The 126,303-nt window shown below is 43.8% G+C and overlaps 1 protein-coding gene and 1 long non-coding RNA gene across 2 annotated transcripts; one reads left to right on the plus strand and one right to left on the minus strand.

The window, feature by feature from the left end:
- The first annotated feature begins 33,709 nt into the window (after window positions 1-33,709).
- On the plus strand, window positions 33,710-35,555 carry LOC129835627 (uncharacterized). Its single transcript, XR_008756481.1, has 3 exons — window positions 33,710-33,835; window positions 34,378-34,537; window positions 34,667-35,555. It is a non-coding gene; the product is annotated as an uncharacterized LOC129835627 (long non-coding RNA).
- Window positions 35,556-47,272: 11,717 nt separating this feature from the next.
- Window positions 47,273-121,528, minus strand: LOC129835624 (putative selection and upkeep of intraepithelial T-cells protein 1 homolog). Its single transcript, XM_055901337.1, has 9 exons — window positions 121,237-121,528; window positions 99,966-100,097; window positions 87,352-87,582; window positions 59,263-59,547; window positions 58,959-59,066; window positions 55,624-55,650; window positions 53,635-53,658; window positions 50,068-50,091; window positions 47,273-49,150 (listed from the first exon to the last, which is right to left on the minus strand). Exons 1-8 carry the CDS (start codon window positions 121,307-121,309, stop codon window positions 50,069-50,071), a joined length of 903 nt encoding a protein of 300 aa, XP_055757312.1. The 5' UTR covers window positions 121,310-121,528; the 3' UTR covers window positions 47,273-49,150; window position 50,068.
- Between the last annotated feature and the right edge of the window lie 4,775 nt (window positions 121,529-126,303).

Raw genomic sequence — 126,303 nt, forward strand, 5'->3', positions numbered from 1 at the left:
CCTCACTCATCTCTCTCTCCTCTCTCTTTACCTAGTGACCCTGTTCATCAGAACGTCATGGTGGATGGAAAAAGACGCTCTCTTCAGCAGCGGTGAATAACCACAACCCTGTCAGTCCATCTGTTTACTTCTCCTTTCTCTTCTCTTCTCTTCTCTCTCAATCCTTCCCTTTTCACACCAACACACTTATCTTTAGACGCTGCAGCCTTGACCTCCATCAACAGCATCAGCAACAGAGAGGTGTGAAGTTTCCACAACAGAGTTAGAGTCAGTTTATCATGTACTTCTCTTTAGACGCTGCAGCCTTGACCGCCATCAACAGAGTTAGAGTTAGTTTATCATGAGAACATACAGACACCACTGACTGGAACCAGCTGACAGTATCAGTTGTAAATGCTTCATAACTACTAACAGAAGGAAAGTTGTAGTGTTATGTCCATGATGAATGTTGTAAAGGCTTCAATGTGTTTTATACTCTAATTGTTAATGTAAAATTGGAAAGTGTATTTTTCTATAATGTCATTGTGTGTGTTTATCTTGAGCAACACCAGTTAATAGGTGCCAACTTACCAAATAAAGCTTCCAAGACCTAGTAGTTCTATGTGGTGTCCTGATTTGTCCACTAGATGGCAGTGCTCCATGTGTTGTATCCTGATCTGTCCACTAGATGGCAGTGCTCCATGTGTTGTATCCTGATCTGTACACTAGATGGCAGTGCTCCATGTCTTGTATCCTGATCTGTCCACTAGATGGCAGTGGTCCATGTGTTGTATCCTGATCTGTCCACTAGATGCCAGTGTTCCATGTGTTGTATCCTGATCTGTCCACTAGATGGCAGTGCTCCATGTGTTGTATCCTGATCTGTCCACTAGATGGCAGTGCTCCATGTGTTGTATCCTGATCTGTCCACTAGATGGCAGTGCTCCATGTGTTGTATCCTGATCTGTCCACTAGATGGCAGTGCTCCATGTGTTGTATCCTGATCTGTCCACTAGATGGCAGTGCTCCATGTGTTGTATCCTGATCTGTCCACTAGATGGCAGTGCTCCATGTGTTGTATCCTGATCTGTTCACTAGATGGCAGTGCTCCATGTGTTGTATCCTGATTTAACCACTAGATGGCAGTGCTCCATGTGTTGTATCCTGATCTGTTCACTAGATGGCAGTGCTCCATGTGTTGTATCCTGATGTGTCCACTAGATGGCAGTGCTCCATGTGTTGTATCCTGATCTGTCCACTAGATGGCAGTGCTCCATGTGTCCACTAGATGGCAGTGCTCCATGTGTCCACTAGATGGCAGTGCTCCATGTGTCCACTAGATGGCAGTGCTCCATGTGTCCACTAGATGGCAGTGCTCCATGGCGATATGCCGATTAGAGTGGGTATAGGGTTTCTGGGATGATGGTGTTGATGTGAGCCATGACCAGCCTTTCAAAGCACTACATGGCTACCAACGTGAGTGCTACTGGGCGGTAGTCATTTAGGCAGGTTACCTTCGCATTCTTGGCCACAGGGACAATGGTGGTTTACTTGAAATGTGGGTATTACAGACTCAGTCAGGGAGAGGATGAAAAGGTCGGTGAAGACATTTACCAGTTGGTCAACGCTCTGAGTACACCATCTGGTAATCCATCTGTTAATGTTGACCTGTTTAATGGTCTTGCTCACATCGGCTACAGAGAGCGTGATCACACAGTCTTCCGAACAGCTGGTGCTCTCATGCATGCTCCAGTGTTTCTTGCCTCAAAGCGAGCATTGGAGCCGGTGTAGTACGATTCAATCTTAGGCCTGTATTGACACTTTTCCTGACTGATGTGGTGTACTCCTCAATGCCATCGGAAGAATCACGGAACATATTCCAGTCTGTGCTAGCAAAACAGTCCTGTAGTTTAGCATCTGCTTCATCTGACCACTTTTTTATTGACCGAGTCACTGGTGCTTCCTGCTTTAGTTTTTGCTTGTGAACAAAATCAGGAGGATAGAATTATGGTCAGATTTGCCAAATGGAGGGCGAGGTAGAGCTTTGTACGTGTCTCTGTGTGCGGAGTAAAGATGTCTAGAGTCGTTTTCCCTTCTGCTTGCACATCTAAAACAGGGATCGGTTTTCCGTCAACGGGACAGTTGTAAATCATGCTATTGTTTGAGAAGAGCTCCTAACAACAAAACACTTTTTTTCACCGTGATAGTTTTTAATAAATTCACATCTGAAGGTGAAATGTGTACTTACATTCTGAAATCTTGCTCTGATTTATGGGGGGTATTGATTTATTTATTGATTCCCAGAGATAACATGAAGTGTCGTTTTGTTATATAAAATCCTTTTTCATATCCTAAAAAGGTCCATATAGCAGAAGCACGATCGATTTTGTATTTCCACTCGTTCAATTTGCAAAGAAAGGAATCTGAAAATCTAACCCTAAACGTAACCAGTCAAATCACATTCACCTCTATTCCTCAGAGATCCTAGAACGTAACCAGTCAAATCACATTCACCTCTATTCCTCAGAGATCCTAGAATGTAACCAGTCAAATCACATTCATATGTATTCCTCAGAGATCCTATAATGTAACCAGTCAAATCACGTTCATATGTATTCCTCAGAGATCCTATAATGTAACCAGACTTCACGTTATCATTAGGGGTATATCCTATAGGATACAACATTTGGTGAGAGAGCGACGCCTTCATGGCACGCCGATGACACGGCCAGTCTTCATTTGATCGACTGTATCTTTGTCAAATGATCACCAATCAGGGTCAAAGCTAGCTAGATAGCCAATGAGCTGGGCTGTACGGGAGTATCCAGCAACCCTGTGTCTTTTCCAAAATATAGCTGCCAACCTTTTGCGACAGCATGCCATCACCTTTTGGACAAAAACTATACGAATATTCAGAGTTATGTTATAAAAACGGGTTGTTTTGGAAATGTTGAACTAATATGGCTACTAATACTGGAAAAATCAAAGTCCAAGTACACAGATTTGATGATATTCTTGAAGAGAAATGTAATGTGAATGCAAATGTCTCCTTCAGGATTTGCCCAAATGTACCTAGGTGACTTCACACTAAATGTCATGTAGTTCTCTCATACTTCAAGTAATCTGTCTGAAACTTTGCACATACATTGCTGCCATCTTGTGGACACAATTGGAATTACAAACAGAATTATGGCTAGAACTGGGATCTTTCCATTTTGCATTTCAAAGATGGTGGTAGAAAAAAAACGGTTGGTTTTTTCTTTGTATTTTCTTCTACCAGATCTATTGTATTATATTCTCCTACATTCAATTCACATTTCCACAAACTTCAAAGTGTTTCCTTTCAAATGCTACCAGGAATATGCTTATCTTTGCTTCAGGGCCTGAGCTACAGGCAGTTAGATTTGGGTATATCATTTTAGGCTAAAAATGAAAAAGAGGGGGCTATCCTTTAAACCTGTTAGGGCTAGGTGTCCCACTAGCTGGATGCAGACAAAAATATCCAAAAAAGCTACCGGTAAACTTCGTCCAAACATGTCAAACAACGTTTCTATTTAATCCTCAGGTACTCTAATATCTAAATAAATGATAATATTTCATACGGAAAGTAGTATGTTCAATAGGAAAGGAAAATAACGAAGAGCACGCTCCAAAACATTACTTTCCTTATGGCGCTCTCTTCAGAAAAACTGCAATCTGGGAGACGGAAATACATTGGAAGAGCCTGGGAGCAAAAAATTAAAAAAATTAGGGTTGGATTTCACCTGCCATATTGTTACGAATCCCTTTTGCTCTACAGTCTAGGGGGGGATGGCAACGAGACCCGTAACATAACTCATGTAAATTATAAGTGAAAAAGTAGCAGTGAGAACAAATAACCACAGACAACGTAAATCTACCGTCAAACACTCATGGTTTATTAGTAAACACACGGTAAAGGGGGGGGGGCAGGAAAAGGGGCTGAGCTGGACCCAAGGAAAGAAACAAATATCCACAAACACCCCTACAGCTGCTTTAATACAGCTAACTAACTAACCAAAAACACCCCTAAACTAGACTACCTGCTTTAATACATCTAACTAACTGACTGACCACAAACACCCCTAAACTAGACTACTTTAATACAGCTAACTAACTAACCACAAACACCCCTAAACTAGACTAGCCTACTTCAGTACAGCTAACTAACTAACCAAAAACACCCCTAAGCTAGACTACCTGCTTTAATACAGCTAACTAACTAACTAACTAACTAACTAACCATAAACACCCCTAAGCTAGACTAGCCTACTTCAGTACAGCTAACTAACTAACCAAAAACACCCCTAAGCTAGACTACCTGCTTCAATACAGCTAACTAACTAAATAACCATAAACACCCCTAAGCTAGACTAGCCTACTTCAATACAGCTAACTAACTGACCAAAAACACCCCTAAACTAGACTACCTGCTTTAATACAGCTAACTAACTAACTAACTAACTAACTAACTAACTAACTAACTAACTAACTAACCATAAACACCCCTAAGCTAGACTAGCCTACTTCAGTACAGCTAACTAACTAACCAAAAACACCCCTAAGCTAGACAACCTGCTTTAATACAGCTAACTAACTAACTAACCAAAAACACCCCTAAACTAGACTACCTGCTTTAATACAGCTAACTAACTAACTAACTAACTAACTAACTAAATAACCATAAACACCCCTAAGCTAGACTAGCCTACTTCAGTACAGCTAACTAACTAACTAACCAAAAACACCCCTAAGCTAGACTACCTGCTTTAATACAGCTAACTAACTAAATAACCATAAACACCCCTAAGCTAGACTAGCCTACTTCAATACAGCTAACTAACTAACCAACTAACTAACTAACTAACTAACTAACTAACTAACTAACTAACTATAAACACCCCTAAGCTAGACTAGCCTACTTCAATACAGCTAACTAACTAACCAACTAACCAACTAACCAACTAACTAACTAACTAACTAACTAACTAACTAACTAACTAAATAACCATAAACACCCCTAAGCTAGACTAGCCTACTTTAATACAGCTAACTAACTAACTAACTAACTAACTAACTAACTAACTAAATAACCATAAACACCCCTAAGCTAGACTAGCCTACTTCAATACAGCTAACTAACTAACTAACCATAAACACCCCTAAGCTAGACTACCTGCTTTAATACAGCTAACTAACTAAATAACCAAAAACACCCCTAAGCTAGACTACCTGCTTTAATACAGCTAACTAACTAACCACAAACACCCCTAAGCTAGACTACCTGCTTTAATACAGCTAACTAACTAACTAACTAACTAACTAACTAACTAACCATAAACACCCCTAAGCTAGACTAGTCTACTTCAATACAGCTAACTAACTAACCAAAAACACCCCTAAGCTAGACTACCTGCTTTAATACAGCTAACTAACTAACTAACTAACTAACTAACTAACTAACTAACTAACTAACTAACCAAAAACACCCCTAAGCTAGACTACCTGCTTTAATACAGCTAACTAACTAACTAACTAACTAACTAACTAACTAACTAACTAACCATAAACACCCCTAAGCTAAACTAGCCTACTTCAGTACAGCTAACTAACTAACCAAAAACACCCCTAAGCTAGACTACCTGCTTTAATACAGCTAACTAACTAACCATAAACACCCCTAAGCTAGACTACCTGCTTTAATACAGCTAACTAACTAACTAACTAACTAACTAACCAAAAACACCCCTAAGCTAGACTAGCCTACTTCAATACAGCTAACTAACTAACTAACCAAAAACACCCCTAAACTAGACTACCTGCTTTAATACAGCTAACTAACTAAATAACCATAAACACCCCTAAGCTAGACTAGCCTACTTCAATACAGCTAACTAACCAAAAACACCCCTAAACTAGACTACCTGCTTTAATACAGCTAACTAACTAACTAACTAACTAACTAACTAACTAACTAACCAAAAACACCCCTAAACTAGACTACCTGCTTTAATACAGCTAACTAACTAACTAACTAACTAACTAAATAACCATAAACACCCCTAAGCTAGACTAGCCTACTTTAATACAGCTAACTAACTAACCACAAACACCCCTAAGCTAGACTACCTGCTTCAATACAGCTAACTAACTAACTAACTAACTAACTAACTAACTAAATAACCATAAACACCCCTAAGCTAGACTAGCCTACTTCAATACAGCTAACTAACTAACCAAAAACACCCCTAAACTAGACTACCTGCTTTAATACAGCTAACTAACTAACTAACTAACTAACTAACTAACTAACTAACTAAATAGCCATAAACACCCCTAAGCTAGACTAGCCTACTTCAATACAGCTAACTAACTAACCAAAAATACAGTGGGTGGTCCGCCCAGTTCTTACTAGTGTTCTTAGACAAAGTATTCCTACGGGTAGTGTATGCCCATGGGCAACTTGTCTTGGTACCCCCTTTTCCCACCATCAAACAAACACTCAAACACCATAACAAAAACAATACTCACAGGGTAACGGACAAAGTGACATGTAGTTGCTAAACCAAACAAAAGATCTACAGAGAGATGCATGACAGAGAGATTGCGCTCCAGAGAGAACAACTGACAGGGTTTTTAAACCAAGGGAAAGGGGTTGTGATAGGGTAATGGAAACAGGAGGTGTGTCTTCTGATTGATGACTGAATGGGGAATGATGATTGCCACCTGTGAGCGGAGAAGGAGAGAAAAGAAATACACACACAGGATACACACTCAGGATACCTGTATCCGTAACAATACCCATAACATGATGCAGCCACCAGTATTACTTCAGTTCCTTATCGTAAACAGCATGTTTTGGGGAATTTGTATTCTGTACAGGTTTCCTTCTTTTCAATCTGTCATTTATGTATTTTGGAGTAACTACAATGTTGTTAATCCATTCTCAGTTTTCTCCTATCACAGCCATTAAACTCAGTTTGACAGTCACTGGCATCATGGTGAAATTCCTGAGCGGTTTCCTTCCTCTCCGGTAACTGAGTTAGGAGGACGCCTGTATCTTTGTAGTGACGGGGTGTATTGATACACCATCCAAAGTGTAATTCATAACTTCACCATGATCAAAAGAATATTCAGTCTGCTTTTTTTTTTACCTATCTACCAATAGGTGCTCTTCTTTGCGAAGCATTAGAAAACCTCCCTGGTCTTTGTGGTTGAATTTGTGTTCGAAATTTGCGGCTTGACTGAGGGACCTTAAAGATAGTTATATGTGTGGGGTACAGAGATGAGGCAGTCATTCAAAAACCATGTCAAACACTATTATTGAACACAGAGTGAATCCATGCAACTTATTATGTGACTTGTTAAAGCACATTTTTACTCCTGAACTTATTTAGGCTCCTTACCATAACAAAGGGGTTGAATAGTTATTGACTCAAGACATTTTCAGCTATTCATTTTTAATTAATTTGTAAACATTTCTAAAAACATTGGCATAATAGTGTATTGTGTGTCAGTGAGTTGTGCCAGTGACACAAGATATAAATGTAATCCAACTCAAATGCAGGTTGTAACACATGTGGAAAAAGGGGTGTTCTGAATGCACTGTAGCCAATCTATCCCATTTAAAAAGACAGAAACAGATCATTTGGTTCCATTTGACTGTATTTATTAGTGAAAACAAAGTGCTGTAATGCATATAAATTAAATCAAACAGTGTAGTAAATGTTTAAATCAAGGCTGTTGCACAGAAAAACGTGGACGGTCGGGAATTCAGAACCGACAGACACATAATAAAGTAAAGCACTGATCATTGGGAACGAGATCAGAATGACTGATACATAAATTACATAATTAAATCCAGTGCTTTTCTGGTATGATTGCATTATCCAATGACAATGGTAGAGGGTGTCACCATAGTCAAATCAAACTGGGGGGTATTAGAGGGACAATGGTAGAGGGTGTCACCATAGTCAAATCAAACTGGGGGGTATTAGAGGGACAATGGTAGAGGGTGTCACCATAGTCAAATCAAATCAAACTGCAGGGTATTAGAGGAACAATGGTAGAGGTTGTCACCATAGTCAAATCAAACTGCAGGGTATTAGAGGGACAATGGTAGAGGGTGTCACCATAGTCAAATCAAACTGCAGGGTATTAGAGGGACAATGGTAGAGGGTGTCACCATAGTCAAATCAAATCAAACTGCAGGGTATTAGAGGAACAATGGTAGAGGGTGTCACCATAGTCAAATCAAACTGCAGGGTATTAGAGGGACAATGGTAGAGGGTGTCACCATAGTCAAATCAAATCAAACTGCAGGGTAATAGAGGGACAATGGTAGAGGGTGTCACCATAGTCAAATCAAACTGCAGGGTAATAGAGGGACAATGGTAGAGGGTGTCACCATAGTCAAATCAAACTGCAGGGTAATAGAGGGACAATGGTAGAGGGTGTTAAGGCGTTCCTCCTCCTCTCCATTTTCGGAAAAGGAGGAGTATTGAGGGAACCAAGGCGCAGCGAAGTTTGAACACATAATGATTTATTAAATAAACAAAATAGACAAAGACGAAAACGAACTATACTGGATATAACTAACAAAATAACAAAACGATGTAGAACGAAAACCTGAACATAAACTTACATAACTGAAACGTAAACTCACGAACAGGCAACAGACGACATCGAAACAAAACGAACAGCCAAACAGTCCCGTTTGTGAATATACATCGACACGAAGACATCACAGGAGACAATCACCCACAAACACACAGTGATAATGCCCTACCTAAATATGACTCTTGATTAGAGGAAAATGCAAACCACCTGCCTCTAATCAAGAGCCATACCAGGCAAACCGAAACCAACATAGAAACAGGTAACATAGACTGCCCACCCAAAACACATGCCCTGACCAAAAACACATAAAAACTAACATAAATAGGTCAGGACTGTTACAGTACCCCCCCCCCCAAGGTGCGAACGCCGGGCGCACCAGCACAAAGTCCAGGGGAGGGTCCGGGTGGGCAGTTGACCACGGTGGTGGTTCCGGTTCCGGACGCTGTCCCCATACCACCATAGTCACTCCCCTCTTCTGTCTACCCCTACCACTGACCACCCAAACATTACCTTCCCCTAAATAATCAGCTAGCACCGGAACAAGGGGCAGCACCGGGACAAGGGGTAGCACCGGGACAAGGGGCAGCACAAAAACAAGGGGCAGCACCAGGATAAGGACCATCACTGGAATAAGGGGCAGCACCGGGACAAGGGGCAGCACCGGGACAAGGGGCAGCACCGGGACAAGGGGCAGCACCGGGACAAGGGGCAGCACCGGGACAAGGGGCAGCACCGGGACAAGGGGCAGCACCGGGACAAGGGGCAGCACCGGGACAAGGGGCAGCACCGGGACAAGGGGCAGCACCGGGACAAGGGGCAGCACCGGGACAAGGGGCAGCACCGGGACAAGGGGCAACACCGGGACAAGGGGCAGATCCCGGCTGAAGGACTCTGGCAGGTCCTGTTTGGACGGCTCTGGCAGGTCCATGCTGGCTGACGGCTCTCGACGCTCATGGCAGACTGACGGCTCTCTACGCTCATGGCAGGCTGACGGCTCTCGACGCTCATGGCAGGCTGACGGCTCTCGACGCTCATGGCAGGCTGACGGCTCTCGACGCTCATGGCAGGCTGACGGCTCTCGACGCTCATGGCAGGCTGACGGCTCTCGACGCTCATGGCAGGCTGACGGCTCACGACGCTCATGGCGCTCTGACGGCTCTGGCTGCTCATGGCTCTCTGACGGCTCTGGCTGCTCATGGCTCACTGACGGCTCTGGCTGCTCATGGCTCTTTGACGGCTCTGGCTGCTCATGGCTCTTTGACGGCTCTGGCTGCTCATGGCTCACTGACGGCTCTGGCTGCTCATGGCTCACTGACGGCTCTGGCTGCTCATGGCTCACTGACGGCTCTGGCTGCTCATGGCTCGCTGGCGGCTCTGGCAGATCCTGTCTGGTTGGCGGCTCTGGCAGATCCTGTCTGGTTGGCGGCTCTGGCAGATCCTGTCTGGTTGGCGGCTCTGGCAGATCCTGTCTGTTTGGCGGCTCTGGCAGATCCTGTCTGGTTGGCGGCTCTGGCAGATCCTGTCTGGCTGACGGCTCTAGCGGCTCCTGTCTGGCTGATGGCTCTAGCGGCTCCTGTCTGGCTGATGGCTCTAGCGGCTCATGGCAGACGGGCGGCTTTGCAGGCTCATGGCAGACGGGCGGCTTTGCAGGCTCCTGGCAGACGGATGGCTCAGATGGCGCTGGGGAGACGGATGGCTCAGATGGCGCTGAGGAGACAGATGGCTCAGATGGCGCTGGGGAGACGGATGGCTCAGATGGCGCTGGGGAGACGGATGGCTCAGATGGCGCTGGGGAGACGGATGGCTCTGGCCGGATATGGCGCACTGTAGACCTGGTGCGTGGTGCCGGAACTGGAGGCACCGTGCTAATGATAAGCACCTTCCTACTAGTGCGGGGAGCAGAGACAGGGCACACTGAACTCTCAAAGCGTACTCTATACCTGGTGCGTGGTACCGGCACTGGTGGCACCTGGCTGAGGGCACGCACCTCAGGACTAGTACGGGGAGAAGTGACAGTGTGTACAGGACTTGGGAGACGCACAGGTGGCTTAGTGCGTGGGGCCGGAACTGGAGGCACCGAACTGGATACACGCACTATAGGGAGAGTGCGTGGAGGAGGAACAGGGCTCTGGAAATGCACTGGTAGCCTAGTGCGTAATATAGGCACTGTAGGTACTAGGCTGGGGCGGGGAGGTGGCGCCGGAAATACCGGACCGTGCAGGCGTACTGGCTCTCTTGAGCATTGAGCCTGCCCAACCTTACCTGGTTGAATGCTCCCGGTCGCCCTGCCAGTGCGGCGAGGTGGAATAGCCCGCACTGGGCTATGCAGGCGAACCGGGGAAACCATGCGTAAGGCAGGTGCCATGTATGCCGGCCCGAGGAGACGCACTGGAGACCAGACGCGTTGAGCCGGCCTCATGACACCTGGCTCAATGCCCAATCTAGCCCTACCAGTGCGGGGAGGTGGAATAACCCGCACTGGGCTATGCACACGTACAGGAGACACCGTGCGCTCTACTGCGTAACACGGTGTCTGCCCGTACTCCCGCTCTCCACGGTTAGCCTGGGAAGTGGGCGCAGGTCTCCTACCTGCCCTTGGCCCACAACCCCTTAGCCCCCCCCCAAGAAATTTTTGGGAGTTACTCACGGGCTTTTCGGGCTTCCGTGCAAGACGAGTCCCCTCATAATTCCGGTTACGAGCTTGATTCTCCGGCTTCCATCCACGTCTCCTAGCTGCCTCCTCATACCAGCGCTCCTGGGCTGTGACTGCCTCACTCTTCTCACGAGAGCAGCGATATTCCCCAGTTTGCGCCCAGGGTCCTCTACCAGACAGGATCTCCTCCCAAGTCCAAAAGTTCTTATTGCTCCGTCGAGCATTCCCATACCGCTTGGTCACTGTATTTTGGTGGGTGATTCTGTTAAGGCGTTCCTCCTCCTCTCCATTTTCGGAAAAGGAGGAGTATTGAGGGAACCAAGGCGCAGCGAAGTTTGAACACATAATGATTTATTAAATAAACAAAATAGACAAAGACGAAAACGAACTATACTGGATATAACTAACAAAATAACAAAACGATGTAGAACGAAAACCTGAACATAAACTTACATAACTGAAACGTAAACTCATGAACAGGCAACAGACGACATCGAAACAAAACGAACAGCCAAACAGTCCCGTTTGTGAATATACATCGACACGAAGACATCACAGGAGACAATCACCCACAAACACACAGTGATAATGCCCTACCTAAATATGACTCTTGATTAGAGGAAAATGCAAACCACCTGCCTCTAATCAAGAGCCATACCAGGCAAACCGAAACCAACATAGAAACAGGTAACATAGACTGCCCACCCAAAACACATGCCCTGACCAAAAACACATAAAAACTAACATAAATAGGTCAGGACTGTTACAGAGGGTGTCACCATAGTCAAATCAAACTGCAGGGTAATAGAGGGACAATGGTAGAGGGTGTCACCATAGTCAAATCAAACTGCAGGGTATTAGAGGGACAATGGTAGAGGGTGTCACCATAGTCAAATCAAACTGCAGGGTAATAGAGGGACAATGGTAGAGGGTGTCACCATAGTCAAATCAAATCAAACTGCAGGGTAATAGAGGGACAATGGTAGAGGGTGTCACCATAGTCAAATCAAACTGCAGGGTAATAGAGGGACAATGGTAGAGGGTGTCACCATAGTCAAATCAAACTGCAGGGTATTAGAGGGACAATGGTAGAGGGTGTCACCATAGTCAAATCAAACTGCAGGGTATTAGAGGGACCAGAAACCTTGTGTTATGAATAACTTTTCTTTTAGCTGCACATGCAGGTTTTGACATAGGAGATCACGCCATACGGTGTCTTTCTTTTGTTCGGGGCAGAACTCAGGAGAGACATAAGTTGTATGTTGATCTTCGACTTCTGTCTACGGCTGTATTTTAATTAAAATATCTTAATCATATATATATATGCACATTTTGAGCATTTCTTATTTGGTAAGTAAATAATGGAGCCAAGAAAATGTGGAACCAACAAAGGTGATATGAGAACACTCAGGGCAGGTGATATGAGAACACTCAGGGCAGGTGATATGAGAACACTCAGGGCAGGTGATATGAGAAGACTCAGAGCAGGTGATATGAGAACACTCAGAGCAGGTGATATGAGAACACTCAGAGCAGGTGATATGAGAACACTCAGAGCAGGTGAGGGAATACTCAGAGCAGGTGATATGAGAACACTCAGAGCAGGTGAGGGAATACTCAGAGCAGGAGATATGAGAACACTCAGAGCAGGTGATATGGGGACACTCAGAGCAGGTGATATGAGAACACTCAGAGCAGGTGAGGGGACACTCAGAGCAGGTGAGGGAATACTCAGAGCAGGTGATATGAGAACACTCAGAGCAGGTGAGGGGACACTCAGAGCAGGTGAGGGAATACTCAGAGCAGGTGATATGAGAACACTCAGTGCAGGTGATAAGAGAACACTCAGAGCAGGTGATATGAGAACACTCAGAGCAGGTGAGGGGACACTCAGAGCAGGTGAGGGGACACTCAGAGCAGGTGAGGGAATACTCAGAGCAGGTGATATGAGAACACTCAGAGCAGGTGAGGGGACACTCAGAGCAGGTGAGGGAATACTCAGAGCAGGTGATATGAGAACACTCAGAGCAGGTGATATGGGAACACTCAGAGCAGGTGATATGAGGACACTCAGAGCAGGTGATATGAGGACACTCAGAGCAGGTGAGGGAACACTCAGAGCAGGTGATATGAGGACCCTCAGAGCAGGTGAGGGGACACTCAGAGCAGGTGAGGGAATACTCAGAGCAGGTGATATGAGAACACTCAGAGCAGGTGAGGGAACACTCAGAGCAGGTGATATGAGAACACTCAGAGCAGGTGATATGAGAACACAGACCAGGTGAGGGGACACTCAGAGCAGGTGAGGGAATACTCAGAGCAGGTGAGGGAATACTCAGAGCATGGGATGGAATACTCAGAGCAGGTGAGGGGACACTCAGAGCAGGTGAGGGAATACTCAGAGCAGGTGATATGAGAACACTCAGAGCAGGTGATGTGGGAACACTCAGAGCAGGTGATATGAGGACACTCAGAGCAGGTGATATGAGGACACTCAGAGCAGGTGAGGGAACCCTCAGAGCAGGTGATATGAGGACACTCAGAGCAGGTGAGGGGACACTCAGAGCAGGTGAGGGAATACTCAGAGCAGGTGATATGAGAACACTCAGAGAAGGTGAGGGAATACTCAGAGCAGGTGATATGAGGACACTCAGAGCAGGTGATATGAGAACACTCAGAGCAGGTGAGGGAACACTCAGAGCAGGTGATATGAGGACACTCAGAGCAGGTGAGGGAATACTCAGAGCAGGTGATATGAGAAAACTCAGAGCAGGTGAGGGAATACTCAGAGCAGGTGATATGAGAACACTCAGAGCAGGTGAGGGAATACTCAGAGCAGGAGATATGAGAACACTCACAACAGGTGATATGAGAACACTCAGAGCAGGTGAGGGGACACTCAGAGCAGGTGAGGGAACACTCAGAGCAGGTGATATGAGAACACTCAGAGCAGGTGAGGGAACACTCAGAGCAGGTGATGAAACACTCAGAGCAGGTGAGGGAACACTCAGAGTAGGTGAGGGAACACTCAGAGCACACTCAGACCTCCTCCCTATAGGATGTATCGTCGTTGTCGGTGATCAGGCCTACCACTGTTGTGTCATCAGCAAACTTAATGTTGGTGTTGAAGTCATGCCTGGCCGTGCGGTCATGAGTGAACAGGAAGTACAGGAGGGGACTGAGCACACACCCCTGATGAGCCCCAGTGTTGAGGATCAGCGTGGTGGATGTGTTGTTACCTACCCTTACCACCTGGGGGCGGCCCGTCAGGAACTCCAGGATCCAGTTGCAGAGGGAGGTGTTTAGTCCCAGGGTCCTTAGCTTATTGATGAGCTTTGAGGGCACTATGGTGTTGAACGCTGAGCTGTAGTCAATGAATAGCATTCTCACATAAGTATTCCTTTTGTCCAGGTGTGAAAGGGCAGTGTGGAGTGCAATAGAGATTGCATCATCTGTGAATCTGTTGGGGCGGTATGTAAATTGGAGTGGGTCTAGGGTTTCTGGGATAATGGTGTTGATGTGAGCCACCAGCCTTTCAAAGCACTCCATGGCTACAGACGTGAGTGCTACGGGTGGGTAGTCATTTAGGCAGGTTACCTTAGTGTTCCTGGGCACAGGAACTACGGTTGTCTGCTTGAAACATGTTTATATTATAGACTCAGACACAAAGAGGTTGTAAATGTCAGTGAAGAAACTTGCCAGTTGGTAAGCACATGCTCAGAGTAAACGTCCTGGTAATCCATCTGGACCTGCGGCCTTGTGAATGTTGACCTGTTTAAAGGTCTTACTAACATCGGCTGCAGAGAGCGTGATCACACAGTCGTCCGGAACAGCTGATCCTCTCATGAATGTTTCAGTGTTACTTGCCTCGATGCGAGCATAGAAGTTATTTAAGTTGTCTGGTAGGCTCGTGTCACTGGGCAGCTCTCGGGTGTGCTTCCCTTTTGTAGTCTAATAGTTTGCAAGCCCTGCCACATCCGACGAGCGTCAGAACTGGTGTAGTATGACTCGATCTTAGTCCTGTATTGACACTTTGCCTGTTTGATGGTTCATTGAAGGGCATAGCGGGATTGCTTATAAGGTTCCGGGTTAGAGTCCCGCTCCTTGAAAGCGGCAGCTCTACCCTTTAGCTGAGTGCGAATGTTGTCTGTAATCCATGGCTTCTGGTTGGGGTATGTACGTACAGTCACTGTGGCGACGACGTCCTCGATGCACTTATTGATAAAGCCAGTGACTGATGTGGTGTACTCCTCAATGCCATCGAAAGAGTCCCGGAACATATTCCAGTCTATGCTAGTAAAACAGTCCTGTAGTTTAGCATCTGCTTCATCTGACCACTTTTTTATAGACGAGTCACTGGTGCTTCCTACTTCATTTTTGCTTGTAAACAGAAAAAAGGATGATAGTAGTAGTGTCACACCCTGATCTGTTTCACCTGTCTTGGTGATTTGTCTCCACACCCCTCCAGGTGTCACCCATCTTCCCCATTAGCCCTGTGTATTTATACCTGTGTTCTCTGTTTGTCTGCCAGTTCGTCTTGTTTGTCAGGTTAATCAGCATTTTGTGTCTCAGCTCCTGCTTTTTCAAGTCTCTCTTTTTCTCGACCTACTAGTGTTGACCCTTAGCCTGCCCACCTGACCACTCTGCCTGCCCCTGACCACTCTGCCTGCCCCTGTGCCTGCCTACCTGACCACTCTGCCTGCCCACCTGAACACTCTGCCTGAACATGAGCCTGCCTACCTGAGCACTCTGCCTGACCCTGAGCCTGACCACTCTGCCTGACCATGAGCCTGCCTACCTGACCACTCTGCCTGACCCTGAGCGTGCCCACCTAAACACTCTACCTGCCTGTCGACCTGGATCTTTGCTTCCCGTTTGATTTCTGATCTCTGCCTTCCCCTACCCTGAACCTGCCTGCCATCTGGTACCGTTGCCCCACCTCTGGTTACTGACCTGCCATAGCGTTAGACACGCTGCTAGAGCAAATCTGCGGCTTCTCTGGAGGGCAGCCTGCCACGTGGGTAACCCCCACCGCTCCCCAGTCACTCGACGGTTAGCAGTGCCGTCCCACCGGCCACTCTACCTTCCTGGGAACCCCAGGTTACCTCCTCCAGAAGGCTTTAATGGAGAGCCGATCCCCTGTCGGGCATTTTTAGCCCAGTGTGCCCTCTGACCTGCCTGTCTGGCATGTCTATCTCAGTGTGCCCTCTGACCTGCCATACCCGGGCCTGGCTGGCATGTCTATCTCAGTGTGCCCTCTGACCTGCCATACCCGGGCCTGGCTGGCATGTCTATCTCAGTGTGCCCTCATTTTAGAGCTTCAGCCCTCCTCCTTCCCCTCGGCTCCAAAATAGCCTACCTCATCACGTTGATGTCTGGAAGGGCTCTCACCTGGGCTACTGCCGCATGGGAACAGCAGCCAGCCGTATGCGTGAGCCTGGTTTGTGGGAGAGGTGAGGAAGGTTTTTGATGCCCCGTTCTCTGGGAGAGAAGCTGCCTGTAAGCTAATTCAGCTCCGGTAGAACCCCCGCAGGGTGGCCGACTACGCAGTGGATTTCAGCACGTTGGCAGCGGAGAGTGCATGGAACCCGGAAGCACTGTTTGACATGTTCCTGCATGGCGTCTCGGAGGAGGTAAAGGACGAGCTTGCTGCTGGGGAGTTACCCACTGATCTTGACTCTCTCTCATCGCTTTGACCATGCGCATCGATGGGGGATTATGGGACGTCAGATGGAGAGGAAGTTTGATTTCATTCACACGTTCAGGGATTCGACCTCGCCTCCGAGTCATCCTGGAAGTCCCTGACGATCCCATGGCCAGCACCCAAGAGTTCCCGACCTTCCTCGAGAGTCACCGACGAGGGCAGAAGCACTGTTTGCCGAGTCCATGCAACTAGGCAGAGCTGGCCTGTCGCAAGTGAAACGGCAACACAGGATCCGCACAAGGAGTTGTCTATATTGAAGGACTTTTGGTAATTTTGTGTCCTCGTATCCGGTAAAAGACCTCAGACCAGGAGTACTCTGGTTGGCCATATGGAGACCTGCTCCCCTTCCTCGCATCATTTCACTCTGCTGTGGGGAAACCAGTCCAAATCTCTCCGGGTCTGTTAAGCGGAGCGACACAGGGGAACCCAACAGCAGACTCAGATGAGGAAACGGGGATGAATAAACCAAAATATTTATTGTTACACAGAGATATGGAGCGCAAATCCGGGGAAGCTCGGGTGAGTTGCTGAAAAAAACAGATGTGGAGACTGAGGTTGAAGTTGGCTGAGAAAAACAGGGTTACAGGTCCTGAGGGGAATCCAAGGTAGTAGTGGTGAGTAAAATCCAGAACAAGGTAGTTGGGTGGTGAGTTTTGGAAAAGGAGATAGGAGCCAGAGGCAGAGTGGTAACTGCAATGAGAGGATAAACGGTGTCAGGCAGGGAAACAGGCACAGCAGAGTAACAGGATCTTGAGTAATCATAAATGACTAGAATCATGACCTGACTGAGCAGAGATTACAATCTGGCGAAGTGGCAGGACTGAGTATTTGTAGAGGTCTTGATTATGGAACAAGTTGTAGCTGGTAGGGATCTGCTGACTCAGCATACCTCTCTCAAACCACACAATCACACAGAGAGGGAGAGAGAGAACGGGGGAGTAACTGCAGGTCAAGAAGACACCAGATGAACACCAGAGGGCGTAGCAGGAGCAGATGTGACAGGGGTTTGACTCTGGGGTCGATGAGAGCTTTTTGGACGCCACACTAGCTTCCAAGTTGAACATCCCTACTCAGCCCCTCTTTATTCCCATTGATGTTCGAGCGTTGAACGAGTGCTCTATAGGTCAGGTCATGATAACACCACTCATCAACCTACGGGTGTCAGGGAATCACAGCGAGACCATTCAGTTGCTGCTCATTAAGTCCCCCCAGATTCCCGTGGTTTTGGGATTCTCCTGCCCCAAACGGCACAATCCACTCATCAACTGGTCTACTGGTGCTATCATGGCCTGGAGTCCGTTCTGCCACGACCATTGTCTGATTTCGGCACAACCTGCCCCGGGAAGGCTTCCTGGGTCCTCATAGGTGGTTACGGACCAGAGACGAAGGCTATGGAGAACTACAACCTCCCATCTGAGGGCAACACTGCCATCCTGACTGGTCGACAGGTTTTCCAAAGCCGCCCACTTCATTCCTCTCCCCTTCTTGGCCAAGGAGACGGCCCAGCCCATGGTGTAGCACGTCTTCCGGATCCATGGACTGCCAGTGGACCTGGTCTCCGACCGGAGGCCTCAGTTCTCATCCCGGGTCTGGAAGGCATTCTGCGCCCTCATTGTGTCGTTGGCCAGCCTGTCCTCTGTGTTCCAGTCCAATGGCAAGTCGGAGCGAGCAAACCAGGATCTAGAGACTACTCTGCACTGCCTGGTCTCGGCCAACCCCACCACCTGGAGCCAGCAGCTGTTGTGGGTCGAGTACGCCCGCAACACCCTACCCTGCTCTGCCACGGGCCTATCTCCGTTCAAGTGTTTCCTGGGGTATCAGCCTCCGCTCTTCCCCGAGCAGGATGAAGAAGTTGGCATACCTTCTGCCGAGATGTTTGTCCTCCGCTGTAGTCTTATCTGGAGGAGAGCCCGATTGGCCGTCCTCAATACCACCTCAAGGTATCGAAGACAAGAGGATCGCTATCGGACCCCAGCTCCCCAGTATCGGCTAGGGCAGAAGGTATGGTTGTCCAACCGGGATCTGCCACTCCGGGTGGATCTCGCAAACTCTCCCCCCAAGTTATTGGCCCATTTCCGATCTCCAAGATTATTAGGTCCTCTGCTGTTCATCTTCTGTTGATCCGTACTCTTCGTATATATCCCACCATTAATGTGTCCAGAGTTAAACTCATATGTCACAGCTCTTTGTCTCCTGTTTCTGACCTCTGCCTGCCCAAAACCTGACCCAAAACCTGAGCCTGCCTGCAGTCCGGTACCGTTGCCACACCTCTGGTTACTGACCCCTGCCTGCCTTGTACTGTCAAATCAAATGTTATTAGTGCGCTGAATACAACAGTGAAATGCTTACTAACCAACTGTGCAGTTTAAAAGAATACAGATAAGAATAATAGATACAAGTAATTAAAGAGCAGCATTAAAAAAATAAATATATATATACAGGGGGCTGCCGGTACAGAGTGAATGTGCGGGGGCACCGGTTAGTTGAGGTAATATGTTCATGTAGCTAGAGTTAATTAAAGTTACTATTGCTTGCCCTGTTTGAGTATTAAACTATTGTTTCTTCGATGTGGTCTGCATCTGGGTCTTACCTTCATACCTGATAATTATGGTAAGATTTGCCAAGTGTAGGGAGAGCTTTGTATGCATCTCTGTGTGTGGAGTAAAGGTGGTCTCGAATTTGTTTCACTCTGGTTGTGCATTTGTTTCTAATCAGCATTTAACATTTAACATGCTGATTAGAAATTAGGTTAAAAACAAATTTGGCCACACAGATGTGCCTTTGTTGCAACCAATTAAATTACTTCCTACAGCACATTGCTACTTCTCCCTTAACTCCAATTTATTAAATCAAAATGTGATTAAATTTACATAGGTATTCAGACCCTTTACTCAATACTTTGTTGAAACAGCTTTGGCAGCGATTACAGTCTTGGGTCTGATGCTACAAGCTTGCCACACCTGTATTTGGGGAGTTTCTCCCATTCTTCTCTGTAGGTCCTCTCAAGCTCTGTCAAGTTCGATGAAGAGCGTTGCTGCACAGTCATTTTCTCTCCAGAGATGTTAGATTGGGTTCAAGTCAGGGTTTTGGCTGGCCCACTCAAGACAAGTCAGAGACACCTCCTGAAGCGTCAATACAGGAGATTGAATCCTACTACACCGGCTCTGATGCTTGTTGGTTGTGGAAGGGCTTGGAAAATATTCATGACTACAAATGGAAACCACAAGCTGCTCAGTGACGAGAGCCTACCAGATGAGCTAAAAGCCTTTTATGCTCGCTTCGAGCAAAGCAACACTGAAGCATGCACGAGAGCACCAGCTGTTCTGGAAGAATGTCTGATCACGCTCTCCATAGGCGATGTGCGCAAGACCTTTAAACAGGTAAACATTCCCAAAGCAGTGGGGCCAGACTGATTACCAGGCAAGTGTCTTCACTGACATTTTCAACCTCTCCCTGACCGAGTCTGTAATACCTACATGTTTCTAACAGACCATCATAGTCCCTGTGCCGAAGAAAGCAAAGGTAACCTGCCTAAATGATTAGCGCCCCGTACCACTCACATTAGTAGCCATGAAGTCCTTTGAAAGGCTGGTAATGGCTCACATCAAGCAATCATGCCGGAAACCCTAGACCCACTCCAATTGGCATACTGCCCCAACAGATCCACAGATGATGCAATCTCTATTGCACTCCACACTACCCTTTCACACTACCCTGTGAGAATGCTGTTGATTGACTACAGCTCAGCATTCAACACCATAGTGCCAACAATGCTGATCACTAAGCAAAGGATCCTGGTACTAAACACCTGTCTCTGCAACTGGATCCTGGACTTCCTGACGGGCCGCCCCCAGTTGGTAAGGGTAGGTAACAACACATCTCTCTGCAACTGGATCCTGGACTTCCTGACGGGCTGCCCCCAGTTGGTAAGGGTAGGTAACAACACATCTCTCTGCAACTGGATCCTGGACTTCCTGACGGGCAGCCCCCAGTTGGTAAGGGTAGGTAACAACACATCTCTCTGCAACTGGATCCTGGACTTCCTGACAGGCCGCCCCCAGTTGGTAAAGGTAGGCAACAACACATCTCTCTGCAACTGGATCCTGGACTTCCTGACGGGCCGCCCCCAGTTGGTAAGGGTAGTTAACAACACATCTGCCACGCTGATCGTCAACACTAGGGCCACTCAGGGGTGGGTACTTAGTCCCCTCCTGTACTCCCTGTTCACCCATGACTGCATGGCAAAGCACAACTCCAACACCATTATGTTTGCAGATGACAACAATGTTAGGCATGATCACCGACAACGATGAGACAGCCTATAGGGAGGAGGTAAGAGACCTGGCAGTGTGGTGCCAGAACAACAACCTCTCCCTCAATGTGAGCAAGACAAAAGGAGCTGATTGTGTATTATAGGAGAAGGAGGGCAGAATATGACCCCATTAACATGGACAGGTTTGAAGTGGAGAAGTTTAGAGTTTCAAGTTGCTTGATGTCCATATCCCCAACGAACTATCATAGTCAAAACACACCAACACAGTTGTGAAGAGGTAACACCTTTTCCCCCTCAGGAAACTGAAAACATGGGTCCCCAGATCCTCAGTTATACCGCTGCACCATCAAGAGCATCCTGACCGGTTGCATCACGGCCTGGTATGGAAACTGCTCGGCATCTGACCGTAAGGCGCTACTGAGGGTGTATCGTCGGACGGGGCCACAGTGTCTCCCCATCACTTCTGTCTCAGGCCCCAGTAGGCGCTACTGAGGGTGTATCGTCGGACGGGGCCACAGTGTCTCCCCATCACTTCTGTCTCAGGCCCCAGTAGGCGCTACTGAGGGTGTATCGTCGGACGGGGCCACAGTGTCTCCCCATCACTTCTGTCTCAGGCCCCAGTAGGCGCTACTGAGGGTGTATCGTCGGACGGGCCACAGTGTCTCCCCATCACTTCTGTCTCAGGCCCCAGTAGGCGCTACTGAGGGTGTATCGTCGGACGGGGCCACAGTGTCTCCCCATCAGTTCTGTCTCAGGCCCCAGTAGGCGCTACTGAGGGTGTATCGTCGGACGGGGCCACAGTGTCTCCCCATCACTTCTGTCTCAGGCCCCAGTAGGCGCTACTGAGGGTGTATCGTCGGACGGGGCCACAGTGTCTCCCCATCACTTCTGTCTCAGGCTCCAGTAGGCGCTACTGAGGGTGTATCGTCGGACGGGGCCACAGTGTCTCCCCATCACTTCTGTCTCAGGCCCCAGTATTTACGTTGTAATAGTTTGTGTAGGGGGGATAGGGTCAGTCAGTTAAACCTGGAGTATTTATCCTGTCTAATTTGGTGTCCCGTGTGAAATTAAGTATTCTCCCTCTAATTCACTCTCTCCCTCTCCCTTCTATCCCGGAGGACCTGAGCCCTGGGACCATGCCTCAGGACTACCTGGCCTGATCACTCCTTGCTATCCCCAGTCCACCTGGCCGTGCTGCTGCTCCAGTTTGAACTGTTCTGCCTGCGGCTATGGAACCCTGACCTGTTCACCGGACGTGCTACCTTGACCTGACATTTACTCTTGAGGTGCTGACCTGTTTCACCCTCTAGAACCACTTATTATTATTTGAGCCTGCTGGTGATCTATGAACATTTGGCCATGTACTCTTATAATCTCCACCCGGCACAGCCAGAAGAGGACTGGCCACCCCTCATCGCCTGGTTTCTCTCTAGGTTTCTTCCTAGGTTCCTGCCTTTCAAGGGAGTTTTACCTAGCCACCGTGCATCTGCATTGCTTGCTGTTTTGGGGTTTTAGGCTGGGTTTCTGTATAGCACTTTGTGACATAGGCTGATGTTGTAAGGGATTTATGAATAAAATTTGATTGCTGACGGCCGAGTACATCACTGGGTAGAAGCTTCCTGCCATCCAGGACCTATATATACTAGGCGGTGTCAGAGGAAGGGCCAAAAAATAGTAAAAGACTCCAGTCACATTGTAAAGAATGTAATTTCAATAATGTTCTGATATTATGTCATGGAGTAACAAACTTTAATTTGGATTTGATACAAACCTTGTCTGCAAATGGCTACTTTTACCTGGGGACTTTGTAGACCATTCAAAGGCGTTCCGATACCTGGTCCCCATGAAGAAAACCCACATGTTATGACAGCTTATAGACAGTAGTATGCACATTTATGGACATAGTTCCAATATTAACCTGTCTAGGATCAGCGTGGCGCTAGCGGCACCCCCCCCCCCCCCCCACTGAAAAACCAGTGCCGCGAAATTCAAAAAAAATATTTTTTTAAAATATTTAACTTTCACACATTAAAGTCCAATACAGCTAATGAAAGACACAGATCTTGTGAATCCAGTCAACATTTCCGATTTTTAAAATGTTTTACAGGGAAGACACAATATGTAAAGATGTACATCTATTACCTAAAAACACATTAGCATAATCCACCATCTTTTATTTGTCCACCAACACCAGTAGCCATCACCAATTCGGCTAAACTAAGATATTTATAGCCCCTAACCAACAAAAAAACTCATTAGATGACAGTCTGATAACATATTTATGGTATGGGATAGGTTTTGTTAGAAAAAAGTGCATATTTCAGGTATATGGCATAGTTTACAATTGCACCCACCATCACAAATGGACTAGAATAATTACAATGAGCAACGTGTTTACCTAACTACTAATCATCAAACATTTCGTAAAAATACACAGCATACACGAATCGAAAGACACAGATCCTGTGAATACAGACAATATTTCAGATTTTCTAAGTGTCTTACAGCGAAAACACAATAAATCGTTATATTAGCATAGCACATAGCACATAGCAGCCCAGCATTGATTCTAGCCAAAGTGGGCGATAACGTCAACATCGCCAAAAATATATTAATTTTTTCACTAACCTTCTCAGAATTCTTCAGATGACACTCCTGTAACATCATATTACACAATCCATATAGAGTTTGATCGAAAATGTTTATATTTAGCCACCAAAATCATGGTTAGACAATGTGAAATGTAGCTCAGCTGGTCACAAAATGTCCTTGCGCCACTTAGACAGTGATCTACTCTTATACATAAATACTCATAAACGTGACTAAAAAATATAGGGTGGACAGGGATTGATAGACAATTTAATTCTTAATACAATTGCGTTATTACATTTTTTAATTTATCCTTACTTTTCAATACAGTTTGCGCCAAGCGAAGCTACGTCAAAAAACATGGCGTCCTAAGCCACTAAAATGTTTCGACAGAAACACGATTTATCATAATAAAAATGTCCTACCTTGAGCTGTTCTTCCATCAGTATCTTGGGCAAAGGATCCTTTCTTGGGAGAAATCGTCTTTTGGTGGAAAGCTGTCCTCTTGCCATGTGGAAAAGTCAACTGCGTTCGGGATGAACTGAAAAGCGTGCCCAACTTTTCACATCGTTGCAAAAATAAATGTCCCAAAATCGCACTAAACGGATATAAATTGCTATAAAACGCTTTAAATTAACTACCTTATGATGTTTTTAACTCCTATAACGAGTGAAAAGATGACCGGAGAAATATAACAGGCTAAACTAACGCTTGGAACAGGTGCGCGCCGGTGTCCACTTTGCTCATGACGCAGCTCCCAAAGAATGACTAGCTTCAGGGTTTTTTCATTTGTAGGGCCTGTGAACGTGCAATCGACCCCGTTGGAATCGTCATCACGTAAAGGCATCCAGGGGAAGACGTAAGAAGTGTCCGTATAGTCATAGCAACGACAGTGCCCTTTTAAATGACTTCAGAAGAGTGGCCAACATTTCTCAAATCTGACTCCATGTCAGGGAAATTGCTGTAGAATGGGCTCTGTTCCACTTAGAGACAAAATTTCAACTCCTATAGAAACTATAGACTGTTTTCTATCCAATAATAATAATAATATGCATATTGTACGATCAAGGATTTTGTGGGAAGCCGTTTAAAAAATGAGCCACATTAGCATAAGTAGTCTAAACAGCGCCCCCATCCCCAACAGGTTATTAAGATGATGGTATAACATTTCTAGGGTCTATTTGCTGGTAATTGGATACACGTCCCTTTTGAATTTCGTCCCCCGTTCCTAAACACATCCATCCTATAGTGTAGGTTTTGAAGATTCATAATCTATGCTTGTAGTCATCAGAAGAAGATTGAGGAACGGTTGGTGGATCCAAGAAGTACAAGCCCCCACACCATTCTCCAACCTCTGAAATGTTGTCTTTGATGTGTGTATTTTCAAGTACCCCTTGACATTTAGTCTCTGTCTGTCTGGTAGAGTAGTGGTTATGGTGGTTGCTCCCCAAACCAGAGCTTGAGAGGTCAAATCCAAGAAGAGACATTTTTGATGTTACCTTTTGTGGGCATGAAAGAGCTAAGTTGAGGTGTGTAGGGGGGTAGAGGCTAGTTCCCATCAAATAGAAGGACTGAAGTGACACCTTGTGTAGAATGTCCTGTAATAGAGTTGTGGGAAATTATCAGTGGTAAAAGTATACATTATTTGAACTTCCATATATTATTAAAAACCAGACAGCACAACTTTCTTGTTTGTTTATTTAAGAAATAGCCATGGGAACATTCCAACACTCAGACATAATTTACAACGAAGCATGTGTTTAGTGAGTCCGCTAGATCAGAGGCAGTAGGGATGACCAGGGATGTTCTCTGTTTAGTGAGTCCTCCAGATCAGAGGCAGTAGGGATGACCAGGGACGTTCTCTGTTTAGTGAGTCCTCCAGATCAGAGGCAGTAGGGATGACCAGGGATGTTCTCTGTTTAGTGAGTCCTCCAGATCAGAGGCAGTAGTGATGACCAGGGATGTTCTCTGTTTAGTGAGTCCGCTAGATCAGAGGCAATAGGGATGACCAGGGATGTTCTCTGTTTAGTGAGTCCTCCAGATCAGAGGCAATAGGGATGACCAGGGATGTTCTCTGTTTAGTGAGTCCTCCAGATCAGAGGCAGTAGGGATGACCAGGGATGTTCTCTGTTTAGTAAGTCCGCTAGATCAGAGGCAATAGGGATGACCAGGGATGTTCTCTTGATAAGTGTGTGAATTGGACCATTTTCCTGTCCGGCTTAGCATTGGAAATGAAACAAGTACTTTTGGCTGCCAGGGAAATTGTACGGAGTAAAAAATTTATTATTTTCTTTAGAAATGTGGTGAAGTAAAATTAAAAGTTGTAAAGAAACAGAAAAAGTAAAAGTACAGATACAAAAAAAACCATATATATAAACGGAATGTAGTGGAGTAGTTTAAATACATGTTTGTTAAGTAATTTACACCACTGGACTTGAAAGGAACACCTCAATTACCTCGACTAACCGGTTCCCCCACACATTGACTCTGTACGGGTACCCCCTGTATATAGCCTCCACATTGACTCTGTACCGGTACCCCCTGTATATAGCCTCCACATTGACTCTGTACCGGTACACCCTGTATATAGCCTCCACATTGACTCTGTACCGGTACACCCTGTATATAGCCTCCACATTGACTCTGTACCGTAACACCCTGTATATAGCCTCCACATTGACTCTGTACCGGTACCCCCTGTATATAGCCTCCACATTGACTCTGTACTGGTACCCCCTGTATATAGCCTCCACATTGACTCTGTACCGGTACCCCCTGTATATAGCCTCCACATTGACTCTGTACCGGTACCCCGCTGTATATAGCCTCCACATTGACTCTGTACCGGTACCCCCTGTATATAGCCTCCACATTGACTCTGTACCGGTACCCCCTGTATATAGCCTCCACATTGACTCTGTACCGGTACCCCCTGTATATAGCCTCCACATTGACTCTGTACCGGTACCCCATGTATATAGCCTCCACATTGACTCTGTACCGTAACACCCTGTATATAGCCTCCACATTGACTCTGTTCCGGTACCCCCTGTATATAGCCTCCACATTGACTCTGTACCGGTACCCCCTGTATATAGCCTCCACATTGACTCTGTACCGGTACCCCCTGTATATAGCCTCCACATTGACTCTGTACCGGTACCCCCTGTATATAGCCTCCACATTGACTCTGTACCGGTACCCCCCTGTATATAGCCTCCACATTGACTCTGTACCGGTACCCCCTGTATATAGCCTCCACATTGACTCTGTACCGGTACCCCCTGTATATAGCCTCCACATTGACTCTGTACCGGTACCCCCTGTATATAGCCTCCACATTGACTCTGTACCGGTACCCCATGTATATAGTCTCCACATTGACTCTGTACCGGTACCCCATGTATATAGCCTCCACATTGACTCTGTACCGGTACCCCCTGTATATAGCCTCCATATTGACTCTGTACCGGTACCCCCTGTAAAAAGTCTCCACATTGACTCTGTACCGGTACCCCCTGTATAAAGTCTCCACATTGACTCTGTACCGGTACCCCCTGTATATAGCCTCCACATTGACCCTGTACTGGTACCCCCCTGTATATAGCCTCCACATTGACTCTGTACCGGTACCCCATGTATATAGCCTCCACATTGACTCTGTACCGGTACCCCCTGTATATAGCCCCCACATTGACTCTGTACCGGTACCCCCTGTATATAGCCTCCACATTGACTCTGTACCGGTACCCCCTGTATATAGCCTTCACATTGACTCTGTACCGGTACCCCCTGTATATAGCCTCCACATTGACTCTGTACCGGTACCCCCTGTATATAACCTCCACATTGACTCTGTACCGGTACCCCCTGTATATAGCCTCCACATTGACTCTGTACCGGTACCCCCTGTATATAGCCTCCACATTGACTCTGTACCGGTTACCCCCCTGTATATAGTCTCATTACTAACCGGTACCCCCTGTATAAAGTCTCCACATTGACTCTGTACCGGTACCCCCTGTATATAGCCTCCATATTGACTCTGTACCGGTACCCCCTGTATATAGCCTCCATATTGACTCTGTACCGGTACCCCCTGTATATAGCCTCCACATTGACTCTGTACGGGTACCCCCTGTATATAGCCTCCATATTGACTCTGTACCGTAACACCCTGTATATAGCCTCCACACTGACTTTGTACTGGTACCCCCTGTATATAGCCTCCACATTGACTCTGTACTGGTACCCCCTGTATATAGCCTCCACATTGACTCTGTAACGGTACCCCCTGTAAATAGCTTCCACATTGACTCTGTGCCGGTACCCCCTGTATATAGCCTCCACATTGACTCTGTACCGGTACCCCCTGTATATAGCCTCCACATTGACTCTGTACCGGTACCCCCTGTATATAGTCTCCACATTGACTCTGTACCGGTACCCCCTGTATATAGCCTCCACATTGACTCTGTACCGGTACCCCCCTGTATATAGTCTCATTACTAACCGGTACCCCCTGTATAAAGTCTCCACATTGACTCTGTACCGGTACCCCCCTGTATATAGTCTCATTACTAACCGGTACCCCCTGTATAAAGTCTCCACATTGACTCTGTACCGGTACCCCCTGTATATAGCCTCCACATTGACTCTGTACCGGTACCCCCCTGTATATAGCCTCCACATTGACTCTGTACCAGTACCCCCCTGTATATAGCCTCCACATTGACTCTGTACCGGTACCCCCCTGTATATAGTCTCATTACTAACCGGTACCCCCTGTATAAAGTCTCCACATTGACTCTGTACCGGTACCCCCTGTATATAGCCTCCACATTGACTCTGTACCGGTACCCCCCTGTATATAGCCTCCACATTGACTCTGTACCAGTACCCCCCTGTATATAGCCTCCACATTGACTCTGTACCGGTACCCCCCTGTATATAGTCTCATTACTAACCGGTACCCCCTGTATAAAGTCTCCACATTGACTCTGTACCGGTACCCCCTGTATATAGCCTCCATATTGACTCTGTACCGGTACCCCCTGTATATAGACTCCATATTGACTCTGTACCGGTACCCCCTGTATATAGCCTCCACATTGACTCTGTACCAGTACCCCCTGTATATAGTCTCCACATTGACTCTGTACCGGTACCCCCCTGTATATAGCCTCCAAATTGACTCTGTACCGGTACCCCCTGTATATAGCCTCCACATTGACTCTGTACCGGTACACCCTGTATATAGCCTCCACATTGACTCTGTACCGGTACCCCCTGTATATAGCCTCCACATTGACTCTGTACTGGTACCCCCTGTATATAGCCTCCACATTGACTCTGTACCGGTACCCCCTGTATATAGCCTCCACATTGACTCTGTACTGGTACACCCTGTATATAGCCTCCACATTGACTCTGTACCGGTACCCCCTGTATATAGCCTCCACATTGACTCTGTACTGGTACCCCCTGTATATAGCCTCCACATTGACTCTGTACCCGTACCCCCTGTAAATAGCCTCCACATTGACTCTGTACCGGTACCCCCTGTAAATAGCCTCCACATTGACTCTGTACCGGTACCACCCTGTATATAGTCTCATTACTAACCGGTACCCCCTGTATAAAGTCTCCACATTGACTCTGTACCGGTACCCCCTGTATATAGCCTCCACATTGACTCTGTACTGGTACTCCCTGTATATAGCCTCCACATTGACTCTGTACCCGTACCCCCTGTAAATAGCCTCCACATTGACTCTGTACCGGTACCCCCTGTAAATAGCCTCCACATTGACTCTGTACTGGTACCCCCTGTATATAGCCTCCACATTGACTCTGTACCGGTACCCCCTGTATATAGCCTCCACATTGACTCTGTACCGGTACCCCCTGTATATAGCCTCCACATTGACTCTGTACCGGTACCCCCTGTATATAGCCTCCACATTGACTCTGTACCGGTACCCCCTGTATATAGCCTCCACATTGACTCTGTACCGGTACCCCCTGTATATAGCCTCCACATTGACTCTGTACCGGTACCCCCTGTATATAGCCTCCACATTGACTCTGTACCGGTACCCCCTGTATATAGCCTCCACATTGACTCTGTACCGGTACCCCCTGTATATAGCCTCCACACATTGATTCACTGTAAGGTCTACACATGTAGTATTCAGCATTTCACTGTGAGGTCTACACATGTAGTAGTCAGCATTTCACCGTGAGGTCTACACATGTAGTAGTCAGCATTTCACTGTGAGGTCTACACATGTAGTATTCAGCATTTCACTGTAAGGTCTACACATGTAGTATTCAGCATTTCACTGTAAGGTCTACACATGTAGTATTCAGCATTTCACTGTAAGGTCTACACATGTAGTATTCAGCATTTCACTGTGAGGTCTACACATGTAGTATTCAGCATTTCACTGTGAGGTCTACATATGTAGTAGTCAGCATTTCACTGTAAGGTCTACACATGTAGTATTCAGCATTTCACTGTAAGGTCTACACATGTAGTATTCAGCATTTCACTGTTAGGTCTACTACACCTGTTGTATTCAGCATTTCACTGTGAGGTCTACACATGTAGTATTCAGCATTTCACTGTGAGGTCTACACATGTAGTAGTCAGCATTTCACTGTAAGGTCTACACATGTAGTATTCAGCATTTCACTGTGAGGTCTACACATGTAGTATTCAGCATTTCACTGTAAGGTCTACACATGTAGTAGTCAGCATTTCACTGTAAGGTCTACACATGTAGTATTCAGCATTTCACTGTAAGGTCTACACATGTAGTAGTCAGCATTTCACTGTAAGGTCTACACATGTAGTATTCAGCATTTCACTGTGAGGTCTACACATGTAGTATTCAGCATTTCACTGTAAGGTCTACACATGTAGTATTCAGCATTTCACTGTAAGGTCTACTACACCTGTTGTATTCAGCATTTCACTGTAAGGTCTACACCTGTTGTATTCAGCATTTCACTGTAAGGTCTACACATGTAGTATTCAGCATTTCACTGTAAGGTCTACACATGTAGTATTCAGCATTTCACTGTAAGGTCTACACATGTAGTAGTCAGCATTTCACTGTAAGGTCTACACATGTAGTATTCAGCATTTCACTGTAAGGTCTACTACACCTGTTGTATTCAGCATTTCACTGTAAGGTCTACACATGTAGTATTCAGCATTTCACTGTGAGGTCTACACATGTAGTATTCAGCATTTCACTGTAAGGTCTACTACACCTGTTGTATTCAGCATTTCACTGTAAGGTCTACACCTGTTGTATTCAGCATTTCACTGTAAGGTCTACACATGTAGTAGTCAGCATTTCACTGTAAGGTCTACACATGTAGTATTCAGCATTTCACTGTAAGGTCTACACATGTAGTAGTCAGCATTTCACTGTAAGGTCTACACATGTTGTATTCAGCATTTCACTGTAAGGTCTACACATGTAGTAGTCAGTATTTCACTGTGAGGTCTACACATGTAGTATTCGGCGCATTTGACAAATACAATTTGATTTGTTACACATGAAAACATGTTGTGAACCTGGTGTGACATTATTGAAGCTGTGCTGACACCTAGTGGACATCAAGAGGACCTACACCACACACACTATAACCTTAAAACAGATGGGATGCTTTAAATACGTTTCTCTGTTTTATTAGACACTAATATATATGTCCAATAAACAGACGTTCAAAAGTCGGAATGTAAAAACGACTGGAAAGTTCTTCAAAAGCAGCTGTAGTGAATCAAGCATCTTGGGGTTACCTGAAATAGGTCAAAGTATATATTTGAAATGTTCTAATTTATTTAATCTTTATTTAACTAGACAAGATGAACTCAACAACACAGACACAGTTTACCTGCTTTATCTGGGAAACAGGATTAACACCGACAGAACTTGGCAAAATACAAATGCATGTTTCTGTAGTACGAGTAGGTACATACAGTATCATCGGTAACAATGGTGTACAAGCCACCTAGCTAATAAAATACTGGGGCTTGGGGTCATTAGTTACATTTCAACCACAGCGATTCCCCAATTGAGGCGCAACAGAGTTCACCGGGGAATGCAACACCGGAAATAATAACTAAACCAACGAACGAGAAATGGTGGAGGCTACCAGAACGAAGAGAGACATTTTTTCCGAGAGGCAGACCGTCTATCTGCTTGGTCTCTTGTGCCGAGGACCATGGCAATAGAGGTGCGGTTATAAGGCCTTGTGGGTAATGGGTATCGGGGTTGAAAGGCCACATATAGACTGTTGAATGTCTATTTCTGAACTTCTAGCAGTGTCAATATCGATGTAACAATGTCTATATTGTTTTCTGCCATGAACATTTATACACCCCTAGGAAACCTTGGTAAGAGGTCAACTCTTTTCATAGAGTCCCCCAAATATGTTTTTGTTGTATTTTGTAGCTCAGTATTAGGTCTTGGCACAAATAATCCTATGCATGAATCAGACATAACTCTGCAGTCCCCCTGGTGGCCACAGGGGGCTCAGTAGCGACACCAACAGTTGGCTTTTCCCCAAACGTTGATGATTTTTAAAATCAAGAATAGATGAACATATCTGGACGTTATTTGACATGAAGGTTTAGTAAGGGGTCCTTATTAAATCAAAATAATCACACATGTCAAACTTAAATAGTTACGACGAAAAACACATTTCAAAAAGTGCACTACTTCAGACATTGAATTGGCATGTGCTGATGCAGTACAGCGGTATGTATGTCCTAATGGATGTACAGATCATTCTACACATGAATTAGAATGATATTAGCGAGGATATTGATTAAAAAACAAACCGGTTAGGGTTAGTAAAAAAACTACAAAATGGCACCACATTTGTAGCTCACAACTTTTCCGGTTTCTGTAACATAAGAATTTATCTGTTACATCAATTATTTATTGAATCCAACAATTTTTACGACATTCAAATGAAAGTAACATTGCGCAAGAATAATTTATGAATAGTTTAAAAATGTAATCAGAAAATTCAGAAACATAGTCTATTACGTCACGGGCATTGCGACGCACATAACCAAAACAAACCGACTGAACGACCAAACCGACGACGTGGCCAAACGCTGCGACAACACAGATATATATATATACGTGCATGTTCACAATTCTCCCACTACGTCAGACCTGCCTGCATAACTTTCATTTTTTCCCATCTAATTTTAATAATAATACGGTGTTGCTAATAGTATCGTTAAGAGTATGTCACTTGCAACTGGCCTGTTCAGGATGGGACAACCCCCATTTCAATAGGAACATTTCCACGTTTGTAGCTTAACATACAAGGGCTATTCATTATTCTTCCCAAAAGATGTCATGGGTCATAATTGGGTCAGCATAATAAAATACAATAATCACTTCAATCATTCTGCGTCCATACTTTTGATGATTCATTGCGAGTGCCTGTAGATTCTAGGCAACATTTTTCAACTAACCGGTTTCATCTGCAGCTGATGGGAGTCAGTTCTTGTACAAGTAAAGTAGCCCTCTGGAAAACTACTTGAGAGTCTAGAAGTAACGGGTCAAAGTACTCAGTACTAGTTAAGCATTTGTACATCTCATTCATACATAAGGAATCGTTGACTTAAAATAGGGTGACCAGACGTCCCCGTTTTTAGTGGCCTGTCCCCGGCTGGAGCTGTCCCCGGAAATGTCCCCGTTTTGAACTGTGCGTTAAAAACAGACTGCAAAGTGAAATAATATTTTACGTGTCAAGAAAGACCGGGCATCAGAGTCTCCCGGTTGACGTGTCAATCTTGTTGTGCTTGTTTTGTCCAGCAGAGGGGGCCGCTCGCTGTATCAGCTTCATTCACTCTTCTTCTAACTACCTGCCCGCGATAGTTTTAGAGGAAACTGCTGTGGAAAACTCGGCCAGAAGCGTCAAGTGAATCCATAACATCACCACAAACGTCTTTTCAAGCCAGGTAACTTACACTCGTTTGAGATACTAGCTAATGATGTTCTGTCACAACTTATTTTATAGTTAAATGGTCTGCGTTATATGGTTTTAAATAGGTTATGCTAGCTAACATCAGCTATGTCGACTAAGTTATCTAGCTCGGTTAGCCAGCTGCTGTCATGGTAACGAGGTTAAAAAACGGTCACATGTAAACATGCAGTGGACGGGCTATTTTGAAAATATGATTATATTAAATTAATGCACAATTATGATAAGATTTATTTGTAGATTACAATTTTAATGGTTTGGCATTATAAGTAGTGTGAAAATATATTTAGAAATGTTCATGGATAACATTAGCATAATGTTTTCTGTTAGAGAGTGGAGAGGAGGAAGACTGGATAGGAAGCAGAGTGAGGTAGAGGAGGAAAGGTAAAGATATGATTACAGAGCCTGACAATTTATTATTACAAACAATGTCTTTGAGATAAAATACAAAATGAGGCAAGCAATGGGAATCTGTTAACCAAAGTATTTTATCTAATAGTGTACTATTTATTATTAAAGATTGGAGAAAGAAAAATGAAGGGAGTAAAAAGAGTGAAGTGAGGAAGAGTGAGGTGAAGAGAAGGAAAGGAAGAAAGATCAGGAAGACGATTGGAGGAGAAGAACAAGTTGAGAGTAAGAAGAGTGACACAAGGAGAGTGAAGAAGAGCAGACAGAGGAGGTACAATGGCTCTTTCAAAGAAACGGAAATGCCATTTTAATGACAACATGATGAGAGAATTTCCATTTATACGCTCAGGTCAAGACGATAGAATGGTTCACTGCACCCTTTGTAATTCCTCTTTTTCAGTTGGCAGCCGGAGAAGAACGACAGTGGTAGAACATCAACAGACAAAAAAGCAGAAAGCCTCTCTGATTGGCCGTGTTGGTATGCCCTCTGTCACCACATTCTTCAAGAAGGTAAAGCCTTCCCAAGAAGAATATGGTTTAGCTGTGCAGGAGGGTGTCTTTGCATTCCACACTATGTGACACAATCATAGTTACAGATCTATGGACTGCACAGCACAACTGACACGGAAGCTTTATGAGACAAAGTTTACATGTGCTAGGACAAAATGTGACGCCACAGTGAGTAACGTGTTAGCACCATGTGCTAGGACAAAATGTGACGCCACAGTGAGTAACGTGTTAGCACCATGTGCTAGGACAAAATGTGACGCCACAGTGAGTAACGTGTTAGCACCATGTGCTAGGACAAAATGTGACGCCATAGTGAGTAACGTGTTAGCACCATGTGCTAGGACAAAATGTGACGCCACAGTGAGTAACGTGTTAGCACCATGTGCTAGGACAAAATGTGACGCCACAGTGAGTAACGTGTTAGCACCATGTGCTAGGACAAAATGTGATGCCACAGTGAGTAACGTGTTAGCACCATGTGCTAGGACAAAATGTGACACCATAGTGAGTAACGTGTTAGCACCATGTGCTAGGACAAAATGTGACGCCACAGTGAGTAACGTGGTAGCACCATGTGCTAGGACAAAATGTGACGCCACAGTGAGTAACGTGTTAGCACCATGTCCTAGGACAAAATGTGACGCCACAGTGAGTAACGTGTTAGCACCATGTGCTAGGACAAAATGTGACGCCACAGTGAGTAATATTTTAGCACCATGTGCTAGGACAAAATGTGACGTCATACTGAGTAACGTGTTAGCACCATGTGCTAGGACATATTGTGACACCACAGTGAGTAACGTGTTAGCACCATGTGCTAGGACAAAATGTGACACCACAGTGAGTAACGTGTTAGCACCATGTGCTAGGACATATTGTGACACCACAGTGAGTAACGTGTTAGCACCATGTGCTAGGACAAAATGTGACGCCACAGTGAGTAACGTGTTAGTACCATGTGCTAGGACAAAATGTGATGCCACAGTGAGTAACGTGTTAGCACCATGTGCTGGGACAAAATGTGACGCCACAGTGAGTAACGTGTTAGCACCATGCGCTAGGACAAAATGTGATGCCATAGTGAGTAACGTGTTAGCACCATGTGCTGGGACAAAATGTGACGCCACAGTGAGTAACGTGTTAGCACCATGTGGTAGGACAAAATGTGACACCACAGTGAGTAACGTGTTAGCACCATGTGGTTGGACAGAATGTGACGCCACAGTGAGTAACGTGTTAGCACCATGTGCTAGGACAAAATGTGACGCCACAGTGAGTAACGTGTTAGCACCATGTGCTAGGACATATTGTGACACCACAGTGAGTAACGTGTTAGCACCATGTGCTAGGACAAAATGTGACGCCACAGTGAGTAACGTGTTAGTACCATGTGCTAGGACAAAATGTGATGCCACAGTGAGTAACGTGTTAGCACCATGTGCTGGGACAAAATGTGACGCCACAGTGAGTAACGTGTTAGCACCATGCGCTAGGACAAAATGTGATGCCATAGTGAGTAACGTGTTAGCACCATGTGCTGGGACAAAATGTGACGCCACAGTGAGTAACGTGTTAGCACCATGTGGTTGGACAGAATGTGACACCACAGTGAGTAACGTGTTAGCACCATGTGCTAGGACAAAATGTGACGCCACAGTGAGTAACGTGTTAGCACCATGTGCTAGGACAAAATGTGACACCATAGTGAGTAACCTGTTAGCACCATGTGCTAGGACAAAATGTGACGCCACAGTGAGTAACGTGTTAGCACCATGTGCTAGGACAAAATGTGACACCACAGTGAGTAACGTGTTAGCACCATGTGGTTGGACAGAATGTGACACCACAGTGAGTAACGTGTTAGCACCATGTGGTAGGACAGAATGTGACACCACAGTGAGTAACGTGTTAGCACCATGTGGTAGGACAAAATGTGACTCCACAGTGAGTAACGTGTTAGCACCATGTGCTAGGACAAAATGTGACGCCACAGTGAGTAACGTGTTAGCACCATGTGCTAGGACAAAATGTGACGCCACAGTGAGTAACGTGTTAGCACCATGTGCTAGGACAAAATGTGACGCCACATTGAGTAACGTGTTAGCACCATGGGTAACTACTTAGGTAGCACAGGACCTAGACCAGGTTGAATTTGTGTCCCTGGCCATTGATGCGTCCAATCATGGACATGTAAAGATGTACATTTTCTCCTTTTTAAAAAGGCATCCTCAGCGTGAAGAGATCCAGAAGGTAGCAGCCACACTGCAGGAAAAATGCCCCCATGTGACCATCAATGAGGATGCATTGTTTGACGAGGTTACTGGCCTGCAAGAGTTCCTAAAGGAGGGATCGCTTGAAGAATGGAAACATCTGAGACACCGCTTAGTCAGAGATGGAGTTACCCACTTCAAAGAGAACGACATCCCACACACTAACCTGGCTAGATTAGCGTCTGTTGTCATGTGCTCACCTGGAAGTAATGCACCAGTCGAATGTTCTCCCTAATGAATGATCTATGGACAGCAGCAAGAAATAGGTTCACTGTTCCTACCAGCAAGGCCATGCTTATTGTGAAGACAAACTTCAACCTGCCAGGAGTTCATGGAGAAGCTGGCCAAAGACAGAGCAATCCTGAAGAAGATACATTCTCCTGAGAAATATACAGATTAGCTTGGTATAAGTGGTAACTACATCATCTCATCACCGTCGTATTTCTTTATTATGTTGTTAAGTATTTCACATAGACTATTGTCTGTTTTTTAAATGTTTCTCATGTTCTCTTCTGCTCTTATTCTACCCAGACTACCAGGACCACTGAATGGCTGTCAGATCAGACAGTTCTGTCTCGTCTGTAGTGTTTCTGTAATATAGTTGTTTTCTCTGTCACAGTGTGCCTGTCAGACTAAATACATGAAACCGGAAATGTCCCCGGTTTTCATTTCTTAGATAATAACATTGGATATTTTATTGATATTTTGACCGCCAAACTGGAAATGTCCCCGGTTTTCATTTCTTAGATAATAACATTGGATATTTTATTGATATATTGACCTCCGAACTGGAAATGTCCCCGGTTTTCATTTCTTAGATAATAACATTGGATATTTTAATGATATATTGACCGCCGAACTGGAAATGTCCCCGGTTTTCATTTCTTAGATAATAACATTGGATATTTTATTGATATATTGACCTCCGAACTGGAAATGTCCCCGGTTTTCATTTCAGAAATCTGGTCACCTTAACTTAAAAGCCCATGACTGATGTACTGATGTAGCTCCATGGGAGGAGTGAAACCCACAGACACTCGGCTCACCGTGGAACGAGTTTGACACATGCTAGTGTTTACATTTACTTTGTTTACAAACATTGAACAGAAACATTTGGGATCTGATGGGGTACGGCAGGTGAACTATATTCATGAGGCATTTATACATTATATTCTTCAAGCATCCAGAAGTGGATGTAGCAACTGCAGCTTGGCCATTTAAAGGGATCGGACCTGGTCATGTGACCGGGCAAAAGCAGTAACAGACGAGCGCCCTTCTCAAATCTGTGTCACATGATCACATTGTCAACAAGGAAGAAACATAAACGTTTATTTTCCATAAAATGTTCAAACTATTTTTCCTCAGGAAGGCAGATAAAGCACATATGCAAAACTAATGGAATCCCTTTCCACCCAAACGAACACCGTCAGTCTGGGACAAACTAATGGAATCCCTTTCCACCCAAACGAACACCGTCAGTCTGGGACAAACTAATGGAATCCCTTTCCACCCAAATGAACACCGTCAGTCTGGGACAAACTAATGGAATCCCTTTCCACCCAGTGCAAACTGCACCCACCCAAACGAACACCGTCAGTCTGGGACAGATTCCTCGTCATCAGAGCTGTAGTGGACGCTGTCATAGATGTCATCTAGGTCCTCTTCCAGGAGGTCATCTATGAAGTTATCTTCTAGGAGGGAGGTGTCTTGGCCCAAAGCTTTGCTGTATATCAGTTTGCCTGGTGTCTTCTGAGGCTGCTGACTCTCCTCTGAAGCATGGAGAAGAGACCTCTGCTCCCAGCTTCCGACTGATTCAATAGCCAGCCTAACACCAACAATCGTAATGTGTAGGGTAAATACAATGAAGTATTCCTTAAATACAATAGCAATTACAGGGTGCCAACATCAATTTTACATAGTAATGAAAGTTACCCTACTTTGCCTGCTTAGGTCAAGTGTCACATGTGAAGCAAGGTCTTGCACATTCTCTGATTCCCTCTTTAGGCTTTCCCAGTGCTGCTTGACTTCCTGTAGGAGAGTTAACTCTTCCTCCTTCAGCCGTCTCAGGAGCATCACCCGGTCAAAGGCTATTTTCTTTGTGAGTAGGTCAGCTGTAAATTCATAAGAATGCAATGTGGATTTGTAACTTTAATGGCCTGTGTTGTCTGTGTTTGAGCAACTGAACAAACACAGATAGCAAAACAGAAACATAGTTATTGCGACAAACATACTACTGACTTTGTCCATGCAGCTCCCAAGGCCGCGCAGCTCCCAAGGCCACGCTCAGCTCCCAAGGCCACGCTCAGCTCCCAAGGCCACGCTCAGCTCCCAAGGCCACGCTCAGCTCCCAAGGCCACGCTCAGCTCCCAAGGCCACGCTCAGCTCCCAAGGCCACGCTCAGCTCCCAAGGCCACGCTCAGCTCCCAAGGCCACGCTCAGCTCCCAAGGCCACGCTCAGCTCCCAAGGCCACGCTCAGCTCCCAAGGCCACGCTCAGCTCCCAAGGCCACGCTCAGCTCCCAAGGCCACGCTCAGCTCCCAAGGCTGCGCAGCTCCCAAGGCCACGCGCAGCTCCCAAGGCCACGCAGCTCCCAAGGCCATGCTCAGAGTCTTTTCTTCCAATATCTTTCTGCTCAGAGTCTTTTCTTGCATCCATCTGTCATCACAACAAAAGGAGAATGGAATTATTTGTTACATTTCATGGCTTTGAAATGAAAGAGAAATGAAGTGAGTGCAATTCAATATTCATGAATTGTAACAAACCTGTCTGACAGTAGAGGTTCTGTTTCCTTTGATGCTCAGAAACAGGACTTCACTTGTCCTCTGTAGTACCTGAGGACCATCCATGTTCTCATTGTTTCCTCTGAAATACGTTGTTCATTTATAGATGTATTGTATCTCCAACGGTGAGTAGTTGCACTCACTTCCTGAAGGAAGATAGGGCCTGTGAAGGTTTCTGTAACAAATGATTTGTTATGTGGGGGGTGAGTGAGCCCCAACAAAACATAATTCATTGTTTTAAAATAAATTAAATGCATAGATATAATACTTCTAAAATAAATGTATTGATCCACACAATACACCTTCTAGAATCTTCTGGACAAAACTCTGCAGGTTGTTCTTCTTCCTTCTGTTCCCCCCCGCGGCCTGGATGGTTAACATGTCTGTTCTCCCCCGCGGCCTGGATGGTTAGCATGTCTGTTCTCCCCCGCGGCCTGGATGGTTAACATGTCTGTTCTTCTTCCTTCTGTTCCCCCCCGCGGCCTGGATGGTTAGCATGTCTGTTCCCCCCCGCGGCCTGGATGGTTAGCATGTCTGTTCTCCCCCGCGGCCTGGATGGTTAGCATGTCTGTTCCCCCCCGCGGCCTGGATGGTTAGCATGTCTGTTCTTCTTCCTTCTGTTCCCCCCCGCGGCCTGGATGGTTAACATGTCTGTTCCCCCCCGCGGCCTGGATGGTTAACATGTCTGTTCCCCCCCGCGGCCTGGATGGTTAACATGAGCTGTATATATATAACAGACTGATGACCTGTCTCCTGATGACCTGTCTCTATAGCTCTATATAACAGACTGATGACCTGTCTCTATAGCTCTATATAACAGACTGATGACCTGTCTCCATATCTCTATATAACAGACTGATGACCTGTCTCCTGATGACCTGTCTCCATAGCTCTATATAACAGACTGATGACCTGTCTCTATAGCTCTATATAACAGACTGGTGACCTGTCTCCATAGCTCTATATAACAGACTGATGACCTGTCTCCATAGCTCTATATAACAGACTGATGACCTGTCTCCATAGCTCTATATAACAGACTGATGACCTGTCTCCATAGCTCTATATAACAGACTGATGACCTGTCTCCATAGCTCTATATAACAGACTGATGACCTGTCTCCTGGTGACCTGTCTCCATAGCTCTATATAACAGACTGGTGACCTGTCTCCATATCTCTATATAACAGACTGATGACCATTGGTACGACATCCGGTTTGGAGCGAGCGGTCGCATTTGCATTCGCTCTGCAGGTAGTATAACTTTTCATTACATTTCATTTCATTTCATTATAGTACAACGGTTTAATTTGTCTAACCTTAGCAATTTCTTCTTAGCTAGCTACTTAGCCGTCTGTGTATAAAAGATAATTGCGTAATTATCGTATTCCGTCGTCTATCGTAGTCCTCACTGCTATCTGCCCAGCAGCTAGCAAACGTCCACCGTCTACCGAATAGTAGTATAACTTTTCATTACATTTCATTATAGTACAACGGTCTGATTTTCATTTTCATTACAGTACAACGGTTTGGTTTGTTTGATCTTAGCTAGCTACATAGCCGTCTTTGCATCAAACATAATTGTGTAGTTATTGAGGTTCGCCAGCCAGCTATTTTCGCCCTAACGTAACGCAACGTAGCCAACACTGCTAGCTAGCCAGCTTGCCACCGAATAGCAGCATTGTAGAAACGAGTGCATTACAACGGAACGACTTGATCAGTGTAGTGTTGGCTGACTACACAGTTGTCTTTGCTATCTTTGATTTGTATTTGTTCGATCTTAGCTAGCTACTTAGCTGGCTACATAGCCGTCTCTGTATCGGTGATAATTGTGTAGTTATGAAGGTTCGCTGAGGTTCGCTAGCCAGGTATTCTCGCCCTAACGTAAAGTAACGTAACGTAGTCAACCCTGCTAGCTAGCCAGCTAGCCACCGATTAGCAGCACTGTAGAAACGATTACATTACAACGGAACGACCTGACTTGTGTAGTGTTAGCTAGCTACATAGTTTTCTTTGCTATCTTTGTATCTAAGATAATTGTGTAGCTTTGAGTAATTATCGGTTAGCTAGCCAGCTATTTTTCGCCTGCCGCGCTGCCGTCCTCCTACCTAGCCAACACTGCTAGCTAGCCAACTTCTACCGAATAGCAGCACTGTAGAAACTTACATTACAACGGAACGACTTGATTAGCGTAGTGTTAGCTAGTTGTCTTTGCTGTCCTTGTATCCATGATAATTGTGTAGTTTAGAGAAATTTAGTGAAATTGTCGAGGTTACCTAGCCAGCTTCACTTTCAACAACGTAGCCACTGCTAGCCAGGCTACTTCACCAGCCAGCAGTACTATATCATTTTAGTCAATAAGATCTTGTATTTTATTTTTATTTTTGCAACGTAAGCTTAACTTTCTGAACATTCGAGACGTGTAGCCCACTTGTCATTCTAATCTCCTTTGCATTAGCGTAGCCTCTTCTGTAGCCTGTCAACCATGTGTCTGTCTATCCCTGTTCTCTCCTCTCTGCACAGACCATACAAACGCTTCACACCGCGTGGCCGCGCCCACCCTAACCTGGTGGTCCCAGCCCGCACGACCCACGTGGAGTTCCAGGTCTCCGGTAGCCTCTGGAACTGCCGATCTGCGGCCAACAAGGCAGAGCTCATCTCAGCCTATGCGTCCCTCCAGTCCCTCGACTTCCTGGCACTGACGGAAACATGGCTCACCACAGATAACACTGCTACTCCTACTGCTCTCTCTTCGTCTGCCCACGTGTTCTCGCACACCCCGAGACCTTCTGGTCAGCGGGGTGGTGGCACCGGGATCCTCATCTCACCCAAGTGGTCATTCTCTCTTTCTCCCCTTACCCATCTGTCTATCGCCTCCTTTGAATTCCATGCTGTCACAGTTACCAGCCCTTTCAAGCTTAACATCCTTATCATTTATCGCCCTCCAGGTTCCCTTGGAGAGTTCATCAATGAGCTTGATGCCTTGATAAGCTCCTTTCCTGAGGACGGCTCACCTCTCACAGTTCTGGGTGACTTTAACCTCCCCATGTCTACCTTTGACTCATTCCTCTCTGCCTCCTTCTTTCCACTCCTCTCCTCTTTTGACCTCACCCTCTCACCTTCCCCCCCTACTCACAAGGCAGGCAATACGCTTGACCTCATCTTTACTAGATGCTGTTCTTCCACTAACCTCATTGCAACTCCCCTCCAAGTCTCCGACCACTACCTTGTATCCTTTTCCCTCTCGCTCTCATCCAACACTTCCCACACTGCCCCTACTCGGATGGTATCGCGCCGTCCCAACCTTCGCTCTCTCTCCCCCGCTACTCTCTCCTCTTCCATCCTATCATCTCTTCCCTCTGCCCAAACCTTCTCCAACCTATCTCCTGATTCTGCCTCCTCAACCCTCCTCTCCTCCCTTTCTGCATCCTTTGACTCTCTATGTCCCCTATCCTCCAGGCCGGCTCGGTCCTCCCCTCCCGCTCCGTGGCTCGACGACTCATTGCGAGCTCACAGAACAGGGCTCCGGGCAGCCGAGCGGAAATGGAGGAAAACTCGCCTCCCCGCGGACCTGGCATCCTTTCACTCCCTCCTCTCTACATTTTCCTCTTCTGTCTCTGCTGCTAAAGCCACTTTCTACCACTCTAAATTCCAAGCATCTGCCTCTAACCCTAGGAAGCTCTTTGCCACCTTCTCCTCCCTCCTGAATCCTCCTCCCCCTCCCCCCCCCCTCCTCCCTCTCTGCAGACGACTTCGTCAACCATTTTGAAAAGAAGGTCGACGACATCCGATCCTCGTTTGCTAAGTCAAACGACACCGCTGGTTCTGCTCACACTGCCCAACCCTGTGCTTTGACCTCTTTCTCCCCTCTCTCTCCAGATGAAATCTCGCGTCTTGTGACGGCCGGCCGCCCAACAACCTGCCCGCTTGACCCTATCCCCTCCTCTCTTCTCCAGACCATTTCCGGAGACCTTCTACCTTACCTCACCTCGCTCATCAACTCATCCTTGACCGCTGGCTACGTCCCTTCCGTCTTCAAGAGAGCGAGAGTTGCACCCCTTCTGAAAAAACCTACACTCGATCCCTCCGATGTCAACAACTACAGACCAGTATCCCTTCTTTCTTTTCTCTCCAAAACTCTTGAACGTGCAGTCCTTGGCCAGCTCTCCTGCTATCTCTCTCAGAATGACCTTCTTGATCCAAATCAGTCAGGTTTCAAGACTAGTCATTCAACTGAGACTGCTCTTCTCTGTATCACGGAGGCGCTCCGCACTGCTAAAGCTAACTCTCTGTCCTCTGCTCTCATCCTTCTAGACCTATCGGCTGCCTTCGATACTGTGAACCATCAGATCCTCCTCTCCACCCTCTCCGAGTTGGGCATCTCCGGCGCGGCCCACGCTTGGATTGCGTCCTACCTGACAGGTCGCTCCTACCAGGTGGCGTGGCGAGAATCTGTCTCCTCACCACGCGCTCTCACCACTGGTGTCCCCCAGGGCTCTGTTCTAGGCCCTCTCCTATTCTCGCTATACACCAAGTCACTTGGCTCTGTCATAACCTCACATGGTCTCTCCTATCATTGCTATGCAGACGACACACAATTAATCTTCTCCTTTCCCCCTTCTGATGACCAGGTGGCGAATCGCATCTCTGCATGTCTGGCAGACATATCAGTGTGGATGACGGATCACCACCTCAAGCTGAACCTCGGCAAGACGGAGCTGCTCTTCCTCCCGGGGAAGGACTGCCCGTTCCATGATCTCGCCATCACGGTTGACAACTCCATTGTGTCCTCCTCCCAGAGCGCTAAGAACCTTGGCGTGATCCTGGACAACACCCTGTCGTTCTCAACTAACATCAAGGCGGTGGCCCGTTCCTGTAGGTTCATGCTCTACAACATCCGCAGAGTACGACCCTGCCTCACACAGGAAGCGGCGCAGGTCCTAATCCAGGCACTTGTCATCTCCCGTCTGGATTACTGCAACTCGCTGTTGGCTGGGCTCCCTGCCTGTGCCATTAAACCCCTACAACTCATCCAGAACGCCGCAGCCCGTCTGGTGTTCAACCTTCCCAAGTTCTCTCACGTCACCCCGCTCCTCCGCTCTCTCCACTGGCTTCCAGTTGAAGCTCGCATCCGCTACAAGACCATGGTGCTTGCCTACGGAGCTGTGAGGGGAACGGCACCTCAGTACCTTCAGGCTCTGATCAGGCCCTACACCCAAACAAGGGCACTGCGTTCATCCACCTCTGGCCTGCTCGCCTCCCTACCACTGAGGAAGTACAGTTCCCGCTCAGCCCAATGGTGGAACAAACTCCCTCACGACGCCAGGACAGCGGAGTCAATCACCACCTTCCGGAGACACCTGAAACCCCACCTCTTCAAGGAATACCTAGGATAGGATAAAGCAATCCTTCTGCCCCCCCCCCCCCCCTTAAAAGATCTAGATGCACTATTGTAAAGTGGCTGTTCCACTGGATGTCATAAGGTGAATGCACCAATTTGTAAGTCGCTCTGGATAAGAGCGTCTGCTAAATGACTTAAATGTAAATGTAAATGACCTGTCTCCATAGCTCTATATAACAGACTGATGACCTGTCTCCATAGCTCTATATAACAGACTGATGACCTGTCTCCATAGCTCTATATAACAGACTGATGACCTGTCTCCATAGCTCTATATAACAGGCTGATGACCTGTCTCCATAGCTCTATATAACAGACTGATGACCTGTCTCCATAGCTCTATATAACAGACTGATGACCTGTCTCCATAGCTCTATATAACAGACTGATGACCTGTCTCCATAGCTCTATATAACAGACTGACGACCTGTCTCCATAGCTCTATATAACAGACTGATGACCTGTCTCCATAGCTCTATATAACAGACTGATGACCTGTCTCCATAGCTCTATATAACAGACTGATGACCTGTCTCCATAGCTCTATATTACAGACTGATGACCTGTCTCCATAGCTCTATATAACAGACTGATGACCTGTCTCCTGATGACCTGTCTCCATAGCTCTATATAACAGACTGATGACCTGTCTCCATAGCTCTATATAACAGACTGATGACCTGTCTCCATAGCTCTATATAACAGACTGGTGACCTGTCTCCATAGCTCTATATAACAGACTGATGACCTGTCTCCATAGCTCTATATAACAGACTGATGACCTGTCTCCATAGCTCTTTATAACAGACTGATGACCTGTCTCCATAACTCTATATAACAGACTGATGACCTGTCTCCATATCTCTATATAACAGACTGATGACCTGTCTCCATAGCTCTATATAACAGACTGATGACCTGTCTCCTGATGACCTGTCTCCATAGCTCTATATAACAGACCGATGACCTGTCTCCATAGCTCTATATAACAGGCTGATGACCTGTCTCCATAGCTCTATATAACAGACTGATGACCTGTCTCCATAGCTCTATATAACAGACTGATGACCTGTCTCCTGATGACCTGTCTCCATAGCTCTATATAACAGACTGATGACCTGTCTCCATAGCTCTATATAACAGACTGATGACCTGTCTCCATAGCTCTATATAACAGACTGATGACCTGTCTCCATAGCTCTATATAACAGACTGATGACCTGTCTCCATAGCTCTATATAACAGACTGATGACCTGTCTCCATAGCTCTATATAACAGACTGATGACCTGTCTCCATATCTCTATATAACAGACTGATGACCTGTCTCCATAGCTCTATATAACAGACTGATGACCTGTCTCCATAGCTCTATATAACAGACTGATGACCTGTCTCCATAGCTCTAAATAACAGACTGATGACCTGTCTCCATAGCTCTATATAACAGACTGATGACCTGTCTCCATAGCTCTATATAACAGACTGATGACCTGTCTCCATAACTCTATATAACAGACTGATGACCTGTCTCCATAGCTCTAAATAACAGACTGATGACCTGTCTCCATAGCTCTATATAACAGACTGATGACCTGTCTCCATAGCTCTATATAACAGACTGATGACCTGTCTCCATAGCCCTATATAACAGACTGATGACCTGTCTCCATAGCTCTATATAACAGACTGATGACCTGTCTCCATAGCTCTATATAACAGACTGATGACCTGTCTCCATAGCTCTATATAACAGACTGATGACCTGTCTCCATAGCTGATAGAAACAGAAGGAATATCCTCCCCAATGACACTACTAATAACTGTCCTGATGAGGAAGAGACGTCTCCTTTGTCCCTGAACAGCTTGAAGTGTTCAGTCAGAATGACAGAGACACTTTGTTCCCACGAGTCACATGTTCAATAATGATGACATCATAACAAGACCTGTTACCTGGAGGACAATGTCTCTACCACAGGTTACCAAGGAAACAGTAACACTACCTAGTAACATTCAATAATGTTAAAATATTACACTGGAGTCACGTTCTCACACAATGATGTCCCAGTTTATTAAAATCAAGAAATCAACAATACATGGAAAATACCATTCAACTGTAAATACATGATCAATATATAATATACAGTGGGTCTGGAATTATTGACACCCTTGATAAAGGTAATAATGACTGTATAAAATACATCAATATATAATATATAGTGGAGTCTGGAATTATTGACACCCTTGATAAAGGTAATGACTGTATAATATACATCAATATATAATATACAGTGGGTCTGGAATTATTGACACCCTTGATAAAGATAATGACTGTATAAATAAATAATTTAAATACTGAGCTTTATCACCTGCTCAACATGAGTTAATTATATTATTTTATTGCTATTACGATTGACCTGATTATAATATTTAGTTTAAGGAGTAGTATTTATTTTCTAAATGATTGACCCCCCTAAAGAGTCTAATAAACTAGTCAGAAGGTCAGTCTCTGGTTCTATATTCATAGCAATGACATCATCACACTCCTGTAGATTTTGGGCTGTCAATCATTTTGACCCCTAACTTTTTACAACAAAAATACATTACAAACAAATATATCTCTGAGCAATTATATTATTTTAAATTAATATAATTTACAATTTATTTTGAGCATACAATAGGTCAGTATTTTATTTATTTAATATAGTCATTATTGCTAATCTTTAACAAGGATGTCAATAATTTGACCCCTCTGTATATAATCAAGGTGAATACTAAAAAAGCAGAGCAAAAATAAACACTTAAAGTCAAACAAAAAACTGGCACATTGACATGAAGCTACGATATAAACATTTCACTAAATGGTTTAATCAGTCTTGTTCACAGAAGCTGACAGGTTGAAGCTACAATATAAACATTTCACTCAGTCTTGTTCGCAGGAAACTGAGGGGAGGAGTCTCACAATAATGGCTGGAACAGAGCCAATGGAACAGCATCAAACATGGAAACCATGGAAACCACATGTTTGATGTATTTGATACCATTCCACTGATTCCTCTTCAGCCAATACCACGAGCCCGTCCTCCCTAATTAAGGTGCCACCAACCTCCTGTGGTCTTGTTGATATACCTGATTATCAGGTACTGGACATAAGAGAGTCTGTAACAGATTCTAACAGGAGACTTTAGTCCTGTGGTCTGGTTGATATACCTGATTATCAGGTACTGGACATAAGAGAGTCTGTAACAGATTCTAACAGGAGACCTTAGTCCTGTGGTCTTGTTGATATACCTGTGATTATCAGGTACTGGACATAAGAGAGTCTGTAACAGATTCTAACAGGAGACATTAGTCCTGTGGTCTTGTTGATATACCTGATAATCAGGTACTGGACATAAGAGAGTCTGTAACAGATTCTAACAGGAGACATTAGTCCTGTGGTCTGGTTGATATACCTGATAATCAGGTACTGGACATAAGAGAGTCTGTAACAGATTCTAACAGGAGACATTAGTCCTGTGGTCTGGTTGATATACCTGATAATCAGGTACTGGACATAAGAGGGTCTGTAACAGATTCTAACAGGAGACTTTAGTCCATCATTCCATTCAATTCAACTCTATCAATTCCTGAGGGGGATTAGAAAGACATTGTTTATGGGGAAAACATATATAGAATAACCAGGAAATGGATATAAACCCATAACACAAACATGGGTAGTAAAACTTCAAAAAGTAAAGAACTAACTACTGAAAGTGGATTATAGAGTAATGACTAACACGTTTATCAAAGCTTTACCAAGCTTCATATCACACACAAGTTATATACTCAGAAACACAGCTATATTTTTATAGCAACTCTTCCTCCCCTCTCCAGCTCCTCCCCTCTCCAGCTAATCCTTCCAAAGTCAACTTCTTCTTGACTCTATTAAAGACAGAAAAGATTTAGAATGAAGACATTCAGAATAAACTGACCAGACAGAGAGAGACAGAGGCAGAGAGAGAGAGCGGCAGAGAGAGAGAGCAGCAGAGAGAGAGACAGACAGAAAGAGAGAGGCAGAGAGACAGAAAATGAGGCAGAGAGAGAGAGACAGACAGAGCGAGAGAGGCAGAGACATAGACAAAGAGAGGCAGACAGAGAGTGAGAGAGAGACACACAGAGAGAGAGAGAGAGAGAGACAGACACTCACTCAGACAGAGAGACAGAGACAGACTATATTATATATATATTCTAGGAAACATTAGAATCATAAAGTTACTTTGGGAAGGAGTCTGTTTCCATCATCTTCAGAATAATCAGTTAGAACGTTAATGTATTATTAACATGAAGACAGACTACATCCTCTCTATTCTGACCTCCTCTGTAGACAGTAGATAAAACATGATGTATTATGGGTAATAGAACATGAAGACAGACTACATCCTCTCTATTCTGACCTCCTCTGTAGACAGTAGATAAAACATGATGTATTATGGGTAATAGAACATGCAGACAGACTACATCCTCTCTATTCTGACCTCCTCTGTAGACAGTAGATAAAACATGATGTATTATGGGTACTAGAACATGAAGACAGACTACATCCTCTCTATTCTGACCTCCTCTGTAGACAGTAGATAAAACATGATGTATTATGGGTACTAGAACATGAAGACAGACTACATCCTCTCTATTCTGACCTCCTCTGTAGACAGTAGATAAAACATGATGTATTATGGGTACTAGAACATGAAGACAGACTACATCCTCTCTATTCTGACCTCCTCTGTAGACAGTAGATAAAACATGATGCATTATGGGTACACGACACATTGAAAAAACACAGAGACAACAACACTCACCTTACAGGACAGAATTAGGATCAGCTGAAATGTTAATAAAAACAGAGTCAGTATTATAGTAATAAACCATGAGGTCTGTGATTAACAGTTGACCCATCAGTATTATAGTAATAAACCATGAGGTCTGTGATTAACAGTTGACCCATCAGTATTATAGTAATAAACCATGAGGCCTGTGATTAACAGTTGACCCATCAGTATTATAGTGATAAACCATGAGGTCTGTGATTAACAGTTGACCCATCAGTATTATAGTAATAAACCATGAGGTCTGTGATTAACAGTTGACCCATCAGTATTATAGTAATAAACCATGAGGTCTGTGATTAACAGTTGACCCATCAGTATTATAGTAATAAACCATGAGGTCTGTGATTAACAGTTGACCCATCAGTATTATAGTAATAAACCATGAGGTCTGTGATTAACAGTTGACCCATCAGTATTATAGTAATAAACCATGAGGTCTGTGATTAACAGTTGACCCATCAGTATTATAGTAATTAACCATGAGGTCTGTGATTAACAGTTGACCCATCAGTATTATAGTAATAAACCATGAGGTCTGTGATTAACAGTTGACCCATCAGTATTATAGTAATAAACCATGAGGTCTGTGATTAACAGTTGACCCATCAGTATTATAGTAATAAACCATGAGGTCTGTGATTAACAGTTGACCCATCAGTATTATAGTAATAAACCATGAGGTCTGTGATTAACAGTTGACCCATCAGTATTATAGTAATAAACCATGAGGTCTGTGATTAACAGTTGACCCATCAGTATTATAGTAATAAACCATGAGGTCTGTGATTAACAGTTGACCCATCAGTATTATAGTAATAAACCATGAGGTCTGTGATTAACAGTTGACCCATCAGTATTATAGTAATAAACCATGAGGTCTGTGGTTAACAGTTGACCCATCAGTATTATAGTAATAAACCATGAGGTCTGTGATTAACAGTTGACCCATCAGTATTATAGTAATAAACCATGAGGTCTGTGATTAACAGTTGACCCATCAGTATTATAGTAATAAACCATGAGGTCTGTGATTAACAGTTGACCCATCAGTATTATAGTAATAAACCATGAGGTCTGTGATTAACAGTTGACCCATCAGTATTATAGTAATAAACCATGAGGTCTGTGATTAACAGTTGACCCATCAGTATTATAGTAATAAACCATGAGGTCTGTGGTTAACAGTTGACCCATCAGTATTATAGTAATAAACCATGAGGTCTGTGGTTAACAGTTGACCCATCAGTATTATAGTAATAAACCACGAGGTCTGTGATTAACATCAGTATTATAGTAATAAACCACGAGGTCTGTGATTAACAGTTGACCCATCAGTATTATAGTAATAAACCATGAGGTCTGTGGTTAACAGTTGACCCATCAGTATTATAGTAATAAACCACGAGGTCTGTGATTAACATCAGTATTATAGTAATAAACCACGAGGTCTGTGATTAACAGTTGACCCATCAGTATTATAGTAATAAACCATGAGGTCTGTGGTTAACAGTTGACCCATCAGTATTATAGTAATAAACCATGAGGTCTGTGATTAACAGTTGACCCATCAGTATTATAGTAATAAACCATGAGGTCTGTGATTAACAGTTGACCCATCAGTATTATAGTAATAAACCATGAGGTCTGTGATTAACAGTTGACCCATCAGTATTATAGTAATAAACCATGAGGTCTGTGATTAACAGTTGACCCATCAGTAATAAACCATGAGGTCTGTGATTAACAGTTGACCCATCAGTGTTATAGTAATAAACCATGAGGTCTGTGATTAACAGTTGACCCATCAGTATTATAGTAATAAACCATGAGGTCTGTGATTAACAGTTGACCCATCAGTGTTATAGTAATAAACCATGAGGTCTGTGATTAACAGTTGACCCATCAGTATTATAGTAATAAACCATGAGGTCTGTGATTAACAGTTGACCCATCAGTATTATAGTAATAAACCATGAGGTCTGTGATTAACAGTTGACCCATCAGTATTATAGTAATAAACCATGAGGTCTGTGATTAACAGTTGACCCATCAGTATTATAGTAATAAACCATGAGGTATGTGATTAACAGTTGACCCATCAGTATTATAGTAATAAACCATGAGGCCTGTGATTAACAGTTGACCCATCAGTATTATATTAATAAACCATGAGGTCTGTGACTAACATCAGTATTATAGTAATAAACCACGAGGTCTGTGATTAACAGTTGACCCATCAGTATTATAGTAATAAACCATGAGGTCTGTGATTAACATCAGTATTATAGTAATAAACCATGAGGTCTGTGATTAACAGTTGACCCGTCAGTATTATAGTAATAAACCATGAGGTCTGTGATTAACATCAGTATTATAGTAATAAACCATGAGGTCTGTGATTAACAGTTGACCCATCAGTATTATAGTAATAAACCATGAGGTCTGTGATTAACAGTTGACCCATCAGTATTATAGTAATAAACCATGAGGTCTGTGATTAACAGTTGACCCATCAGTATTATAGTAATAAACCATGAGGTCTGTGATTAACAGTTGACCCATCAGTATTATAGTAATAAACCATGAGGTCTGTGATTAACAGTTGACCCATCAGTATTATAGTAATAAACCATGAGGTCTGTGATTAACAGTTGACCCATCAGTATTATAGTAATAAACCATGAGGTCTGTGATTAACAGTTGACCCATCAGTATTATAGTAATAAACCATGAGGTCTGTGATTAACAGTCGACCCATCAGTATTATAGTAATACACCATGAGGTCTGTGATTAACAGTTGACCCATCAGTATTATAGTAATAAACCATGAGGTCTGTGATTAACAGTTGACCCATCAGTATTATATTAATAAACCACGAGGTCTGTGATTAACAGTTGACCCATCAGTATTATAGTAATAAACCATGAGGTCTGTGATTAACAGTTGACCCATCAGTATTATAGTAATAAACCATGAGGTCTGTGATTAACATCAGTATTATAGTAATAAACCACGAGGTCTGTGATTAACAGTTGACCCATCAGTATTATAGTAATAAACCATGAGGTCTGTGATTAACAGTTGACCCATCAGTATTATAGTAATAAACCATGAGGTCTGTGATTAACAGTTGACCCGTCAGTATTATAGTAATAAACCATGAGGTCTGTGATTAACAGTTGACCCATCAGTATTATAGTAATAAACCATGAGGTCTGTGATTAACAGTTGACCCATCAGTATTATAGTAATAAACCATGAGGTCTGTGATTAACAGTTGACCCATCAGTATTATAGTAATAAACCATGAGGTCTGTGATTAACAGTTGACCCATCAGTATTATAGTAATAAACCATGAGGTCTGTGATTAACATCAGTATTATAGTAATAATAATAATAATAAAATTACATCATCTTCACCTGGGGGGGGGATATATTAATTTATGTTGAAACCAAAACAGGAACATACAGACAGACAGACAGGTACATAGACGAGTACATAGAAAGACAGACAGGAACAAAGACACTACTTACGGAGAAGATTTTCACCGGAATTTGCTGTAAACAAAAAACAGATTATCAGTTAGAAGACATGTTGAAACCTTCTAAAACCATCATGTTATTACACATATCAAACCCTGCTGGTCACCTCCTCAGAGCCTGGTTCCTCTGGTCTACCCAGTACAGTCAGTAGAGGACTGGTCACCCCTCAGAGCCTGGTTCCTCTGGTCTACCCAGTACAGCCAGTAGAGGACTGGTCACCTCCTCAGAGCCTGGTTCCTCTGGTCTACCCAGTACAGCCAGTAGAGGACTGGTCACCCCTCAGAGCCTGGTTCCTCTGGTCTACCCAGTACAGTCAGTAGAGGACTGGTCACCCCTCAGAGCCTGGTTCCTCTGGTCTACCCAGTACAGCCAGTAGAGGACTGGTCACCCCTCAGAGCCTGGTTCCTCTCTACCCAGTACAGCCAGTAGAGGACTGGTCACCCCTCAGAGCCTGGTTCCTCTGGTCTACCCAGTACAGTCAGTAGAGGACTGGTCACCCCTCAGAGCCTGGATCCTCTGGTCTACCCAGTACAGCCAGTAGAGGACTGGTCACCCCTCAGAGCCTGGTTCCTCTGGTCTACCCAGTACAGCCAGTAGAGGACTGGTCACCCCTCAGAGCCTGGTTCCTCTCTACCCAGTACAGCCAGTAGAGGACTGGTCACCCCTCAGAGCCTGGTTCCTCTCTACCCAGTACAGCCAGTAGAGGACTGGTCACCCCTCAGAGCCTGGTTCCTCTCTACCCAGTACAGCCAGTAGAGGACTGGTCACCCCTCAGAGCCTGGTTCCTCTGGTCTACCCAGTACAGCCAGTAGAGGACTGGTCACCCCTCAGAGCCTGGTTCCCCTCTACCCAGTAGAGGACTGGTCACCCCTCAAGAGCCTGGTTCCTCTCTACCCAGTACAGCCAGTAGAGGACTGGTCACCCCTCAGAGCCTGGTTCCTCTCTACCCAGTACAGCCAGTAGAGGACTGGCCACCCCTCAGAGCCTGGTTCCTCTCTACCCAGTACAGCCAGTAGAGGACTGGTCACCCCTCAGAGCCTGGTTCCTCTCTACCCAGTACAGCCAGTAGAGGACTGGCCACCCCTCAGAGCCTGGTTCCTCTCTACCCAGTACAGCCAGTAGAGGACTGGTCACCCCTCAGAGCCTGGTTCCTCTCTACCCAGTACAGCCAGTAGAGGACTGGTCACCCCTTAGATCCTGGTTCCTCTGGTCTACCCAGTACAGCCAGTAGAGGACTGGTCACCCCTCAGAGCCTGGTTCCTCTGGTCTACCCAGTACAGTCAGTAGAGGACTGGTCACCCCTCAGAGCCTGGATCCTCTGGTCTACCCAGTACAGCCAGTAGAGGACTGGTCACCCCTCAGAGCCTGGTTCCTCTGGTCTACCCAGTACAGCCAGTAGAGGACTGGTCACCCCTCAGAGCCTGGTTCCTCTGGTCTACCCAGTACAGCCAGTAGAGGACTGGTCACCCCTCAGAGGCTGGTCAGTTGTACTTAATTATAGTAACAGTATGTGATTAACAGTTGACCCATCAGTATTATAGTAATAAACCATGAGGTCTGTGATTAACAGTTGACCCATCAGTATTATAGTAATAAACCATGAGGTCTGTGATTAACAGTTGACCCATCAGTATTATAGTAATAAACCATGAGGTCTGTGGTTAACAGTTGACCCATCAGTATTATAGTAATAAACCATGAGGTCTGTGATTAACAGTTGACCCATCAGTATTATAGTAATAAACCATGAGGTCTGTGATTAACAGTTGACCCATCAGTATTATAGTAATAAACCATGAGGTCTGTGATTAACAGTTGACCCATCAGTATTGTAGTAATAAACCATGAGGTCTGTGATTAACAGTTGACCCATCAGTATTATAGTAATAAACCATGAGGTCTGTGATTAACAGTTGACCCATCAGTATTATAGTAATAATCATAATCTCTATATGTGAAACTCTAACAAGACCCACTTACCTTCTAAGTTCTTCCACTTCTTCTTCTCTGACAAAAGAAATGTAATAACAAATGTATAAAAACATTATTATGTTTATGACCCGCAAGGTCATCCAATTAGCAAAATGTGACAGACTTCCTTTTGCCTTGGTCGTGGTTTGTGGGTCAAAGGTCAAACTCTCAATTTGCTCTACAACAAGCATCTAATAGACAGTATATGGGTCATTCCTAGTTATATCCTGATCTAATACTGGACTGGTCTGAAGGTAACCTGGTATAAATGAATAGAGTCTAATGGACAGTATATGGGTCATTCCTAGTTATATCCTGATCTAATACAGGACTGGTCTGAAGGTAACCTGGTATAAATGAATAGAGTCTAATGGACAGTATATGGGTCATTCCTAGTTATATCCTGATCTAATACAGGACTGGTCTGAAGGTAACCTGGTATAAATGAATAGAGTCTAATGGACAGTATATGGGTCATTACTAGTTATATCCTGATCTAATACAGGACTGGTCTGAAGGTAACCTGGTATAAATGAATAGAGTCTAATGGACAGTACATGGGTCATTCCTAGTTATATCCTGATCTAATACAGGTCTGGTCTGAAGGTAACCTGGTATAAATGAATAGAGTCTAATGGACAGTATATGGGTCATTCCTAGTTATATCCTGATCTAATACAGGACTGGTCTGAAGGTAACCTGGTATAAATGAATAGAGTCTAATGGACAGTATATGGGTCATTCCTAGTTATATCCTGATCTAATACAGGACTGGTCTGAAGGTAACCTGGTATAAATGAATAGAGTCTAACGGACAGTACATGGGTCATTCCTAGTTATATCCTGATCTAATACAGGTCTGGTCTGAAGGTAACCTGGTATAAATGAATAGAGTCTAATGGACAGTATATGGGTTAGTTATATCCTGATCTAATACAGGACTGGTCTGAAGGTAACCTGGTATAAATGAATAGAGTCTAATGGACAGTATATGGGTCATTCCTAGTTTTATCCTGATCTAATACAGGACTGGTCTGAAGGTAACCTGGTATAAATGAATAGAGTCTAATGGACAGTATATGGGTCATTCCTAGTTATATCCTGATCTAATACAGGACTGGTCTGAAGGTAACCTGGTATAAATGAATAGAGTCTAATGGACAGGATATGGGTCATTCCTAGTTATATCCTGATCTAATACAGGACTGGTCTGAAGGTAACCTGGTATAAATGAATAGAGTCTAATGGACAGTATATGGGTCATTCCTAGTTATATCCTGATCTAATACAGGACTGGTCTGAAGGTAACCTGGTATAAATGAATAGAGTCTAATGGACAGGATATGGGTCATTCCTAGTTATATCCTGATCTTTCTAATACAGGTCTGGTCTGAAGTTAACCTGGTATAAATGAATAGAGTCTAATGGACAGTATATGGGTCATTCCTAGTTTTATCCTGATCTAATACAGGACTGGTCTGAAGGTAACCTGGTATAAATGAATAGAGTCTAATGGACAGTATATGGGTCATTCCTAGTTATATCCTGATCTAATACAGGACTGGTCTGAAGGTAACCTGGTATAAATGAATAGAGTCTAATGGACAGGATATGGGTCATTCCTAGTTATATCCTGATCTAATACAGGACTGGTCTGAAGGTAACCTGGTATAAATGAATAGAGTCTAATGGACAGTATATGGGTCATTCCTAGTTATATCCTGATCTAATACAGGACTGGTCTGAAGGTAACCTGGTATTAATGAATAGAGTCTAATGGACAGTATATGGGTCATTCCTAGTTATATCCTGATCTAATACAGGACTGGTCTGAAGGTAACCTGGTATAAATGAATAGAGTCTAATGGACAGTATATGGGTCATTCCTAGTTATATCCTGATCTAATACAGGACTGGTCTGAAGGTAACCTGGTATAAATGAATACGTTCATTAGACATCAGAGGTCAAGGACCAGTCAGAGATCAAGGACCAGTCAGAGATCAAGGACGAGTCAGAGATCAAGGACCAGTCAGAGATCAAGGACCAGTCAGAGATCAAGGACCAGTTAGAGATCAAGGACCAGTCAGAGATCAAGGACCAGTCAGAGATCAAGGACCAGTCAGAGATCAAGGACCAGTCAGAGATCAAGGACCAGTCAGAGATCAAGGACCAGTCAGAGATCAAGGACCAGTTAGACATCAAGGACCAGTTAGAGATCAAGGACCAGTCAGAGATCAAGGACCAGTCAGAGATCAAGGACCAGTCAGAGATCAAGGACCAGTCAGACATCAAGGACCAGTTAGACATCAAGGACCAGTCAGAGATCAAGGACCAGTCAGAGATCAAGGACCAGTCAGAGATCAAGGACCAGTCAGAGATCAAGGACCAGTCAGAGATCAAGGACCAGTCAGACATCAAGGACCAGTCAGAGATCAAGGACCAGTCAGACATCAAGGACCAGTCAGAGATCAAGGACCAGTCAGAGATCAAGGACCAGTCAGAGATCAAGGACCAGTCAGAGATCAAGGACCAGTCAGAGATCAAGGACCAGTCAGACATCAAGGACCAGTCAGAGATCAAGGACCAGTCAGAGATCAAGGACCAGTCAGACATCAAGGACCAGTCAGAGATCAAGGACCAGTCAGAGATCAAGGACCAGTCAGAGATCAAGGACCAGTCAGAGATCAAGGACCAGTTAGACATCAAGGACCAGTCAGAGATCAAGGACCAGTCAGACATCAAGGAGACATCAAGGACCAGTCAGAGATCAAGGACCAGTCAGAGATCAAGGACCAGTCAGAGATCAAGGACCAGTCAGAGATCAAGGACCAGTCAGAGATCAAGGACCAGTCAGACATCAAGGACCAGTCAGAGATCAAGGACCAGTCAGAGATCAAGGACCAGTCAGAGATCAAGGACCAGTCAGAGATCAAGGACCAGTCAGAGATCAAGGACCAGTCAGAGATCAAGGACCAGTCAGAGATCAAGGACCAGTTAGACATCAAGGACCAGTCAGACATCAAGGACCAGTCAGAGATCAAGGACCAGTCAGACATCAAGGACCAGTCAGAGATCAAGGACCAGTCAGAGATCAAGGACCAGTCAGAGATCAAGGACCAGTCAGAGATCAAGGACCAGTCAGACATCAAGGACCAGTCAGAGATCAAGGACCAGTCAGAGATCAAGGACCAGTCAGACATCAAGGAGACATCAAGGACCAGTCAGAGATCAAGGACCAGTCAGAGATCAAGGACCAGTCAGAGATCAAGGACCAGTCAGAGATCAAGGACCAGTCAGAGTTCAAGGACCAGTTAGACATTCAAGAGTTCAAGGTTAAACTCACCTTTAGTACATTTTCTCCAGTAGACACCAGCTAAAGATGCAAGAACTGCAACAGCTGCTGCTATTAGACCAACAATCAACCCTACTTGTGATTTAGGAAACACGTCATCTGAAACAGAGAAGTCATGTCAAACCATTACAACACCTACATATATACTGTACAGGAAGTAAAGCATGATTTATAAATACTACTGAACACAGACCAATAAGGTCATCCCCTAGGAAACCGTCCTCCACTAACTAGTCTAACTAACTAGGGGTCTCAGGTATTTGGTTTAACCAATGAAGACCAATGAAGGCCTCACCTGGGACATGAATCTCTGTCTCCTTCAGGTGGTTGATCTTCATCTGATTAACTCTACAGGTGAACCTGTTGGTGTCAGTCTTGTCCACGGTGACATGTTGTCTCACAGCGTAGAGGTCCTCTGAGTCCCTGTGTTTCTCTGGAGGTCCATCAGCAGGGAGGATGGTTCCAGAACTGTCCAGCCACTCCATCTCAGGTTCAGGACACCAGCCTCCAGACTCACACTTCAGGACCACCCCCCAGCCTTTAGTTCCAACAATAGAGATCACTGGCTGAGATACAGCACCTACACAGATACAAGATAAAACAGAGATCACTGGCTGAGATACAGCACCTACAGATACAAGATAAAACAGAGATCACTGGCTGAGATACACAAGATAAAACAGAGATCACTGGCTGAGATACAGCACCTACACAGATACAAGATAAAACAGAGATCACTGGCTGAGATACAGTCCTACACAGATACAAGATAAAACAGAGATCACTGGCTGAGATACAGCACCTACACAGATACAAGATAAAACAGAGATCACTGGCTGAGATACAGCACCTACAGATACAAGATAAAACAGAGATCACTGGCTGAGATACAGCACCTACACAGATACAAGATAAAAGAGAGATCACTGGCTGAGATACAGCACCTACACAGATACAAGATAAAAGAGAGATCACTGGCTGAGATACAGCACCTACACAGATACAAGATAAAACAGAGATCACTGGCTGAGATACAGCACCTACACAGATACAAGATAAAACAGAGATCACTGGCTGAGATACAGCACCTACACAGATACAAGATAAAACAGAGATCACTGGCTGAGATACAGCACCTACAGATACAAGATAAAACAGAGATCACTGGCTGAGATACAGCACCTACACAGATACAAGATAAAACAGAGATCACTGGCTGAGATACAGCACCTACACAGATACAAGATAAAACAGAGATCACTGGCTGAGATACAGCACCTACACAGATACAAGATAAAACAGAGATCACTGGCTGAGATACAGCACCTACACAGATACAAGATAAAACAGAGATCACTGGCTGAGATACAGCACCTACACAGATACAAGATAAAACAGAGATCACTGGCTGAGATACAGCACCTACAAAAACAAGATAAAACAGAGATCACTGGCTGAGATACAGCACCTACACAGATACAAGATAAAACAGAGATCACTGGCTGAGATACAGCACCTACAGATACAAGATAAAACAGAGATCACTGGCTGAGATACAGCACCTACAGATACAAGATAAAACAGAGATCACTGGCTGAGATACAGCACCTACAGATACAAGATAAAACAGAGATCACTGGCTGAGATACAGCACCTACAGATACAAAATAAAACAGAGATCACTGGCTGAGATACAGCACCTACACAGATACAGGGTTCATACACATTGACAGATGTAATTTCATGACTTAACAAAATGTCCAACAGATGTACCATTTCCTGTCATTGATCAGGGCACTTAACCCCTAGAAAACCTGTTAGGCTCCTTTATAAAACACATGTGGTCAACCCCTCAGTCTGGAGAGACACTGGGTGGTCAACCCTCAGTCTGGAGAGATACTGGGTGGTCAGCCCTCAGTCTGGAGAGATACTGGGTGGTCAACCCTCAGTCTGGAGAGATACTGGGTGGTCAACCCTCAGTCTGGAGAGATACTGGGTGGTCAACCCTCAGTCTGGAGAGATACTGGGTGGTCAGCCCTCAGTCTGGAGAGATACTGGGTGGTCAGCCCTCAGTCTGGAGAGATACTGGGTGGTCAACCCTCAGTCTGGAGAGATACTGGGTGGTCAACCCTCAGTCTGGAGAGATACTGGGTGGTCAACCCTCAGTCTGGAGAGATACTGGGTGGTCAGCCCTCAGTCTGGAGTGATACTGGGTGGTCAACCCTCAGTCTGGAGAGATACTGGCTGGTCAACCCTTAGTCTGGAGAGATACTGGGTGGTCAACCCTCAGTCTGGAGAGACACTGGGTTGTCAACTCTCAGGCTTTTGATCAAGCCCTGCTCAAACACATCAATGTGGTTTGTTAGAGGGGGACTGGAATAAAAGCCTGCACACCCATTATCTCTCCTGGAGGATGGTTGACCGCCCAGTATCTCTCCTGGAGGACGGTTGACCACCCATTATCTCTCCTGGAGGACGGTGGACCACCCATTATCTCTCCTGGAGTACGGTTGACCACCCATTATCTCTCCTGGAGTACGGTTGACCACCCATTATCTCTCCTGGAGGACGGTTGACCACCCATTATCTCTCCTGGAGGACGGTTGACCACCCATTATCTCTCCTGGAGGACGGTTGACCACCCATTATCTCTCCTGGAGGACGGTTGACCACCCATTATCTCTCCTGGAGGACGGTTGACCACCCATTATCTCTCCTGGACGACGGTTGACCACCCATTATCTCTCCTGGAGGACGGTTGACCACCCATTATCTCTCCTGGAGTACGGTTGACCACCCATTATCTCTCCTGGAGGACGGTTGACCACCCATTATCTCTCCTGGAGGACGGTTGACCACCCATTATCTCTCCTGGAGGACGGTTGACCACCCATTATCTCTCCTGGAGGACGGTTGACCACCCATTATCTCTCCCGGAGGACGGTTGACCACCCATTATCTCTCCTGGAGGACGGTTGACCACCCATTATCTCTCCCGGACGACGGTTGACCACCCATTATCTCTCCTGGAGGACGGTTGACCACCCATTATCTCTCCTGGAGTACGGTTGACCACCCATTATCTCTCCTGGAGGACGGTTGACCACCCATTATCTCTCCTGTGGGATGGTCGACCACCCATTATCTCTCCTGTGGGATGGTTGACCACCCATTCTCTCTCCTGGGGGATGGTTGACCACCCATTATCTCTCCTGGAGGACGGTTGACCACCCATGATCTCTCCTGGAGGATGGTTGACCACCCATTATCTCTCCTGGAGGATGGTTGACCACCCATTATCTCTCCTGGAGGATGGTTGACCACCCATTATCTCTCCTGGAGTACGGTTGACCACCCATTATCTCTCCTGGAGGATGGTTGACCACCCATTATCTCTCCTGGAGGATGGTTGACCACCCATTATCTCTCCTGGAGGATGGTTGACCACCCATTATCTCTCCTGGAGGATGGTCGACCACCCATTATCTCTCCTGGAGGATGGTCGACCACCCATTATCTCTCCTGGAGGATGGTCGACCACCCATTATCTCTCCTGGAGGACAGTTGACCACCGTTGATGTAAAACATTGCAACATTACAACCAAATACGTTTTATGCCTTTGTTCGCTACCTAAGGAGTGTTCGCTACCTAAGGAGTGTTCGCTACCTAAGGAGTGTTCACTACCTGAGGAGTGTTCACTACCTAAGGAGTGTTCGCTACCTGAGGAGTGTTCACTACCTGAGGAGTGTTCACTACCTGAGGAGTGTTCACTACCTGAGGAGTGTTCACTACCTGAGGAGTGTTCGCTACCTAAGGAGTGTTCACTACCTGAGGAGTGTTCACTACCTGAGGAGTGTTCACTACCTAAGGAGTGTTCGCTACCTGAGGAGTGTTCACTACCTGAGGAGTGTTCACTACCTAAGGAGTGTTCGCTACCTGAGGAGTGTTCACTACCTGAGGAGTGTTCACTACCTGAGGAGTGTTCACTACCTGAGGAGTGTTCACTACCTGAGGAGTGTTCGCTACCTAAGGAGTGTTCACTACCTGAGGAGTGTTCACTACCTGAGGAGTGTTCACTACCTGAGGAGTGTTCACTACCTGAGGAGTGTTCACTACCTGAGGAGTGTTCACTACCTAAGGAGTGTTCACTACCTAAGGAGTGTTCACTACCTGAGGAGTGTTCACTACCTGAGGAGTGTTCACTACCTGAGGAGTGTTCACTACCTGAGGAGTGTTCACTACCTGAGGAGTGTTCACTACCTGAGGAGTGTTCACTACCTGAGGAGTGTTCACTACCTGAGGAGTGTTCACTACCTAAGGAGTGTTTACTTTGTAGGCTGACTAGCATCTATGGAGTTACAATGTCCCAGACACTGGATGGCCATCTGGAAGTATCTACAAAACAAGTTCTGGAGCCACAATCTTTTTTCCAAAAATGAATGTCCACAATTCACTAATTATTATTTTGATTCAAATGATTTGATTCAATTGAACTGAATACAATGAAGTCAATCATTAGTTTTGTCGAAAATAAATGAATAATACAATGAATCACTGTAGGTGTGCAGAACAATTCTACCCTTGTCTTTGAGAAAAACATTCTAAACATTTTCACAAAATGTATATAATTTATAACATCACAGACACAGTCAAACACACACACAGATCCTGCATCTCTACCCTTGTGAAGTACAATCAAACAGTCACAATGTAACTTACAAATAGATATATATTATATGACTGGACACAGGCAAAATGTAACAGCAGGTGGGTAAAAAAAAAACGATTCTAAAATTTGAGTGTAACATGTGGTAAGAAGATCCGTTTCATTTGGTCTGTTTTTGAATTAAGGAACAATTCTCATCTCCATTGTGAGCCATATTTAGTTATCCAATCACCTCAGTCCAACTCTGACTGAATAAGTGTTCATTGTCGTATGGGGACAAATGACCTGTAGCCAAGTGCATTGCTGGAAAATTCTCACTGCACAACCATCACCATAAAAAAGAAGAATCCCAGTCACGGTTTGTTCAAGTCTTAATGTGAACAATGGGTCTGGTCACCTCTCTTGGCAAGGGCATCAAAGTCTGCTGTCATCTTTGGTGTAGAGATTCTCAGAACATTTGACAATTGGTCATTTGTTAAACTTGACCTGTTGTTTTGTTGTAATTCATGACCGAGAAAGTTTGTTCACACACATAATGTGGACCCGAATAAAACAAGAATCCTTTGGGCTTTTTAAATGTTTGGAAACGTTATTTCATTTAGTGAGCAACAGAACTGGCCTATTGTTGCAGTGTTGTACTCCTCCTTCAAAGCACTTTCACCTTGGATGTCGATTAGCTGGTGCTGCTTCCTCACTGTGGAAAGACAGGGGCACGATACAAACTCCAGAACCCTGCAGCACTCCAGTATTAACAGAACCCTGCAGCACTCCAGTATTAACAGAACCCTGCAGCACTCCAGTATTAACAGAACCCTGCAGCACTCCAGTATTAACAGACCCCTGCAGCACTCCAGTATTAACAGACCCCTGCAGCACTCCAGTATTAACAGAACCCTGCAGCACTCCAGTATTAACAGAACCCTGCAGCACTCCAGTATTAACAGAACCCTGCAGCACTCCAGTATTAACAGAACCCTGCAGCACTCCAGTATTAACAGAACCCTGCAGCACTCCAGTATTAACAGAACCCTGCAGCACTCCAGTATTAACAGAACCCAGCAGCATTCCAGTATTAACAGAACCCTGCAGCACTCCAGTATTAACAGGACCCTGCAGCACTCCAGTATTAACAGGACCCTGCAGCACTCCAGTATTAACAGAACCCTGCAGCACTCCAGTGTTAACAGAACCCTGCAGCACTCCAGTATTAACAGAACCCTGCAGCACTCCAGTATTACCAGAACCCTGCAGCACTCCAGTATTAACAGAACCCTGCAGCACTACAGTATTAACAGAACCCTGCAGCACTCCAGTATTAACAGAACCCTGCAGCACTCCAGTATTAACAGAACCCTGCAGCACTCCAGTATTAACAGAACCCTGCAGAACTCCAGTATTAACAGAACCCTGCAGCACTCCAGTATTAACAGAACCCTGCAGCACTCCAGTATTAACAGAACCCTGCAGCACTCCAGTATTAACAGAACCCTGCAGCACTCCAGTATTAACAGAACCCTGCAGCACTCCAGTATTAACAGAACCCTGCAGCACTCCAGTATTAACAGAACCCTGCAGCACTGCAGTATTAACAGAACCCTGCAGCACTCCAGTATTAACAGAACCCTGCAGCACTCCAGTATTAACAGAACCCTGCAGCACTCCAGTATTAACAGAACCCTGCAGCACTCCAGTATTAACAGAACCCTGCAGCACTGCAGTATTAACAGAACCCTGCAACACTCCAGTATTAACAGAACCCTGCAGCACTCCAGTATTAACAGAACCCTGTAACACTCCAGTATTAACAGAACCCTGCAGCACTCCAGTATTAACAGAACCCTGCAGCACTCCAGTATTAACAGCACCCTGCAGCACTCCAGTATTAACAGAACCCTGCAGCACTCCAGTATTAACAGAACCCTGCAGCACTCCAGTATTAACAGAACCCTGCAGCACTCCAGTATTAACAGAACCCTGCAGCACTCCAGTATTAACAGAACCCTGCAGCACTCCAGTATTAACAGAACCCTGCAGCACTCCAGTATTAACAGAACCCTGCAGCACTCCAGTATTAACAGAACCCTGCAGCACTCCAGTATTAACAGAACCCTGCAGCACTCCAGTATTAACAGAACCCTGCAGCACTCCAGTATTAACAGAACCCTGCAGCACTCCAGTATTAACAGAACCCTGACACTCCAGTATTAACAGACCCTGCAGCACTCCAGTATTAACAGAACCCTGCAGCACTCCAGTATTAACAGAACCCTGCAGCACTCCAGTATTAACAGAACCCTGCAGCACTCCAGTATTAACAGAACCCTGCAGCACTCCAGTATTAACAGAACCCTGCAGCACTCCAGTATTAACAGAACCCTGCAGCACTCCAGTATTAACAGAACCCTGCAGCACTCCAGTATTAACAGAACCCTGCAGCACTCCAGTATTAACAGAACCCTGCAGCACTCCAGTATTAACAGAACCCTGCAGCACTCCAGTATTAACAGAACCCTGCAGCACTCCAGTATTAACAGAACCCTGCAGCACTCCAGTATTAACAGAACCCTGCAGCACTCCAGTATTAACAGAACCCTGCAGCACTCCAGTATTAACAGAACCCTGCAGCACTCCAGTATTAACAGAACCCTGCAGCACTCCAGTATTAACAGAACCCTGCAGCACTCCAGTATTAACAGAACCCTGCAGCACTCCAGTATTAACAGAACCCTGCAGCACTCCAGTATTAACAGAACCCTGCAGCACTCCAGTATTAACAGAACCCTGCAGCACTCCAGTATTAACAGAACCCTGCAGCACTCCAGTATTAACAGAACCCTGCAGCACTCCAGTATTAACAGAACCCTGCAGCACTCCAGTATTAACAGAACCCTGCAGCACTCCAGTATTAACAGAACCCTGCAGCACTCCAGTATTAACAGAACCCTGCAGCACTCCAGTATTAACAGAACCCTGCAGCACTCCAGTATTAACAGAACCCTGCAGCACTCCAGTATTAACAGAACCCTGCAGCACTCCAGTATTAACAGAACCCTGCAGCACTCCAGTATTAACAGAACCCTGCAGCACTCCAGTATTAACAGAACCCTGCAGCACTCCAGTATTAACAGAACCCTGCAGCACTCCAGTATTAACAGAACCCTGCAGCACTCCAGTATTAACAGAACCCTGCAGCACTCCAGTATTAACAGAACCCTGCAGCACTCCAGTATTAACAGAACCCTGCAGCACTCCAGTATTAACAGAACCCTGCAGCACTCCAGTATTAACAGAACCCTGCAGCACTCCAGTATTAACAGAACCCTGCAGCACTCCAGTATTAACAGAACCCTGCAGCACTCCAGTATTAACAGAACCCTGCAGCACTCCAGTATTAACAGAACCCTGCAGCACTCCAGTATTAACAGAACCCTGCAGCACTCCAGTATTAACAGAACCCTGCAGCACTCCAGTATTAACAGAACCCTGCAGCACTCCAGTATTAACAGAACCCTGCAGCACTCCAGTATTAACAGAACCCTGCAGCACTCCAGTATTAACAGAACCCTGCAGCACTCCAGTATTAACAGAACCCTGCAGCACTCCAGTATTAACAGAACCCTGCAGCACTCCAGTATTAACAGAACCCTGCAGCACTCCAGTATTAACAGAACCCTGCAGCACTCCAGTATTAACAGAACCCTGCAGCACTCCAGTATTAACAGAACCCTGCAGCACTCCAGTATTAACAGAACCCTGCAGCACTCCAGTATTAACAGAACCCTGCAGCACTCCAGTATTAACAGAACCCTGCAGCACTCCAGTATTAACAGAACCCTGCAGCACTCCACTATTAACAGAACCCTGCAGCACTCCAGTATTAACAGAACCCTGCAGCACTCCAGTATTAACAGAACCCTGCAGCACTCCAGTATTAACAGAACCCTGCAGCACTCCAGTATTAACAGAACCCTGCAGCACTCCAGTATTAACAGAACCCTGCAGCACTCCAGTATTAACAGAACCCTGCAGCACTCCAGTATTAACAGAACCCTGCAGCACTCCAGTATTAACAGAACCCTGCAGCACTCCAGTATTAACAGGACCCTGCAGCACTCCAGTATTAACAGAACCCTCCAGCACTCCAGTATTAACAGAACCCTGCAGCACTCCAGTATTAACAGAACCCTGCAGCACTCCAGTATTAACAGGACCCTCCAGCACTCCAGTATTAACAGAACCCTGCAGCACTCCAGTATTAACAGAACCCTCCAGCACTCCAGTATTAACAGAACCCTGCAGCACTCCAGTATTAACAGAACCCTGCAGCACTCCAGTATTAACAGAACCCTGCAGCACTCCAGTATTAACAGAACCCTGCAGCATTCCAGTATTAACAGAACCCTGCAGCACTCCAGTATTAACAGAACCCTGCAGCACTCCACTATTAACAGAACCCTGCAGCACTCCACTATTAACAGAACCCTGCAGCACTCCAGTATTAACAGAACCCTGCAGCACCCCAGTATTAACAGAACCCTGCAGCACTCCAGTATTAACAGAACCCTGCAGCACTCCAGTATTAACAGGACCCTCCAGCACTCCAGTATTAACAGAACCCTGCAGCACTCCAGTATTAACAGAACCCTGCAGCACTACAGTATTAACAGAACCCTGCAGCACTCCACTATTAACAGAACCCTGCAGCACTCCAGTATTAACAGGACCCTCCAGCACTCCAGTATTAACAGAACCCTGCAGCACTCCAGTATTAACAGAACCCTGCAGCACTCCACTATTAACAGAACCCTGCAGCATTCCAGTATTAACAGAACCCTGCAGCACTCCAGTATTAACAGAACCCTGCAGCACTCCAGTATTAACAGAACCCTGCAGCACTCCAGTATTAACAGAACCCTGCAGCACTCCAGTATTAACAGAACCCTGCAGCACTCCAGTATTAACAGAACCCTGCAGCACTCCACTATTAACAGAACCCTGCAGCACTCCAGTATTAACAGAACCCTGCAGCACTCCAGTATTAACAGAACCCTGCAGCACCCCAGTATTAACAGAACCCTGCAGCACTCCAGTATTAACAGAACCCTGCAGCACTCCAGTATTAACAGAACCCTGCAGCACTCCAGTATTAACAGGACCCTCCAGCACTCCAGTATTAACAGAACCCTGCAGCACTCCAGTATTAACAGAACCCTGCAGCACTACAGTATTAACAGAACCCTGCAGCACTCCAGTATTAACAGAACCCTGCAGCACTCCACTATTAACAGAACCCTGCAGCACTCCAGTATTAACAGAACCCTGCAGCACTCCAGTATTAACAGAACCCTGCAGCACCCCAGTATTAACAGAACCCTGCAGCACTCCACTATTAACAGAACCCTGCAGCACTCCAGTATTAACAGAACCCTGCAGCACTCCAGTATTAACAGAACCCTGCAGCACTCCACTATTAACAGAACCCTGCAGCACTCCAGTATTAACAGAACCCTGCAGCACTCCAGTATTAACAGAACCCTGCAGCACTCCAGTATTAACAGAACCCTGCAGCACTCCAGTATTAACAGAACCCTGCAGCACTCCAGTATTAACAGAACCCTGCAGCACTCCAGTATTAACAGAACCCTGCAGCACTCCAGTATTAACAGAACCCTGCAGCACTCCAGTATTAACAGAACCCTGCAGCACTCCAGTATTAACAGAACCCTGCAGCACTCCAGTATTAACATGACCCTGCAGCACTCCACTATTAACAGAACCCTGCAGCACTCCAGTATTAACAGAACCCTGCAGCACTCCAGTATTAACAGAACCCTGCAGCACTCCAGTATTAACAGAACCCTGCAGCACTCCAGTATTAACAGAACCCTGCAGCACTCCAGTATTAACAGAACCCTGCAGCACTCCAGTATTAACATGTCATCAACCTGAATATATTGTGATGTAACAATGAGATAATCATTAAACCAGCAACAGCTTTACTTGAAAGACATCAATAATTCACTGTGTCATAATTCACTGTAATTCACTTCCTCTGATCTATTACAGAGGAAGGAATGATGAGGGAGGAAGACCAGCTGAATACATGATCTATAACAGAGGAAGGACTGATGAGGGAGGAAGACCAGCTGAATACATAATCTCTAACAGAGGAAGGAATGATGAGGGAGGAAGACCATCTGAATACATGATCTATAACAGAGGAAGGAATGATGAGGGAGGAAGACCAGCTGAATACATGATCTATAACAGAGGAAGGAATGATGAGGGAGGAAGACCAGCTGAATACATGATCTATAACAGAGGAAGGAATGATGAGGGAGGAAGACCAGCTGAATACATGATCTATAACAGAGGAAGGAATGATGAGGGAGGAAGACATGTTGATATTTTAGCAGCCAATCATGTAGCCAGATTTACCAATACAACCTCTGATCACATCTCCAGTATTCATGACTCACCAACAAAGAGTTGAACGGTGGTTTCCTTCACCTGGCTGTTCAGTGTTGGAAGGAAGCACCTGTATCTTCCAGCATCAGAGAGAGTAACGTTGGTCAGCTTTAAGGAGACGTTGCCATTCTTCTGTTCTCCATTAAACATTGATGTCCTATTCCTGTAGAATGGACACTGATCGCCATCGAAGTCTCGACCGTCTTTGTAACAATGAACCATTTTTTTCACGCTGTTTTCTTCTTTGCATTTCTTGTCAGTCTCACTCAGGTCCAATCCTGTCCACTCCACTACCATGTCCTCAGCACTGACACTGGGTTTCAGGGAACATGGTAGAATGACGTCATCACCAGCTAAGGCATCGACTCGGTCAGCCGGTCCAACAACCTCAGACAACCCTGGAGAAAAACAAACGACACATAGTTAAAGATACCTGGTAACTTCCTGTTCTTCCATGGATTCTGGGCCAAATGACACCATTCATTCCTGTGTTTAGACTCTATAGCATTGAAGCCAAATGAAGTTGGTTAAGATGGCGTCTCATGTGGGACATTTATGTAGACAGTTTGAGATACTCCAGGAAGTGACGTAGACATAACCAATGTTCCCTCAAAAAAAATTCGCCCCTGAACACATTTCAGGTCTGCTGAGCACAAACTTGAATGTTGTGAAAATTCTGTGCAACATGTAGGCTACAGTGGCTATTTGATCATAATGTAGGTCTACCAGAGTGGTCTACCATCATAATGTAGACCTACCAGAGTGGCCTACCATCATAATGTAGACCTACCAGAGTGGCCTACCATCATAATGTAGGCCTACCAGAGTGGTCTACCATCATAATGTAGGCCAATTAGAGTGGCCTACCATCATAATGTAGGCCTATGAGTGGCCTACCATCATAATGTAGGCCTACCAGAGTGGTCTACCATCATAATGTAGACCTACCAGAGTGGCCTACCATCATAATGTAGGCCAATTAGAGTGGCCTACCATCATAATGTAGGCCTATGAGTGGCCTACCATCATAATGTAGGCCTACCAGAGTGGTCTACCATCATAATGTAGGCCTATGAGTGGCCTACCATCATAATGTAGGCCTACCAGAGTGGTCTACCATCATAATGTAGACCTACCAGAGTGGCCTACCATCATAATGTAGGCCAATTAGAGTGGCCTACCATCATAATGTAGGCCTATGAGTGGCCTACCATCATAATGTAGGCCTACCAGAGTGGTCTACCATCATAATGTAGGCCTACCAGAGTGGTCTACCGTCATAATGTAGGCCTACCAGAGTGGTCTACCATCATAATGTAGGCCTACCAGAGTGGTCTACCGTCATAATGTAGGCCTACCAGAGTGGTCTACCATCATAATGTAGACCTACCAGAGTGGTCTACCATCATAATGTAGGTCCTACCAGAGTGGCCTACCATCATAATGTAGGCCTACCAGAGTGGCCTACCAGAGTGGCCTACCATCATAATGTAGGTCCTACCAGAGTGGCCTACCATCATAATGTAGGCCTACCAGAGTGGCCTACCAGAGTGGTCTACCATCATAATGTAGGTCCTACCAGAGTGGCCTACCATCATAATGTAGGCCTACCAGAGTGGCCTATCAGAGTGTCCTACCATCATACTGTAGGCCTACCAGAGTGGCCTACCATCATACTGTAGGCCTACCAGAGTGGCCTATCAGAGTGGCCTATCAGAGTGGCCTATCAGAGTGGCCTACCAGAGTGGCCTATCAGAGTGGTCTACCAGAGTGGTCTACCAGAGTGGTCTACCAGAGAGGTCTACCAGAGTGGTCTATCAGAGTGGCCTACCAGAGTGGTCTACCAGAGAGGTCTACCAGAGTGGTCTACCAGAGTGGTCTACCAGAGTGGTCTACCAGAGAGGTCTACCAGAGTGGCCTACCAGAGTGGTCTACCAGAGAGGTCTACCAGAGTGGTCTACCAGAGTGGTCTACCAGAGTGGTCTACCAGAGAGGTCTACCAGAGAGGTCTACCAGAGTGGTCTACCAGAGAGGTCTACCAGAGTGGTCTACCAGAGAGGTCTACCAGAGTGGTCTACCAGAGAGGTCTACCAGAGTGGTCTACCAGAGAGGTCTACCAGAGTGGTCTACCAGAGAGGTCTACCAGAGAGATCTACCAGAGTGGTCTACCAGAGTGGTCTACCAGAGAGGTCTACCAGAGTGGTCTACCAGAGTGGTCTACCAGAGTGGTCTACCAGAGAGGTCTACCAGAGTGGTCTACCAGAGTGGTCTACCAGAGAGGTCTACCAGAGAGATCTACCAGAGTGGTCTACCAGAGTGGTCTACCAGAGAGATCTACCAGAGTGGTCTACCAGAGTGGTCTACCAGAGAGGTCTACCAGAGTGGTCTACCAGAGAGGTCTACCAGAGAGGTCTACCAGAGTGGTCTACCAGAGAGATCTACCAGAGTGGTCTACCAGAGTGGTCTACCAGAGAGGTCTACCAGAGTGGTCTACCAGAGAGGTCTACCAGAGAGGTCTACCAGAGTGGTCTACCAGAGAGGCCTACCAGAGTGGTCTACCAGAGAGGCCTACCAGAGTTGTCTACCAGAGTGGTCTACCAGAGAGGCCTACCAGAGTGGTCTACCAGAGAGGCCTACCAGAGTGGTCTACCAGAGAGGCCTACCAGAGTGGTCTACCAGAGAGGTCTACCAGAGTGGTCTACCAGAGTGGTCTACCAGAGTGGTCTACCAGAGAGGTCTACCAGAGAGGTCTACCAGAGTGGTCTACCAGAGAGGTCTACCAGAGTGGTCTACCAGAGAGGTCTACCAGAGTGGTCTACCAGAGAGGTCTACCAGAGTGGTCTACCAGAGAGGTCTACCAGAGTGGTCTACCAGAGAGGTCTACCAGAGAGATCTACCAGAGTGGTCTACCAGAGTGGTCTACCAGAGAGGTCTACCAGAGTGGTCTACCAGAGTGGTCTACCAGAGTGGTCTACCAGAGAGGTCTACCAGAGTGGTCTACCAGAGTGGTCTACCAGAGAGGTCTACCAGAGAGATCTACCAGAGTGGTCTACCAGAGTGGTCTACCAGAGAGATCTACCAGAGTGGTCTACCAGAGTGGTCTACCAGAGAGGTCTACCAGAGTGGTCTACCAGAGAGGTCTACCAGAGAGGTCTACCAGAGTGGTCTACCAGAGAGATCTACCAGAGTGGTCTACCAGAGTGGTCTACCAGAGAGGTCTACCAGAGTGGTCTACCAGAGAGGTCTACCAGAGAGGTCTACCAGAGTGGTCTACCAGAGTGGTCTACCAGAGAGGCCTACCAGAGTGGTCTACCAGAGAGGCCTACCAGAGTTGTCTACCAGAGTGGTCTACCAGAGAGGCCTACCAGAGTGGTCTACCAGAGAGGCCTACCAGAGTGGTCTACCAGAGAGGCCTACCAGAGTGGTCTACCAGAGAGGTCTACCAGAGTGGTCTACCAGAGTTGTCTACCATCAGAAACAATGGAGAAAATGCATCCCATAACATTTTAACATGGAAATAGCTGTTCTATCAAGCAGTCAATGTGTGGTGTTCATCCCAGACAGTACATGGTCCCAGACCCCGCATCCCAGACAGTACATTGTCCCAGACCCCTCATCCCAGACAGTACATGGTCCCAGACCCCGCATCCCAGACAGTACATTGTCCCAGACCCCTCATCCCAGACAGTACATGGTCCCAGACCCCTCATCCCAGACAGTACATGGTCCCAGACCCCGCATCCCAGACAGTACATGGTCCCAGACCCCTCATCCCAGACAGTACATGGTCCCAGACCCCTCATCCCAGACAGTACATTGTCCCAGACCCCTCATCCCAGACAGTACATTGTCCCAGACCCCGCATCCCAGACAGTACATGGTCCCAGACCCCTCATCCCAGACAGTACATGGCCCCACACCCCTCATCCCAGACAGTACATTGTCCCAGACCCCTCATCCCAGACAGTACATTGTCCCAGACCCCGCATCCCAGACAGTACATTGCCCCAGACCCCTCATCCCAGACAGTACATTGCCCCAGACCCCTCATCCCAGACAGGACATTGTCCCAGACCCCTCATCCCAGACAGGACATTGTCCCAGACCCCTCATCCCAGACAGGACATTGTCCCAGACCCCTCATCCCAGACAGTACATTGTCCCAGACCCCTCATCCCAGACAGTACATTGTCCCAGACCCCTCATCCCAGACAGTACATGGTCCCAGACCCCTCATCCCAGACAGTACATTGTCCCAGACCCCTCATCCCAGACAGTACATTGTCCCAGACCCCTCATCCCAGACAGTACATTGTCCCAGACCCCTCATCCCAGACAGTACATTGCCCCAGACCCCTCATCCCAGACCCCTCATCCCAGACAGTACATTGTCCCAGACCCCTCATCCCAGACAGTATATTGTCCCAGACCCCTCATCCCAGACAGTATATTGTCCCAGACCCCTCATCCCAGACAGTATATTGTCCCAGACCCCTCATCCCAGACAGTACATTGTCCCAGACAGTACATTGTCCCACACCCCTCATCCCAGACAGTACATTGTCCCAGACCCCTCATCCCAGACAGTATATTGTCCCAGACCCCTCATCCCAGACAGTATATTGTCCCAGACCCCTCATCCCAGACAGTACATTGTCCCAGACAGTACATTGTCCCACACCCCTCATCCCAGACAGTACATTGTCCCACACCCCTCATCCCAGACAGTACATTGCCCCAGACAGTACATTGTCCCAGACAGTACATGGTCCCAGACCCCTCATCCCAGACAGTACATGGTCCCAGACCCCTCATCCCAGACAGTATATTGTCCCAGACCCCTCATCCCAGACAGTACATGGTCCCAGACCCCTCATCCCAGACAGTACATTGTCCCACACCCCTCATCCCAGACAGTACATTGTCCCACACCCCTCATCCCAGACAGTACATTGCCCCACACCCCTCATCCCAGACAGCCATTTATAGCCATTTAAGATGGCGTCTCATGTGGGAGACTTAGGTAGACAGTTTGAGCTACTCCAGGAAGTGACGTTACAGGTTCTCAGTGCTGCCCCCTCTCATTAAGTAACTCAAGTTGAAGGCCAACCGGGGTACTGCAGGCTGCCATTAGACATAACATGCAGGCTAGCTCAGTACTGCCCACTCTCATTAAGTAACTCAAGTTGAAGGCCAACTGGGGTACTGCAGGCTGCCATTAGACATAACATGCAGGCTAGCTCAGTGCTGCCCCCTCTCATTAAGTAACTCAAGTTGAAGGCCAACCGGGGTACTGCAGGCTGCCATTAGACATAACATGCAGGCTAGCTCAGTGCTGCCCCCTCTCATTAAGTAACTCAAGTTGAAGGCCAACCGGGGTACTGCAGGCTGCCATTAGACATAACATGCAGGCTAGCTCAGTGCTGCCCCCTCTCATTAAGTAACTCAAGTTGAAGGCCAACCGGGGTACTGCAGGCTGCCATTAGACATAACATGCAGGCTAGCTCAGTGCTGCCCCCTCTCATTAAGTAACTCGAGTTGAAGGCCAACCGGGGTACTGCAGGCTGTCATTAGACATAACATGCAGGCTAGCTCAGTACTACCCCCTCTCATTAAGTAACTCAGTTAACAAACTATATAACCTTCCTGTATTCTGACTAGATCAGATGTTAAACTATATAACCTTCCTGTATTCTGACTAGATCAGATTGTAAGTTGGTGGTTGAAGATATCCCTCTAGTGGTGCGGGGGCTGTGCTTTGGCAAAGTGGGTGGGGTTATATCCTTCCTGTTTGGCCCTGTCCGGGGGTATCATCGGATGGGGCCACAGTGTCTCCTGACCCCTCCTGTCTCAGCCTCCAGTATTTATGCTGCAGTAGTTTGTGTCGGGGGGCTAGGGCCAGTTGGTTATATCTGGAGTACTTCTCCTGTCGTATCCAGTGTCCTGTGTGAATTTAAGTATGCTCTCTCTAATTCTCTCCTTCTCTCTTTCTTTCTCTCTCTCGGAGGACCTGAGCCCTAGGACCATACGTCAGGACTACTGGGCATGATGACTCCTTGCTGTCCCCAGTCCACCTGGCCTTGCTGCTGTCCCAGTTTCAACTGTTCTGCCTGCGGCTATGGAACCCCTACCTGTCCCAGACCTGCTGTTTTCAACTCTTAATGATCGGCTATGAAAAGCCAACTGACATTTATTCCTGATTATTATTTGACCATGCTTGTCATTTATGAACATTTTGAACATCTTGGCCATGTTCTGTTATAATCTCCACCCGGCACAGCCAGAAGAGGACTGGCCATTCCTCATAGCCTGGTTCCTCTCTAGGTTTCTTCCTAGGTTTTGGCCTTTCTAGGGAGTTTTTCCTAGCCACCGTGCTTCTACACCTGCATTGCTTGCTGTTTGGGGTTTTAGGCTGGGTTTCTGTACAGCACTTCGAGATATTAGCTGATATACGAAGGGCTATATAAAATAAACTTGATTGATTGATTGATCAGATGGTGTTAAACTATATAACCTTCCTGTATTCTGACTAGATCAGATGTTAAACTATATAACCTTCCTGTATTCTGACTAGATCAGATGGTGTTAAACTATATAACCTTCCTGTATTCTGACTAGATCAGATGTTAAACTATATAACCTTCCTGTATTCTGACTAGATCAGATGGTGTTAAACTATATAACCTTCCTGTATTCTGACTAGATCAGATGTTAAACTATATAACCTTCCTGTATTCTGACTAGATCAGATGGTGTTAAACTATATAACCTTCCTGTATTCTGACTAGATGGTGTTAAACTATATAACCTTCCTGTATTCTGACTAGATGGTGTTAAACTATATAACCTTCCTGTATTCTGACTAGATGGTGTTAAACTATATAACCTTCCTGTATTCTGACTAGATCAGATGGTGGTAAACTATATAACCTTCCTGTATTCTGACTAGATCAGATGGAGTTAAACTATATAACCTTCCTGTATTCTGACTAGATGGTGTTAAACTATATAACCTTCCTGTATTCTGACTAGATCAGATGGTGTTAAACTATATAACCTTCCTGTATTCTGACTAGATGGTGTTAAACTATATAACCTTCCTGTATTCTGACTAGATCAGATGGTGTTAAACTATATAACCTTCCTGTATTCTGACTAGATGGTGTTAAACTATATAACCTTCCTGTATTCTGACTAGATCAGATGGTGTTAAACTATATAACCTTCCTGTATTCTGACTAGATGGTGTTAAACTATATAACCTTCCTGTATTCTGACTAGATCAGATGGTGTTAAACTATATAACCTTCCTGTATTCTGACTAGATCAGATGTTAAACTATATAACCTTCCTGTATTCTGACTAGATCAGATGGTGTTAAACTATATAACCTTCCTGTATTCTGACTAGATGGTGTTAAACTATATAACCTTCCTGTATTCTGACTAGATGGTGTTAAACTATATAACCTTCCTGTATTCTGACTAGATGGTGTTAAACTATATAACCTTCCTGTATTCTGACTAGATCAGATGGTGGTAAACTATATAACCTTCCTGTATTCTGACTAGATCAGATGGTGGTAAACTATATAACCTTCCTGTATTCTGACTAGATCAGATGGTGTTAAACTATATAACCTTCCTGTATTCTGACTAGATGGTGTTAAACTATATAACCTTCCTGTATTCTGACTAGATCAGATGGTGTTAAACTATATAACCTTCCTGTATTCTGACTAGATGGTGTTAAACTATATAACCTTCCTGTATTCTGACTAGATCAGATGGTGGTAAACTATATAACCTTCCTGTATTCTGACTAGATGGTGTTAAACTATATAACCGTCCTGTATTCTGACTAGATCAGATGGTAAACTATATAACCTTCCTGTATTCTGACTAGATCAGATGTTAAACTATATAACCTTCCTGTATTCTGACTAGATCAGATGGTGTTAAACTATATAACCTTCCTGTATTCTGACTAGATCAGATGTTAAACTATATAACCTTCCTGTATTCTGACTAGATCAGATGATGTTAAACTATATAACCTTCCTGTATTCTGACTAGATCAGATGTTAAACTATATAACCTTCCTGTATTCTGACTAGATCAGATGGTGTTAAACTATATAACCTTCCTGTATTCTGACTAGATCAGATGTTAAACTATATAACCTTCCTGTATTCTGACTAGATGGTGTTAAACTATATAACCTTCCTGTATTCTGACTAGATCAGATGTTAAACTATATAACCTTCCTGTATTCTGACTAGATCAGATGGTGTTAAACTATATAACCTTCCTGTATTCTGACTAGATCAGATGTTAAACTATATAACCTTCCTGTATTCTGACTAGATGGTGTTAAACTATATAACCTTCCTGTATTCTGACTAGATCAGATGTTAAACTATATAACCTTCCTGTATTCTGACTAGATCAGATGTTAAACTATATAACCTTCCTGTATTCTGACTAGATCAGATGGAGTTAAACTATATAACCTTCCTGTATTCTGACTAGATCAGATGGTGGTAAACTATATAACCTTCCTGTATTCTGACTAGATCAGGTGTTAAACTATATAACCTTCCTGTATTCTGACTAGATGATGTTAAACTATATAACCTTCCTGTATTCTGACTAGATCAGATGATTTTAAACTATATAACCTTCCTGTATTCTGACTAGATCAGATGTTAAACTATATAACCTTCCTGTATTCTGACTAGATCAGATGGTGGTAAACTATATAACCTTCCTGTATTCTGACTAGATGGTGTTAAACTATATAACCTTCCTGTATTCTGACTAGATCAGATGGTGGTAAACTATATAACCTTCCTGTATTCTGACTAGATCAGATGGTGTTAAACTATATAACTTTCCTGTAATCTGACTAGATCAGATGGAGGTAAACTATATAACCTTCCTGTATTCTGACTAGATGGTGTTAAACTATATAACCTTCCTGTATTCTGACTAGATCAGATGTTAAACTATATAACCTTCATGTATTCTGACTAGATCAGATGGTGTTAAACTATATAACCTTCCTGTATTCTGACTAGATGGTGTTAAACTATATAACCTTCCTGTATTCTGACTAGATCAGATGGTGTTAAACTATATAACCTTCCTGTATTCTGACTAGATGGTGTTAAACTATATAACCTTCCTGTATTCTGACTAGATCAGATGGTGGTAAACTATATAACCTTCCTGTATTCTGACTAGATGGTGTTAAACTATATAACCGTCCTGTATTCTGACTAGATCAGATGGTAAACTATATAACCTTCCTGTATTCTGACTAGATCAGATGTTAAACTATATAACCTTCCTGTATTCTGACTGGATCAGATGGTGTTAAACTATATAACCTTCCTGTATTCTGACTAGATCAGATGTTAAACTATATAACCTTCCTGTATTCTGACTAGATCAGATGATGTTAAACTATATAACCTTCCTGTATTCTGACTAGATCAGATGTTAAACTATATAACCTTCCTGTATTCTGACTAGATCAGATGGTGTTAAACTATATAACCTTCCTGTATTCTGACTAGATCAGATGGTGGTAAACTATATAACCTTCCTGTATTCTGACTAGATGGTGGTAAACTATATAACCTTCCTGTATTCTGACTAGATGGTGGTAAACTATATAACCTTCCTGTATTCTGACTAGATCAGATGTTAAACTATATAACCTTCCTGTATTCTGACTAGATGGTGTTAAACTATATAACCTTCCTGTATTCTGACTAGATCAGATGTTAAACTATATAACCTTCCTGTATTCTGACTAGATCAGATGTTAAACTATATAACCTTCCTGTATTCTGACTAGATGGTGTTAAACTATATAACCTTCCTGTATTCTGACTAGATCAGATGTTAAACTATATAACCTTCCTGTATTCTGACTAGATCAGATGTTAAACTATATAACCTTCCTGTATTCTGACTAGATCTGATGTTAAACTATATAACCTTCCTGTATTCTGACTAGATCAGATGTTAAACTATATAACCTTCCTGTATTCTGACTAGATCAGATGGAGTTAAACTATATAACCTTCCTGTATTCTGACTAGATCAGATGGTGGTAAACTATATAACCTTCCTGTATTCTGACTAGATCAGATGTTAAACTATATAACCTTCCTGTATTCTGACTAGATCAGATGGAGTTAAACTATATAACCTTCCTGTATTCTGACTAGATCAGATGGTGGTAAACTATATAACCTTCCTGTATTCTGACTAGATCAGGTGTTAAACTATATAACCTTCCTGTATTCTGACTAGATGATGTTAAACTATATAACCTTCCTGTATTCTGACTAGATCAGATGATGTTAAACTATATAACCTTCCTGTATTCTGACTAGATCAGATGGAGTTAAACTATATAACCTTCCTGTATTCTGACTAGATCAGATGTTAAACTATATAACCTTCCTGTATTCTGACTAGATCAGATGGTGGTAAACTATATAACCTTCCTGTATTCTGACTAGATGGTGTTAAACTATATAACCTTCCTGTATTCTGACTAGATCAGATGGTGGTAAACTATATAACCTTCCTGTATTCTGACTAGATCAGATGGTGTGAAACTATATAACTTTCCTGTATTCTGACTAGATCAGATGGAGTTAAACTATATAACCTTCCTGTATTCTGACTAGATCAGATGTTAAACTATATAACCTTCCTGTATTCTGACTAGATCAGATGTTAAACTATATAACCTTCCTGTATTCTGACTAGATCAGATGGAGTTAAACTATATAACCTTCCTGTATTCTGACTAGATCAGATGGAGTTAAACTATATAACCTTCCTGTATTCTGACTAGATCAGATGGTGTTAAACTATATAACCTTCCTGTATTCTGACTAGATCAGATGGTGTTAAACTATATAACCTTCCTGTATTCTGACTAGATCAGATGTTAAACTATATAACCTTCCTGTATTCTGACTAGATCAGATGGTGTTAAACTATATAACCTTCCTGTATTCTGACTAGATCAGATGTTAAACTATATAACCTTCCTGTATTCTGACTAGATCAGATGGTGTTAAACTATATAACCTTCCTGTATTCTGACTAGATGGTGTTAAACTATATAACCTTCCTGTATTCTGACTAGATCAGATGTTAAACTATATAACCTTCCTGTATTCTGACTAGATCAGATGATGTTAAACTATATAACCTTCCTGTATTCTGACTAGATCAGATGGTGGTAAACTATATAACCTTCCTGTATTCTGACTAGATGGTGTTAAACTATATAACCTTCCTGTATTCTGACTAGATGGTGTTAAACTATATAACCTTCCTGTATTCTGACTAGATCAGATGGTGGTAAACTATATAACCTTCCTGTATTCTGACTAGATCAGATGGTGGTAAACTATATAACCTTCCTGTATTCTGACTAGATCAGGTGTTAAACTATATAACCTTCCTGTATTCTGACTAGATGATGTTAAACTATATAACCTTCCTGTATTCTGACTAGATCAGATGATGTTAAACTATATAACCTTCCTGTATTCTGACTAGATCAGATGGAGTTAAACTATATAACCTTCCTGTATTCTGACTAGATCAGATGTTAAACTATATAACCTTCCTGTATTCTGACTAGATCAGATGGTGGTAAACTATATAACCTTCCTGTATTCTGACTAGATGGTGTTAAACTATATAACCTTCCTGTATTCTGACTAGATCAGATGGTGGTAAACTATATAACCTTCCTGTATTCTGACTAGATCAGATGGTGTTAAACTATATAACTTTCCTGTATTCTGACTAGATCAGATGGAGTTAAACTATATAACCTTCCTGTATTCTGACTAGATCAGATGTTAAACTATATAACCTTCCTGTATTCTGACTAGATCAGATGTTAAACTATATAACCTTCCTGTATTCTGACTAGATCAGATGGAGTTAAACTATATAACCTTCCTGTATTCTGACTAGATCAGATGGAGTTAAACTATATAACCTTCCTGTATTCTGACTAGATCAGATGGTGTTAAACTATATAACCTTCCTGTATTCTGACTAGATCAGATGGTGTTAAACTATATAACCTTCCTGTATTCTGACTAGATCAGATGTTAAACTATATAACCTTCCTGTATTCTGACTAGATCAGATGGTGTTAAACTATATAACCTTCCTGTATTCTGACTAGATCAGATGTTAAACTATATAACCTTCCTGTATTCTGACTAGATCAGATGGTGTTAAACTATATAACCTTCCTGTATTCTGACTAGATGGTGTTAAACTATATAACCTTCCTGTATTCTGACTAGATCAGATGTTAAACTATATAACCTTCCTGTATTCTGACTAGATCAGATGATGTTAAACTATATAACCTTCCTGTATTCTGACTAGATCAGATGGTGGTAAACTATATAACCTTCCTGTATTCTGACTAGATGGTGTTAAACTATATAACCTTCCTGTATTCTGACTAGATGGTGTTAAACTATATAACCTTCCTGTATTCTGACTAGATCAGATGGTGGTAAACTATATAACCTTCCTGTATTCTGACTAGATCAGATGGAGTTAAACTACACTGCTCAAAAAAATAAAGGGAACACTTAAACAACACAATGTAACTCCAAGTCAATCACACTTCTATGAAATCAAACTGTCCACTTAGGAAGCAACACTGATTGACAATAAATTTCACATGCTGTTGTGCAAATGGAATAGACAAAAGGTGGAAATTATAGGCAATTAGCAAGACACCCCCAAAAAAGGAGTGATTCTGCAGGTGGTGACCACAGACCACTTCTCAGTTCCTATGCTTCCTGGCTGATGTTTTGGTCACTTTTGAATGCTGGCGGTGCTCTCACTCTAGTGGTAGCATGAGACGGAGTCTACAACCCACACAAGTGGCTCAGGTAGTGCAGTTCATCCAGGATGGCATATCAATGCGAGCTGTGGTAAAAAGGTTTGCTGTGTCTGTCAGCGTAGTGTCCAGAGCATGGAGGCGCTACCAGGAGACAGGCCAGTACATCAGGAGACGTGGAGGAGGCCGTAGGAGGGCAACAACCCAGCAGCAGGACCGCTACCTCCGCCTTTGTGCAAGGAGGTGCACTGCCAGAGCCCTGCAAAATGACCTCCAGCAGGCCACAAATGTGCATGTGTCAGCATATGGTCTCACAAGGGGTCTGAGGATCTCATCTCGGTACCTAATGGCAGTCAGGCTACCTCTGGCGAGCACATGGAGGGCTGTGCGGCCCCACAAAGAAATGCCACCCCACACCATGACTGACCCACCGCCAAACCGGTCATGCTGGAGGATGTTGCAGGCAGCAGAACATTCTCCACGGCGTCTCCAGACTCTGTCACGTCTGTCACATGTGCTCAGTGTGAACCTGCTTTCATCTGTGAAGAGCACAGGGCGCCAGTGGCGAATTTGCCAATCTTGGTGTTCTCTGGCAAATGCCAAACGTCCTGCACGGTGCTGGGCTGTAAGCACAACCCCCACCTGTGGACGTCGGGCCCTCATACCACCCTCATGGAGTCTGTTTCTGACCGTTTTAGCAGACACATGCACATTTGTGGCCTGCTGGAGGTCATATGGAGGTCAGGCGCAGCAACGTGGGTTTTGTTTTGTGTGAAACGGAAGGCAGTGACAGCGTCATTCAAATCTCGTGAGTCATCTTTGACTGTCTAACTTGCTAATAGTGAATAATGTAAACTGAAGCGGTCAGTGTTACCTACTGTTGTAAAAACACTACCCGTTGTTCTGCTGGTGTGTGCGTCAGACTCTATTCGCCCAATGCACACGATAACACGTGATGGAGTTCAGTCACCCAACCAACACATTTTGTTCATTTAAAAGCCGTCAGACGTCGACTTGGTTGTAAAAGTGTTCCAACAGGAGAAACACTATAGACTCCTGTATTTATGTCAATTGTTGGACTCATTGCAATTACTATCACTGTCTTCTTAAGACTCCTTTGTATTTATGTAAATTGTGGCATATACTCAAATGCAACTCAGAAGATTGACTGTGTGTCTGTGAATAATAATAATAATTCTAACGTAACACCAACAATAATAACAATGATAATAATACATTTGCTATTCCCTTGGGTACAGAGTGGGTTGATGCTACTGGTCCCTCATCATCAGATACTGTCTGCTATGTATTATAGGTACCTTTCATACAAATCTTAACCTTGTGACCCATTCTATAAATCTGTTGTTCGTCATGTAGCTTGAAAGGGGTGTATCTTGGCTATAAAAGACCTTTGTACTTTTGTCTCGTGGCTCTCAACAAATCATCTGAGCGTGAATCGTCGACCAGTCATCATTATCGTAGAGCACTCAATCGATTCACTTTATATGTGTGCGTTGTATTGACCTGCTCCCTTATTAATAAAGTGAATACAGATTTAGTTAAAGTATAACTCTGACTTGTGTGATAAGTTTGTCTCTTATTTGATAGTAAAGAAAATAACCAACATATTTGGCGACGAGGATGGGATGTGAATCTTCACTTGGTGACCGTTCCTGACCACCTGGGTAAATCGTGCGGGATCCCTCAAACTTGGGATCTCAGGGAGACCACACTTCTGGAACGAAGCAGATGGACCCACCTTTGATCTGAGAGGCAGCGAGCTGAGTCTCAAACTTAGTTAAAAAAAATAAAGAAGTGAGCGAAACACGCAGAGTCAAGTTTTTAAGAAAAGCTACGCTCTGAGTGTGTATTTCTGTGTGAGGGGGGCACTCCAAATCCAACTCTAAATACTGTATCCATGACTATATCCAACCCAACTCCATATACTGTATCCAAGACTATATCCAACCCAACTCCATATACTGTATCCAAGACTATATCCAACCCAACTCCATATACTGTATCCATGACTATATCCAACCCAACTCTATATACTGTAACCATGACTATATCCAACCCAACTCTAAATACTGTATCCATGATTATATCCAACCCAACTCCATATACTGTATCCATGACTATATCCAACCCAACTCCAAATACTGAGCAGGTCAATGACAACACGTCCTGATTTTTGAGAACAGAACCCTGCAGCACTCCATTATTAACAGAACCCTGCAGCACTCCAGTATTAACAGAACCCTGCAGCACTCCAGTATTAACAGAACCCTGCAGCACTCCAGTATTAACAGAACCCTGCAGCACTCCAGTATTAACAGAACCCTGCAGCACTCCAGTATTAACAGAACCCTGCAGCACTCCAGTATTAACAGAACCCTGCAGCACTCCAGTATTAACAGAACCCTGCAGCACTCCAGTATTAACAGAACCCTGCAGCACTCCAGTATTAACAGAACCCTGCAGCACTCCAGTATTAACAGAACCCTGCAGCACTCCAGTATTAACAGAACCCTGCAGCACTCCAGTATTAACAGAACCCTGCAGCACTCCAGTATTAACAGGACCCTGCAGCACTCCAGTATTAACAGAACCCTGCAGCACTCCATTATTAACAGAACCCTGCAACACTCCAGTATTAACAGAACCCTGCAGCACTCCAGTATTAACAGAACCCTGCAGCACTCCAGTATTAACAGAACCCTGCAGCACTCCAGTATTAACAGAACCCTGCAGCACTCCAGTATTAACAGAACCCTGCAGCACTCCAGTATGAACAGAACCCTGCAGCACTCCAGTATTAACAGAACCCTGCAGCACTCCAGTATTAACAGAACCCTGCAGCATTCCAGTATTAACAGAACCCTGCAGCACTCCAGTATTAACAGAACCCTGCAACACTCCAGTATTAACAGAACCCTGCAGCACTCCAGTATTAACAGAACCCTGCAGCACTCCAGTATTAACAGAACCCTGCAACACTCCAGTATTAACAGAACCCTGCAGCACTCCAGTATTAACAGAACCCTGCAGCACTCCAGTATTAACAGAACCCTGCAGCACTTCAGTATTAACAGAACCCTGCAGCACTCCAGTATTAACAGAACCCTGCAGCACTCCAGTATTAACAGAACCCTGCAGCACTCCACTATTAACAGAACCCTGCAGCACTCCAGTATTAACAGAACCCTGCAGCACTCCAGTATTAACAGAAAGATGGTCAGAAGTCATGAACAGAACCCTGCAGCACTCCAGTATTAACAGAACCCTGCAGCACTCCAGTATTACCAGAACCCTGCAGCACTCCAGTATTACCAGAACCCTGCAGCACTCCAGTATTAACAGAACCCTGCAGCACTCCAGTATTAACAGAACCCTGCAGCACTCCAGTATTACCAGAACCCTGCAGCACTCCAGTATTAACAGAACCCTGCAGCACTCCAGTATTAACAGAACCCTGCAGCACTCCAGTATTAACAGAACCCTGCAGCACTCCAGTATTACCAGAACCCTGCAGCACTCCAGTATTAACAGAACCCTGCAGCACTCCAGTATTAACATGTCATCAACCTGAATACATTGTGATGTAACAATGAGATAATCATTAAACCAGCAACAGCTTTACTTGAAAGACATCAATAATTCACTGTGTCATAATTCACTGTAATTCACTTCCTCTGATCTATTACAGAGGAAGGAATGATGAGGGAGGAAGACCAGCTGAATACATGATCTATAACAGAGGAAGGACTGATGAGGGAGGAAGACCAGCTGAATACATGATCTATAACAGAGGAAGGAATGATGAGGAAGACCAGCTGAATACATGATCTATAACAGAGGAAGGAATGATGAGGGAGGAAGACCAGCTGAATACATGATGAGGGAGGAAGACCAGCTGAATACATGATCTATAACAGAGGAAGGAATGATGAGGGAGGAAGACCAGCTGAATACATGATCTATAACAGAGGAAGGAATGATGAGGGAGGAAGACCAGCTGAATACATGATCTATAACAGAGGAAGGAATGATGAGGGAGGAAGACCAGCTGAATACATGATCTATAACAGAGGAAGGAATGATGAGGGAGGAAGACCAGCTGAATACATGATCTATAACAGAGGAAGGAATGATGAGGGAGGAAGACCAGCTGAATACATGATCTATAACAGAGGAAGGAAGACCAGCTGAATACATGATCTATAACAGAGGAAGGAATGATGAGGGAGGAAGACATGTTGATATTTTAGCAGCCAATCATGTAGCCAGATTTACCAATACAACCTCTGATCACATCTCCAGTATTCATGACTCACCAACAATGAGTTGAACGGTGGTTTCCTTCACCTGGCTGTTCAGTGTTGGAAGGAAGCACCTGTATCTTCCAGCATCAGAGAGAGTAACGTTGGTCAGCTTTAAGGAGACGTTGCCATTCTTCAGTTCTTCATGAAACATTGATGTCCTATTCCTGTAGAATGGACACTGATCGTCATAGAAGTCTCGACCGTCTTTGTAACAATGAACCATTTTTTTCACGCTGTTTTCTTCTTTGCATTTCCTGTCAGTCTCACTCAGGTCCAATCCTGTCCACTCCACTACCATGTCCTTAGCATTGACACTGGGTTTCAGGGAACATGGTAGAATGACGTCATCACCAGCTGAGGCAATGACTGGGTCAGCCGATCCAACAACCTCAGACAACCCTGGAGAAAAACAAACGACACATAGTTAAAGATACCTGGTAACTTCCTGTTCTTCCATGGATTCTGGGCCAAATGACACCATTCATTCCTGTGTTTAGACTCTATAGCATTGAAGCCAAATGAAGTTGGTTAAGATGGCGTCTCATGTGGGACATTTATGTAGACAGTTTGAGATACTCCAGGAAGTGACGTAGACATAACCAATGTTCCCTCAAAAAAAATTCGCCCCTGAACACATTTCAGGTCTGCTGAGCACAAACTTGAATGTTGTGAAAATTCTGTGCAACATGTAGGCTACAGTGGCTATTTGATCATAATGTAGGTCTACCAGAGTGGTCTACCATCATAATGTAGGCCAATTAGAGTGGCCTACCATCATAATGTAGGCCTATGAGTGGCCTACCATCATAATGTAGGCCTACCAGAGTGGTCTACCATCATAATGTAGACCTACCAGAGTGGCCTACCATCATAATGTAGGACAATTAGAGTGGCCTACCATCATAATGTAGGCCTATGAGTGGCCTACCATCATAATGTAGGCCTACCAGAGTGGTCTACCGTCATAATGTAGGCCTACCAGAGTGGTCTACCATCATAATGTAGACCTACCAGAGTGGTCTACCATCATAATGTAGGTCCTACCAGAGTGGCCTACCATCATAATGTAGGCCTACCAGAGTGGCCTACCAGAGTGGCCTACCATCATAATGTAGGTCCTACCAGAGTGGCCTACCATCATAATGTAGGCCTACCAGAGTGGCCTACCAGAGTGGTCTACCATCATAATGTAGGTCCTACCAGAGTGGCCTACCATCATAATGTAGGCCTACCAGAGTGGCCTACCAGAGTGGTCTACCATCATACTGTAGGCCTACCAGAGTGGCCTACCAGAGTGTCCTACCATCATACTGTAGGCCTACCAGAGTGGCCTACCATCATACTGTAGGCCTACCAGAGTGGCCTATCAGAGTGGCCTACCAGAGTGGCCTATCAGAGTGGCCTACCAGAGTGGCCTATCAGAGTGGCCTACCAGAGTGGCCTATCAGAGTGGCCTACCAGAGTGGCCTATCAGAGTGGCCTACCAGAGTGGCCTATCAGAGTGGTCTACCAGAGTGGTCTACCAGAGTGGTCTACCAGAGTGGTCTATCAGAGTGGCCTACCAGAGTGGTCTATCAGAGTGGCCTACCAGAGTGGTCTATCAGAGTGGCCTACCAGAGTGGTCTATCAGAGTGGCCTACCAGAGTGGTCTACCAGAGTGGTCTACCAGAGTGGTCTACCAGAGTGGTCTACCAGAGAGATCTACCAGAGAGGTCTACCAGAGAGGTCTACCAGAGTGGTCTACCAGAGAGGCCTACCAGAGAGGTCTACCAGAGTGGTCTACCAGAGAGGTCTACCAGAGTGGTCTACCAGAGTGGTCTACCAGAGTGGTCTACCAGAGAGGTCTACCAGAGAGGCCTACCAGAGTTGTCTACCATCAGAAACAATGGAGAAAATGCATCCCATAACATTTTAACATGGAAATAGCTGTTCTATCAAGCAGTCAATGTGTGGTGTTCATCCCAGACAGTACATGGTCCCAGACCCCGCATCCCAGACAGTACATTGTCCCAGACCCCTCATCCCAGACAGTACATGGTCCCAGACCCCGCATCCCAGACAGTACATTGTCCCAGACCCCGCATCCCAGACAGTACATGGTCCCAGACCCCTCATCCCAGACAGTACATGGTCCCAGACCCCTCATCCCAGACAGTACATGGTCCCAGACCCCGCATCCCAGACAGTACATGGTCCCAGACCCCTCATCCCAGACAGTACATGGTCCCAGACCCCTCATCCCAGACAGTACATTGTCCCAGACCCCTCATCCCAGACAGTACATTGTCCCAGACCCCGCATCCCAGACAGTACATGGTCCCAGACCCCTCATCCCAGACAGTACATGGCCCCACACCCCTCATCCCAGACAGTACATTGTCCCAGACCCCTCATCCCAGACAGTACATTGTCCCAGACCCCGCATCCCAGACAGTACATTGCCCCAGACCCCTCATCCCAGACAGTACATTGCCCCAGACCCCTCATCCCAGACAGGACATTGTCCCAGACCCCTCATCCCAGACAGGACATTGTCCCAGACCCCTCATCCCAGACAGGACATTGTCCCAGACCCCTCATCCCAGACAGTACATTGTCCCAGACCCCTCATCCCAGACAGTACATTGTCCCAGACCCTCATCCCAGACAGTACATGGTCCCAGACCCCTCATCCCAGACAGTACATGGTCCCAGACCCCTCATCCCAGACAGTACATTGTCCCAGACCCCTCATCCCAGACAGTACATTGTCCCAGACCCCTCATCCCAGACAGTACATTGCCCCAGACCCCTCATCCCAGACCCCTCATCCCAGACAGTACATTGTCCCAGACCCCTCATCCCAGACAGTATATTGTCCCAGACCCCTCATCCCAGACAGTATATTGTCCCAGACCCCTCATCCCAGACAGTATATTGTCCCAGACCCCTCATCCCAGACAGTACATTGTCCCAGACAGTACATTGTCCCACACCCCTCATCCCAGACAGTACATTGTCCCAGACCCCTCATCCCAGACAGTATATTGTCCCAGACCCCTCATCCCAGACAGTATATTGTCCCAGACCCCTCATCCCAGACAGTACATTGTCCCAGACAGTACATTGTCCCACACCCCTCATCCCAGACAGTACATTGTCCCACACCCCTCATCCCAGACAGTACATTGCCCCAGACAGTACATTGTCCCAGACAGTACATGGTCCCAGACCCCTCATCCCAGACAGTACATGGTCCCAGACCCCTCATCCCAGACAGTATATTGTCCCAGACCCCTCATCCCAGACAGTACATGGTCCCAGACCCCTCATCCCAGACAGTACATTGTCCCACACCCCTCATCCCAGACAGTACATTGTCCCAGACCCCTCATCCCAGACAGTACATTGCCCCACACCCCTCATCCCAGACAGCCATTTATAGCCATTTAAGATGGCGTCTCATGTGGGAGACTTAGGTAGACAGTTTGAGCTACTCCAGGAAGTGACGTTACAGGTTCTCAGTGCTGCCCCCTCTCATTAAGTAACTCAAGTTGAAGGCCAACCGGGGTACTGCAGGCTGCCATTAGACATAACATGCAGGCTAGCTCAGTGCTGCCCCCTCTCATTAAGTAACTCAAGTTGAAGGCCAACCGGGGTACTGCAGGCTGCCATTAGACATAACATGCAGGCTAGCTCAGTGCTGCCCCCTATCATTAAGTAACTCAAGTTGAAGGCCAACCGGGGTACTGCAGGCTGCCATTAGACATAACATGCAGGCTAGCTCAGTGCTGCCCCCTCTCATTAAGTAACTCAAGTTGAAGGCCAACCGGGGTACTGCAGGCTGCCATTAGACATAACATGCAGGCTAGCTCAGTGCTGCCCCCTCTCATTAAGTAACTCAAGTTGAAGGCCAACCGGGGTACTGCAGGCTGCCATTAGACATAACATGCAGGCTAGCTCAGTGCTGCCCCCTCTCATTAAGTAACTCGAGTTGAAGGCCAACCGGGGTACTGCAGGCTGTCATTAGACATAACATGCAGGCTAGCTCAGTACTACCCCCTCTCATTAAGTAACTCAGTTAACAAACTATATAACCTTCCTGTATTCTGACTAGATCAGATGTTAAACTATATAACCTTCCTGTATTCTGACTAGATCAGATTGTAAGTTGGTGGTTGAAGATATCCCTCTAGTGGTGCGGGGGCTGTGCTTTGGCAAAGTGGGTGGGGTTATATCCTTCCTGTTTGGCCCTGTCCGGGGGTATCATCGGATGGGGCCACAGTGTCTCCTGACCCCTCCTGTCTCAGCCTCCAGTATTTATGCTGCAGTAGTTTGTGTCGGGGGGCTAGGGCCAGTTGGTTATATCTGGAGTACTTCTCCTGTCGTATCCAGTGTCCTGTGTGAATTTAAGTATGCTCTCTCTAATTCTCTCCTTCTCTCTTTCTTTCTCTCTCTCGGAGGACCTGAGCCCTAGGACCATACGTCAGGACTACTGGGCATGATGACTCCTTGCTGTCCCCAGTCCACCTGGCCTTGCTGCTGTCCCAGTTTCAACTGTTCTGCCTGCGGCTATGGAACCCCTACCTGTCCCAGATCTGCTGTTTTCAACTCTTAATGATCGGCTATGAAAAGCCAACTGACATTTATTCCTGATTATTATTTGACCATGCTTGTCATTTATGAACATTTTGAACATCTTGGCCATGTTCTGTTATAATCTCCACCCGGCACAGCCAGAAGAGGACTGGCCATTCCTCATAGCCTGGTTCCTCTCTAGGTTTCTTCCTAGGTTTTGGCCTTTCTAGGGAGTTTTTCCTAGCCACCGTGCTTCTACACCTGCATTGCTTGCTGTTTGGGGTTTTAGGCTGGGTTTCTGTACAGCACTTCGAGATATTAGCTGATATACGAAGGGCTATATAAAATAAACTTGATTGATTGATTGATCAGATGGTGTTAAACTATATAACCTTCCTGTATTCTGACTAGATCAGATGTTAAACTATATAACCTTCCTGTATTCTGACTAGATCAGATGGTGTTAAACTATATAACCTTCCTGTATTCTGACTAGATCAGATGGTGTTAAACTATATAACCTTCCTGTATTCTGACTAGATCAGATGGTGTTAAACTATATAACCTTCCTGTATTCTGACTAGATCAGATGGTGTTAAACTATATAACCTTCCTGTATTCTGACTAGATCAGATGTTAAACTATATAACCTTCCTGTATTCTGACTAGATCAGATGGTGTTAAACTATATAACCTTCCTGTATTCTGACTAGATGGTGTTAAACTATATAACCTTCCTGTATTCTGACTAGATGGTGTTAAACTATATAACCTTCCTGTATTCTGACTAGATGGTGTTAAACTATATAACCTTCCTGTATTCTGACTAGATCAGATGGTGGTAAACTATATAACCTTCCTGTATTCTGACTAGATCAGATGGTGTTAAACTATATAACCTTCCTGTATTCTGACTAGATGGTGTTAAACTATATAACCTTCCTGTATTCTGACTAGATCAGATGGTGTTAAACTATATAACCTTCCTGTATTCTGACTAGATGGTGTTAAACTATATAACCTTCCTGTATTCTGACTAGATCAGATGGTGTTAAACTATATAACCTTCCTGTATTCTGACTAGATCAGATGTTAAACTATATAACCTTCCTGTATTCTGACTAGATGGTGTTAAACTATATAACCTTCCTGTATTCTGACTAGATGGTGTTAAACTATATAACCTTCCTGTATTCTGACTAGATCAGATGGTGGTAAACTATATAACCTTCCTGTATTCTGACTAGATCAGATGGTGTTAAACTATATAACCTTCCTGTATTCTGACTAGATGGTGTTAAACTATATAACCGTCCTGTATTCTGACTAGATCAGATGGTAAACTATATAACCTTCCTGTATTCTGACTAGATCAGATGGTGTTAAACTATATAACCTTCCTGTATTCTGACTAGATCAGATGTTAAACTATATAACCTTCCTGTATTCTGACTAGATCAGATGGTGTTAAACTATATAACCTTCCTGTATTCTGACTAGATCAGATGTTAAACTATATAACCTTCCTGTATTCTGACTAGATCAGATGATGTTAAACTATATAACCTTCCTGTATTCTGACTAGATCAGATGTTAAACTATATAACCTTCCTGTATTCTGACTAGATCAGATGGTGTTAAACTATATAACCTTCCTGTATTCTGACTAGATCAGATGTTAAACTATATAACCTTCCTGTATTCTGACTAGATGGTGTTAAACTATATAACCTTCCTGTATTCTGACTAGATCAGATGTTAAACTATATAACCTTCCTGTATTCTGACTAGATGGTGTTAAACTATATAACCTTCCTGTATTCTGACTAGATCAGATGTTAAACTATATAACCTTCCTGTATTCTGACTAGATCAGATGGAGTTAAACTATATAACCTTCCTGTATTCTGACTAGATCAGATGGTGGTAAACTATATAACCTTCCTGTATTCTGACTAGATCAGGTGTTAAACTATATAACCTTCCTGTATTCTGACTAGATGATGTTAAACTATATAACCTTCCTGTATTCTGACTAGATCAGATGATGTTAAACTATATAACCTTCCTGTATTCTGACTAGATCAGATGGAGTTAAACTATATAACCTTCCTGTATTCTGACTAGATCAGATGTTAAACTATATAACCTTCCTGTATTCTGACTAGATCAGATGGTGGTAAACTATATAACCTTCCTGTATTCTGACTAGATGGTGTTAAACTATATAACCTTCCTGTATTCTGACTAGATCAGATGGTGGTAAACTATATAACCTTCCTGTATTCTGACTAGATCAGATGGTGTTAAACTATATAACTTTCCTGTATTCTGACTAGATCAGATGGAGTTAAACTATATAACCTTCCTGTATTCTGACTAGATCAGATGTTAAACTATATAACCTTCCTGTATTCTGACTAGATCAGATGGAGTTAAACTATATAACCTTCCTGTATTCTGACTAGATCAGATGGAGTTAAACTATATAACCTTCCTGTATTCTGACTAGATCAGATGGAGTTAAACTATATAACCTTCCTGTATTCTGACTAGATCAGATGGTGTTAAACTATATAACCTTCCTGTATTCTGACTAGATCAGATGGTGTTAAACTATATAACCTTCCTGTATTCTGACTAGATCAGATGTTAAACTATATAACCTTCCTGTATTCTGACTAGATCAGATGGTGTTAAACTATATAACCTTCCTGTATTCTGACTAGATGGTGTTAAACTATATAACCTTCCTGTATTCTGACTAGATCAGATGTTAAACTATATAACCTTCCTGTATTCTGACTAGATCAGATGATGTTAAACTATATAACCTTCCTGTATTCTGACTAGATCAGATGGTGGTAAACTATATAACCTTCCTATATTCTGACTAGATGGTGTTAAACTATATAACCTTCCTGTATTCTGACTAGATCAGATGGTGGTAAACTATATAACCTTCCTGTATTCTGACTAGATCAGATGGAGTTAAACTATATAACCTTCCTGTATTCTGACTAGATCAGATGTTAAACTATATAACCTTCCTGTATTCTGACTAGATCAGATGTTAAACTATATAACCTTCCTGTATTCTGACTAGATCAGATGGAGTTAAACTATATAACCTTCCTGTATTCTGACTAGATCAGATGGAGTTAAACTATATAACCTTCCTGTATTCTGACTAGATCAGATGGTGTTAAACTATATAACCTTCCTGTATTCTGACTAGATCAGATGGTGTTAAACTATATAACCTTCCTGTATTCTGACTAGATCAGATGTTAAACTATATAACCTTCCTGTATTCTGACTAGATCAGATGGTGTTAAACTATATAACCTTCCTGTATTCTGACTAGATGGTGTTAAACTATATAACCTTCCTGTATTCTGACTAGATCAGATGTTAAACTATATAACCTTCCTGTATTCTGACTAGATCAGATGATGTTAAACTATATAACCTTCCTGTATTCTGACTAGATCAGATGGTGGTAAACTATATAACCTTCCTGTATTCTGACTAGATGGTGTTAAACTATATAACCTTCCTGTATTCTGACTAGATGGTGTTAAACTATATAACCTTCCTGTATTCTGACTAGATCAGATGGTGGTAAACTATATAACCTTCCTGTATTCTGACTAGATCAGATGGAGTTAAACTACACTGCTCAAAAAAATAAAGGGAACACTTAAACAACACAATGTAACTCCAAGTCAATCACACTTCTATGAAATCAAACTGTCCACTTAGGAAGCAACACTGATTGACAATAAATTTCACATGCTGTTGTGCAAATGGAATAGACAAAAGGTGGAAATTATAGGCAATTAGCAAGACACCCCCAAAAAAGGAGTGATTCTGCAGGTGGTGACCACAGACCACTTCTCAGTTCCTATGCTTCCTGGCTGATGTTTTGGTCACTTTTGAATGCTGGCGGTGCTCTCACTCTAGTGGTAGCATGAGACGGAGTCTACAACCCACACAAGTGGCTCAGGTAGTGCAGTTCATCCAGGATGGCATATCAATGCGAGCTGTGGTAAAAAGGTTTGCTGTGTCTGTCAGCGTAGTGTCCAGAGCATGGAGGCGCTACCAGGAGACAGGCCAGTACATCAGGAGACGTGGAGGAGGCCGTAGGAGGGCAACAACCCAGCAGCAGGACCGCTACCTCCGCCTTTGTGCAAGGAGGTGCACTGCCAGAGCCCTGCAAAATGACCTCCAGCAGGCCACAAATGTGCATGTGTCAGCATATGGTCTCACAAGGGGTCTGAGGATCTCATCTCGGTACCTAATGGCAGTCAGGCTACCTCTGGCGAGCACATGGAGGGCTGTGCGGCCCCACAAAGAAATGCCACCCCACACCATGACTGACCCACCGCCAAACCGGTCATGCTGGAGGATGTTGCAGGCAGCAGAACATTCTCCACGGCGTCTCCAGACTCTGTCACGTCTGTCACATGTGCTCAGTGTGAACCTGCTTTCATCTGTGAAGAGCACAGGGCGCCAGTGGCGAATTTGCCAATCTTGGTGTTCTCTGGCAAATGCCAAACGTCCTGCACGGTGCTGGGCTGTAAGCACAACCCCCACCTGTGGACGTCGGGCCCTCATACCACCCTCATGGAGTCTGTTTCTGACCGTTTTAGCAGACACATGCACATTTGTGGCCTGCTGGAGGTCATATGGAGGTCAGGCGCAGCAACGTGGGTTTTGTTTTGTGTGAAACGGAAGGCAGTGACAGCGTCATTCAAATCTCGTGAGTCATCTTTGACTGTCTAACTTGCTAATAGTGAATAATGTAAACTGAAGCGGTCAGTGTTACCTACTGTTGTAAAAACACTACCCGTTGTTCTGCTGGTGTGTGCGTCAGACTCTATTCGCCCAATGCACACGATAACACGTGATGGAGTTCAGTCACCCAACCAACACATTTTGTTCATTTAAAAGCCGTCAGACGTCGACTTGGTTGTAAAAGTGTTCCAACAGGAGAAACACTATAGACTCCTGTATTTATGTCAATTGTTGGACTCATTGCAATTACTATCACTGTCTTCTTAAGACTCCTTTGTATTTATGTAAATTGTGGCATATACTCAAATGCAACTCAGAAGATTGACTGTGTGTCTGTGAATAATAATAATAATTCTAACGTAACACCAACAATAATAACAATGATAATAATACATTTGCTATTCCCTTGGGTACAGAGTGGGTTGATGCTACTGGTCCCTCATCATCAGATACTGTCTGCTATGTATTATAGGTACCTTTCATACAAATCTTAACCTTGTGACCCATTCTATAAATCTGTTGTTCGTCATGTAGCTTGAAAGGGGTGTATCTTGGCTATAAAAGACCTTTGTACTTTTGTCTCGTGGCTCTCAACAAATCATCTGAGCGTGAATCGTCGACCAGTCATCATTATCGTAGAGCACTCAATCGATTCACTTTATATGTGTGCGTTGTATTGACCTGCTCCCTTATTAATAAAGTGAATACAGATTTAGTTAAAGTATAACTCTGACTTGTGTGATAAGTTTGTCTCTTATTTGATAGTAAAGAAAATAACCAACATATTTGGCGACGAGGATGGGATGTGAATCTTCACTTGGTGACCGTTCCTGACCACCTGGGTAAATCGTGCGGGATCCCTCAAACTTGGGATCTCAGGGAGACCACACTTCTGGAACGAAGCAGATGGACCCACCTTTGATCTGAGAGGCAGCGAGCTGAGTCTCAAACTTAGTTAAAAAAAATAAAGAAGTGAGCGAAACACGCAGAGTCAAGTTTTTAAGAAAAGCTACGCTCTGAGTGTGTATTTCTGTGTGAGGGGGGCACTCCAAATCCAACTCTAAATACTGTATCCATGACTATATCCAACCCAACTCCATATACTGTATCCAAGACTATATCCAACCCAACTCCATATACTGTATCCAAGACTATATCCAACCCAACTCCATATACTGTATCCAAGACTATATCCAACCCAACTCCATATACTGTATCCAAGACTATATCCAACCCAACTCCATATACTGTATCCATGACTATATCCAACCCAACTCTATATACTGTAACCATGACTATATCCAACCCAACTCTAAATACTGTATCCATGATTATATCCAACCCAACTCCATATACTGTATCCATGACTATATCCAACCCAACTCCAAATACTGAGCAGGTCAATGACAACACGTCCTGATTTTTGAGAACAGAACCCTGCAGCACTCCATTATTAACAGAACCCTGCAGCACTCCAGTATTAACAGAACCCTGCAGCACTCCAGTATTAACAGAACCCTGCAGCACTCCAGTATTAACAGAACCCTGCAGCACTCCAGTATTAACAGAACCCTGCAGCACTCCAGTATTAACAGAACCCTGCAGCACTCCAGTATTAACAGAACCCTGCAACACTCCAGTATTAACAGAACCCTGCAGCACTCCAGTATTAACAGAACCCTGCAGCACTCCATTATTAACAGAACCCTGCAACACTCCAGTATTAACAGAACCCTGCAGCACTCCAGTATTAACAGAACCCTGCAGCACTCCAGTATTAACAGAACCCTGCAGCACTCCACTATTAACAGAACCCTGCAGTATTCCAGTATTAACAGAACCCTGCAGCACTCCAGTATTAACAGAAAGATGGTCAGAAGTCATGAACAGAACCCTGCAGCACTCCAGTATTAACAGAACCCTGCAGCACTCCAGTATTACCAGAACCCTGCAGCACTCCAGTATTACCAGAACCCTGCAGCACTCCAGTATTAACAGAACCCTGCAGCACTCCAGTATTAACAGAACCCTGCAGCACTCCAGTATTACCAGAACCCTGCAGCACTCCAGTATTAACAGAACCCTGCAGCACTCCAGTATTAACAGAACCCTGCAGCACTCCAGTATTAACAGAACCCTGCAGCACTCCAGTATTAACATGTCATCAACCTGAATACATTGTGATGTAACAATGAGATAATCATTAAACCAGCAACAGCTTTACTTGAAAGACATCAATAATTCACTGTGTCATAATTCACTGTAATTCACTTCCTCTGATCTATTACAGAGGAAGGAATGATGAGGGAGGAAGACCAGCTGAATACATGATCTATAACAGAGGAAGGACTGATGAGGGAGGAAGACCAGCTGAATACATGATCTATAACAGAGGAAGGAATGATGAGGGAGGTAGACCAGCTGAATACATGATCTATAACAGAGGAAGGACTGATGAGGGAGGAAGACCAGCTGAATACATGATCTATAACAGAGGAAGGAATGATGAGGAAGACCAGCTGAATACATGATCTATAACAGAGAAAGGAATGATGAGGGAGGAAGACCAGCTGAATACATGATGAGGGAGGAAGACCAGCTGAATACATGATCTATAACAGAGGAAGGAATGATGAGGGAGGAAGACCAGCTGAATACATGATCTATAACAGAGGAAGGAATGATGAGGGAGGAAGACCAGCTGAATACATGATCTATAACAGAGGAAGGAATGATGAGGGAGGAAGACCAGCTGAATACATGATCTATAACAGAGGAAGGAATGATGAGGGAGGAAGACCAGCTGAATACATGATCTATAACAGAGGAAGGAAGACCAGCTGAATACATGATCTATAACAGAGGAAGGAATGATGAGGGAGGAAGACCAGCTGAATACATGATCTATAACAGAGGAAGGAATGATGAGGGAGGAAGACATGTTGATATTTTAGCAGCCAATCATGTAGCCAGATTTACCAATACAACCTCTGATCACATCGCCAGTATTCATGACTCACCAACAATGAGTTGAACGGTGGTTTCCTTCACCTGGCTGTTCAGTGTTGGAAGGAAGCACCTGTATCTTCCAGCATCAGAGAGAGTAACGTTGGTCAGCTTTAAGGAGACGTTGCCATTCTTCTGTTCTCCATTAAACATTGATGTCCTATTCCTGTAGAATGGACACTGATCGCCATCGAAGTCTCGACCGTCTTTGTAACAATGAACCATTTTTCTGTTTTCTTCTTTGCATTTCCTGTCAGTCTCACTCAGGTCCAATCCTGTCCACTCCACTACCATGTCCTCAGCACTGACACTGGGTTTCAGGGAACATGGTAGAATGACGTCATCACCAGCTGAGGCAATGACTGGGTCAGCCGATCCAACAACCTCAGACAACCCTGGAGAAAAACAAACGACACATAGTTAAAGATACCTGGTAACTTCCTGTTCTTCCATGGATTCTGGGCCAAATGACACCATTCATTCCTGTGTTTAGACTCTATAGCATTGAAGCCAAATGAAGTTGGTTAAGATGGCGTCTCATGTGGGACATTTATGTAGACAGTTTGAGATACTCCAGGAAGTGACGTAGACATAACCAATGTTCCCTCAAAAAAAATTCGCCCCTGAACACATTTCAGGTCTGCTGAGCACAAACTTGAATGTTGTGAAAATTCTGTGCAACATGTAGGCTACAGTGGCTATTTGATCATAATGTAGGTCTACCAGAGTGGCCTACCATCATAATGTAGGCCAATTAGAGTGGCCTACCATCATAATGTAGGCCTATGAGTGGCCTACCATCATAATGTAGGCCTACCAGAGTGGTCTACCATCATAATGTAGACCTACCAGAGTGGCCTACCATCATAATGTAGGCCAATTAGAGTGGCCTACCATCATAATGTAGGCCTATGAGTGGCCTACCATCATAATGTAGGCCTACCAGAGTGGTCTACCGTCATAATGTAGGCCTACCAGAGTGGTCTACCGTCATAATGTAGGCCTACCAGAGTGGTCTACCATCATAATGTAGGCCTACCAGAGTGGTCTACCGTCATAATGTAGGCCTACCAGAGTGGTCTACCATCATAATGTAGACCTACCAGAGTGGTCTACCATCATAATGTAGACCTACCAGAGTGGTCTACCATCATAATGTAGGTCCTACCAGAGTGGCCTACCATCATAATGTAGGCCTACCAGAGTGGCCTACCAGAGTGGCCTACCATCATAATGTAGGTCCTACCAGAGTGGCCTACCATCATAATGTAGGCCTACCAGAGTGGCCTACCAGAGTGGTCTACCATCATAATGTAGGTCCTACCAGAGTGGCCTACCATCATAATGTAGGCCTACCAGAGTGGCCTACCAGAGTGGTCTACCATCATACTGTAGGCCTACCAGAGTGTCCTACCATCATACTGTAGGTCTACCAGAGTGGCCTACCATCATACTGTAGGCCTACCAGAGTGGCCTATCAGAGTGGCCTACCAGAGTGGCCTATCAGAGTGGCCTACCAGAGTGGCCTATCAGAGTGGCCTACCAGAGTGGCCTATCAGAGTGGCCTACCAGAGTGGCCTATCAGAGTGGCCTACCAGAGTGGCCTATCAGAGTGGTCTACCAGAGTGGTCTACCAGAGTGGTCTACCAGAGTGGTCTATCAGAGTGGCCTACCAGAGTGGTCTATCAGAGTGGCCTACCAGAGTGGTCTACCAGAGTGGTCTACCAGAGTGGTCTACCAGAGAGGTCTACCAGAGTGGTCTACCAGAGAGATCTACCAGAGAGGTCTACCAGAGAGGTCTACCAGAGTGGTCTACCAGAGAGGCCTACCAGAGAGGTCTACCAGAGTGGTCTACCAGAGAGGTCTACCAGAGTGGTCTACCAGAGTGGTCTACCAGAGTGGTCTACCAGAGAGGTCTACCAGAGAGGCCTACCAGAGTTGTCTACCATCAGAAACAATGGAGAAAATGCATCCCATAACATTTTAACATGGAAATAGCTGTTCTATTAAGCAGTCAATGTGTGGTGTTCATCCCAGACAGTACATGGTCCCAGACCCCGCATCCCAGACAGTACATTGTCCCAGACCCCTTATCCCAGACAGTACATGGTCCCAGACCCCGCATCCCAGACAGTACATTGTCCCAGACCCCGCATCCCAGACAGTACATGGTCCCAGACCCCTCATCCCAGACAGTACATGGTCCCAGACCCCTCATCCCAGACAGTACATGGTCCCAGACCCCGCATCCCAGACAGTACATGGTCCCAGACCCCTCATCCCAGACAGTACATGGTCCCAGACCCCTCATCCCAGACAGTACATTGTCCCAGACCCCTCATCCCAGACAGTACATTGTCCCAGACCCCGCATCCCAGACAGTACATGGTCCCAGACCCCTCATCCCAGACAGTACATGGCCCCACACCCCTCATCCCAGACAGTACATTGTCCCAGACCCCTCATCCCAGACAGTACATTGTCCCAGACCCCGCATCCCAGACAGTACATTGCCCCAGACCCCTCATCCCAGACAGTACATTGCCCCAGACCCCTCATCCCAGACAGGACATTGTCCCAGACCCCTCATCCCAGACAGGACATTGTCCCAGACCCCTCATCCCAGACAGGACATTGTCCCAGACCCCTCATCCCAGACAGTACATTGTCCCAGACCCCTCATCCCAGACAGTACATTGTCCCAGACCCTCATCCCAGACAGTACATGGTCCCAGACCCCTCATCCCAGACAGTACATGGTCCCAGACCCCTCATCCCAGACAGTACATTGTCCCAGACCCCTCATCCCAGACAGTACATTGTCCCAGACCCCTCATCCCAGACAGTACATTGCCCCAGACCCCTCATCCCAGACCCCTCATCCCAGACAGTACATTGTCCCAGACCCCTCATCCCAGACAGTATATTGTCCCAGACCCCTCATCCCAGACAGTATATTGTCCCAGACCCCTCATCCCAGACAGTATATTGTCCCAGACCCCTCATCCCAGACAGTACATTGTCCCAGACAGTACATTGTCCCACACCCCTCATCCCAGACAGTACATTGTCCCAGACCCCTCATCCCAGACAGTATATTGTCCCAGACCCCTCATCCCAGACAGTATATTGTCCCAGACCCCTCATCCCAGACAGTACATTGTCCCAGACAGTACATTGTCCCACACCCCTCATCCCAGACAGTACATTGTCCCACACCCCTCATCCCAGACAGTACATTGCCCCAGACAGTACATTGTCCCAGACAGTACATGGTCCCAGACCCCTCATCCCAGACAGTACATGGTCCCAGACCCCTCATCCCAGACAGTATATTGTCCCAGACCCCTCATCCCAGACAGTACATGGTCCCAGACCCCTCATCCCAGACAGTACATTGTCCCACACCCCTCATCCCAGACAGTACATTGTCCCAGACCCCTCATCCCAGACAGTACATTGCCCCACACCCCTCATCCCAGACAGCCATTTATAGCCATTTAAGATGGCGTCTCATGTGGGAGACTTAGGTAGACAGTTTGAGCTACTCCAGGAAGTGACGTTACAGGTTCTCAGTGCTGCCCCCTCTCATTAAGTAACTCAAGTTGAAGGCCAACCGGGGTACTGCAGGCTGCCATTAGACATAACATGCAGGCTAGCTCAGTGCTGCCCCCTCTCATTAAGTAACTCAAGTTGAAGGCCAACCGGGGTACTGCAGGCTGCCATTAGACATAACATGCAGGCTAGCTCAGTGCTGCCCCCTCTCATTAAGTAACTCAAGTTGAAGGCCAACCGGGGTACTGCAGGCTGCCATTAGACATAACATGCAGGCTAGCTCAGTGCTGCCCCCTCTCATTAAGTAACTCGAGTTGAAGGCCAACCGGGGTACTGCAGGCTGTCATTAGACATAACATGCAGGCTAGCTCAGTACTACCCCCTCTCATTAAGTAACTCAGTTAACAAACTATATAACCTTCCTGTATTCTGACTAGATCAGATGTTAAACTATATAACCTTCCTGTATTCTGACTAGATCAGATTGTAAGTTGGTGGTTGAAGATATCCCTCTAGTGGTGCGGGGGCTGTGCTTTGGCAAAGTGGGTGGGGTTATATCCTTCCTGTTTGGCCCTGTCCTGGGGTATCATCGGATGGGGCCACAGTGTCTCCTGACCCCTCCTGTCTCAGCCTCCAGTATTTATGCTGCAGTAGTTTGTGTCGGGGGGCTAGGGCCAGTTGGTTATATCTGGAGTACTTCTCCTGTCGTATCCAGTGTCCTGTGTGAATTTAAGTATGCTCTCTCTAATTCTCTCCTTCTCTCTTTCTTTCTCTCTCTCGGAGGACCTGAGCCCTAGGACCATACGTCAGGACTACTGGGCATGATGACTCCTTGCTGTCCCCAGTCCACCTGGCCTTGCTGCTGTCCCAGTTTCAACTGTTCTGCCTGCGGCTATGGAACCCCTACCTGTCCCAGACCTGCTGTTTTCAACTCTTAATGATCGGCTATGAAAAGCCAACTGACATTTATTCCTGATTATTATTTGACCATGCTTGTCATTTATGAACATTTTGAACATCTTGGCCATGTTCTGTTATAATCTCCACCCGGCACAGCCAGAAGAGGACTGGCCATTCCTCATAGCCTGGTTCCTCTCTAGGTTTCTTCCTAGGTTTTGGCCTTTCTAGGGAGTTTTTCCTAGCCACCGTGCTTCTACACCTGCATTGCTTGCTGTTTGGGGTTTTAGGCTGGGTTTCTGTACAGCACTTCGAGATATTAGCTGATATACGAAGGGCTATATAAAATAAACTTGATTGATTGATTGATCAGATGGTGTTAAACTATATAACCTTCCTGTATTCTGACTAGATCAGATGTTAAACTATATAACCTTCCTGTATTCTGACTAGATCAGATGGTGTTAAACTATATAACCTTCCTGTATTCTGACTAGATCAGATGGTGTTAAACTATATAACCTTCCTGTATTCTGACTAGATCAGATGATGTTAAACTATATAACCTTCCTGTATTCTGACTAGATCAGATGGTGTTAAACTATATAACCTTCCTGTATTCTGACTAGATCAGATGTTAAACTATATAACCTTCCTGTATTCTGACTATATCAGATGGTGTTAAACTATATAACCTTCCTGTATTCTGACTAGATGGTGTTAAACTATATAACCTTCCTGTATTCTGACTAGATGGTGTTAAACTATATAACCTTCCTGTATTCTGACTAGATGGTGTTAAACTATATAACCTTCCTGTATTCTGACTAGATCAGATGGTGGTAAACTATATAACCTTCCTGTATTCTGACTAGATCAGATGGTGTTAAACTATATAACCTTCCTGTATTCTGACTAGATGGTGTTAAACTATATAACCTTCCTGTATTCTGACTAGATCAGATGGTGTTAAACTATATAACCTTCCTGTATTCTGACTAGATGGTGTTAAACTATATAACCTTCCTGTATTCTGACTAGATCAGATGGTGTTAAACTATATAACCTTCCTGTATTCTGACTAGATCAGATGTTAAACTATATAACCTTCCTGTATTCTGACTAGATCAGATGGTGTTAAACTATATAACCTTCCTGTATTCTGACTAGATGGTGTTAAACTATATAACCTTCCTGTATTCTGACTAGATCAGATGGTGTTAAACTATATAACCTTCCTGTATTCTGACTAGATGGTGTTAAACTATATAACCTTCCTGTATTCTGACTAGATGGTGTTAAACTATATAACCTTCCTGTATTCTGACTAGATCAGATGTTAAACTATATAACCTTCCTGTATTCTGACTAGATCAGATGGTGTTAAACTATATAACCTTCCTGTATTCTGACTAGATCAGATGGTGGTAAACTATATAACCTTCCTGTATTCTGACTAGATCAGGTGTTAAACTATATAACCTTCCTGTATTCTGACTAGATGATGTTAAACTATATAACCTTCCTGTATTCTGACTAGATGATGTTAAACTATATAACCTTCCTGTATTCTGACTAGATCAGATGGAGTTAAACTATATAACCTTCCTGTATTCTGACTAGATCAGATGGTGTTAAACTATATAACCTTCCTGTATTCTGACTAGATCAGATGGTGGTAAACTATATAACCTTCCTGTATTCTGACTAGATCAGATGGAGTTAAACTATATAACCTTCCTGTATTCTGACTAGATCAGATGGTGTTAAACTATATAACCTTCCTGTATTCTGACTAGATCAGATGGTGGTAAACTATATAACCTTCCTGTATTCTGACTAGATCAGATGTTAAACTATATAACCTTCCTGTATTCTGACTAGATCAGATTGTAAGTTGGTGGTTGAAGATATCCCTCTAGTGGTGCGGGGGCTGTGCTTTGGCAAAGTGGGTGGGGTTATATCCTTCCTGTTTGGCCCTGTCCGGGGGTATCATCGGATGGGGCCACAGTGTCTCCTGACCCCTCCTGTCTCAGCCTCCAGTATTTATGCTGCAGTAGTTTGTGTCGGGGGGCTAGGGCCAGTTGGTTATATCTGGAGTACTTCTCCTGTCGTATCCAGTGTCCTGTGTGAATTTAAGTATGCTCTCTCTAATTCTCTCCTTCTCTCTTTCTTTCTCTCTCTCGGAGGACCTGAGCCCTAGGACCATACGTCAGGACTACTGGGCATGATGACTCCTTGCTGTCCCCAGTCCACCTGGCCTTGCTGCTGTCCCAGTTTCAACTGTTCTGCCTGCGGCTATGGAACCCCTACCTGTCCCAGATCTGCTGTTTTCAACTCTTAATGATCGGCTATGAAAAGCCAACTGACATTTATTCCTGATTATTATTTGACCATGCTTGTCATTTATGAACATTTTGAACATCTTGGCCATGTTCTGTTATAATCTCCACCCGGCACAGCCAGAAGAGGACTGGCCATTCCTCATAGCCTGGTTCCTCTCTAGGTTTCTTCCTAGGTTTTGGCCTTTCTAGGGAGTTTTTCCTAGCCACCGTGCTTCTACACCTGCATTGCTTGCTGTTTGGGGTTTTAGGCTGGGTTTCTGTACAGCACTTCGAGATATTAGCTGATATACGAAGGGCTATATAAAATAAACTTGATTGATTGATTGATCAGATGGTGTTAAACTATATAACCTTCCTGTATTCTGACTAGATCAGATGTTAAACTATATAACCTTCCTGTATTCTGACTAGATCAGATGGTGTTAAACTATATAACCTTCCTGTATTCTGACTAGATCAGATGTTAAACTATATAACCTTCCTGTATTCTGACTAGATCAGATGGTGTTAAACTATATAACCTTCCTGTATTCTGACTAGATGGTGTTAAACTATATAACCTTCCTGTATTCTGACTAGATGGTGTTAAACTATATAACCTTCCTGTATTCTGACTAGATGGTGTTAAACTATATAACCTTCCTGTATTCTGACTAGATCAGATGGTGGTAAACTATATAACCTTCCTGTATTCTGACTAGATCAGATGGTGTTAAACTATATAACCTTCCTGTATTCTGACTAGATGGTGTTAAACTATATAACCTTCCTGTATTCTGACTAGATCAGATGGTGTTAAACTATATAACCTTCCTGTATTCTGACTAGATGGTGTTAAACTATATAACCTTCCTGTATTCTGACTAGATCAGATGGTGTTAAACTATATAACCTTCCTGTATTCTGACTAGATCAGATGTTAAACTATATAACCTTCCTGTATTCTGACTAGATCAGATGGTGTTAAACTATATAACCTTCCTGTATTCTGACTAGATGGTGTTAAACTATATAACCTTCCTGTATTCTGACTAGATGGTGTTAAACTATATAACCTTCCTGTATTCTGACTAGATGGTGTTAAACTATATAACCTTCCTGTATTCTGACTAGATCAGATGGTGGTAAACTATATAACCTTCCTGTATTCTGACTAGATCAGATGGTGTTAAACTATATAACCTTCCTGTATTCTGACTAGATGGTGTTAAACTATATAACCTTCCTGTATTCTGACTAGATCAGATGGTGTTAAACTATATAACCTTCCTGTATTCTGACTAGATGGTGTTAAACTATATAACCTTCCTGTATTCTGACTAGATCAGATGGTGTTAAACTATATAACCTTCCTGTATTCTGACTAGATGGTGTTAAACTATATAACCTTCCTGTATTCTGACTAGATCAGATGGTGGTAAACTATATAACCTTCCTGTATTCTGACTAGATGGTGTTAAACTATATAACCGTCCTGTATTCTGACTAGATCAGATGGTAAACTATATAACCTTCCTGTATTCTGACTAGATCAGATGGTGTTAAACTATATAACCTTCCTGTATTCTGACTAGATCAGATGTTAAACTATATAACCTTCCTGTATTCTGACTAGATCAGATGGTGTTAAACTATATAACCTTCCTGTATTCTGACTAGATCAGATGTTAAACTATATAACCTTCCTGTATTCTGACTAGATCAGATGGTGTTAAACTATATAACCTTCCTGTATTCTGACTAGATGGTGTTAAACTATATAACCTTCCTGTATTCTGACTAGATGGTGTTAAACTATATAACCTTCCTGTATTCTGACTAGATGGTGTTAAACTATATAACCTTCCTGTATTCTGACTAGATCAGATGTTAAACTATATAACCTTCCTGTATTCTGACTAGATCAGATGGTGTTAAACTATATAACCTTCCTGTATTCTGACTAGATCAGATGGTGGTAAACTATATAACCTTCCTGTATTCTGACTAGATCAGGTGTTAAACTATATAACCTTCCTGTATTCTGACTAGATGATGTTAAACTATATAACCTTCCTGTATTCTGACTAGATCAGATGATGTTAAACTATATAACCTTCCTGTATTCTGACTAGATCAGATGGAGTTAAACTATATAACCTTCCTGTATTCTGACTAGATCAGATGGTGTTAAACTATATAACCTTCCTGTATTCTGACTAGATCAGATGGTGGTAAACTATATAACCTTCCTGTATTCTGACTAGATCAGATGTTAAACTATATAACCTTCCTGTATTCTGACTAGATCAGATGGTGGTAAACTATATAACCTTCCTGTATTCTGACTAGATGGTGTTAAACTATATAACCTTCCTGTATTCTGACTAGATCAGATGTTAAACTATATAACCTTCCTGTATTCTGACTAGATCAGATGGAGTTAAACTATATAACCTTCCTGTATTCTGACTAGATCAGATGGAGTTAAACTATATAACCTTCCTGTATTCTGACTAGATCAGATGGTGTTAAACTATATAACCTTCCTGTATTCTGACTAGATCAGATGGTGTTAAACTATATAACCTTCCTGTATTCTGACTAGAGGGTGTTAAACTATATAACCTTCCTGTATTCTGACTAGATGGTGTTAAACTATATAACCTTCCTGTATTCTGACTAGATCAGATGGAGTTAAACTATATAACCTTCCTGTATTCTGACTAGATGGTGTTAAACTATATAACCTTCCTGTATTCTGACTAGATCAGATGGTGTTAAACTATATAACCTTCCTGTATTCTGACTAGATGGTGTTAAACTATATAACCTTCCTGTATTCTGACTAGATGGTGGTAAACTATATAACCTTCCTGTATTCTGACTAGATGGTGTTAAACTATATAACCTTCCTGTATTCTGACTAGATCAGATGTTAAACTATATAACCTTCCTGTATTCTGACTAGATCAGATGGTGTTAAACTATATAACCTTCCTGTATTCTGACTAGATGGTGTTAAACTATATAACCTTCCTGTATTCTGACTAGATCAGATGTTAAACTATATAACCTTCCTGTATTCTGACTAGATCAGATGATGTTAAACTATATAACCTTCCTGTATTCTGACTAGATCAGATGGTGGTAAACTATATAACCTTCCTGTATTCTGACTAGATGGTGTTAAACTATATAACCTTCCTGTATTCTGACTAGATCAGATGGTGGTAAACTATATAACCTTCCTGTATTCTGACTAGATCAGATGGAGTTAAACTACACTGCTCAAAAAAATAAAGGGAACACTTAAACAACACAATGTAACTCCAAGTCAATCACACTTCTATGAAATCAAACTGTCCACTTAGGAAGCAACACTGATTGACAATAAATTTCACATGCTGTTGTGCAAATGGAATAGACAAAAGGTGGAAATTATAGGCAATTAGCAAGACACCCCCAAAAAAGGAGTGATTCTGCAGGTGGTGACCACAGACCACTTCTCAGTTCCTATGCTTCCTGGCTGATGTTTTGGTCACTTTTGAATGCTGGCGGTGCTCTCACTCTAGTGGTAGCATGAGACGGAGTCTACAACCCACACAAGTGGCTCAGGTAGTGCAGTTCATCCAGGATGGCATATCAATGCGAGCTGTGGTAAAAAGGTTTGCTGTGTCTGTCAGCGTAGTGTCCAGAGCATGGAGGCGCTACCAGGAGACAGGCCAGTACATCAGGAGACGTGGAGGAGGCCGTAGGAGGGCAACAACCCAGCAGCAGGACCGCTACCTCCGCCTTTGTGCAAGGAGGTGCACTGCCAGAGCCCTGCAAAATGACCTCCAGCAGGCCACAAATGTGCATGTGTCAGCATATGGTCTCACAAGGGGTCTGAGGATCTCATCTCGGTACCTAATGGCAGTCAGGCTACCTCTGGCGAGCACATGGAGGGCTGTGCGGCCCCACAAAGAAATGCCACCCCACACCATGACTGACCCACCGCCAAACCGGTCATGCTGGAGGATGTTGCAGGCAGCAGAACATTCTCCACGGCGTCTCCAGACTCTGTCACGTCTGTCACATGTGCTCATGTGTTCAGTGTGAACCTGCTTTCATCTGTGAAGAGCACAGGGCGCCAGTGGCGAATTTGCCAATCTTGGTGTTCTCTGGCAAATGCCAAACGTCCTGCACGGTGCTGGGCTGTAAGCACAACCCCCACCTGTGGACGTCGGGCCCTCATACCACCCTCATGGAGTCTGTTTCTGACCGTTTTAGCAGACACATGCACATTTGTGGCCTGCTGGAGGTCATATGGAGGTCAGGCGCAGCAACGTGGGTTTTGTTTTGTGTGAAACGGAAGGCAGTGACAGCGTCATTCAAATCTCGTGAGTCATCTTTGACTGTCTAACTTGCTAATAGTGAATAATGTAAACTGAAGCGGTCAGTGTTACCTACTGTTGTAAAAACACTACCCGTTGTTCTGCTGGTGTGTGCGTCAGACTCTATTCGCCCAATGCACACGATAACACGTGATGGAGTTCAGTCACCCAACCAACACATTTTGTTCATTTAAAAGCCGTCAGACGTCGACTTGGTTGTAAAAGTGTTCCAACAGGAGAAACACTATAGACTCCTGTATTTATGTCAATTGTTGGACTCATTGCAATTACTATCACTGTCTTCTTAAGACTCCTTTGTATTTATGTAAATTGTGGCATATACTCAAATGCAACTCAGAAGATTGACTGTGTGTCTGTGAATAATAATAATAATTCTAACGTAACACCAACAATAATAACAATGATAATAATACATTTGCTATTCCCTTGGGTACAGAGTGGGTTGATGCTACTGGTCCCTCATCATCAGATACTGTCTGCTATGTATTATAGGTACCTTTCATACAAATCTTAACCTTGTGACCCATTCTATAAATCTGTTGTTCGTCATGTAGCTTGAAAGGGGTGTATCTTGGCTATAAAAGACCTTTGTACTTTTGTCTCGTGGCTCTCAACAAATCATCTGAGCGTGAATCGTCGACCAGTCATCATTATCGTAGAGCACTCAATCGATTCACTTTATATGTGTGCGTTGTATTGACCTGCTCCCTTATTAATAAAGTGAATACAGATTTAGTTAAAGTATAACTCTGACTTGTGTGATAAGTTTGTCTCTTATTTGATAGTAAAGAAAATAACCAACATATTTGGCGACGAGGATGGGAATCTTCACTTGGTGACCGTTCCTGACCACCTGGGTAAATCGTGCGGGATCCCTCAAACTTGGGATCTCAGGGAGACCACACTTCTGGAACGAAGCAGATGGACCCACCTTTGATCTGAGAGGCAGCGAGCTGAGTCTCAAACTTAGTTAAAAAAAATAAAGAAGTGAGCGAAACACGCAGAGTCAAGTTTTTAAGAAAAGCTACGCTCTGAGTGTGTATTTCTGTGTGAGGGGGGCACTCCAAATCCAACTCTAAATACTGTATCCATGACTATATCCAACCCAACTCCATATACTGTATCCAAGACTATATCCAACCCAACTCCATATACTGTTTTCATGACTATATCCAACCCAACTCCATATACTGTATCCATGACTATATCCAACCCAACTCTAAATACTGTATCCATGACTATATCCAACCCAACTCTAAATACTGTATCCATGACTATATCCAACCCAACTCCAAATACTGTATCCTACCATGACTATATCCAACCCAACTCTAAATACTGTATCCATGACTATATCCAACCCAACTCCATATACTGTATCCATGACTATATCCAACCCAACTCTAAATACTGTATCCATGACTATATCCAACCCAACTCTATATACTGTATCCTACCATGACTATATCCAACCCAACTCTAAATACTGTATCCATTACTATATCCAACCCAACTCTATATACTGTATCCTACCATGACTATATCCAACCCAACTCTAAATACTGTATCCATGACTATATCCAACCCAACTCTAAATACTGTATCCATGACTATATCCAACCCAACTCTAAATACTGTATCCATGACTATATCCAACCCAACTCCATATACTGTATCCATGACTATATCCAACCCAACTCTAAATACTGTATCCATGACTATATCCAACCCATCTCTAAATACTGTATCCATGACTATATCCAACCCAACTCTATATACTGTATCCATGACTATATCCAACCCAACTCTAAATACTGTAACCATGACTATATCCAACCCAACTCCAAATACTGTATCCATGACTATATCCAACCCAACTCCATGACTATATCCAATCCAACTCCAAATACTGTATCCATGACTATATCCAACCCAACTCCAAATACTGTATCCATGACTATATCCAACCCAACTCTATATACTGTATCCTACCATGACTATATCCAACCCAACTCTAAATACTGTATCCATGACTATATCCAACCCAACTCTAAATACTGTATCCATTACTATATCCAACCCAACTCTATATACTGTATCCTACCATGACTATATCCAACCCAACTCTAAATACTGTATCCATGACTATATCCAACCCAACTCTAAATACTGTATCCATGACTATATCCAACCCAACTCTAAATACTGTATCCTACCATGACTATATCCAACCCAACTCTAAATACTGTATCCATGACTGTATCCAACCCAACTCTAAATACTGTATCCATGACTATATCCAACCCAACTCTAAATACTGTATCCATGACTATATCCAACCCAACTCCATATACTGTATCCATGACTATATCCAACCCAACTCTAAATACTGTATCCTACCATGACTATATCCAACCCAACTCTAAATACTGTATCCATGACTATATCCAACCCAACTCTAAATACTGTATCCATGACTATATCCAACCCAACTCCAAATACTGTATCCATGACTATATCCAACCCAACTCCATATACTGTATCCATGACTATATCCAACCCAACTCTAAATACTGTATCCTACCATGACTATATCCAACCCAACTCTAAATACTGTATCCATGACTATATCCAACCCAACTCTAAATACTGTATCCATGACTATATCCAACCCTAAATACTGTATCCATGACTATATCCAACCCAACTCCAAATACTGTATCCATGACTATATCCAACCCAACTCTAAATACTGTATCCATGACTATATCCAACCCAACTCTAAATACTGTATCCATGACTATATCCAACCCAACTCTAAATACTGTATCGATGACTATATCCAACCCAACTCCATATACTGTATCCATGACTATATCCAACCCAACTCTAAATACTGTATCCATGACTATATCCAACCCAACTCTAAATACTGTATCCATGACTATATCCAACCCAACTCCATATACTGTATCCATGACTATATCCAACCCAACTCTAAATACTGTATCCTACCATGACTATATCCAACCCAACTCTAAATACTGTATCCATGACTATATCCAACCCAACTCTAAATACTGTATCCATGACTATATCCAACCCAACTCCAAATACTGTATCCATGACTATATCCAACCCAACTCCATATACTGTATCCATGACTATATCCAACCCAACTCTAAATACTGTATCCTACCATGACTATATCCAACCCAACTCTAAATACTGTATCCATGACTATATCCAACCCAACTCTAAATACTGTATCCATGACTATATCCAACCCTAAATACTGTATCCATGACTATATCCAACCCAACTCCAAATACTGTATCCATGACTATATCCAACCCAACTCTAAATACTGTATCCATGACTATATCCAACCCAACTCTAAATACTGTATCCATGACTATATCCAACCCAACTCTAAATACTGTATCCATGACTATATCCAACCCAACTCTAAATACTGTATCGATGACTATATCCAACCCAACTCTAAATACTGTATCCATGACTATATCCAACCCAACTCTATATACTGTATCCATGACTATATCCAACCCAACTCTAAATACTGTATCCTACCATGACTATATCCAACCCAACTCTAAATACTGTATCCATGATTATATCCAACCCAACTCTAAATACTGTATCCATGACTATATCCAACCCAACTCTATATACTTTATCCTACCATGACTATATCCAACCCAACTCTAAATACTGTATCCATGACTATATCCAACCCAACTCTAAATACTGTATCCATTACTATATCCAACCCAACTCTATATACTGTATCCTACCATGACTATATCCAACCCAACTCTAAATACTGTATCCATGACTATATCCAACCCAACTCTATATACTGTATCCATGACTATATACAACCCAACTCCAAATACTGTATCCATGACTATATCCAACCCAACTCCATGACTATATCAAATCCAACTCCAAATACTGTATCCATGACTATATCCAACCCAACTCCAAATACTGTATCCTACCATGACTATATCCAACCCAACTCTAAATACTGTATCCATGACTATATCCAACCCAACTCTATATACTGTATCCATGACTATATCCAACCCAACTCTATATACTGTATCCATGACTATATCCAACCCAACTCCATGACTATATCAAATCCAACTCCAAATACTGTATCCATGACTATATCCAACCCAACTCCAAATACTGTATCCTACCATGACTATATCCAACCCAACTCTAAATACTGTATCCATGACTATATCCAACCCAACTCCATATACTGTATCCATGACTATATCCAACCCAACTCTAAATACTGTATCCATGACTATATCCAACCCAACTCCAAATACTGTATCCATGACTATATCCAACCCAACTCTAAATACTGTATCCATGACTATATCCAACCCAACTCTAAATACTGTATCCATGACTATATCCAACCCAACTCTAAATACTGTATCCATGACTATATCCAACCCAACTCTAAATACTGTATCCATGACTATATCCAACCCAACTCCAAATACTGTATCCATGACTATATCCAACCCAACTCTATATACTGTATCCATGACTATATCCAACCCAACTCTAAATAATGTATCCATGACTATATCCAACCCAACTATATATACTGTATCCATGACTATATCCAACCCAACTCTAAATACTGTATCGATGACTATATCCAACCCAACTATAAATACTGTATCCATGACTATATCCAACCCTAAATACTGTATCCATGACTATATCCAACCCAACTCCAAATACTGTATCCATGACTATATCCAACCCAACTCTAAATACTGTATCCATGACTATATCCAACCCAACTCTAAATACTGTATCCATGACTATATCCAACCCAACTCTATATACTGTAACCATGACTATATCCAACCCAACTCTATATACTGTAACCATGACTATATCCAACCCAACTCTAAATACTGTATCCATGACTATATCCAACCCAACTCTAAATACTGTATCCATGACTATATCCAACCCAACTCTATATACTGTATCCATGACTATATCCAACCCAACTCCATATACTGTTTTCATGACTATATCCAACCCAACTCTAAATACTGTATCCTACCATGACTATATCCAACCCAACTCTAAATACTGTATCCTACCATGACTATATCCAACCCAACTCCATATGGGGGCGGCAGCGTAGCCTAGTGGTTAGGGCGTTGGACTAGTAACCGAAAGGTTGCAAGATCGAATCCCCGAGCTGACAAGGTACAAATCTGTCGTTCTGCCCCTGAACAGGCAGTTAACCCACTGTTCCTAGGCCGTCATTGAAAATAAGAATTTGTTCTTAACTGACTTGCCTAGTAAAATAAAGGTAAAATAAAAAAATAAAAAAATATACTGTATCCATGACTATATCCAACCCAACTCTATATACTGTATCCATGACTATATCCAACCCAACTCTAAATACTGTATCCATGACTATATCCAACCCAACTCCATATACTGTATCCATGACTATATCCAACCCAACTCCATATACTGTATCCATGACTATATCCAACCCAACTCTAAATACTGTATCCATGACTATATCCAACCCAACTCCAATTACTGTATCCATGACTATATCCAACCCAACTCCAAATACTGTATCCATGACTATATCCAACCCAACTCTATATACTGTATCCATGAATATATCCAACCCAACTCCAAATACTGTATCCATGACTATATCCAACCCAACTCTATATACTGTATCCATGAATATATCCAACCCAACTCCAAATACTGTATCCATGACTATATCCAACCCAACTCCATATACTGTATCCTACCATTACTATATCCAACCCAACTCCAAATACTGTATCCATGACTATATCCAACCCAACTCCAAATACTGTATCCATGACTATATCCAACCCAACTCTAAATACTGTATCCATGACTATATCCAACCCAACTCTAAATACTGTATCCATGACTATATCCAACCCAACTCTATATACTGTATCCTACCATGACTATATCCAACCCAACTCCAAATACTGTATCCATGACTATATCCAACCCAACTCCAAATACTGTATCCTACCATGACTATATCCAACCCAACTCTAAATACCGTCAGTACCCTGCAGCATTCTGTATGTTTTACAGTACAGAGACCTTAAAACCGGTGTAATGTGTTCTGTCTGGTCTTGGTCAGTACCCTGCAGCATTCTGTATGTTTTACAGTACAGAGACCTTAAAACCGGTGTAATGTGTTCTCTGTCTGGTCTTGGTCAGTACCCTGCAGCATTCTGTATGTTTTACAGTGCAGAGACCTTAAAACCGGTGTAATGTGTTCTCTCTGTCTGGTCTTGGTCAGTACCCTGCAGCATTCTGTATGTTTTACAGTTGACCAGACAATATAATGTCACAGATATAAAGACCTCCATCTGTTTTGGCATTACCCTAATCTTAACACTCACTAAAGTATACTTAACCGTAACATAACTCATGTTCCCAAACCAAACCGTAATTATTCCGACCTTGTGAGTCAACACTTCCTTGGCTTCATATTTAGAGAGAGGGCAGGCTGGCTGGTAAAGGTGGAGCTCCGGGTTGTAGTTCAAAAACTATGACATTTATGACTAAAGAGAAGACGTTTTACGATCTGAATTCTGTGTGTCTCTTCAACTCAGATGGTAAACTTCTCTTTTTAGTCAAAAACATGGCGACACTTCCTTTTCCTGCCTAACAATTTTCACCTCGTACGGACACACTATTTTCACGCCACTTCGATACAGCTACGATTTTCGTAAGATTTTAGGAGAGCATTTTCGCTAACCCTTTTCCTAACCTTAAATAATTAAACTAAATCTCCTAACCTGTTACGAAAAAGTCATTGCCGTATCTTAGTATTGTGTAAATAGTGTTTGTCTGCCACAGACACCCTACAGCCTCACCACACCCAAACTCCCCTGTCTGATCAGACAACTACGCAGCAACGACAAGACATCTCCATTTCCTGCACTCGGTTTTGAGCCTGCACTTGAATTCTCCCCGTTTCTTTCTTGTTAATATTATGTTCAGATAATAAAATAGCCTACAGGCTAAATAATGAAGGAATAATGTTGTGGCTTACCTGTCTTTATCAATAAAACACTGATTAACAGAATCCCAAAACACCAGGCCGCCGAGGTCGGAAAGGTCTTCATTTCACTAACAAAACAAGTCTGACTCCAAGGTAAAGCTGTTTGTAACTGGTGAAGAAAACTATTTGGAGTTTATAAAAATAAACCAAAACAGTCCAAAGGCTAATTTGTCAACGAACAGAATGTAACACGACCTCTGTTCCAGAAATAACGGAGAAAAGGTGGTGGAGTTTCACACTTTACTTTCACTTTCACTTACAGTACTTCTAGTTGAATATCATCTCGCGATATCTAGCTCCATCTAGTGTTCTGATATGGACATTAACTTCATGTCATCTCGCGATATCTAGCTCCATCTAGTGTTCTGATATGGACATTAACTTCATATTAAATGTCCTAAAACACATAGGAGCACGAATGTGAATCTTGAAATAAACGTGACAACAACAGTGGCGACCCGTCATACAGGGCAGATAGCTAAAAACAGAGCCTAACAGAGCCCACCTTTAGCTAACAAAAATATAAGTTTTTTTTGTTGTGCCTGTTTTGCTCTTGGGAAGGCTTCCACGTGACGCAGCGGTTTAAAGGCACTACATCTCAGTGCTAGAGGCGTCACTCCTGACCCTGGTTCGGATCCAGGCTGTATCACAACCGGCTGTGATTGGGAGTCCTATAGGGATGCCTACAATTGGCCCAGTGTCATCCGGGTTTGACCGGGGTAGGCCGTCATTGTAAATAAGAATTTGGTCTTAACTGACTTGCCTAGTTAAACAAAGGTTAAATAAAAAACATTTTAACAAAGTAAATGTTATTTTGGCATTAATACGTGTCACATGAGTTTGCAAACAATGTAAACGAAATAAGTAGGCTGTATTTAATATTTCAACTTTCGATATGAAATTGTCTCAAGAACATTTGATCATATAACATTAATATGACTTTCACTGTCATTTGTGGACTAGCTAGACAGGTGTGAACAGTATGGCAGAAATTACACTAATTTAAGCTAATTTTAAACATAACCCTTGTTCCCAAATCTAACCTTTAATTATTTAGACCTGGTGAGTCTACTGTTCCTTGACTTCAGCCATATTTATGACTATAAAGAGAAGACGTTTTACGATCTGAATTCTGTGTGTCTCTTCAACTCAGATGGTAAACTTCTCTTTTTAGTCAAAAACATGGCGACACTTCCTTTTCCTGCCTAACAATTTTCACCTCGTACGGACACACTATTTTCACGCCACTTCGATACAGCTACGATTTTCGTAAGATTTTAGGAGAGCATTTTCGCTAACCCTTTTCCTAACCTTAAATAATTAAACTAAATCTCCTAACCTGTTACGAAAAAGTCATTGCCGTATCTTAGTATTGTGTAAATAGTGTTTGTCTGCCACAGACACCCTACAGCCTCACCACACCCAAACTCCCCTGTCTGATCAGACAACTACGCAGCAACGACAAGACATCTCCATTTCCTGCACTCGGTTTTGAGCCTGCACTTGAATTCTCCCCGTTTCTTTCTTGTTAATATTATGTTCAGATAATAAAATAGCCTACAGGCTAAATAATGAAGGAATAATGTTGTGGCTTACCTGTCTTTATCAATAAAACACTGATTAACAGAATCCCAAAACACCAGGCCGCCGAGGTCGGAAAGGTCTTCATTTCACTAACAAAACAAGTCTGACTCCAAGGTAAAGCTGTTTGTAACTGGTGAAGAAAACTATTTGGAGTTTATAAAAATAAACCAAAACAGTCCAAAGGCTAATTTGTCAACGAACAGAATGTAACACGACCTCTGTTCCAGAAATAACGGAGAAAAGGTGGTGGAGTTTCACACTTTACTTTCACTTTCACTTACAGTACTTCTAGTTGAATATCATCTCGCGATATCTAGCTCCATCTAGTGTTCTGATATGGACATTAACTTCATGTCATCTCGCGATATCTAGCTCCATCTAGTGTTCTGATATGGACATTAACTTCATATTAAATGTCCTAAAACACATAGGAGCACGAATGTGAATCTTGAAATAAACGTGACAACAACAGTGGCGACCCGTCATACAGGGCAGATAGCTAAAAACAGAGCCTAACAGAGCCCACCTTTAGCTAACAAAAATATAAGTTTTTTTTGTTGTGCCTGTTTTGCTCTTGGGAAGGCTTCCACGTGACGCAGCGGTTTAAAGGCACTACATCTCAGTGCTAGAGGCGTCACTCCTGACCCTGGTTCGGATCCAGGCTGTATCACAACCGGCTGTGATTGGGAGTCCTATAGGGATGCCTACAATTGGCCCAGTGTCATCCGGGTTTGACCGGGGTAGGCCGTCATTGTAAATAAGAATTTGGTCTTAACTGACTTGCCTAGTTAAACAAAGGTTAAATAAAAAACATTTTAACAAAGTAAATGTTATTTTGGCATTAATACGTGTCACATGAGTTTGCAAACAATGTAAACGAAATAAGTAGGCTGTATTTAATATTTCAACTTTCGATATGAAATTGTCTCAAGAACATTTGATCATATAACATTAATATGACTTTCACTGTCATTTGTGGACTAGCTAGACAGGTGTGAACAGTATGGCAGAAATTACACTAATTTAAGCTAATTTTAAACATAACCCTTGTTCCCAAATCTAACCTTTAATTATTTAGACCTGGTGAGTCTACTGTTCCTTGACTTCAGCCATATTTATGACTATAAAGAGAAGACGTTTTACGATCTGAATTCTGTGTGTCTCTTCAACTCAGATGGTAAACTTCTCTTTTTAGTCAAAAACATGGCGACACTTCCTTTTCCTGCCTAACCATTTTCACCACGGACGGACACACTATTTTCACGCCACTTCGATACAGCTAAGATTTTCGTAACATTTTAGGAGAGTATTTTCGCATACCCTTTTCCTAACCTTAAAATAATTAAACAAATTCTCCTAACCTACTACGAAAAAGTCATTGCCGTATCTTAGTATTGTGTAAATAGTGTTTGTCTGCCACAGACACCCTACAGCCTCACCACACCCAAACTACCCTGTCTGATCAGACAACTACGCAGCAACGACAAGACATCTACATTTCCTGCACTCGGTTTTGAGCCTGCACTTGAATTCTCCCCGTTTCTTTCTTGTTAATATTATGTTCAGATAATAAAACAGCCTACAGGCTAAATAATGAAGGAATAATATTGTGGCCTACCTGTCGTTATCAATGAAACACTGATGAACAGAATCCCAAAACACCAGGCCACCGAGGTCGGAAAGGTCTTCATTTCACCAACAAAACAAGTCTGACTCCAAGGTAAAGCTATTTGTAACTGGTGAATACAACTGTTTGGAGTTTAGAAAAATAAACCAAAACAGTCGAAAGGCTAATTTGTCAACGAACAGAATGTAACACGACGTCTGTTCCAGAAATAATGGAGAAAAGGGTGGTGGAGTTTCACACTTTACTTTCACTTTCACCTACAGTACTTCTAGTTGCATATCATCTCGCGATATCTAGTTCCATCTAGTGTTCTGATATGGACATTAACTTTGTGTCAGATGTCCTAAAAAACACATACAGAACAAATAAATAAATGAACAAGAGCGCATTATTTGTTATATTGTTGTGTGTGATCATTTATGTTGTTAATACAACCACGCAAAAGAAGACACTTGTTTGAAGTTCTTTCCAATGTTTTAAGGGGTTTATGAAAAGTATATTTCCATCCTGACTTTTACATAAGTCCTTTGTATTGGTGTGACTTGACGGACCAGATGGGACTCATTCCCTCCCAAACCAAAAGGAGAAACCAATGTTTTCTCTGGTAGGCACAACCTACCTGGCACCCCAGACAGGCTAAACAACTTTTTTGCTGATATAGACCTACCCCTGATATAGGCCTACCCCTGATATAGGTCTACCCCTGATATAGACCTACCCCTGATATAGGCCTACCCCTGATATAGACCTACCCCTGATATAGGCCTACCCCTGATATAGGCCTACCCCTGATATAGATCTACCCCTGATATAGGCCTACCCCTGATATAGACCTACCCCTGATATAGACCTACCCCTGATATAGGCCTACCCCTGATATAGGCCTACCTCTGATATAGGTCTACCCCTGATATAGACCTACCCCTGATATAGACCTACCCCTGATATAGACCTACCCCTGATATAGGCCTACCCCTGATATAGACCTACCCCTGATATAGGCCTACCCCTGATATAGGCCTACCCCTGATATAGGCCTACCCCTGATATAGGCCTACCCCTGATATAGGCCTACCCCTGATATAGGCCTACCCCTGATATAGACCTACCCCTGATATAGATCTACCCCTGATATAGGCCTACCCCTGATATAGGCCTACCCCTGATATAGGCCCACCCCTGATATAGACCTACCCCTGATATAGGCCTACCCCTGATATAGGCCTACCCCTGATATAGACCTACCCCTGATATAGGCCTACCCCTGATATAGGCCTACCCCTGATATAGGCCTACCCCTGATATAGGCCTACCCCAGATATAGACCTACCCCTGATATAGACCTACCCCAGATATAGACCTACCCCTGATATATCCCTACCCCTGATATAGGCCTACCCCTGATATAGGTCTACCCCTGATATAGGTCTACCCCTGATATAGACCTACCCCAGATATAGGTCTACCCCTGAGTCATATTGGCATGCAGTATGTTTAGCACATAGAGGCAGACCGTCTCTCTGCTTGGTCTCTAGGCTAGTTGTCCACGGAAAATATTTAATGAAGGTAAAAGCCAAATAATTTCACTACTGATTTTTTTGACTGGTAGACTGGTAGTCTATATTGTCACTAAGAATGGTGGATAGAGGACAGACTGGTAGTCTATATTGTCACTATGAATGGTGGATAGAGGACAGACTGGTAGACTATATTGTCACTATGAATGGTGGATAGAGGACAGACTGGTAGACTATATTGTCACTATGAATGGTGGATAGAGGACAGACTGGTAGACTATATTGTCACTATGAATGGTGGATAGACAGACTGGTAGACTATATTTTCACTATGAATGGTGGATAGACAGACTGATAGACTATATTGTCACTATGAATGGTGGATAGAGGACAGACTGGTAGACTATATTGTCACTATGAATGGTGGATACACAGACTGGTAGACTATATTGTCACAATGAATGGTGGAGAGAGGACAGACTAGTAGACTATATTGTCACTATGAATGGTGGATAGAGGACAGACTGGTAGACTATATTGTCACTATGAATGGTGGATAGACAGACTGGTAGACTATATTGTCACTATGAATGGTGGATAGACAGACTGGTAGACTATATTGTCACTATGAATGGTAGATAGAGGACAGACTGGTAGACTATATTGTCACTATGAATGGTGGATAGAGGACAGACTGGTAGACTATATTGTCACTATGAATGGTAGATAGAGGACAGACTGGTAGACTATATTGTCACTATGAATGGTGGATAGAGGACAGACTGGTAGACTATATTGTCACTATGAATGGTAGATAGAGGACAGACTGGTAGACTATATTGTCACTATGAATGGTGGATAGACAGACTGGTAGTCTATATTGTCACTATGAATGGTGGATAGACAGACTGGTAGACTATATTGTCACTATGAATGGTAGATAGAGGACAGACTGGTAGACTATATTGTCACTATGAATGGTGGATAGACAGACTGGTAGTCTATATTGTCACTATGAATGGTGGATAGAGGACAGACTAGTAGTCTATATTGTCACTATGAATGGTGGATAGAGGACAGACTGGTAGACTATATTGTCACTATGAATGGTGGATAGACAGACTGGTAGACATGTTTATATATTATATACTTATATATTATATACAGCTGGAGCTGTGATCCTGGAGAGACCTGTTTATATATTATATACAGCTGGAGCTGTGATCCTGGAGAGACCTGTTTATATATGATGTTTATATATTATATACAGCTGGAGCTGTGATCCTGGAGAGACCTGTTTATATATGATGTTTATATATTATATACAGCTGGAGCTGTGATCCTGGAGAGACCTGTTTACATATGATGTTTATATATTATATACAGCTGGTGCTGTGATCCTGGAGAGACCTGTTTATATATTATATACAGCTGGAGCTGTGATCCTGGAGAGACCTGTTTATATATTATATACAGCTGGAGCTGTGATCCTGGAGAGACCTGTTTACATATGATGTTTATATATTATATACAGCTGGTGCTGTGATCCTGGAGAGACCTGTTTATATATTATATACAGCTGGAGCTGTGATCCTGGAGAGACCTGTTTATATATGATGTTTATATATTATATACCGCTGGAGCTGTGATCCTGGAGAGACCTGTTTATATATTATATACAGCTAGAGCTGTGATCCTGGAGAGACCTGTTTATATATGATGTTTATATATTATATACAGCTGGTGCTGTGATCCTGGAGAGACCTGTTTATATATTATATACCGCTGGAGCTGTGATCCTGGAGAGACCTGTTTATATATTATATACAGCTGGAGCTGTGATCCTGGAGAGACCTGTTATATATGATGTTTATATATTATATACAGCTGGTGCTGTGATCCTGGAGAGACCTGTTTATATATGATGTTTATATATTATATACATCTGGTGCTGTGATCCTGGAGAGACCTGTTTATATATTATATACAGCTGGAGCTGTGATCCTGGAGAGACCTGTTTAAATGTGATGTTTATATATTATATACAGCTGGAGCTGTGATCCTGGAGAGACCTGTTTATATATTATATACAGCTGGAGCTGTGATCCTGGAGAGACCTGTTTATATATGATGTTTATATATTATATACAGCTGGTTCTGTGATCCTGGAGAGACCTGTTTATATATGATATTTATATATTATATACAGCTGGAGCTGTGATCCTGGAGAGACCTGTTTATATATGATGTTTCTATATTATATACCGCTGGAGCTGTGATCCTGGAGAGACCTGTTTATATATTATATACAGCTGGAGCTGTGATCCTGGAGAGACCTGTTTATATATGATGTTTATATATTATATACAGCTGGTTCTGTGATCCTGGAGAGACCTGTTTATATATGATATTTATATATTATATACAGCTGGAGCTGTGATCCTAGAGAGACCTGTTTATATGTTATGTTATATACAGCTGGAGCTGTGATCCTGGAGAGACCTGTTTATATATTATATACAGCTAGAGCTGTGATCCTGGAGAGACCTGTTTATATATGATGTTTATATATTATATACAGCTGGAGCTGTGATCCTGGAGAGACCTATTTATATATGATGTTTATATATTATATACAGATGGAGCTGTGATCCTGGAGAGACCTGTTTATATATTATATACAGCTGGAGCTGTGATCCTGGAGAGACCTGTTTATATATGATGTTTATATATTATATACCGCTGGTGCTGTGATCCTGGAGAGACCTGTTTATATATTATATACAGCTGGAGCTGTGATCCTGGAGAGACCTGTTTATATGTGATGTTTATATATTATATTCAGCTGGAGCTGTGATCCTGGAGAGACCTGTTTATATATGATGTTTATATATTATATACAGCTGGAGCTGTGATCCTGGAGAGACCTGTTTATATATGATGTTTATATATTATATACAGCTGGTGCTGTGATCCTGGAAAGACCTGTTTATATATGATGTTTATATATTATATACAGCTGGAGCTGTGATCCTAGAGAGACCTGTTTATATATGATGTTTATATATTATATACAGCTGGTGCTGTGATCCTGGAGAGACATGTTTATATATTATATACAGCTGGAGCTGTGATCCTGGAGAGACCTGTTTATATGTTATTTTATATACAGCTGGAGCTGTGATCCTGGAGAGACCTGTTTATATATGATGTTTATATATTATATACAGCTGGAGCTGTGATCCTGGAGAGACCTGTTTATATATGATGTTTATATATTATATACAGCTGGAGCTGTGATCCTGGAGAGCCCTGTTTATATATGATGTTTATATATTATATACAGCTGGAGCTGTGATCCTAGAGAGACCTGTTTATATATGATGTTTATATATTATATACAGCTGGTGCTGTGATCCTGGAGAGACCTGTTTATATATGATGTTTATATATTATATACAGCTGGAGCTGTGATCCTAGAGAGACCTGTTTATATATGATGTTTATATATTATACACCGCTGGAGCTGTGATCCTGGAGA

This window comes from Salvelinus fontinalis, chromosome 36, assembly GCF_029448725.1.
Source record: "Salvelinus fontinalis isolate EN_2023a chromosome 36, ASM2944872v1, whole genome shotgun sequence".
NCBI lineage: Eukaryota > Metazoa > Chordata > Actinopteri > Salmoniformes > Salmonidae > Salvelinus > Salvelinus fontinalis.

Coding starts and splice junctions, on each gene's coding strand:
- LOC129835624 (XM_055901337.1), bottom strand. CDS start 121,309: ATGAAGACCTTTCCGACCTCGGTGGCCTGGTGTTTTGGGATTCTGTTC. Junction 87,583..99,965: donor GTGGACAGGATTGGACCTGA/GTGAGACTGACA, acceptor GGAAATGCAAAG/AAGAAAACAGCGTGAAAAAA. Junction 59,067..59,262: donor GACAGAGATTCATGTCCCAG/GTGAGGCCTTCA, acceptor TCTCTGTTTCAG/ATGACGTGTTTCCTAAATCA.